The sequence below is a fragment of the Panthera onca genome, chromosome C2 (genome assembly GCF_046562875.1).
Source record: "Panthera onca isolate mPanOnc1 chromosome C2, mPanOnc1 haplotype 2, whole genome shotgun sequence".
Classification (NCBI taxonomy): domain Eukaryota; kingdom Metazoa; phylum Chordata; class Mammalia; order Carnivora; family Felidae; genus Panthera; species Panthera onca.
In genome coordinates, this window is record NC_138347.1 from 6148592 (window position 1) to 6255821 (window position 107230).

The following is a 107230-nucleotide window of genomic DNA, read 5'->3' on the forward strand; positions in this document are numbered from 1 at the left end:
CTGTGCCAGAGTGGGGTGAGAAAACAGAGCATCTTCCATGGTGTGGAATCACACTAGAACCAAAAGTGACTTTCCCCAGACGCCCCAGCTTCAAGGCACTTTTTATGCAAGCAGCCCTGTTCACACTTCTAATAACCCCCCAGGCAGACCCAGTAGGGGACTGGCCTCACAGGCTCCAAAGCCACTTACCAGCCCTGTCACCTCCCTGCCTCATGTCCACAGTGGCAAGTGTGAAGAAGGTGCTTTGAACTGCCTGGCATGTGGAGTGGCATGGCGAGCCCTCCATACATGCCAGCTCTGAGGGTGACCCAGGAGCACATCTCTAAAAAGTGGGGGGCAGGGGCGCCTGGGTGGCGCAGTCGGTTAAGCGTCCGACTTCAGCCAGGTCACGATCTCGCGGTCCGTGAGTTCGAGCCCCGCGTCAGGCTCTGGGCTGATGGCTCGGAGCCTGGAGCCTGTTTCCGATTCTGTGTCTCCCTCTCTCTCTGCCCCTCCCCCGTTCATGCTCTGTCTCTCTCTGTCCCAAAAATAAATAAAAAACGTTGAAAAAAAAAAATTTAAAAAAAAAAAAAGTGGGGGGCAGAGGACCAAGACCCAGGCCACAGAGTACCCCCCCGGCCCCCACCCATACACACACCATTATTCCGGGATCTTTTGCATGGTTGTTTGCCCACAGAAGCACGTTTGATCTCCAAAATAAAGTAAGGAGTGCTACAATGCTTGGTAGATGCATACATAACACTGGGATGTGAAGGCTCTGTTTTCCAGAACTTTTCCTTCTTGGTTTTCCTGGGTAAAGCCTGGGAGAAAGAGTTGATCATAGTCATCTTAGGCAAACTCACTTGACCATCTATCTTTTGTAGAAACAGACTTACTATTAGTTATTATTAAAGCTGTATGCCAGCCATTACTCTAAATGTGTTACATGCGTTAACTCATTTATTTCTAGAACAACTTTATGAGGTACGTGCTATTATATCCCCATTTTACAGATGGGAATACTGAACCACAGACAGACCAAATGATGGGTCCATGTAAAGCAATCTCTTACCAGCTAGAAATAACCTAAAGTTATAATGTTATGTCCACGCGTTTCATTCGCCCACCCAGTTCCTCCCCCCGCCCCTGCTTTTTATCATAAATGTTATGGATTTAAAGTTGGGGGAAAGAATTACGGATGCAGTGCCTCCCACTTTAGTCTGAATGAATGGGGAGCTGACAGAGGTCAGCACAGATTGGTTTCAGAGAAGGAAACCCGTAAATCCATAATTAGCCCTGGGCTGGGAGTTGGATGAGATACCTTTTAAAATTTTAAAAAGAGATAAGGAACCAATCACCCTACTTTTGTCTGAGGCAAAACATCCAGGAATAGGGTGGAGAGCAATAATAAATGAATGAACAAACAGAGACAAGATTTTTTAAAAAGGAGCAGGGGGTAGAGACATTGATACAAAAGAGGGCAAGAGACTCTTTCAAGGTCCAGAAAGAGCCCTGCTGTCCATCACCCGTGGTTCTACAACTTGGTTTTTCCTCTTTTATGGACTGAAGAGCGTGACTTTTAAGGTTCTCATCGTTTGTGCCGGGACAAGATTTGTAAAAGTCTGTACAAGACAGACTTTTTTTGACTTTTTTTTACTTTTTTTACTTTAATGTAAAAGACATTAAAAACCTGTATTTAAAACACAGAAAATGAGGTCCAGGGTCTCGTGTACTAACAACTAATTTGGGGAGACCCTGTCTATACAATTCTTTGCCCCAATTTTATTGAGATGTAATTGTCACATACCATTGTGTAGGTGTAAGGTGTACAACATAAATGATCTGATATAGCTACATATTATGAAATGCTTACCAACAATTCGTTAGTATTCATCACCCCACATCATTAGTGTCTTTTGCTTGTGATGAGAACTTTCAACATCTACTCTCATAGCGACTTTCAAATACGCAGAACAGTATTGGTGCTCACGATATTCACGTGAATGTTACTATACAGTTTTTTAAGCCAGGACTTCCCAGAGCCCTCATTATGGATTGTGAATTTGCTTTCTTTTTTTAAATTTTTAATGTTTATTTATATTTCAGAGAGAGAGAGAGAGCAGGGGAGGGGCAGAGAGAGGGAGACATAGAATCCGAAGCAGGCTCTGGGCTCTGAGCACAGAGCCCGACTTGGAGCTTGAACCCACGAACCGTGAGATCATGACCTGAGCCCAAGTCAGATGCTTAACTGACCGAGCCACCCAGGCGCCCTTGGATTGTGAATTTCAAGAGGGACACAAGAAATGCAGCTTTTTCCAAACTTACCAAATAATATAACCCATTTTTTCAAAGAGCCTGCTATAGGGCTAACGTTCCACCTTTGGTCCCTGCTTTGGGTAAGAGCATTCTAAAGCAAAATAAACCCATGGAAAATAATTAATCATGTGTTACGTCTGTTATTTCTGCTATTATCTGATACCCATCTGGCACAGCATGACATCAAAGTTCATGAACACAGAGGGGAGGAAGGTTGTCTATGGGGAGGGAACTTGAGCCTCTGACATTTGTGGGGCTGGACCACATTGTTCTCCAAGCCCCAGGGACAGAAAATAACCACCACGCTTGGAAACAAAACTGAGTGCTTTAAACGCCATGTGTTCATGTGATTGTTTTCTTAAGGTACTGGATCCTTCTCTCCCTGGGACGAGGAGCATGCACTTTTCGGAGCACTGCCTGCCTTTTCACGCCCCGATGCAGCCAAGGAAGGAGTTCTCATGTGTCTTGTCCAAGAAAAGTGAGCGGCAAAGCAGGAAGCTCTAAATCTACCCATTTGGATGAGACCCAGTCCCTCATCAATGGCTGGCTCCTGTTTACAGAATGCCCAAGCATGAATGTGCCAAAACAAGCCAAAATTCCTGCCGTGAACAGAGATGCCAGGAGACAGTGAAGCAGGTGGGGGGCTGGGGGTGGGAAGCAGAGAAAGCACACAGATGCGTTCGAGATCTTTCCACGTGCGAGGGAGGGGACCTATCGGAGCAGACCATCAGCACTAAGCTCATAAGCTTCCCCATCAGGAACGCAGACCTCCCAAGACCATTTCTCTGGATCTACGGTGTTACCCTCCAGCCTGACGCCCAGGTCAGAAGTCTGAGCTCCCTCGTCTCTCCCTCACACACCCCAGTCCATTCTCCCTGAGCACATCTTTTCCATCCAGCCCCTCCTGCCACCCCTGCCCAGGTGCCACCATCTCTGGCTGGTGTTTCACAGGCGCTCCATGACCGACCTGAGCTCCACTGTTAGAACAATCTGACCTAACTAACTCAAGCCCTTGCTTGAAAACCATGGGTGCTTCTGGAGAGGTGTATCCTCACCCGGCCTCCATACCTGCCAGGAGCCGCACAGCACCTCCCACCAGCCATGCCGACAGTCTGCCGTTTGTGACCTAGCACTCTGGCATTATTTATGACCTTCCTGCTCATCCTTCCCTTCCCTGGGTCCCTAGAAAACTCCTATTTAGCCTTCAACACCCACATCGAATGCCACCTTCTCTCCCCAGCTCAAAGTCAGTGACTTCATCCTCCAGCCATGTCTGTCCCTGCCTCTGCAGTAGGGACAGAGAACTCAGGCATTGGTGTTAATGTTCCTGAACCTTGAATGGGTTCCCACATAAGTGCTAAATCATGCACAAGGGGACACTGAGGAAAGCCCTGCCTGCCTTCTAGGACCCCCTAGAAGCCCACCCTCTGCATCACAGAGATAGAGATGGCTGTATTCTTGGATACAGCCAGTTGTCAGTCATTCAGGCTAAAATACGAAAGAGCTGGGGCGCCTGGGTGGATCAGTCGATTAGCCGTCCGACTTCGGCTCAGGTCATGATCTCGAGGTCCGTGAGTTCGAGCCCCATGTCGGGCTCTAGGCTGACAGCTCAGAGCCTGGAGCCTGCTTCCGGTTCTGTGTCTCCCTCTCTCTCTCTCTGCCCCTCCCCCACTCGCACTCTGTCTCTCTCTCAAAAATAAACATTAAAAAAAATTTTAGATATGAAAGAGCTGTGTTGAAAACTAGTGCGTTATCTGCAGAAGCAGGTGGCATGTAAGGCCGTGTGCTGGGACACAAGATGCCAGTAGGCGTGTTTCCATAGGAGGCCATGCTTCTCTCCATAGGAGGCCACTGCCAAGGCCATCACAGTGACATCCCTGGAGCACCAGGGGCAGCTGGGCTGGGAACCCAGAGAGGGGAGAGGACACTAGTGATAGTGGCCCAAACCTTGTGTCTCCCTTTGTCATTTTGACGCTGCTCGTGCCCCATATTTGGGGGAAGGTGTTTTTGTTCATCCTGTCACTTACTTCCAGCCCTGGTCACAGTGAAAGGACTTTGGGAAATTATTTGATCCCATCAACTATTAATTCTTATCTGCTCTAAAGGAGTAGCATCCTACAGTTAAAATTTCTGCAATGCACCCTTGTGGGAGCTGCATGCAAACAAACGAGGATCCCTTATGTAATCCCGGCTCCATTTGCAGAACTATAAACAGGATGCTTCATGGATCCGTGTTGACGGAGTTATCGTCGACCATAAAAGGATTCCCTCGTGGGAGAAAGTGCAGCGTCATCTGCCAGTGAATACAATTCTGGAATGAATTAAACTACTGGCATCGGATCAGTAAATTTAGAAACTGAAGAAAGAGCTCTATGAAGAAAGAGGGTAAAATAGCCAAAGGCTTAGGTGGCTGCCGTGGGCAGAGGTTCAAGTACTTCGCCCGGCTCTCAAAAAGCAGACACAGGTATTTTCCCCATCAAAGGGTTTAATCTCATAAAAGAGATCATAAAAAAAGACACGTCACTAATTTTATAGCATTAGAAATTTATTGCTTAATAATTTACACAGCCCAATTCTTCCGTTTAGATTCTACAGAACAGGCAAGGGCAAGACCATCATTTCCAGTCTTTACATTTGACCTGCCCCAAGAGCTCTTGAAAACACTGGAACAACAATGTTTTAAAGTTGTTGGGGTTGTTTTTTTTTTTAGTGTTTGTTTCTTTTTGAGAGAGAAAGAGAGAGAGTGAGAGCGGGGGAGAGGGAGAGAGAGGGGGAGACACAGAATCCGAAGCAGGCTCCAGGCTCCAAGCTGTCAGCACACAGGCCGACGTGGGGCTCGAACTCACAAACCGCGAGACCGTGAGCTGAGCTGAAGTCCGATGCCTAACCCACTGAGCCCCCCTAGGCGCCCCTGGAACCAACAGTGTTTTCACTGGGCATCCTCTGTGATTGCCCCGAGTGCTCACATCAGGTTACATACCCCTGTTGAATCCAAATTGAGTGTTAAAAACCCTGCCACAACTTCCTCCTGGCTTTGCCTTCTCAGCCAGTCATTCCCCCAAACCTGCTGTGCATTATGAATAAAAATCATAAAACAGAAAGTGGTGGTTGCAAACTATATTTCTTTATCGATTCCTCTGTTCAACACAGATCCATGGGGAGTTGTGGTATGTCAGGCACAGTGCTAGATGCTAGTGTAGAAACAAATGGGGCATCCTGGTGGGCCTTCAGGAAGAAGTGTGACAAGGGAGAGAAGCGTGTGGATAACGATTCCCAAGAGCATGATGGGTATCAGGAAAGGAGTAGCCCGAGGAACCGCCCCCGCCCCCCCATCCCAGTTCCCAAGCCAGGTTGTCTTACCCTCTGCCAGCAAAGCAAAACTTCACACAGAAGCAGCCATTTGGGCAATCAGTCAAGTGACCTCAGCTCCCCTCCCCCATTGGGAGGTTCCAGAATCTTCCATCCCATTTTATTTGTGGGCCACATGCCCAGGCTTCCATCCACCCTCTGAACCCTCTGGACAGCAGTCCCACCCTGCCTGGTCTCTGGCATTGGGACCCTGACTCTTCTGTTCAGCTCCTGGCTCAGGTACCCCCGTGTCTTGAGCTACCAGCCACCCTCGGCCTCAGCCTAGAGCCCAGCTGAGCCAGCCTGGTACCCACTGCCTTCCAGCCTCCAGGGTTTCAGATGAGGACCATGGTCACCTGTATGCAAACTTTCCTTTCTCCGTGGCTGTTTCAAGGTGTTTTCTTTCTCTTTGGTTTTTAGCAATTTTGTTTTTCCGTGTCTGGATATGCTTTTCTTTACTTTTTTTTTTTTTTTTTTGGTCATTGTTTATTTATTTATTTTGAGAGACAGAGACAGAGACAGAGCGCAAGTAGGGGAGGGACAGAAAGAGAAGAAACAGAACCCAAAGCAGGCTCCGGGCTCTGAGCTGTCAGCACAGAGCCCGACGCGGGGCTCGAACTCATGGACCGTGAGGTCATGACCTGAACCAGAGTCGGATGCTTAACTGACTGAGCCACCCAGGCGCCCCTGCTTTTCTTTACTTTTTATCCTGTTTGGGGTTTGCTGAGTGTCTTAACTGTATGAAGTTATGTCTCACTGAATTTGAGAAGTTTGGGGTCACACCTTGTATCTCTCTACAAGCTCCCTCACTTTTTCCTGTGTCATCATCTGTCAGCTCCATTCTGCTATTGGGTCTGTCTAGCATCGTGAGTTTTGTTTTGTTTTGTTTTGTTTTTTAATTTGAGAGTTGCATTTTTCGCTTCTAAACTTTCCATGTTACTTTTTATACTCCACATTTTTCTGCTGAGAAGTTCTAACTTTCCATTCATTTCAAGATTGTTACGGTTACAATAGCTGCTTTAATGTGTGTGTCTGATCATTCCAACATCTCGGGGATCTTGGGGCTGTGTTTTCCCTTGAGAATGGGTCACGTTTTTTGTTTCTTTGTAAGTTGAATAAATATGTATTATATCCTAGACAGTTTAAATACTGTGTTGTGAGATTCTGGGTCATGTTACAATCTTCCGGAGACTGTTGATGTTTTTCTGTATTATTATCTTAGTTGTCACCAACCGGTTAGTTCAGACCACGAGTTTTGCTTCACCCTCTCTGGCAATGGCTTCAACATCCATTCAGTTTTCAGAGTCAGAATTGTCTCTCCATCCTCTAGCTCCTGGAAGCCCCCTGTCCTGAATCTCCATCCAGAAAATCAAATTTCTAGAAGAGCCTCAGCAGCTCCCACTGCTACCATGGTGTTCAATGCAGCTGGGTTCTACTCAGGGCAAAGCAATGAGGGAAAGGCGAGGGAGAAAGTAGCTCTTTGGAGCACACAAGCCCATGTCTCCAGGCACCCTGGCCAGACACATGCGGCCTCTTCAAGGTTTTGCTGCCCACGCTGAGCACACACTCCCCCAACCAGGACAACCCACAGGTCAGAGCTGAAAGGGTAAGAAATGAAAGAAAAAAAGCAAAAACAAAAACAGAAAACTCACCCCATGTGAGTTTCACACAAGGGAAAATTCACCCTCTCCTTGATCCGTCGGCCATTTTTGCTTTTCAGAGTCATCAGGTAATTTCTACGCATGTTTTGTCCAGAGTTTTTAGCTGTAAACTGTGATAGAGAAAAGCTGTGGTGGTAGATTACAGTGGAATCTGTACAATCTGCGGAAGAGAAAAGCTTGCTCCATATTAGGCAGCTCCAGAAGCGGATGGTCTTGGGTCACTTTAGATGCAGCAATACAGACTCTTCCTCGGTGAGGATTGATATTCTGAATTATTGTTATGTTAGCTTTCAGCATGTTCATTTTATTTTTGTAATGTTTATAAATTATTTTGAGAGAGAGAAAGCAAGAGAAGGAGAGTGAATCTCCACGCTATCAGCACAGAGCCCTACCCAGGGCTCGATCTCACAAACCGTGACGTCATGACCTGGGCCGAGATCATGAGTCAGAAACTCAACGGACTGAGCCACCCAGGCACCGCACCCCAATGAGTGAAGTTTTTTTTTTTTTTAATGTTATTTATTTATTTTGAGAGAGAGAGAAAGAGAGCAGAGGAGGGGTAGAGAGAGGGAGAGACAGAATCCCAAGCAGGTTCTGTGAGGTCAGCGCAGAGGCCCGACTCAGGGCTCGAACCCAAGAACCGTGAGATCATGACCCGAGCCAAAGTCAGACACTTAACCAACTGAGCCACCCAGGCGCCCCAGCATGTTCATGTTAAAAGCTGCATTTTCAGTCTTAGTAATGAGGATGCCAAGACGACATATTTCTTGCTCTGCGGCCAATCTCTTTTGACAAGTCACTTTAATACTGTTTTTCTAAATTCAGGTCCCAAATTTAGAATCACGAAGCTGTTAAGATGTCTTTTACACCTAAAATAGTTTTGCGGTTTCCTGGACAGCCACCAGGTAAACATGAATATTGGCTCCTTTGCCTTATAAAAGGAGAACAAAAATAATCGGGGTTGTTGGGCATTCTCTAGATTGTAATGAAGTCAAAACCATCATGAGAGCTCTTTTGTTTCTCAAACCCAGAATATTAAAAAATAAATAAATCACTAAAAGAGAAACTTAGTCTTCCTAGTTTAATTTTATAGAGGTAATGTGTTGCTAATGTAGCTATGTCTTAGCCATTATGATGAGGTTTTGGAGTGATGGGGGTTCGGAGCTGAAGGCCAAGAAAGAATTCTTCAGAGGTCTTTGGGGAAAAATAGGTGAATTTATTAAAGTTCGGGGGACAGGACCTGTGGGCAGAAAGAGACCTGTGGGCAAGGGTGGTAAAGTCGAAAGGGAGGACTCCAGAAGGATTTTCATGTGCTAAAGAGGACTCCTAGGTTACCTGAGGCCTTGTTATGGTCAAACTAAGGTTGTTTTCCCTCTAGTAAGTCATCAACATTAGGACAGTAGGGGTTCCCGGGAGAAGCTTTCTACTCTGGATTTGCCTCAAGTATCTGTCAATGGGCTGTTAAAAGGAAATTTAATCTTACCTGCCATTTCCTTCTGCCTTTGTTCCCCACATCACTGTGGAGGGGAGGGTGATGTTGGGGCTCCAGGGAACTGAGTCTGTGGGTTTCTGGAGATTAGGCTATGGATAAGACTGCCTTTTTCTTTTAATTTACTAAGATATTTGTAAACTGATGGAGACTGGTGTCCTGCATGACTCTGATCTGTATCAGTTAATCACTTGTTTTCCCCTTTATTCTTGGCTGGGGGGGCGGGGGTGCTCTTTGCAGAGCATCAGCCTACCTTATGCTCCCTTATTAATTATATACTTTTCAGGTTGAGAAGGATACTCATGGTCAAGTACAAAGACTGATGTGTTAACTGCCAGTTAATTTGTTTTAAGAAAGTTTGTTTCTACCCATAAGTACCCTTCTCAATTGAGGATAATCCGAACACACTACATTTTAAGATAAAGCCCATCTCAGTGGCTCCGTGGGTAGAGTGTGTGACTCCTGATCTAGAAGGTCCTGCGTTGGAGCCCCACGATGGGTGTGGAGATTACTTAAAATTTTTGTTTCATTAAAAAAAATAAAAAAGATAAAGCCCATCTCTGCTGGCTGTAATATGTTCCTACCTTAAGGTAATTATTGACAATATCCTTATAAATGTATATATATCATGCCTTAAAGGAAACTATTTTCTCTCATTCTGATATTATTATTGTGAGAATTGTAAATGGGCATTTCTATTTAATTTGTTCAGTATCGTTGAGTCATGAAATTTCTACTTGCAACTTTCGTGACAAACTGAATCCAAGACGGTAGTGTAGACCTGGGGTGTGATGGCTCGCCTTCCTTTCTGTGGTCAGCCCGTCATCTCAGGCGGCGGGAGGGCTCCAGGAGGGTAGGAAGGATTCGACTCCACATACAACATTCCTTTGTCCAAGAATTACCCACACTGACCAGTGCACAGCAGGTGTTCTTTCGACCACCCAGGTACACACTCATGGCCCTGTTTTGTGATGATTTCACAGCGTTTTTTATTTGAATCTATCCTGTGACATGTACACCTTCCCACTGAACTCTCCTAACTCTCATAGAAGAGAGAAAATATGGCACTCACATAGACCCAACTTAAAGTATCCCACTTTCCCAGGGACCCCTGTGGCTGTGGCCTCAGGGCTCCATTCACCTGCACGCAGGCCTTGGCCAACTGGCTGACACACTAAGTGTCCAGCTGGGGCGGCAGGGACAAACAACTCGGCCAGCGCCTCCCAAGAGGTAGGTCATGGCCCCTAGGCCCACCTGCCAGGTTGCATTTATATAGTCACTGAGAAGAAGGTTCAGGTAAGAAAGGGACAGCTTATCGCTGTCAACTCTCGAGCTCAACCCCATGTGAAAGAAAGCACAATGCTTGGTCGGGCAGGACACTGAGACAACAGGCATAACCCAAGACCGAGCTGGCATACGTCAGACATCCAGAGCCATTTCCCCTCAGATCTCACGGCCCCCGCACGGCCTCCAGGCTTCACCCCTTCCTCTCCAGTCTGCTTCCCTCAGAAACACAATTTCAGGCTTCCCAGCAGTCCAGTCTACGTTCCGTCCAGATCTGGCACCGGTCTCTGCCCTGATGCCCTCTCCACCCGGCTGTGGTCCTCCCGGGACCAGACACCAGCCCCAAACCCCCCGTATTGTCTGGGAACCCCACCTGCCTCATCCCTGGGCTCGCTGCATCCCCAGCAGGGCTCAGCCAGAAACAGAGTGGGTCAGAGGGTCTCCAGGAAAGAGGAGTTCCCGAAAGGCAGACGACGCCAGCCCTTTGATGAAAAGTATGGGAGGTATTGAACGGGCATCCGTTTAGTAATTATTTGTCAAGTTGAGAAAGTAGACTGAGTAGAAATACGTACTCCTAAAACAGGGGAACCCTATAAAATGGATCCAAAGGCCAGGCCCTCCCTCATACAAGCTCACAACCTTGGCCACCTTCTTTTCTTCTCATTACATAAAAAAAAAGATGCCCTGCATCCCCACCCCACCCCCCACGTGATGATGTGTGTTGTCTAGGAAGAGAAACACGGATCAAAAAGCCTTGTAAATTTTACACAAAGTTGTACCTGCCGTTTCACAACAGCCTCTACACGTGTACGAACAACAGAAGGCATGGAGGAACAAGACTCTGCCCGGATGTGCACAACGCTGGGGACACAGAGCCATGGGACAGCCTCTTTACCAAGCTCTCTGCTCCTCGGGAGTTTGGAAACCCTGTGAAGTAAAAATATCCTGGCCTGGGGGTGCCCGGGTGGCTCAGTGGGTTAAACGGTTGAGCGTCCGACTTCGGCTCGGGTCACGATCTCACGGTCGGTGGGTTGGAGCCCGGCGTCAGGCTCTGTGCTGATGGCTCAGAGCGGGGAGCCTGCTTCCGATTCTGTGTCTCCCTCTCCCTCTGCCCCTCCCCCACTCACACTCCGTCTTTTTCTCAAAAATAAATACAGATTGAAATAAATAAATAAATAAATTTCCTCTGATTGACCCTCAAAAGAAGTGCAAAAACATTACTGCCGAAGGGCCCTTTTCCCAAAAACCTACCTACCAGCTGACACCCCTTTCCAAGACCAATGACCAAAACAAGGTGCACCCATGACTCCCTTCTGGGATCACCAACCTGCCTGTCTGCTCTTCCCGTCCATCTGAAGGCTAAGCATCAGGATGTCATTCTATTGAACACAGCAACACTAAATTTCTCTCTCTATAAGTCAGAAGACTTAATGGCACATTATATACTTGCCAACTTTCTTAGCCTAAATTTTACATTCAAAACCAATTTTCCCTGTTTCTTTTCTTTCAACTTAATGGCTTGCTAAATAAATGGGAATACATTTATTTCTAAGTGAAATGGCTCCCCGTGTAATTGCTTGCCCATGGTTTTTCCATCTCCTACTCTGGCCTTCTTTAAGGCTGCACTTTGTTGAAACCATTGAATCATAAAATGTGAGCTCCAGGAGGACAGGGCCTTGTTCTTGCTCAACCCTTTATCCTTAGCCCTGTAGTACCTCTCAATGAGTCTTTGTTGAATTAATTGAAGAACCTTTAAGCTTTTCCAAATTAATTCCCCTCCCAAAGCTGGAGTCCTTTTTAATAGCATCTTAGTAATCCACTCCCTCTCTAAACCTCTCCAGCGGCAGGGAGCTCTCAACCACACGTGAAGACAATTCACCCATCACTAGATCTGTCAACCGCCAGATCTTTGTTTCGTTTTGGTTTTTGATTTGAGTCACTCTTACTTCCTACACCCAATCTACCTGGGTCCTGGTGGATTCTTCCAAGGTAATGCTCCCCTAGGGCCATAGATACATGACAACCTACAAAAATACCTCTTCCTTGTCTTGTGACAGATTCTTGGAGTTGGACGGGATCTTGGGTTGGGTCTTAGAAATCCTCAGTTTTGAGAATGTCCCCAGTGGATTTGGATGCAATCGGTTCCAGGGCCAGCACTAATCTGGTACACCATTCTAGCATCCAGTTCTCCTTCAAGTTTCCTCCTCCTCAGTTGAATCTCTCTCATCCTTTTCACCAGTTCTGTAAACCTGTCGTTTCCAGTTGCCCGTTTCTAGACTTGGTCCAGTCTGTACATTCCTTCTGAAAACATGTCACATATAAATAGATACAATACTCTAGCTGTGACCCGGCCACTACAGACAAAAAATGGGACCGGACAGACACCACTTTTCTGTCCGTGTGGCCTGAGTTTTTCCGTAGCCCCAACCATAGGCATAGCACAGCCACAGCACATGCAGTGGGGGGAAAAAAGAGAATACACTAAATGCAAAAAATATTTATTTATTCTTTTTAAATCTTTTTTTTTTTTTTTTTGGCATCTCACAGGTATAATTTATTCACACCACAAGGGAAATAACACGTCTACAAGTACAGCGATGCTTCGTGTTCCCATCCAACAGGGCTTGCTGAGATTTGCAGCCAGAAGCATGTTCCATCAGATGTACACGCCAAGGGAAGCTGGCTAATGATGACCCTGAGCAGGTACAGGACTCGTAGCTTTCAAAGCTTTACTTCTTTTATCAGCGGTCCTGATTTTATAAACAAGGAAGCCCATTAACCCCCTTCGTACCCAAATCTCGCGGTAAACCTGGGTATCCTAAGGCTTCATGGTGACCAAACTTTTTTTTTTAATGTTATTTTTGAGAGAGACAGAGACAGAGCATGAGCGGGGGTGGGGCAGAGAGAGAGGGAGACACAGAATCTGAAGCAGGCTCCAGGCTCCAAGCTATCAGCACAAAGCCTGACGCGGGGCTTGAACCCACAAACTGTGAGATCGTGACCTGAGCTGAAGTCGGACATTCGACTGACTGAGCCTTCCAGGTGCCCCGTGACCACACATTTTTGATAAGGTTTTAAGCATCCTGATGCAGGATCCCCAGCTCAGGCAACCCCAACCTGCATGGCCAGTGACTCAGAAAGGTCCTCTTTTAAAATCTTATATTGGTTTTTGGCAGGTATTCCAATATTTAGAGAAAGTTTTCATCTTCAGTATCCAATGGCAGTTTCCACTGAGATTTTTTTGTGAATTTTAATTCACAAGCATTCCGTTTCTTCATTGATTCTCTCGACAAATACTCACTGATCACCCAATACGTGCAAGTCATAAGCCAAAGCTTTATGTGGGACACGAATGTCTACAAGACGGCTTGCAGGGACCCTGTGGTCTCACAAGCAAACCCACTAGGTCTTAATCTGCATGATTAACAGCAAAAACCATCCCAGGCAGAAACTTGTGGCCCAAGGTTACAGCTCTTTACCTCAACACCATGTCCTTAATTGACTCTATTTGAACACAGTCATTCATCGGTTAAGAATCCACCTTCTGGAAAAATGAGATTAAATCAGAGAAGGAGGCCAACCATAAGAGACTCTTAACACAGAGAACAAACCGAGGGCTGCTGGGGCAGGGCGGGGGTGGGGGGGGGGATTGGTAAATGGGGGATGGGCATTAAGGAGGGCATTTGTCGGGATGAGCACTGGGTGTCATACGTAAGTGATGAATCACTAAATTCCATTCGTGAAACCAATACTGCACTATGTGTTAACTAACTTGGATTGACATTTTTAAAAAATTAAAAAACAAAGCCTTTGCCACCAAAAAAAAAAAAAAAAAAAAAGATCCACCTTCTGGCTGTTAGCCTATTTCTCCATGTCCCCAACTCGTTGAAGATTATGAGAAACTTCATCCAGTGTTTTCATGAGATGAAAACATGCATGCAATATTCCTAAATGCGCTCATTAAAAACAAGAAGGAAAAGGAGGCTAATTGGTGATGGTTCATCAGGAACCTCAGCTGGCACTCAGACTTCACGATTTCCTTTTGTGAATGTTCAGAAACCGTCTGCTTCACGCACCATTCCAGAAGCTACCAGGGGCCGACTTGACGCTCACCAGTCCAGAGAGTCTGTTTTTCCCTTTTTTCTGAAAAGAACTCGCACGAGTCTATTCCCAGTCTTTGGAGCCCTTATTCCTGACTGTGCAGCCTTAAAGGCACCTTGCAGGAGCACCAAGGAATTCTCTGGGCTCTGTCTCATCTGGAGCTGATGCTTCCATCCACCATATAAATGCCTGTTAGGCTTCATGGCTACCCTTCCATGTCTCCTATGTCCACCTCCCTTTAAATATCGTTCTACTCTTTCCAGCCTCTTTGGCAGACCACAGAGTGAGTGATTCTTCTGGCCTTCCTCCTTCTCCTGCATAATAGTATCTTTCTCAAGGAAAGATCTTACGTTTTTCAGTCCCCTGACCCTCTTCGTACAGATCCCTGCCGAAGAGTTTTACTCCATTTATATAGAGCATCTCCCCCTTCAACCTTTATACATGATTTCTCAAAGCTGAGCTCCAAGACGTTCCAGTGCGGCCTTCCGTCTTCTTCGGATGCCTTTCCCTGTAATACCACTGGTGAGTTTTGAAACATCATTTTGTTTTTTTAGATCTTCTTTTCCCTAGGCTAAATATCCCTTCTAAGAGTCTGTAGTTGGATCATTGAATTTTAAGATCTTTTTAAAAATAAAGAGAACAGAAAAATCCAGATAGTGGGGAAATTTGTGTTTCAACAGGAGACTACGTCAAGGGGATGCCAACAAGATAGTTTGAGAAGTTTGTGACCACTGAAAAGAGATCATGGGCAGAATTTATAGCACAAGAACATCAAAAGTAGGAAGCCACTTCCACTATCATCAGAATAGAAGAGGGATATTTGGGGACATCAGCAGAGACGCACATGATTTTTCCCATAGTTGCACTGAAAACATCAAAAGTACACTTGCTTGCTGTGAAATAATCCAAACGTTCCAGAGCTGCACCAAGTTCTGCAAATGCCATGGGCACAACCCAGAGACAAACCACAGTGAACAGTTGTGTATGTATGTTCCCTAAGACATGAGGATTTCTTTTTCTACAGTAGGCATTGAATCGGAACATTCAAATGAGGTTTTATGACAGAAAGATCAAAAGCATCAGACTTAGTCATGTTTGGCAAACAGGATGTTCTAAACCCAAACGGACAAACATGTTTCTAAATAAGCCATTCAGTCCTCAGGGCACCCACCCAAGGTGAAATTCTAAAGCATAATGTTGCTGTAGAAGACACCCTCCCCAAGGACTGAAGCAAAGCTTAGCCCCCATTTAAATATGTCAGCTGAGAGGGGCGCCTGGGTGGCTCAGCTGGTTAAGCATCCGACTTCGGCTCAGGTCACGATCTCACTGTTCCCGAGTTCGAGCCCCACATCAGGCTCTGTGCTGACAGCTCAGAGCCTGGAGCCTGTTTCGGATTCTGGGTCTCCCTCTCTCTCTCTCTGGCCCTCCCCCACTCATGCTCTCTCTCTCTCTCTCTCAAAAATAAATAAACTCTAAAATAAACAAATAAATAAGTCAGTCAGTCAGTCAGTGGAGAGGTGTGCACATTCCTCTATTTAAAAGGATTCCTCAGGGGTCCCTGGGTGGCTCAGTTGGTTAAGTCTCTGACTCTTAATTTGGGCTCGGGTCATGATCTCACGGTTCATGAGATTGAGCCCTGCATCAATCGGGCTCTGTGCTGACAGTGCAGAACCTGCTTGGGATGCTCTCTCTCCTTCTCTCTCTCTCTGCCTCTCCCCCACCTCTCTTTCTGCCCCTCCCCCTCTTTCAAAATAAATAATCTTAAATAAAGTAAAAAATAAAATTTTAAAAATTAAAACAACACACACACACACACACACACACACACACACAAAATCAAATAAAGGAAGCTAGATCCTAGGTATGTTTTGGTCTGGTTGTTGAAAGAAGCTTGATAGAATAGAGAAAAAAGGGAAAGAAAAGAAAAGGGGGAAAAAAAGTAAGAAAAGGTTTAAAAAAATTTTAAAGTGTATACAATAAAATAGAATAAAATGAAATGAAGAAAGCAAAATAGAATTTAAAAATTTACAAAAAGATTTTAAAAAGTAAAAATTATAGTGGAAAAAGGTTAAAGAAAAATATTTTTATGAAAAGAAAATACAAATAAAACCTTTCTCTTTCTGTATACAAGAATAAGAGAAGAAAAAAATGAATACATGGACCAGCGAGCAGAACGAAATCCGAACGAAACTACATCCAGTTTCCCCAAGAAGTCAAACTATGAAGCACTTTATAGTCCATAAACTAAGCAGGTGGAGAGATTTGTGGTGGTCCTCTAGGGCTTGGTTGGCGTAGTTGGGCTGGGCTTGGTGTAACAGCTCTGTTCTCCTCTAGGTGGCGCTTCTTGCCTTACTGGGGTGGATCGGCATGTATGCACATAGGAGGGAGAAGTAAAAATGGCGTCACCCAGCTTCCCAGTCTCTAGCATCAGAACTCTGTGCTCTCCATGACTGGCAGTCAAGCACCCCTCCTTTGTCTCCCGCTTCCTTCCACTCCGCTTCTACACCGTTTGTGACCAAGCCGTCAGCCTGCCAAGTGGCACCTCCCTCCCAAATTTTATCTCAGAGGGGGCTGTATCTCCAAACCCCTCACTTCTGAGGGCCCCGCGACTTCCACCTGCTTCGACCCTCTGGGGGAGGGTCTCCCTGCGCAATGGCCGGGTGCCAGCTCGCCCCCGGGAACGTTCCTGTGACTGTGCCACTGTAGAGACCCATAGACTGTGGCTGGGTGCTAGCCCGTCCCAGAAAAATTTCCTGTGATCACGTAGCAGGAGCAGTTCAGGGACTATGGTAAACCACAACACACATCTGGAGCCAGATGTGTGGCTTCACCCCACCCTCGTGTCCTTGTTCCAACACCAGCAAACGTGGCTGAAATCTGGGGTACGCTGGGACCTCCGCCTGTGGGGAGGCTGCGTGGCCTCTACCAAATGTCCTCCCGGCAGGGGAACGGCCTCTCCCCGTTTGGTCCAAGGACCCCTCGGGCCTCACTATCTGCTTCTGGGGATTCACCCTTCCCACCAGAGCACCGCCAGGTATTGAGCTGCGGAGTTTTCAACTCCCTTTATAGAGTCCTAACGGTATTTGAAACCCTCTCCTTTCTCCTTTCTCCCTTTCTTATTCAGTCCCTTGCGGGTGCTTTCTCTCTTTCTCTTTCTCTCCAGCTGCTTTCGGGGGTGGGGGGGGGTGCTTTTCCTGTACTCTCCCCCCATCTCCGTCCTCTCTCTGAGAACAAAAAGAGCTCCCTATGCTCTGTGGCTTTTCTCTCCCCGAGTTCACCTCTCCGCACCACATAGCTGCCGAGTTCTGTGGCTCAAGTGATGCAGATTGTTTTGTTAGTCCTCAGATCAATTTTGTAGGTGTGCAAAATGGTTTGGTTGCTGATCTAGCTGCATTTCAGGGACGATAGAAACAGAGAACTTCCGTGCTGCTCCACCATCTTGGCCCCTCCCCTCAATAATCTCAAATAAAGATAAAAGGAGTCCCCATTCCTCATACATAGATAAAATGAAACTATACCATGAAAGAGGCCCTATGTACACACACACATATGTACTTGTATACGTACATCCCTTTCTTTCCATGATACTTATCTTGAACCATCAGGTTCCCAAAATAGCTCTGGATATGTCAGTCACCCTGTTTTAATGTTCCAGGGCCACCATAACAAGGTATGCCACAATGCAGGGCTTAAATAACAGAAACGTACTCACAGTTCTGGAGCCCAGAGGTCCCATATCAAGGTGCCGCAGGCTTGGTTGCTTCCGATGGTATGAGGTAAAGATCTGTCCCTTGGCCAGTAGATAGCTCTCTTCATGTTCACATGGCTTTCTCTCTATGTGCAACTCTGTCTCTGAATTTCCTTTTTTAATAAGGATTCCAGTCATGTTGGATTAGGGGCCACCCTAATTATGTGATTAAAAAAATTTTTTTGAATGTTTATTTTTGAGAGAGCGAGAGAGACAGAATGCAAGCGGGGTGGGGGTGGGGGGCTTCAGAGAGAGAGGGAGACACAGAATCCGAAGCAGGCTCCAGGCTCTGAGCTGTCAGCACAGAGCCCAAAACAGGGCTCCAACTCACAAACTGCCAGATCGTGACCTGAGCCAAAGTGGGATGCTTAACTGACTGAGCCCTCAGGTGCCCCCTAATTACATGATTTTTAACTTGGCAAACTCCCTGTATCCCAAAATGGCCACTTTCTGAGGGACAAGGGGTCAGAACTTCAACATACGAATTTGGGCAAAACAACTCAACCCGCAACACGCCCCCACCTCTGGCCCCCACCCAGAAAGCCACTTTAGTCTGGAAGAAGCAGCTCTTCGGCATCAAGAAACAAAATCAGCTGAGAAGAACCAAACTTCTCAGGACTGTGCCCAGTTCGTGTGGAGAGCCACGTTCCAGCGGGCTGGCTATCTGTGAGAGGCCAGCCTCTCCCGGAAAGGAAGAAACACAGGACGCATGACAAGAAGGAAGAAGAGAAAAGGGAAGAGAGCACAGCAGAGAAAGGTACCCCCAGGAGGAGGAGAGAGGCAGACGGAGCAGCTGACCGTCTGTCTGTTCGGCCCAACCGTGCGGTTCTACTCTGGGAAAGGAAGTCAGGAGCGCCCGTGGGTCAGAAGCCCAGGCAACACGACAGAGGACTAGAGGCCCTCCGCGCACGGGCCCTCCAGGCCTATAAAGGCACCGAGGGTCCTGGCTGCCACAGTTCATGCCTTGAATGTCATAGATGCAACATACCGCCTGGATTGCTACATAGACCATTAGCTGTCACGGAGGGCCATTGACACAGGTGAGGATGTGGCAGGACATGGGAGTCTGCACGGAGCCCAAGCATTGGTCCTAATCCTACGTGCCTCCTTTATTCACTGAGCTCCTGATCTGTGCCAGGTGCCGTGTTGAATATTATGCTTAAGCGTAGCTGGGGTCATTTAATGGAGTTCACACGCGGATGGGACATGGGGGCTGGGAACTCCCTGCGCCCCCCGGCCCGGGTATCCGCCTTCATCGGGTGATGGAGGGGAGGGCACGTTGAGGTTATAGGAGGCGGGAGGAGATGGTGTGCGGGGCCTGGGGAAGAGCTTGGGGGAAACCGGGGAAACAGTGTGGGAAAATGTGGGGGACCCAGCTCATCCTCACGCCTCCTTCAGAAAGCAGTGTTGTAAATAAACCACAAACGGGATGTTTTGATTAAGACTTTGTGACTTTTGGGCGGGGGGGGCGCCTGGCTGGCTCAGTTGGTTAAGCATCTTGATAACGACTCAGGTTATACTCTCACAGTCATGGGATCGAGGCCCTAACCTCTGCACTGAGCATGGAGCCTGCTTGGGATTCTCTCTCTGCCCCTCCCCTGTGCAGTCTCCTCTGTCTCTCTCAAAATAAATAAACTTAAAAAAAAACAAAAACCTCTGTGACTTTGGGGCTCATGGACAAGTGTCTCCCCATTCCTGTATGGACCCCATAGCCACATCCAGTAGGGGCCTGTGACGACCAGAAGGGCAGCTGCCCAGCCCAGCCCGACTCTGTCCTTAGAATATTCTAAAATTGCAAACTTACCCCAACTTGGGTTAATAATTTCTTTTGCAGGAGTCTTCTGAGCCAGTTTTTCCTTCATACCCCCGAAGTATTTTGTCTCTGATGACAAAGTGCTAAGACTTGAAAATGACTCCAAATCTTTATTTAATAAGCCAAGTATTATTATTAAATTATATCAATTCCTAGATACTCAGGTAGCCATTACAAGAGGAGAAGTGTCTCTCTGTGGCATCTGGCCACTGGGGAGCTTTTCAATGGTGCCCTTTGCGTGCTTATAACTGCACCTCTTTAGGAAGGACCTGCTACACTATAACAGAAAGCATTTTTTTGTGTAATTTTTGTTAACGTTTATTTATATTTGAGAGAGAGAGACAGAGCATGAGCAGGAGGAGCAGAGAGAGAGGGAGACACAGAATCCAAAGCAGGCTCCAGGCTCCAAGCTGTCAGCACAGAGCCCAATGTGGAGCTTGAACCCACCAACCGTGAGATCATGACCTGAGCCAAAGTCAGACGCTTAACCGACTGAGCCATCCAGGCGCCCTTAACAGAAAGCATTTTCAATGCTTGACTTTGTATTGATGTTTACAATAATGTTTTAGAATTGGCCTCTCCACATTTTCAAGTCCATTTCTGTCCCTCTTAAATACTCAGGATCTACTCTGGGCTTGCAACTTGCAAGTGTATTTCAGGCTTTCATGCCTTCGTGTCGTCCGTGAATTATTCCTATCAGGTGACATGAGTCATTACTTGTGGGGTTTTTTTCCTCCAAGAAAAAGGCCACTTTCTGAAACGAAATTTCTCAGCCAGTAGTTTATGGTTCTCTTTCTTCCACCAGTGTATAAAAGGTTCTGTTATAATTTGTATAAATCAGCCAAGTGAATTAAATCGATGTGCAAAATGAACCTGTCACCATGCATGTGTAGACACCTGCCTGAATGTGAGGGAATCCGACTCATCTTTAAGCAACAGAGCAGTGGAACCCCCTTCCCCTCCCCCCACCGACCCCAGACATAGGGAGGCTGGCTCAGGGCACTGAACAGTCATTTTAGGACCCATTCATTGGGTTTCAGAACAGTCCAGAATTCAATTTCCTGTAGTCTCAACTTAAGGCTTTCTTGATTGGACAGATGGTCCCCACCACCTGCAAATGTCATCCACGGGAGAGTTCTTCTGACCTTTCACCCTAAATCAACATAAACGTGACCATCAACTTGTTTTAAGGTCTGTACATGTTTTGTCCTCTTGTGATATGTTTATACGCAGTGAATGTAAACCATACTCAAAAGTTCTAAATTTAGCCAAATAATTTCATTTCTCACCAGTGTTTAGATCTCACCTGCCCATCTCCTCCTCTCCCACCCAGCCCAGCAGCGTTCCCAGGATGGGGGCAGAGAGCAGAGAAACCGTGCTGGGAGGCAGGCGCTCCTCTTAACTCCTCTCCCTGGGAATTGCGTGCCCACCATAGCTAGCTTTCCAGGGACTTTGAAAGGACCAAATCGCCTGCCAGGAAAGGCAGAGCCAGGCCCTGAGGAAGCAGGTCTTCCGGGGTCATCATCGTTCTGTCAGGTTCCGAGGGCGCTTTTCTTCTCAGAATCCCTGCTTAGACCTCTGGGATGTGCTCTGTACCGGGGACGCATTTACCTGTGGCTTCTGGAAACCGACCACCTCCAGCTGGTGGAGAGGAAGACAGCCATGCCCACCTTAGAGCACTGTTCATACACCGCAGTGGGGGGGACGGCTGGGCGTCAGAATCCTGTATCCCAGGGAGGCTCTAACACTCCCAACAGCAACACCCACATTGCTCAGAAGAGCCTTCCAGACCCTCTGGCCAAGTCAGGCCACGTCCTCTTTGGGAAGGTGGCTTTGCTCTTCGGACACGCCCCCGTCTGATGAACGACACACACATGACGCACCTGCATCGTGTCATTTTGGGCTCCAAATGATGTGTGATGAAAGTTTTGATACCCGTTTTCTGGCATGATCGGTGAGCTCCCATCGAAAGCAGTTTTGAGTCCCGGCAACAATATCTCAGCCAGCGAGGCATTTCCCGGTGACCTGCGGGAGGAAGAGCAGGCGACCAGGTGACTGGGGCGCCTTCCACCGCAGGAGCCTGGGGGAGGCCGCGAAGGAGACGCGGAGAAACCTCCACTAGGTGCCCCCCCACCATCATTCTGATAAAATCCAACTATTTATAATTCTACACCGGGTCCTTTCTCTGGGCTTCTTTTATGACTTGTTTTTAAGAAACACCTATATCCCCAAACATTTTCATTGTATACGCTGTGTGGATTTTTTAGATTCCATTTATGAGTGGAATCATATGGTGTTTGTCTTTCTCAGTCTGACTTATTTGACTTAGTATAAAACCCTCCAGGTCCCTCCACGTTGCCTCAAATGGCACAAAATCTCCTCCTTTTTATGGCTGTGTAATATTCCATTGTGTGTATATATCACATTTTCCTTATCCATTCGTCTACTGATGGACACAGAGGTCGCTTTCCTGTCTTGACTATTGTAAATAACGCCGCAATAAATGTAGGGGTGCCTATATCTTGTCATGTTAGTGTTTTCATTGTCACTGGGTAAATAGTAGTAGTAATATTGGATCATATGGTATTTATATTTTTAATTTCTTGAGGAACCTCCATACTGTATCCACAGTGGCTGCCAGTGTATATTCTTACCAACAGCGTACAAGTGTTCCTTTTTCTCCACATCCTCAACAACACTTGTTTCCTGCCTTCTTGATTTTAGCCATTCTGATAGGTATAAAGTAATATCTCATTGTGGTTTTGATTTTCGTTTCCCTGATGATGAGTGATGGGCATCCTTTCATGTGCCTGTTGGCCATCTGTATATCTTCTTTGGAAAAATATCTATTCAGGTCCTCTGCCCATTTTTTGATAGGATTGTTTGTTTCTTAATTTTTTTTTTTTAAGTTTATTTATTTTTGACAGAGACAGAGTGCAAGCATGAGCAGGGGAGGGGCAGAGAGAGAGGGAGACACAGAATCCTAAGCAGGCTCCAGGCTCCGAGCTGTCAGCACAGAGCTCGACACGGGGCTCAAACCCACAAACCGTGAGATCATGACCTGGACCAAAGTCAGACGCTTAACTGACTGAGCCACCCAGGCACCCCTAGGATTGTTTGTTTCTTTAGTGTTGAGTTGTAGTTCTTTGTATATTTTGGATATTAACCCCTTAAAAGGAGTCTACATTTTCCTAAAAGTTTTGAGATTATTTTCTCCAATTGATGTAGTGAATTAAATAGCGTCTCCCCAAAATTCATGTCTGCCCAGAAACTCAGAACATTAGTTTATTAGAAACAGTATCACTGGGGGCGCCTGGGTGGCTCAGCTGGTTAAGCGTCCGACTTCGGCTCAGGTCATGATCTCACCGTCCGTGAGTTCGAGCCCCGCGTCGGGCTCTGTGCTGACTGCTCAGAGCCTGGAGCCTGTTTCAGATTCTGTGTCTCCCTCTCTCTCTGCCCCTCCCCTGTTCATGCTCTGTCTCTCTCTGTCTCAAAAATAAACGTTAAAAAAATTAAAAGAAAAAAAAAGAAACAGTATCATTGCAGGGAAGTTAACTTGAAGTTCTCAAGATTAGATCATCCTAGGTTTAGGGTGGACCCTAAATTCAACAGCGGTGTCCTTATAAGAGGAGGAAAGGACACACAGAGGCATCGAAGGGAAGGCCACATGAAAATGGAGACAAAGATGGGTGAGAGGCAGACACAAGCCAACAGATGCCTGGAGCCACCAGAAGCTGAAGAAACAAGGAAGGATCCTCTCTAGAGCCTTTCGAGAGAGCACAGCCCTGCTGACACCACGGTTTTGGACTTCTGGCCTCCAGAACTGTGAGAGAATAAATTTTTGCCGTTTGAAGTCACCAAATTTATGGTAATTTGTTACCCAGGAGACTAATACCGTTAAATTAAATATGGAAACACAAATCTTATTTGAACCATCATGGAAACACCTCATAACCTGAGGCAAACAATTAATCTGAAAGAATTATACAAAATAATAAAAAAAAAATAAGGAAACTTTTGGAGGTTATGGTTTATTAACCCATCACTCCAGGTCTGTCCAGAAAGAGTCTGGCCAAATCACTAATAGATCTGATGTCTCCTAACTTGTCTTAATCGCCACCCCTTGGGTTTACCCCAGAGCTTCAGGGGAAAAGGAAGGCATGTGGGGTTCTACTGCCTCTGTACATCTCCTTTGAGATTTTGACCCGAGCAGCTGTCTCTACAGAAAGCTCAGGAGCTGGATCAAGCAGAGTCTGCCCTATTAATCGGGACCAAAGGCCCACTTCCCACAACATCCGGTAAGTCAGGCAGAGCAACGTGTCACTTCTGCAGGAGACACCTACAGAGGCCTGCTCTGATAACCACAGAACTAGAAGCATCCCTGGAAGCAGGAGGGTGGCGGTATTTTAGTGAGTCTTTCTGAAATTTCCCCAGGGCCCTAAAGTAAGGGAAGCAGGCATTGTTCTACAAAAACCCAGCTGCTTCTCCAGTCACAAGATATTCTACCCCCACCACAAAAATGTCACGTCAACCTCAGATACCCCCTTGCTAGTTAAAGACTGCTGACCCCAGACGCCATAAAAGAGGCTAATAATTTAAGTCCATAACCCTTCCCAATTTCTACATGAGAGAAAAACACAACACCATAACCGAAGTCAGAAGACAAATGATGATTAATCTATTCCCAGTAAGTCCGGCACATAGGTAGACAGAACTTACTTCTTCACCATACAAAGAGCTTTTACAAATCTGTAAGGAGCCACCCACAGGGAGAGAAAAACGGGATTGGCATAGGTAGTTCACATGAAAGCACAGGAAAACTGTCTCAAACCGGCTCATACAGAAACTAAGAGAAAAATAATAAAAATGCGTTACTTCCAATGTTGGCAACAATTTTCAGTTGAAGTATGGGAGACAGACATTCTTACACACCGTGGGCTGGATTGTAAGTACAATATCTGGGAAGGAATTTGGCAACATTTATTTAAAATGTACAAGCTAACACCGTTTAAATTCTTAAAATCCTGTTTAAGAATGTAGCCTGTGGATATTTACATAAATACACAATAACGGCTCTACAGAAATGTCCGTGGTAGCATTATGTGTTATAGCAAAGAACTAGAAACTATCCCCAAAGAGTACAGTAGAAGCCTGGGTAAGTCAGTATAGTAACACTGACCTTGGCTTTTCGAAACAGTAAGAAAATCTAAACGTGCTGATATGGAAACACTGCCTGGATATTTTACACAGAAAGGAAACAAAGAACAAAATGTATTATCCCATACTACACTATTACCCATAGTAATACATATTATACCCATTACACTATACTATAGCCTTCATACCATTCTACAACTTGCTTTCTCTCTTTTAGGAAATATATATTTGAATTCTAGAAGAATATGCCAAACTATATTAATCGTTTTTATTAATTATTAATAAGTTACTAACAATTAGCCTTTATTAAATGGTAAAGACTGAGAGAAGGATCAGCAAGTGAAAGGGAAGTTTTACTCTCCTTTCTCTGAATCTTTTCTTTTTACCACAAGCATGATTTTATTGATATCCTGACATAGTTTATACCCATACGTCAAGGACTTTACCCTTTCGAGAAAGTTCTTGACCTTCTTTGGGTTGCCATTACACGCGTGCACAGTTAATTGGGTCTTCTCGGAGTGCGTTAGGATTTGTCTCTGCCCTGTAACTTCTATTGCTGTCTACAGAGACAGAGACAGAGAGAAACAGCCAGAAGGCAGGAGAGATGGAGACTGTCACAGAGCGGGCTGCAAGCTTGTCTCCAGCCCTAACCAGCTTTGTGGAGGCGTCCAGGGTCCTCACAGGGACCTCTGAAGGCATTAGGAGCCTAAAACCCTTAACACAGGTGGTTACTTCTCTGGGTTGGCTTCCCAGGGAGACTCCACCAATGTTTGTGGCTCATGAGGGTGGGGGAGGGGGAGGGAGTCTCCTTGCACCTACAGCCCAGAACCCCACGACTCTCTGACTCTCCGACCCAGCCTGCATCACCCCATAGGGAGCTCACCTAATTCAGAGCACAGCAGGGAGGTGTGGGGGAGCACTTGCCCTTGGGCGGTCAGAAGCCCCCAAACCCCTTAGGAAGCCCTTATGCCTGAGCTGGGGGCTTTGGGGGCACCATGAGCTGTGCTAGGGACTTAGGGTATATTTTCACGTAATACATGATAGGGTTTTGGAGCGGTGGGGCTCCGGAGCTGACGGCCAAGAAAGAATTCATGAAGACTTCTTTGGTGCAAAAAGGTGAATTTATTAAAGCACGGGGACAGGACCTGTGGGCAGAAAGAGCTGCACTGGGGTTGTGTGGAGTGACTGCTTATATACTAGGGAGTTGGGGTGGGGGTAAAGGCAAGAGGGAGGCCTCCAAAAGGACTTCCATGTGCTAAAGAGGACTCCTAAGTTACCTGCAGCCTTGCTATGGTCAAACTAAGGTTGTTTTCCCTCTACTAAGTCATCAACATTAGGACGGCAGGGGGTTCCTGGAGAAAATCCTGGAGAAAATCCTACTCTGGATTTGCCTCAAGTGCTGTCAGTGGGCTGCAGGTTATAAGGAAACTAAACCTTACCTGCCATTTCCTTCTGCCTTTGTTCCCCACATCGCTGTGGAGGGGAGGGTGATGGTGGGGCTCCAGGAAGCTGAGTCTATGGGTTTCTGGAGATTAGGCTGTTGATAAGATTGTCTTTTCCATGTAATTTACTAAAACATTTGCAAATTGATGGAGACTGGGTCCTGTGATCTCTATCAGTTAACCATTTGTTTTCTTTCCTTTCCTTTGTTCTTAGGCAGCCAGGGGTGACTGAGGAATGTCACACACATCCCACCTGGGATGGGGGTGGGGGCGTTTGCCGGGTGTCAGCCTGCCTTATGCTCCCTCATCAATATGCACATTGTTCCTGCATGTCACGTACTGGCACACTTCAAGGCTCTCCTGATGGCACCAAGGCCACTCAAGTTCACGCAGCCATAAAGCAGATGAGCTGGGAGGCCTGCCCCTTTCCCCTACTCCCGGCAAAGTCGTAGACTCAGGTCTTCACACACAGCCTCTGGCAGATCCCGCCCTTACGGTTTCAAGAACGGAAACCCGGGCCATCTGGAAGAGGCCGTCCGGCTAGACCTTCAACTTCTCTGATTCTTGAGTTGTAAGATCCACAGGACACCGTGCTGTCATAGATTCGTAACCATAGGTCAAGGCTCTTGGGCTGGAAATGAACCTGGATGCTGATTTCTAACTTCCTGCCTTTGGAATTCCTTTTGGCATTCCCTTTACCCTGCTTTAGACCCCAAGCTTGCAGGTGCCGAAGGAACACCACTCACCTCCAGACATTTCATTCTAATCCTCCTCTGTTGGAAAAAGAACACGCTCCCCATCAGCAGGGCAGGACGTCGTGTGGAGAACAGAATGGTTGGCCAATCCCATGGCGAATCCTACTGGTAAGCTGTAAGTCCAGAAGTTGAAACCAGCATCTTGAATAACCTTTTAAACTCAAGCCAAGAATTAGGCTAATTCTTACCGGACCTTCCCATCACCACATTCCGTACTGAAGTAAGAGCTTCCAAAGAAATGTGCACATGGTCTGACTAACAGCCATCATGGGGCCATGAAGCTTGTACTGACATCATAACACACAGGTGAAGAAGCACCTCCTGTCCTCACGTACATTACATAGTACACTACCCAGACCAAATCAGTTAACGTTCACAACGTTCTCGGGGTTGGTATTATTTGTATTCCCACTTTAGAACTCAAGAATCACCCAAAACGATATTTAATAATTCATCAAAAATTTTGTACCTGGAAAATAAGAAGCCCAAAATCAAGCCACGACACCTAAGATTTTCGCCATTGTAAATTCCAACGTAGCTGTCATCATGGATTGAAAGCACTGGAATTCAGGGACATGTTTACTGCCCTAAAATTTGCAAACTGAGCACTCTTCCTCTAGAATTCAAAAGTAAGCCTCCTTTCGGGCTCAATACTTCCCACCCCAAACATGTTCTTACCTTTGGATCGATTTTCTCTTGACTTCATTACATTGAGCTGCTAGTTGATGGTAAACTCCCTAAATAATGTGGCTAAAGCAGACAGCCTTAGAAATAAGTGATATGACCATGGCAAAGATGCTACTTTTCATCCCACTTCATTTCGGTCGGAAAACTGAGGGTAAAACCAAGTAAGCCAGCGGCGTCAGAAGGAAGGATGACATTCTAACAGTAGGAACCATCTTAAAACAAACCCATTTTAGAAAGGATGGTGTTTCCAATCCCGTTCAGCCATTTGAGACAGCTTTGGTCACTGGGCATTTGGGACACAAAATGAGAAAGATTCAAAGAACACGTCCAGACTATGTGGACAAGCCCTAAATGCATTTCTGTGGGAACATGTCTAGTGAGGCAATGATACCTTTTAGGAGAGGAACCCAAATCATAGGAGGACATTCATCAGGTTTGGTAGTATTAAAAAAAAATTTTTTTTTTAATGTTTATTCCTTTTTTGAGACAGAGAGAGCGACAGAAGAAGTGGGGGAGGGGGAGAGAGAGAGGGAGGCACAGAATCCGAAGCAGACTCCAGGCTCCAAGCTGTCAGCACAGGGCCCGACGTGGGGCTCGAACCTGTAAACCACGAGGTCATGACCTGAACCAAAGTCGGATGCTTAACCAGCAGATCCACCCAGGTGCCCCGAGGTTTGCTAGCATTTTTTAATTCATTTTTTCATAAAATGATTAATGATGCGAAGATTGAGACTCACATCTTTCCCTCACAGGTCCTGGGGCTGAAGGTTTGTCAGCCATTGTCACAACCCTGAGCTCTCCTGGGCCCACTTGAACACAAAAAAGGCTTTGTTAGAGGAATTAGCCTCCTGGTCTGAGCGCCTTTGCTCTGAAAGCCTTGTGGCAATACCGTTGCCATAGTTACCAGGCCCTCCTCCACTCTCCTTTCCACACCTCACCACAAAAGACTGGGGGGGGGGGGGGGTGGAAATAAATAAATAAAACTTAAAGCTGGGCCACATGCTAGTAAATTGGCCTAGATGATTAGTTGTTGGCGTCAAATATAAAAAACTATTTTGAAAGAGGAAAGAAAGGTGCAGAGGATTTTAGAAAGCCATCTGTAATTGCTAACCTATTTGGATTTTCAAACGGACAAATAGTTTATCAGGAAATAGAGGGTGCTTTCCAAATTACAGACGTCTTTTTTTTTTTAATCTGTTTTCAAAGTGTATTTATTTATTTATTTATTTATTTATTTTGGAGAGAGAGACAGAGACAGAGACAGAGAGTGAAAGAGCACGAGCTGAGGAGGGGCAGAGAAAGACAGGGAGACCCACAATCCGAAGCAGGTTCCAGGCTCCAGGCTCCAGGCTCCGGGCTCCAAGCTGTCAGCACAAAGCCCAACACGGGGCTCAAACTCATGAACTGTGAGATCATGACCTGAGCCGAAGTCGGATGCTCAATGGACTGAACCACCCAGGCGCCCCTACAGAAATTTCTTGAAAACAGACTGGCTCCTTGGTGTCTATTTATGTAGTTTGTAGTGGCTTTATTCTTGAATGGAAAGCCATTGTGACCCTCTGACTTAGGAGGATAATCCATCTTGGGGCCAGTATTCCACACTCGGGCACAGTGTGGCCTTACCAACGGAATTTATGCCTTTACACAAATGTCCTTACATTCTGTCTATTTCACCTCTTGGTGGGAATCCCACGACGAGTCACTTCAACAAGGAAAAAAAAAAACTGCTCTTCTTCAAACATGTATTACTAATAGAATAAAGTAAAAATAATAGTGACCAACTAAAAACCATCATTTATGTTTTGTAGGCGTGAATTCCTTTCCAGAGATCAGGATTACTTACGGTGAATCACAGATGTACCATATTGGATCTTAGAGGAAAGCAAAGGTCCTGGGGGAATTGTTAGCATCACTTAAGGAGCTGCAAGACAGGTCTCTGGAGAGACGGCCAGAGGCTGGCCCCCCACGCACCAGTCATGGGAAGCACAGTACGTGCAAAAAGAAACGACCAGCTCCATGAGGGCCAGAATCTCAACTGTCACTATGAAGGTAAGGTCAACCCAACCTACATCAATATATAATGATACAAGGGGCAGGGGGCGCCTGGGTGGCTCAGTCGGGTAAGCGTCCGACTTTGGCTCAGATCATCATCTCGCTGCTCAGGGTTCGAGCCCCATGTCGGCTCTGTGCTGACAGCTCAGAGCCTGGAGCCTGCTCCGGATTCTGTGTCTCCCTCTCTCTCTCTGCCCCTCCCCGCTTGTGCTCTGTCTCTCTCCAAAATAAATAAACATTAAAAAAGATGTTTTTTAAATGATGCAAGGGGCAGTTACTATTTACTTTGAAGTTTCATAAAACTTACGGTTAGGTCTGGGGACGACTGATGCCCAGAGGGAAAACTATGTGCTGTTCTTTCTGCACCAGTGAGAGTGAAGGATAAATGGATATAAGGAGCCAGATGAGCAGGCCACGGCCAGAGTAGCTAAGAGCACCGGCTTTGAAGTCAGGCAAATCTGGAGTCAAATCCCGGCCCCTGGGGAGCCACGAGAACTTAGGGGAGCCACCCGCTGTTTCTAAGTCAGTCTCCTTGTGGCAAAAAGGGGATGGTGATGCCAACTGTATGACTTAATGAGAAACTCTAGGCGAAGTGTTGGACACAAGGCTCGGAAGGCAGTAAATGTTCAGTGGGTGGAGCTATAATAATAAGCAAGAAGGTGGGCGAGGGGTGGGGTTGGAGAAAGGAGGAGGAGGGTGACAGGAAGGAGGGGGGAAGGAGCGGGAGGAGAAAGGAGAGAGAGAGAGAGGAGAGCGGGAGCCTCGGGGAAGAGAAGGAGAGAAAAGGAAGAGAGGGAGGCCTGCAGGTGGGAGTATTTACAGCGCTTATCACCTCCTGTTGTATATCAACAGGGTAAGAGAAGAGGAGTTGTGGCTTTTAGATAATGATTCAAACCCTGACTCCGACATGTATGTATTCAGGACCCCTGAGCAATCTCTGTCAGTTCCAGAATTTACCATTTGACCTTCCCCTCAGACCACGCAGGTTGGCTCAGGTCGTGCCGGTTTCGTAACCCAGGGAGAAGAACGAGGCACAAACAAGTCCGCTGCAAGAGACAGGGAGCCGGGGACGACAGCTGGAAGGACCGTCGCCCCGAACAATTCCTCATTCTCCTATTTATTGGGAAAATGATATCAATCATCAGCGGACGTCACAACTCATCACATTGTTCCAGGAGTGTTCTCAGGAGGAAAACAGAACTTGTTGAACGCGTAGCGGGAGTCATCTCGGGTTGAGGGAGCACAGCCAAAGCATCTGATCAGATCCATAGTAGGTGGTCATGGTCCCTGAGGAAGCGGAGAAGTGCGAGCAAAGGAGGCAGGCAGCGGTCCACCCCGAGCGGGCCAGGCGTTCCCAGCAGCTCGGCCTCAGCAACGTCAATCAACCGCCTCCCCAGAGAGACATTTCGGTAGAGGTTTTTCTTAGAGCTATATTGTTTATTTTACAGTTCTAGTTAATGTGTTCCTCCGATAGGATGTTTCAAGCATCACGTTGATCTGAGGGGCCGCTACGAGGTCGTGATCTCATGGGTCACGGCTTCGAGACCCATGTCAGGCTCTGTGCTGACGGTGCTGAGCCTGCTTGGGGTTCTCGCCCTCTCTCCCCCTCTCTCTGCCCCTCCTCTACTCGTGCACACGTGCGCTCTCCCTCTCTCAAAAATAAATAAGAAACCATCAAAAGAAAGAAAGAAAGAAAAGAACCCACACCACTACCTCCCCCTGAAACAGGAATATCACAAAGGAGACAAAACGAGGCTCCAGCTTGAGGTGCTTCTGAAACTCTCAGTCTTTCCCTGTTGGCTTCCTTCTCTTGTCTCAGTGGAACAGTCATTCTGTTCCCAAGCCCATTCTCCAGAGCAGAGCCAAAAGGGGGCCTCAGAGGCTGGGTTGTTACTCAGAATTACTCGGGGCCACTAAACCACCCTCCTACCCATGAGGGGCAGTAAAATCAAGTACCGGCTGGACTTCTAGCCACAGGAAATGTAAGAGGTCACCTGCTGCCATTTGCAACATTCATCGGCTTCAGGACTGGCCCTGGGAGGCAGGGAGCAAAGATTACGGAAGAAATGAGGCTTAAGGATTTTTCCACCTTTTGCTGAGACATTTCCACTAAGAACCAGATTTATTTCCCTGATTCCAAGAGCTGGGTAACTGTGCCATTCTGATGGCAGATCCAAGTGTGTGTGTGTGTGTGTGTGTGTGTGTGTGTGCGCGCGTGAGTTAAACATTTGAGATACCATCTGTGGATTGTTAGAAATCAACTCTGCCTTTGCACACACATCAAACATTTTATTCGATCCCAGTATACATTGGCCCGAATAATAAAGAACTACACGCATTCCGGGCTCCGACATAACCATGTGAACAGGTCGGAAGGTGTGCAGGGGAACAATGCCTGGATGTGGGCCAACATTTTAGCGAGGAGCTCCCAACTTAGTTCAGTCCCCGTGTAGGGCGCCTCAAACAAGTAACACTCGAGTCCCTGTGAATGCTGCGAGCGCTCTATGACACAAGCCAGTCTGGTCTGTTTCAGGATTCGTTCAGCACCTGCATAGACTTAAGATTCCTATAGACTTGGCTTGTCCACTTGGTGGTTGTCACTGCTTTTTCAGACCCGTCTCCTCAGTGTATGGCCACCTTAGACGGCCTCCTCGCCCATGACCTCTACGCCCGTCTTAGCAGTATTCCCCAGTACTTTTGGGTTCCCAAAACAGGGCATTTCGGATTATCTCCAGTCCTGAGATCTAAGACCTAGTGCTGTTTACCCTCCTGATGTATTAGCCATGCCTTCTTCTCTGTATTTTGATGCTCTGACACCTGGGGCCCTGTTGACCCTGGAGAGACTGCCCACCCAGGACTAGCCAATTCCTAGAGACGGTAAACAACTTGCATGCTTTTCAAGTGCAAACCCACCAAGGCAGAGCCCACACCCCTGACCACTTTCCCTCACACTCATACTTTCTCTCCACTAGCCACCTGGGCCTCATCACCTGGGGCCACATACCAAACAATGAGGGACAGTCCCTATGCCCCAGAGTCTGCTGAAATCATTCCAGCCGGCCTGTACCATGCCTGCTTACTCTGAGAAGGTTGTGCCTTCCTGTGGGAACCATAGTAAAGGCTCCTGCCCGCATTTCCCTTCTCCCTCTGTCTCCTGACTCACCTGGGGTTATTCCACGTGTTCCCTGCCCTGTGAAATAGTATGGTGTGCTCCCTCCTCTGGGAGCTGTGAATAACCAACTATCATTCCGATGGCAATTGTCTCCTGATCTGCTGGCCTTACTGAACCTCGTACTTCCTATGAAGGAAAACACAGTATTGGAAAACATCAAGGAAGCAAAGTCTTCCCGGAGGGAAGAGAGGCAAGGATTGAAGGTTAGTTGCTGGGACCACACATTGTAGGCAAAGTGACCCCAGAAAGGAGTTTCTGGTTCTCACTGAGAGAACGGTCTTCTATCTTACAAAGTCCTAAGTCTGTGCTAATGTCTTCAACCCAAACCTCGCGTCACTCTTTCTTTCTTTCTTTCTTTCTTTCTTTCTTTCTTTCTTTCTTTCTTTCTTTCTTTTTTTTTTTTTTAAGATTTTAATGTTTATTTATTTTTGAGCGAGAGAGAGACAGAGAACGAGCAGGGACAGGGCAGAGAGAGACAAAGAATCCAAAGCGGGCTCCAGGCTCCAAGCTGACAGCCCAGAACCCGACGCAGGGCTTGAACCTACAAACCGCGAGATCATGACCTGAGCCAAAGTCAAATGCTTAACCGACTGAGCCACCCAGGTGCCCCATGTGTCACTATTTCTTATAGTGATCTACCACAAAATCATCTCCATTTGTGTTTTCTTTTCCTTTCTGAGCAATGATTTTTTTAATGATCTTTTTGAAATGACTCTCTTGTGCCAGCGTTAATGTATATCATGTATATATAATACATAATGTGTATATAATCTTAGATCTCAGGATTCTAGATAATTCCAAACTGCCTTGTTTTGGGAACCCAAAAGTACTCGGAATACTGCTAGAACAGGCATGGAGACCATTGGCGACGAGGCCGCATAGGGTGGCCCCACATGGAGGAGATAGGTCTGAAAAGCAATGCATATATAGTTACATTTACACAATCAATTATTCAACATAGTTATTGAGCACCTATTGTATGTACTGTTCTAGACCCAAGGGATACAGTAGTAAGCAATACAAACAAAAATCTCCAGGGGCGCCTGGGTGGCTCAGTCGGTTGAGTGTCTGACATCAGCTCCGGTCATGATCTCAGGGTCCGTGAGTTCGAGCCCCGTGTCGGGCTCTGTGCTGATGGCTCAGAGCCTGGAACCTAGTTCGGATTCTGTGTCTCCGTCTCTCTCTGCCCCTCCCCTGCTCGCACTCTGCCCGTCTGTCTCTCCAAAAATAAACATTAAAAAAAAAATCTCTAATCACATGGAGTTTATAATCCAGTGGGAGATGACAAGCAGTAAACAAAATTTAAAAATGGCATGTTAAATTGGGCTTAGCAGGACAATAAAGCAATTGTATTTGAGGGAGACAATACATGATAGGAGGTCAGGGAGTTCACATTTTTTATAACGGCTTCATTGAGATATAATTCAGACACCATAAAACTCACCATCTTAAACTGTCCAATTCTGTGGTTTCTAGTGCATTCACAGAGTGGTGCAACCGTCCTCACTATCTACTTCCAGGACATTGTCATTATCTATCCCTGCCCCCCCAGAAGAACATACCCCTTAGCAGTCCCTCCCCATGGCCCCCTCTCCCTAGCCCCTGGCAACCACTGATCTACCTTCTGTCTCTGGATTCGCCTATTGCGGGGAATTTCATATAAATGGAATCATACAATATGTGGCTTTTTGTGTGGTTTCTTTCACTCAGCACAATGTTTTCAAGGTTCCTTGATGCGATGGCACGTGTCTGTACTCCATTCCTTGTTATGGATGAATACGATTCCACCGTATACATTTACTGCGTTGTGTTTATTTACTCATCGCAGTTGTTGGGTGTTTGGGTTGTTTCCACTTTTTGGCTGCTGTGAATACTGCTACTGTGAACATTCGTGCCCAGGTTTTTGTGTGGACACGTTCTCATGTCTCTGCGGGGCACACCTAGGAGCAGAATTGCCGGGTCATATGGTGACCCTATGTTTAGCCTTTGGGGAGACAGTTCCCTTTGAGTCAAGTGATCAAGGGAGGCTTTGCTGGTAAAATGGCATGGAGCAGACATCTGAAGGAGGTGATCGAAATAAGCCACACCTAGAGCTAAAGGAGGGTGTGCCAGGCAGAGAACAAGATCAAAGGCAAGAACACAGGTGGCAGGACTGAGGAATAGCAACCTACAGTAGTGTGGCCGGATCAGAGAGAAAACAGGGAGGCAGCTACGTGTTGACCTACAATACATCACATTTTTTTTTTAATTTTTTTTTCAACGTTTTTTATTTATTTTTGGCACAGAGAGAGACAGAGCATGAACGGGGGAGGGGCAGAGAGAGAGGGAGACACAGAATCGGAAACAGGCTCCAGGCTCTGAGCCATCAGCCCAGAGCCTGACGCGGGGCTCGAACTCACGGACCGCGAGATCGTGACCTGGCTGAAGTCAGACGCTTAGCCGACTGCGCCACCCAGGCGCCCCATACAATACATCACATTTAAGTGGCAACCTGTTTAAATACTTTAAAAAAAATTTTTAATGTTTTATGTATTTTTGAGAGAGAGAGACAGAGCATGATCAGAGGAGGGGCAAAGAAAGAGGGAGACACAGAATCCCAAGCAGGCTCCAGGGTCTGAGCTGTCAGCACAGAGCCCGACGCGGGGCTCGAACCCATGGACCACGAGATCATGACCTGAGCTGAAGTCAGATGCTTAACCGACTGAGCCACCTGGGTGCCCCAATAATTTTTTTTTATTGAATGGTGCTATATCCCAGCTTCCTGAACTTAACTCAATTTATCCATAACAATGTCCTTAGCTGATTGATTCCAATTTCATCCATGATTCTGTCTTCTCTGGACATGTTTCATGAAGGAATACCAGAATATACATGCACAATGATTATATAACAAAGATTAAGTTATAGACACATTGGGGGCGCCTGGGTGGCTCAGTCGGTTGAGCGGCTGACTTCAGCTCAGGTCATGATCTCATGGTCCGTGAGTTCAAGCCCCGCGTCGGGCTCTGTGCTGAGAGCTCGAAGCCTGAGCCTGTTTCAGATTCTGTGTCTCCCTCTCTCTGACCCTCCCCCGTTCATGCTCTGTCTCTCTCTGTCTCAAAATAAATAAACATTAAAAAAAAAAAAGTTATAGACACATCTGTGTTTGGGGATGGCATGAACGAATACACTGCTGCCCTGCCAGATAAAGGAAAGCCCATCGCCACGTCCCGCTAGTGCCCACTATTCCCCAGCCCTGGCGAAGCAGACTAGGTAACGACTCAGCAGTAGGTCTGTGACCGGGCCCCCAGTGGGCTGGAATGGTGGTCCCCTACAGGCCGGCTCTGGATCACCTCTTCTCTCTGTACTGGTCAAACGAGAGAACTAAAGAGTGAGCATATGGCTTGGCCACTTGCTTCTCTTGGAAGTTTGGGTTGCTGTGGCTGTCTCTCGATTTTCCCGGGGTGGCCTTGTATTTATGGCTCAAGGGGGCAATGGGAGTTCTAAACAAATGGTGTGTGCGCTGCTAAGAGGGACTAACCAGGCACAGGGGAGAGTGAGGAGGCTGAGGGAGGCCATGCAGAGAATCTGATATCATGGCTAAAACTTGAAGGGTGAGGTTTTTCTGGAAGTGAGACGAATGAAGGCATGACAGGAGAGAGAGAATAGCAGGGCACATTCTCGGGCTCGGGCACAGGAGAGAACACAGGACGCTTAATAAAAAAAAAAAAAAAAAAAAAAAAAGCAATTAACTGTGGCCTGGTTGTGGCGGAGAAATGCAGAGAAATGAGCCGCCTTGGAAAGCACAGCCAGGTCACATAGAGCCTCACTGGATGTTTGGAGCCATCTGGACTTCACGCTAAAAGCCAGAGGCAGGACGGGAAGGATTTCCAGCAGCGAGGAGACGCCATAAGGTTTGATGAGGCTGACGATCATGGACTGAGCATGGGCGAGACTGGGGGCGAGGCGCTCAGATATATTCCCGGTCCTCTCCACGACATCGGATGCGGCCCCCAGGACCACCTGAGCGTGCCGCTTTGGGAGATCACATTACCCAGATCTGTGTCGTAGCTCGGCCACCAACTCTATTTACTAACTAGGAAAAGCATAAACACTCCTTGAGATAACAAATATCCCGCAGGGAGCGAAACATGGCGTTCCAGATCAGACCCATCCAAATTCAGCCACGTGAATGTTGTAGTTCTTGCCAAAAGGACCCACAGTAGAAGGGTTCTTTTGCCTTCCCTTCCCTGCTTTTCCTTTTTAACCTAAAAACTATTCCATTCAGGGGCCCCTGGATCACTCAGTCGGTTAAGTATACAACTCTTGATTTCGGCTCAGGTCATGATCTCACGGTTTGTGGAATTCTCTCTTGGGATTCTCTCTCTCTCTCAAAGTAAAATAAAGAAACTAAAAAAAAGAAGTATTTCAATCAAACAAATGGAATTATACCACTTGTCTTATGAGGCAAAGCAACTGTGACAAATAGATGTGTATGCACATGTAATACGTATACATACAATACAATCACTGAAATTTTTCTCTCCACTAAACTAACATTTCACCAACATAATCTCTGCCCTCAGAAAATTCTCAGTGGGGGACGGGTTTCCTTCTATGAATAAAACAGGAATTTGAGTCAAATTTAAGTAAATCTTTTTTTTTAATGTTTATTTATTTGGCGGGGTGGGGGGGGGGGAAGTGGGGGGTGGCAGAGAGAAAGGAGAGAGAGAATCCCAAGCAGGCTCCACGCTGTTAGTGCAGAGCCCAAGGTGGGCCTCGAACTCACAAACTGCAAGACCATGACCTGAATCGAAACCAAGAGTTGGATGCTTAACTGACTGAGCCACCCAAGCGCCCCCCAAATTTAAGTAAATCTTAAAAAAAATTTTTTTAACTGTCTATTTATTTTTGAGAAAGAGATAGAGAGAGAGACAGAGCATGAGCAGGGGAGGAGCAGAGAGAGAGGGAGACACAGAATCTGAAGCAGGCTCCAGGCTCTGAGCTGTCAGCACAGAGCCCGACGCAGGGCTCGAACCCGTGGGTACTGTGGTATAGTAAGCTGTATATCTGGTCTTTTTCTCGGGTTCCTGACAGAGCTCCTAAAACCCTTGTAATTTCCTGAGTGATAAGAGTGTCTTTTGTTATTCATAATGAGCCCCAGTGTGTCTTGAGAAGACTCTTGAGGGGGGAATGGGAGCTGGTTGCCAGAAAAACCAACCTGTGATTAGAAGGTTAGACCTTCCGGCCCACCTGACCCCCACATCCTGGAGAGTGAGTTCAATCATCAATGGCCAGTGATTTGTGCCTACATAATTCATGCCTACATAGGAAACCTGGATAAAAAGTTCAGAAACTAACCCCAGGAGTTAGCGTCAGAACTGAATTGTAAGATATCTGGCTGGCATCAGAAAATTGGAGAACGTGCCAGTGTTAGAAAAACAACACAGGTGCAAATTACCATATAAAGTAAACCTCAGTGAAGCTGATTTAAAAAGAAAAGCTTCCAGGGATGCCTGGGTGGCTTAATCGGTTAAGCATCCGACTTCGGCTCAGGTCATGATCTCGAGCTCCATGAGTTCGAGCCCCACATCAGGTTCTCTGCTGACAGCTCAGAGCCTGGAGCCTGCTTAGGATTCTGTGTCCTGCCCCCCCTCTCTTTCTGCCCCTCTCCCACTCATGCTCGTCTCACTCTGTCTCTCAAAAATAAATAAATGTTAACATTTTTTTTTTTTAAAGAAAAGCCTACAACCAAGCAGAACTTCCAAACTGTTCTCTGCATTGGGATTGTCTTCGGGGCCAAGGTCCACAAAATTCTACTCAGAGCTGCTCTCCTTCCATCTGATTTTTACACTTGGAGATCCATTTGAACTGAGAGCTCCATGGCTTAAAAATATGTATTTGAAAACCACTGGTTCCTTTGTAAGGGTCCGTTGGGAGTGATCAGTCTGCTTGGCCCTCGTAGGTGAGAGAATGAGGGCCTGGCTCTTTCTCTGAGTCTAGATTCCTTCTGGCCAACATTTCTTAAACCCAGCTGCACATCTCATCGTTTGAGGAGCTTCCAAAAATACTCTGATGCCTTCATGGTGAGTTGAAGACACCATTGTTGTACAAAAAGTCCCCAGGGATGCTAGCCAGATGGAGAGCCATCTCCAGGTGGAGAGCCATCTCCAATGCATGTTCAGGAACCATCCGGAACTCTCATTCCCCTGCCTAAATATTTCACAGAGAACCTCCTCATATCACTGAAATCCCTTGTAACCACTCTGAGATACCATCAAGCTGCCTTTTGGTGGATTTGACTGAATAGTATCTCAAGATTTAAATCTCTATGAACCTAGTTAAAGGCTGGAGAAGAGCTCCACTCCTCAGAGCAAAATAAAACCAGGTTGTACTTCTCTGCTTCATTTTTGAAGAAACTGAAGAGAAATTAGCCTGTGAGTATGAGGTTTTTAATATGAGCTTCATTTTCCTCCCAAGATAATTTCTGTTTCCTTGCAGTGGTAGACAGGCATTTTTTTTTTTTTTTTATAAAGGGAACACAGAGAAATCTGATCTGCTACAAAACCGGCAAACTAAAAATTCATGTCCTGGGACTCAAGTGTATGTCGCCTCATTAAATCTTCCTCAACGAAGAGCCAGAAGGAACCATCCTCTCTGCTAAAAATACCGTAAGGAGCTAGCTGAGACACTGGGGCATCATTGGGTGGCCAGTGACAGCTAAGCCCCGGAGGAATTCTGGGTATACCCTTGAGCATCAGCAAGCGAGGTATACCCGAGGACAAGTAGACTGGAAAAGGCAGATGACAGTTTTTCATTTCTTCACTCTGCAACCTAAGACTCTGGGTCTGAAGCCACCGACCCATTTCTAGAGTACTGTGGGCTGACAGAGGTTCACATCCATCTATAACTGGGCCTGGCGTTGGCGGCCACAGCAAGCGGCCCAAGAATCTGAGAATGAAGGGGATGGAATTGCTCCCTGATGGTTCAACTGAGAAGTCAGCACATGTGGATTACAGCTGAGAAGTTCCGGTTCCCTTCCTCCATGGGTGAGCGTCTTGACTATGGCATTGAGCCTAAAGGCAGAACACGAGGACTGTCAGAGTCCTGGGAAGGACGCGCTCTGAGGACAAGGCACCCGCTGCCCACTGCCCAACCAGAAACTGTCCAGGGGGTGGGGCTGTGGTCAAGGGCAAAAGAAAAGGGTTTATTGGGAAGGCTGGTCCTGGCCGTGGGGTGGAACACAGGTACATCTCAGTCCCAGCTTGGCCATTTCTGGGCTGTGTGACCTTACGCGAGTACTGAACGCTCTCCCCCACCCCACCTCCCCGCCACCTCACTTTCCTAATCTGCAAAATGAGGATGATGTCTACCTCATCAGGTTACTTGTAAGGATTACGCGAAGCCCTTAATACAGAGACTGACTCATAGCAGACACCCAATAAACGTTAGCAAATAAAAACATGATGAAACACAATAACCCGGGCCCACTTTGAATCCTGAACTGGGTGTTTGAATCTTGTGACCCGCGGAGAAGGCATCATACTCCAGGGCAAATGCGTTCCGCCCCGGCTACTCCCTGTCCCCTACACCTTACACACACTATGCACCCCCTGGCTGAGTCACCTCTCACGGTGCACCTTCCGGCCCTGAGAGCATCACCACGTCTTTCAACAATCTCTGGATTTCTAGTTCTGGAAAACAACCCGACCCGCTAATAGGTTTAAAGATTTCACAGCTCATTTTTTTCTACTTACAACAAAGTCCTTCCAAAAGAAATAGAAAAAAAAGCCAAGGATCTTAGACGATCATGAAAGAAATGCTTTTGTGAGGATCATGAATATATCTCCCAACATTTGGAAATATGCTGTGTTAGGGCCGAAGGGCTTGGAATGGGGAGGGACAATCGGCCCCTTGGCTCCTCAGGGCTGTTTATACTCCTGGGAGGGGGTAGAACCATTTATAGGCCACAGGAGGATCCTGCACTTATACCAGAAGTGTCCGTAGGCCATCAGTTGTTGACTGACTTTAGACTCCTTCCGTGTAAGGCAAGGATGTGAAATTCAAACAATCCATCCAAACGAAACAATGGTTTTCATGACATTTAAGAATGCACAACATTTTGGGGGCGACTGGGTGGCTCAGTCGGTTAAGCGACCAACTTTGGCTCAGGTCATGATCTCTCAGTTCAGGTTTCAAGCCCCGTGTCGGGCTCTGTGCTGACAGAGCCTGCTTTGGATTCTGTGTCTCCCTCTTTCTCTCTCTGCCCTTCCCCCAGCCGTGCTCTGTCTCTCTCTCAAAAATAAATAAACATTAACAAGATTAAAAAATGTATTAAAAGAAAAAGAATGCACAACGTTTTACCCAAGATAAATGATCTCAGATAAAAGCTTTATAAACGATGTGCTAATTAATTGACCAGTGGGTGTGCCGGGTTTCTGTTTGTCCTTCCTCTGTCCAGTTGACAAATCCCCTAGACCCGCCTTCTGATTTCAACAGTACCCTACCTTGTACAAGTTGCCAGGGGGCTCTGGGGGCAGCACACTGTGTCAAGAAGCTTGTGTTTTATCACCACCTAATGGTCCTTCTTCATTATTACAATTCACTAGGGTCAGTACACCTCACCACGCTTGCACAGGTGTTATGCCAAAACTGGGTTTGCAAGGAAACACTGAAAAATATTCCCCAAAGGGGGCGCCTGGGTGGCTCAGTCAGTTCAGTGTCTGACTTCATTCAGCTCAGGTCATGATCTCATGGTCTGTGGGTTCGTGCCCCACATCGGGCTCTGCGCGGACAGTTCAGAGCCTGGAGCCTGCTTTGGATTCTGTGTCTCCCTCCCTCTCTGCCCCTCCCCTGCTCATGCTCTCTCTTTCTCTCTCTCTCAAAAATAAGTAAACATTAAAAAAAAATGTTTTTTGAAATTCCTCAAGGAACTCAGCAGGCAATAGATCTCACTCTGTTCATGCGCCTCTCACACTGAGTCTTAAAACCACACACTGTCTTTATCACACATCTTGGATCTGGGTTCCAAATGAAGATTCCAACCCCAGGAAATGCGAGGAGACCCCAGATGGGGAGAAGTAGAGTGAAGAAGGGAGCATTTATTGCTTAGGGGCTAGAAAAGTGCGTTTAGGGGCGCCTGGGTGGCTCAGTCGGTTAAGCGTCCGACTTCGGCTCAGGTCATGATCTCGGTTCGTGGGTTCGAGACCCGCGTCGGGCTCTGTGCTGACGGCTCAGAGCCCGGAACCCGTTTCGGATTCTGTGTCTCCCTCTCTCTCTGACCCTCCCCTGTTCATGCTCTGTCTCTCTGTGTCTCAAAAATAAACATTAAAAAAAAAAATTAAAAAAAAAAAAAGAAAAGAAAAGTGCGTTTAGACTTTTTTTGTGTAGTTTTTCTACTTAAAACATTAAAGAAAAGAGAAACCATTACTTTGAATTTCAGCCCCCTGTAAACTAATAAATCAAATTCTGTACCTCTATTACCTTCGGATCATCAGACAAGTATTCCATTTTACCATGTTTTCTTTTTTTGGAACGATTCTGCTTGTTCACTTGGGTTTTCCTTTTCAGTTTCTTTTTTTTACATACTCATAATGCTGTTTGGTTTCTAGAAATTTCCTATGCTGATAAAGTGTGTTTAAAACTGTATTTTGATGAGGTACCTGGGTGGCTCAGTCGGTTAAGCGTCTGACTTCAACTCAGGTGATGGTCTCACGGGTTTGTGGGTCCGAGCCCCGCGTCGGGCTCTGCGCTGACAGCTCGGAGCCTGGAGCCTGCTTCAGATTCTGTGTCTCCCTGTCTTTCTGCCCCTCCCCCACTCACGCTCTGTCTCTTTCTCTCTCTCTCTCTCTCTCTGAAAAATAAATAAACATTAAAAAATTATTTAAGAAACTGCATTTTGATATTGCACAGTCCACGTTGGGGGATTTTCCTCGCTGTGCCACTGGACCCACCAGCCACTGAAGGTTAAACCGAGCCTGCAAGAAAGCTGATGCTGTTTGTATGGCACTATGGACCTAAGGGAAGTCCGCATTGCAATAATACGTTAAGACAAGGAAAGGAGAGTAAATACAACCACACTCACACAATGTTAATTTTCTGATTACAGAAAGACCGATGTAAGAAAAACAATTCAATTTAAATAAGTGGTCCTTCTTGTTATCTTGCTTACTGTTAGCATAAAGTCATTTTCACTTAAAAATATGAGAAATAGAGAAGGAAAATTGGCATCCAGCTAAATAAATCTGTCTCCATCAGACTCCACCACAAAAGAGCTAAAAGTCAACCCCAGGAACAGCAAAAAGCTTGAGGCTTCTTATAAGCAGAGTTATTACAAAATTATGTGTGCTCTTTAGATAGGAGAACATTTACTGCAATAAAGTACAAAATTGACATTAATTTTTAATTATATGAATTTTCATTTCACTGTAGTCTCACCTCACTTTTAGCAAAAAAGAATTTTTTGTTGGTGTTTTCTATTTTTTTAAAGTTTTTATTTGTTTATTTTGAAAGAGAGACAGAGAGAGTGGGGGGGAGGGGCAGAGACAGAATCCCAAGCAGGCTCCACACCGCCCTGACACGGGGCTCAAACCCACAAACTATGAGATCATGACCTGAGCCGAAACCAAGAGTCGGATGCTTAACCGACTGAGCCACCCAGGCGCCCCAGAAAGAAATGTTTTTCAGGTAGCCTACTTCAATGATTAGGAACAAAATAATCTTAATTCTCTTCAAAATGCCTCGTTTTGTTACCAGGGTAACAAGAAAAGAGCGGTTTCCAGAGTCTCTGTGATGCCCACAATGTCAGCCACCACCCAAGACGTTCCCAAATGATGCAAACACGCTTCACTGCAAAATCAATAGGCAAACGGAGGAGGTGCTGTTGACGGCCACTCCAGGGTGAAGGGCCAGAATTATCGTTCAATAGAAATGCATCGAGGGGGCGAGATCTTCTGACAGGATGGAAGCAATGCTTTTGCAGCAACAGAAATATTAAGGAATAGCACAGATGCCGAGAGTGGAGGGATGTCCACAAAATTGGACAAGAAAGAAAAAAATACCTCTGATGATCGGAGATGGGGTGGGTGTGCAGAGAAACGCTTCAAGCCTACCTGGTGGACAAGTCAGAGGGGCTGGACTGGCTCTCGGTCAACTGTGGCATCACGAGGCACAATGAGAGTAGCGGGCTCTGCCTACGGCAGCCCTGGCTGCAAATCAGTAAAAGGCCGCGGGAACAGAAGCAGACACTCCCTTGGTGCAGAAACGTGCAAAGGCACTGGGGCGCAAGTGTATCTGCCCTCACCATCATCCCCACGCATGCGGATGGCAGACTTACACTTAAAGAAGGCCTCCAAGATAATGTGCCTGGTTGGGTGTGTAACACAAAATATGACCTAACAAGACAACCAGTGTCGTTGGAAAACACGGGCCGAGTAACCGGTGCTTCAGGAAACACGGAGCCCCGTGCAGACAGAAAGGGTGTGCTAAGAATTCAGACCTGGCAACAGGCAGACGGAGTTCAGGCAAATCCAAGTAGACATTATAAATAAAAAATTAATGTTCCTTGGGACAAGATGTCTGCTATTAATCTTTATTTGGAAGATTGTTTTCTGGAAAGCTCTTTATTTTCCAAGCTCTTTATTTTCAGTGAATTATCAGACAAGTCGCATAAGGCACATACAAAGAAATACTTTGATTATGTCACAAGGAGAAGCTGTATGTTTTGAAATCATTTTTCAACATCCTTTTTTTTTTTTTTCAGGGTATTAGTAAGAAGATCTATTCATGCAGAGCAAAAAATAAGATAAAATAAATAAGCAAAGGCCAAAGATGTCAGGCACATGAAGGTATATATGTGTCGTCCTCACGGAGAATTTCACGTTGATACGATTAGGGAGACATATCCGCGTACATCTCACCATGTCAGATAACGCAATTCCTCAGTGAACCCCGGGCGTACTGAGAGAGGGGTGCTAGCTTTGTGCCAAAGCATTTTGTTGAGGTTGGTTTGGGGGGAGACGGTTGAAATACTGCTTCGTGGCTTGAGTTTTCTAAAAGAAAGGGAAAATATTAGGGAGAAGAGTGTTAAGGAGAGACAATGTTCACCACAATCTTCATTATTTATCATGCATTAGGGAGAAGTTTTACCTTTTACTCTGTAAACCACTACTCACCATTTGCCTCCAAGTGCAAGGACAGGAAAGTGAATGTTTTTCATGGAAAATTAGACCGGGTTTATATCCTTTCCCTGCGCTAACACCTATCAAACACCACAAGGATGCCAACATCTCCAATTAACAGTTTCCCCACTGAAATTCAATGGAGAACGGAGAGGCTGAATTTACAGCTTAGCCCCGGACTAGGATGTTTAAATGGTCCACACCGAGACTGGAGGGCAGTATTGAGAAGCAACCGTCTTGGGGAGGAAGAATTCAGTCTCAGACTATAGATTATTTCTCCTGGCGCATTAATTTAGCATCAGTTTCAAACCCAGGAAATGAGAATTCCTTTCTAGTTCGGTTCATTGTTCTCCCCGTGTTGTACCTAAAACCACCTTTTCAGATAAAATGCGTGGATTCCCCATGAGCTGTGAGACGGGGTTGGCTTTGGACACTGAGTGGTCTGCCCGGCACTGCAACGTTGCACTTGTAAGGCTACGTACGAACTTTCTCCAGGAGTTGGGCGGGGCGGGGGGACTTCAGGGGATGTCACTCACTCCTTCACTCTCAGGCATTTTAACCTCACAAAAGACTACTGTGGACTAGATTCTAAACTCAAGAATCAGTGAAACAGGCAAAATGTATGGGCTACACCTGGATTTGCTTTTTTTCCCCTTTGAATCAACTCAGTGTTTGAGCATTTCCTCCAGGTCCTCAATATCCACTGTCATTAGATACTATCATTATCATATTCATATGTTTACAAACTGTTAGGAATTACATAACGATTCTACATGGTCCGAAGTTTAAAATTACAAGACAGCAAGCATACTTGTCAAAGATACGCCAGGCGATCTGCACTGAACTCCACGATGTTTCTACAGGAGTATTCTGGTGAATACTTGATAAATGAAAATGTCTGTCGAGTACTTCTCGCGAAATCTCTAGCAGCGATATTTTTCTCTCGTGACCAGCAGTCAGCGTTGTGATTTTTTAAGGTTGTAATTTACTGCCCTCATTGTGAACCCCGGCTGTCATTCCCCTGTAGATGAGTAAATTTACTGGGCAGTAGGCGTCGGTGTAATGGAACGTAGATTAACAGAACACGCCCGTGCTTTCACTTAAATGAAGGGCACACAGAGGAAGAGGAGGAAATAAATACAAAATAAGCTCCTCCTAGCCTCCAAGGTATGCTTTTTTCCTAGGAATCATATAAACCATAGCCTCCCATACCCTGGCACGCGAGACACGGGTTAGACGGAGCTCACCCGCCCTGAGGCTCCAGAAGGGGGCAGCCTGGGGCCTCAGTGGGGGGAGACAGACAGGCCTGAATTGGATCTTCGTCTCCCACTGCCAAGTGAGGGGTACTAGAGATCCAACAGTGTGGTGGCGCCTGGGTGGTTAAGCGTCTGACTTCAGCTCAGGTCATGACCTCACCATTTGTGGGTTCGAGCCCCACATCGGGCTCTGTGTTGACAGCTCAGAGCCTGGAGCATGCTTCACATTCTGTCTCTCTCTCTCTCTCTGCCCCTCCCCTGCTCATGTTCTCTCTCTCTCTCTCTCAAAAATAAATAAACATTAAAAAAAATTTAATCTTAAAAAAAAAAGAAATCCAACAGTATAATGAACACGTTCTCAACCCCAGGACTTGGCGATTACCTGGAAAAGTTGAAGAAATAAAGCATGAAAAGGCCTAAGAATCTTCTTCTTCTCCTTGTTCTTCTTCTCCTTTTTCGGCTTCCTCTTCCTCTGCTTCCCCTTCTGCTCCCTCTTCGGTTATTTCTTCCGTCTTAATTTTAACAAAATTTTCATTATTGTTGAGGAAGATCACAGATATAGCAAGGAAAGAGACGTAAAATCTCAGACTAGAGATGAGGGCCTCCCACATCCCCCACCCAACACATACACACGCATCACATACACAGTACACACAACACACACATACTCAAAGCACGCACACACGATATGTATCACACACACAATACACATACACACACACCACATACACACCACACACAATACATATCACACACACAATATACACAACACCCAACAGACACAATACTCACAACACACAGCATACAACACACATCACCCACACAATACACACAACACACAGAGCCCACAATTTAGGACGGTACTGCAGAGCAGTAGGTTAATTCTAATGGGTTTCATGATTCCTCTTAAGCACATAGTCTTTACTCATATTAATGGACTATTCTCATCAGATTACCTTTAAAAATTCAGAAGCAGTTGGAAGAATAAAATACAAAGAGAATTTCAGCAAATAGAATGTTATCAGAAAAGATGAAGCTTTTAAATGTAGAAGCTGGTTATATTTTGTTACAGCAATCTAATTTTTTCAATCCCAAGTCATCAGCGACGCACACATATAACCTGAAATTACTTCCAAATTAATAGTACCTTTGTCTTATTTTTATATATAAAAATGCATTTTTAAAAATGGAAACTTGCCTCTCAAGAGAAAAACTGATTATTGGAAAGGTATAACTTATAATTTTAAAAATCATAGAGTAAAACAGGCTAGGAATAACCTTTAGGTCTAAAAACAGGGATTAATTTGACAAAATGACATTAAAAATAATGAAGCAGATCTATATTTTCTATGTCCTCCCCCAAAATACACACACATTCCATGAGTGAAAGTAGATTACAGGAGTTTTCATCGAGGTTTGATAAATATGTGCATGTCTGTGTGTATGCACCTGTGTGTTTGTGCATGTGTGTACATGTGTGTGCACATCTGAGTGTGTACATGTATGCATGTTCTGTGCATATGTGTTGTTCACACGTTTTGTGTGCATGTACATGTGTGTGCATATACATGAGTACGTGCATGCTCGTGTGTGTTGTATGTACGTGTACATGTGTGCATGTGTGTGCGTGTGCATGTGTACATGTACGTGTGCATTTGTGTCCATGTGCTGTGTGTAGCTAGTGGTTATCTCTGGGTAATGGGCTATAAACTATTTTTGTGTTCTTCTCTTATCTGTATTTTCTAAATTTTCTATAAAGACCATGAACCATTTATAATTTTAAAAAGCAACATGGGGCACCCGGGTGACTCAGTCGGATAAGCATCCAACTTCAGCTCAGGTCACAATCTCACAGTTTGTGGGTTTGAGCCCCGCATCAGGCTCTGTGCTGACAGCTCAGAGCCTGCTTCGGATTCTGTGTCTCCCTCTCTCTCTGCCCCTCCCCTGCTCTCTCTCTCTCTCTTTCTCTCTCTCTCAAAAATAAATAAACATTAAAAAAAATTTAAAAAGCAACAAAGGTTTTTTTAGGGGAATTTCTTTCGACATGTGGGATCCTCTTTAATGCTGATGACCCTCACCAATAAAGGATTTGAAGAAACACCGAGACAACACATTTGGTGATTTTTGGTAAATTAGTCACCCTTTTCTGGAGTTCTCCATTTTAATTTAGCTCTCCCTGATTAGCATTTTAAAACAATCCAAAATGTTCATTCACAGCATTCTTAAAACTCTTGATTATAATGAAAGTCACTGAGACTCAGCTAACACGAGGGCTGGGACGCCTGGGTGGCTCGGTCGGTTAAGAGTCCAACTCTTGGTGTTGGCTCAAGTCATGATCTCGCGGTTCGTGAGTTCGAGCCCCCCCCTTGGGCTCTGTGCTGACAGTGCGGAGCCTGCTTGGAATTCTGTCTCCCTCTCTCTCCCTCTCTCTCCGCCCCTCCCCTGCTCATGCTTGTGCACTCTCTCTCTCTCTCAAAGTAAGTAAATAAACTTAAAATATATTAAAAAAAAAAAAAAAAAAAGAGGGAGAATCTGAGAATGTCCCTTTGGACTTGCCCTCACAATCCACTAACATTCTCTCAACTGATGCCTCTACACACTGACATGACTTCATCCCTATGAGGGCTTAAATTTAAAACTCCCCAACGCTCAGCTACTAAGCCACAAATTCCACCAGCAAGCAGCCGGGCAAGAATCTCGATTCTGCTTCATTTTGACACGGAGTGCCTCTTGCACATCGTCAGCGGTACAAACACAGGATGCTGCCGCTGCAGTGCTAAACTAATGACAATTATCATGAAGTTCCTTATAATGAAGTCCGCCCCCAGTGCCTATCCGGAAGCAAAACAAAATTTCTCAAACGAGAAAAAGATCATTCTTGAAAGCTTTCACAATTACACTGGTAAAATTAGAACATTTCAATCAGCGGGAAAAGAACGGGAAAGAAGAGAATTCATTCGTAAAAAGACCTAAGCCGAGTTTCAGACACGCCTGGGTCTGGGGTCTCTATCCCCCTTCTCATCTCCTGTTACTCATTTCAATCCCCAAAAGAAAAATAAGGGTTTGGGGTTTCATTTTACCAAACACAAGTTCCTAACATAAAGTAAACCCTATTGTCTTTGAAATTCAATGGACTTTTTATTTTTATTTAAAAAAATTTTTTTTAACGTTTATTTATTTTTGAGACAGAGAGAGACAGCATGAATGGGGGAGGGTCAGGGAGAGAGGGAGACACAGAATCTGAAACAGGCTCCAGGCTCTGAACCATCAGCACAGAGCCTGACACGGGGCTTGAACTCACACACCGTGAGATCATGACCTGAGCCGAAGTCAGACGCTTAACCGACTGAGCCACCCAGGCGCCCCTCAATGGAGTTTTTATGATGAGGATCAAAACAGTGGGAGTTCTTGGGGCGCCTGGGTGGCTCAGTCGGTTAAGCGTCTGACTGGGTCTCGGCTGAGGTCACGATCTCACAGTTTGTGGGTTCAAGCCCCACATCAGGCTCCATGCTGATGACACGGAGCCTGCTTGGGATTCTCTGTTTCCATCTCTCTCTGTGCCCCTCCCCTGCTCGCATTCGGGCGTGCGTGCTCTCTCTCTCCTTCAAAATAAACAAATAAACTTTAAAAAAAAACAAAAAACAGTTGGAGCTCTTGCAATTGGCCTCCCCTTGCAAACACATCAGGTTACCTAGAACTTAGGTTCTAATCTAGTGGTTCTCAGATGTGATGGGGCACCAGAAACACCTGAAGAGCTTGCCGAACCACAGTTTCCTGGGCTGCACCTCAGGGTTTCTGATTCGGTGGATCTGGGACAAGGCCTGAAAGTGTGTGTCCGTACAGGCTCCCAGGTGAGGCTGCGGCTGCTGCCCTGGAACCCCACTTTGAGAACCTCTGCCGCAGTCTACCTCGTCTCCCTTAAATCACGCTGGTTGATAACCAGAGCACGGGGGGCACCCACAAGCAGTACGTTTGCCATCGGCACCCACTGCAGTCTTCACTCTCCAGGATGGGTTATGTTGACATACTTGTGTATGCAGGTTAGAGCCGGTCTGTAATTCCACAATTTCAATAAACACCATGGAAATCAATGAAATAGGAGTACGGAAGGATGTTTTTCCTTATGTGAACTTAATGGAATGCTTTGGAAAGACCCTGTACATGTAAGTCACCTTAAAAACCTGCCATCGGGGTGCCTGGGTGGCTCCATCGGTTAAGCATCCGACTTCGGCTCAGGTCATGATCTCACGGTTTGTGAGTTCGAGCCCCCCATCCGGCTCTGTGCTGACAGCTCAGAGCCTGGAGCCTGCTCCGGATGCTGTGTCTCCCTCTCTCTCTGCCCCTCCCCTGCTGGCTCTCTCTTACGTGTGCTCTCTTTCTCTCTCAAAAATAAACATTAAAAAATTAAAAAAAAAAAAAAAAAAGGAATTCTTCCCCAAATCAATAAGGCTCTCCCTGGGCAGGTTCCCACTAGAAATCCCCGGACCATGTTATGGTTTCCTAAGGTCACATATCTTCCAGACACCCAACGATGCGCTGCATGCTTAAGCTTCCCGGTTACTACGTACGTGGCCGTAGCACAATGTCTAACGTGGACTCAATATTATGTGCTGCCCTGACATCCGGTAAAATCTGGACAGCCGGAAATGGCCTACACACTGGCCTAAGCTCCCACAAAGGAGGTCTCCTAGCCAAGCAGCCGGCTTCGTCAAGGACCCGGGCACAGTGCCTGCCCGTCCCCTGCGATGAGTCAAACAAGCGAATCCAAACAAGTGAACCAGGACACGCTTCGCTGTCTTGAATCCACAAAGCCTGCCTCCCACGCCCCGATTGTTCACACTGTCCCAGGGCAGCTCCCTGTGTCCCTGCACCGTACTGACGTCTTATTGATGTCTTCATCCCTTGGGCTTTGAGAAGAGGTGACTAGTCATCTGCTGGCAGTCTCATCTGCCCGCTGTCACGCGTCAGGTATCAGCCATCCCCGTGGCCACCGGAAGGGAATCCTTCCCTCACCAACCGGGTCAAAACAGCACTGCCAAGCACCGTGCAAGCTGCATGAAGTGTGCACACTATGCAATAAGGGGTAAAGGCAGAGTGGAAGAAGGACCCTGTCTAGCCTGGCCTGACTGCAGACACAAGGCTCGGAAAAGGTCCGCAGCCATGCCTGTTTCTCTAGCCACGCCCCATTTCTCTAGCCACGCCCTATTCCTCTAGCCACGCCCTATTCCTCTAGCCGCCCTTCTTGGATACATTCACCTCCCACTTATATTTCCCTTTTCAGCTGCCTAAGGGAGGCTCTTCTGGGATGCAGGCTGCATTGGCTTCTTCACGTCATGAAGAACAAGGAGAACGTGGCTAAGGCTGCGATTCTCTGACCTAAGAGATGTTTTCATTAGGCACCACCGTTAATTACGCTACTGTACCTCTTCCGTTGCTGCCTCTCCCTTTTCTTCCTTAGGTCCATAAATACAAAATAAAGGAAAAAATACGAATTCACATAAATTTTAAGTTGAATCTAAAAATGAAGCCAACTATGATAAAAGTACATTCCATTGAAATGAAAGACAGTAATTTGTTGATAAAATATATAAATAGCCAAGACATGATAACTAAGCAATGCCTTCTTATTTCATGCATTATATTTCAAGCCCTTAGAATATTATGAGATTAGAGACATTTTTCCACCACTCTTACTCCTGAAAAGATATAATTAATTAGTAATACTGCCTAGGGGCACCTGGGTAGCTTAGTCGGTTGGGTGTCTGACTTCAGCTTAGGTCATGATCTCACAATTCGTGGGTTCCGGCCGGACATGGGGCTCTGTGCTGACAGTTCAGAGCCTGGACCCTACTTCGGATTCTGTGTCTCCCTCTCTCTGTGCCTTTCCCCCATTCACGCTCTCTCTGTCTCAAAAAAAATAAATAAACATTAAAAAAATTTTTAATAGTGCCTAATTATATAATTAATTTTTGTCTGTATTCAAAGAATATTGCAGATCTCTATCACTACCCAGGAAAATTCAGACCATATACGTAAGCAATTAGAAAACCTGAACAAAATTATGTCTTTTCTGACTTTATGTGCCTATAAGTATGCCCTTACTTCAGCTTTGAAACGGCAAATAAAGGTAGGTCATCAAAAGCTTTTCTTCCATCAAAACAAAATACTAACATTGCTGAACCATTTAGTAGTTAAACACTGATTTCTGGTTAAAGAAAGAAATTTACAAGGTAAGAGAGGGTGAGGCCATGCCAAGTTCACACAGGTGTCTACTCTGCCCACTGGAATTTCTATGTCCCTAAAGCTGTAGGACCAGGCTGTATCTCCTAAAAAGGCAAAGAAGGAAGAGTTTTTCCATCCCTTTCCCAAAATGGCCCTATGAGAAGCCTTTGTGAGGCCAGTGTACTACAATTACTTTAATTAACCGAAGGGAACAGTGCCTAAAAGCTCCTAATGCCTTACAACTCAGGCAGTGAGCTCACAGAATCTTGGACTGGGGACATGAAAGCAATCTGTATTCCCAAAGCCTCACACTCAATCCCTCCTTTGGACAGGTGAGGACACTGAGGCCACAGAGTTAAGTAATTTGCCAAAGATCAGAGGACAAGTAAGCACCACAGTCGGGATGGACTTCGAGGCTCCTGGTCCCTGATTCAGTGCCCTTCCCACTCCACATGCTATGTCTCAAGACCAGTAACAGAAAACGCAGAATCATACAAGGCGGGTGATGAGGGCTCATCACACGGCCACATCCCTCGGTCCAGCTCCATGTTCTCGGCCGGTTCTGGAATAATACTCTCAGATTCCTGAGGTTGGCAGAGAAAACACAGAACCTGAAAGGCTGCTCGAGCTGGCCAGGCTGAGTCAGCCTCAGAGATTTTCCCAACACTGGGAGTCTCCAAACTCACCCTTACATTAAACACCACTGGCGACACGCCAAGTCTTAGCGCTAAAATAATGTCCAAGAAAAGAGAGACCCACACTCGGTGCAGAATTCGGGTGTTGGTTCCTCAGCAATGTGCTGACTGTACCTCTCTAGTATCGCCCAGTTATGCCCAGGCCTGTCCCTCGTCTGCCACGACCCCCATCTTCTCTCACCCGGGTCACGGCGCCTCTGGTCTTCCTTATCGCCGACCTGCTCTCCACACTGTGGCCAGGGATGTTGTTCTAAAAGACAACACCTTGATGCGCCTGGGGGGGCTCAGTCAGTTAATCATCGGACTTCGGCTCAGGTCGTGATCTCACGGTTCGTGGGTTCGAGCCCCGCATCGGGCTCTGTGCTGACAGCTCAGAGCCTGGAGCCTGCTTGGGATTCTGTGTCTCCCTCTCTCTCTGCCCCTCCCTTGTTCATGCTCTGTCTCTCTCTGTCTCAAAAATAAATAAACATTAAAAATAATAATAATGAAAAATAAAATACAACACCCTGCCATGTTTTCCTCATGTTGATCACGTCCATCTTTTCATGGAACTTCCAACCATTATTCTTAGAATGGCTGAAAGGCCATCACAATCCAGACCCTGCTTCCCCCACTCCCACCTCGTCCCTCCCCACCCTTTATTTCAACCTTATGGACCATATGCAACTTTCTCACATTGGCCACACCCTCCAGGACACTACTTAAAATGACCTTCCTGGCCCATAAGGCTGAGTTACGGGACCCCCTTATCTGCTCCCGCGACTATCACTTTTCTCTCTGACTGGTCTGCATTCTTCTTGAGGCACGACCTGCATCTTTACTCATTTTTGGGTCTCCAGGATCCAGCCGCTGTCTGGAACCGAGGTGTAAAGCTCAATAAAATGTGCTAAGTGACCAGATCCATGAACGTATACTCTGCTAGTAACTGGATTCTCTTCATATCCACATGAGATCAAATAAAAATATGCAACACTGAATTATCAGCTACACAGTTTCCCCTTTTTCTAAATTCAATTCTTTACATGAACTGTATTCAGCCAAAACAAACACATTAACAAGATGTGCACTGTGAAAAAGGAGGGTACCCTTAGAGTGAGGCTGGGGGACTGGAGGGGTCCCACAGGAATTAAGTACCTGTCTCAACTTTTACAGGTCAGCTAGGAGCAGTTACCGAGGGACCTAGGACTCTCTATCGATATCTGAATTGACCTTAATTTCTTGAAAGAGACATTAAATGGGTTAAGCAATTGCCCAGAGAATTTACAGAAATACTTAGATGCAAAAAACTCAAGTATGCTTTGAAGAACCCCAGCTGTTACCATCACTGGCTCTAGTGGAACATAAGCTCTGTGGGAACAGGGACTTTGTCATTTTCATTGCTCTGTCCCCAGTCCCCAGAATTCTGCCTGGCATGTGGCAGTATTCAATCTGTCGATAAAATGTTGAGTGGGTGAATTTATATTTGCTAGTTCTGCCTCAAATCCCCTGGAGGGGCGGGGGATCTATGATTTCCTTTTGAAGTTTATTTATTTTGAGAGAGAGAGAGAGAGAGCACAAGCAGGGGAAGGGCAGAGAGAGAGGGAGAGAGAATCCCAAGGAGGCTCCATGCTGCCAGCATAGAGCCCAACGCAGGGCTCAATCCCACGAACCATGAGATCATGACCTGAGCTGAGGTCAAGAGTCAGACGTTCATCAACTAATGAGGATGTAACATTTAAATAGAACTTACACTTCCATCCTTAGTTCACAGAATTATAAAAGATGAGAATTAGGCAGATATTGAAAGTCATCTATATACAATGCTTGAACAGACGTTTACTACTGGCAAATAATTACACTGGCAAAAAGGGTTTTTTTAAGATCATTGTAATCGCACGGTCAACTGAGCTAAGCTCTTGCAAATCATAGGACAGGCTATGCACCATTCACCTGACGAAGCGACAACTTGAAATCACTGTCCCTTGCTGTTCCTGTAAGAAAGCTAGTGAGGGGAAGCCTCAGAAGTGGGGAGCCTTAGAACCTTCACCAGCAGCTATTTTTGCCAGGACTTGGCCAGCGAGGCAGGCTGCAGAGGCAGCAAGTGGCCAGGACCCAGGACAGGTGTCAGCCGTGGTGAGTGTCAGGCAGTGGCCAGTCAGGGCAGGTGGCTGGTGTGGAAGGAAGCCCGAGGGCCAGCCCAGGGTGACCTGAGGTGGGCAGGGGGCCTCAGAGCGGCTGGAAATCTCACGGACAAGGGCAGAGTTCTCTCGATCTTCAGGCACGACAAGGACCCAGCCTGAGATTCACCAGTTCCTCACGGACCTAAACCAATGTCTGCCCTTCACGAAAGCAACTTTCCTCAGGGCCGGTTCTGGAGGAAGCTGGGAGGGCTTAGTCATGTAGCCAGTCAAGCTAAGGTCTTACAAGGTTTGGGAGAGGACCGCTGAGTTGGCAAAGAACACAACTTAAAATAATTTTACCTCAAGGGAAACCAAAGGCCAAGGTGAACATTCCCAGGCTCCCATAAAGTTCTCACGATGCCCCGGGGCCCCAGCCCCCTCTTCATAGTGTGCCCTCAGGCTTTCCTCCCTTCCTCCTCAGGTACCATTCACAAGCCTCCCCTCCCCTCCCTAGCCCCTCGTCCCTCCCGGGTCGGCAGGGAAGGGGACCACAAAGTCCCCTCCCTACCGGGGGTCTGAAGCAGCAGGTGAGATCTTCTTAGGCATAAATGAATGGTGTTTCCAGTGTTCACCGCCTCCCAAATGCCCCCCAACCTGTCGGCACGTAGGTAACACCCATCTTGGCATCTGGAGCTTAAGAGCCCGGATGCCTGGGTTGGCGGTCAGGGGAGGTCCATTTCATTAAAGGAGGTAATGGTTTCTGTCTCCATTTCTGATTTTTTTTTTTAATTTTTTTATGTTTATTTATTTTTGAGAGAGACAGAGACAGAGACAGAGTGTGAGCACAGGAGGGGCAGAGAGAGGGGGAGACAGAACCCGAAGCAGGCTCCAGGCTCTGAGCTGTCGGCACGAACCATGAGATCATGACCTGAGCCTAGTTTGAACGCTCAACCGACTGAGCCACACAGGCGCCCCATTTCTGATTTTTTTTAAATCAAGAGTGATATTCTTAGATAAATGTTCCTCCCCATTAAAATGGCATCATTTGAGGGGCGCCTGGGTGGCTGAGTTGGCTGAGCGTCTGACTTCAGCTCCAGTCATGATCTTGCAGTCTGTGGGTTCGAGCCCCACATCGGGCTCACTGCTGTCAGCACAGAGCCCACTTTGGATCCTCTGTTCCCCTCTCCCTTTCCCTCTGTCCCTCCCCTGTGCTTTCTCAAAAAAAAAAAAAACATTTAAAAATAAAATAAAATAAAATAAAATAAAATAAAACAAAACAAAACAAAACGGCGTCATGTGGGTGTTTACGAGTATGTGCCCAGTGAGCATGTGCAACAGTTGAGATCAGGTGAGCAAGCCCACGCCTCAGACACTTCCTCAGCTGGCCTGTCACTCGGTTTACCACTGCCAGCTGCTGGCGGCAGTTGCTGACGTCACACGCTTGAAAGCTGCTCGTGGCACACAGATGAGTGGCATTTAACGCACAAATGAAAGGTTTGAAATAGTGGTGCACAGCAAGTAAGGTCTGTAGTCTGCTTCACAGAGAGGCGCCAACACCGTGTTCCTGGTGCCGCTATTGTACCATGGCTATCTGTGACGTCACCAGGGGGCAAAGCCAGGTAGGACACTGAACGAGGTCCCGGTTAAGTCTGTAATTATTTCAGAATAAAAGGTGAAAATACGTGTGCATTCTTTGGTCTAAATAGTGTGGCTGAATGCCAGGGTATGAATTACCGTTGGGTTCTCCCCACCACACAAAACTGGGGACAGGGAGTCGAGTCTGCCCCTCCCACATTCCAAGGAGACAGCCCCAGGCTGGCTGTGGCTCTGGGATCCCAGGGGAGAAATTCTAGGCCTTGCTTTTCAAAACCCTGGGCTAACAGAGGTGATCCCTAAAAAAGGGGGGCTTGGAGCTTGGGTTCAGAGTGGGGTTGACAGAAGCAGGCAGGCTGAAGACAGAGGGACAAGAGGAGGGACACCCTGCGCCCAGGACAGCAGCCATCCTGCGTCAGAGGCATGTCCGCCCGCGTCCAGCCGGGGTAGAGGGCCCGACCCAGCCGAGGGGCTAGTACTCAGTAGCTGCGACGGACAGCAGGGAAGCCATGTGTCACCGCAACCACCACAAAGGACCAGAGCCCTCTCCCCGTCCCACTGTGACTCAGGGGTGACCTAAATCCCTGCAAAGCCCCTCACCCCAGCTGAAGTTCCTGCCAGCGTTCCAGATGGTTTTCAACAGAGCCAGAGTTTTATCTGAACAAGCACTGGGGGCGCCTGGGTGGCTCAGTGGGTTAAGCGTCTGACTCTTCATTCCGGCTCAGGTCATGATCCTTAGAGAGGATGAGATCGAGCCCCCTCTGTTGGGCTCTGCACTGAGCGTGCAGCCTGCTTGGGATTCCCTCTCCCTCTCTCTCTGCCCCTCTCCTGCTCCTGAAGGTACGCTCTCTCTCTCTCTCTCTCTCTCAAAATAAATAAACATTAAAAAAAAAAGTTAAAAAAGCATTGGCTTTTTCTGAGCTGTAATATCTAAAAGAAGCTACTAGATTCGTATGTTGAAAAAAAAAAAGAAAAAAAATTGACAATCAATTTCATATATTGAAAAAAAAAAGAACTTACTAGAATATGTCTAGTACTTTGAAAATCAATGTTTAAAGGGTAAAACACAACAATCTAATTGGCTTTTCTGTTTGTAACAAATTAGTTTATCCAAGCCTGAGTGCACTTCAGGCAAAAAGATGTTATGTCAAACAGCCTGGACGGCCTTCCCAGCTTAACCTTTAAAAATAAACCCCAAAACCACTAAAACGGATGGGAGGTTCTTTAAGTACAAAATACAGGCATTCTAAGTATCAGATAGTTTTGTCTCCTTTTTAAATTTCAATCCAGGGGCACCTGGGTGGCTCAGTCAGTTAAGCATCAGACTTCGGCTCAGGTCACGATCTTTCGGTCTGTGAGTTCGAGCCCCGCATCGGGCTCTGTGCTGATGGCTTAGAGCCTGGAGCCTGCTTTGGATTCTGTGTCTCCCTCTCTCTCTGCCCCTCCCCCGCTCATGCTCTGTTTCTCTCAAAAATATATAAAACATTAGAAAAAATTTTAATTTCAATCCATTTTCTTATATATTCAATGCCAGAGCTAATCACGTTATTGTGCCATTTGTAATGCTTACTGACAAATCATGGGTTCTTTTTTTTTTTTTTATTTAACTGAATTAAAATGAGTCACACAGCATGGATCACTTGTCAAATGGGAAAATGTCAGAATCTGTCCTTATGTAGACTAAATGTTATTAAAGAGTTGAAAAGTGAGTTTGATAATTAACGTGACTAATACAATCATCTAAAATTAAAATGTTTTTTACTTAGTGTTTTCTTCATCATAGCACAGGTAAAAATGACAGAAATGATTTTTTCAAATTCCTGTCAGGATTCACAAGATTGCAATTTACTTTGTAAAGGGCTCACAATTAAAAAAAAAGTAATAAAGAGAACTCCCAGGCCAGATGGCTTAGTACCTCACTAAATAGTAGCTGGGAAGCTAACGTAGACCCATCCTTGGGGCGCCTGGGTGGCTCAATTGGTTAAACATCCGACTTCACTCAGGTCATGATCTCACAGTTCGTGAGTTCAAGCCCCACGTCAGGCTCTGTGCTGACAGCTTGGAGCCTGGAGCCTTGGAGCTTCAGATTCTGTGTCTCCCTCACCTGCTCACACTCTGTCTCTCTCTGTCTCTCAAACATAAATAAACATTAAAAAAAATTTTTTTTGTAATTAAAAAAAAAAAATAAAGCAGACCCATCCTTGCTGTAGAAACCAGGGTCTGGTTATGAAAATGCTACCTTCCTCTAGGTCCCCAGGAGAAAGGGATTACAGTATAAAGTTTCTTATCTTTGTCTGTCTTACAAGAAGCAAACTGAATTTCCAAGTGTAAATCAATAATACTGTAGGAGTGCATTAGGCAATTCCTGTAAAGCCCGAATTATAAAAACATGGATTTTCAAACTTCAAGGTAATGAAATGGTCACTATATATAACTTAACATTTATTATTTCTGAATTATATAGGCTGCTGTCAAACCCCATCTAACTTCTAGGTCAGGATTAAAGGTTTTATCTTTCTTCCAAACAAAAGACTTCAAAGAGTCTTAAGTAATCAACACTTTGAAATAGCAATCTTTAATATGAGGAATTTACTGACCCGGCCCCTCCCAAATTTAAATCCCTTAAGATAACAACAAATTGATGCCACCCCCCCCCCCCCCGCCCCAATCCAGTCTTCCATAGCCTGCTTCCCTAGTGTCCTTCCTAACCACATTCCATCTGCTGGGAATGGGAGTCCAACACCTTTCCCAGAATCAGTAAGTAGGTAAAAATGCAAACCATCAGTACTCAGTCAACAGTTTTTGTTACAAGTGGCCCAATGCGTTTACACCACTGAGACTCTAGAAGGAGGCCAGCAACTCCCCCAGTCAGCTCCCCGTGCACCGGGGTCTCCCCTTACCTGGGTTCCCAGGTACAGTTTCAGAATTCCTTGACTAAGTAGCCCATCTGATCCCCCTTTATCTCTGCTTGGCCATTCTAGAACCACAGTCTCCCCTTCCCTCCCATACACCCCCCTGCCCCGCCCCTTATTCTGTGACCCCCTGACTGAGACCCCCTTTAGAATTAGATCACAGGCCTTGAAGCAGGTCACATTCCCATGACTGCATCAGAACTGGGTGGCCTTCCCTCCCCAAGGCCCCTTCTCTATCCTCAGCTCCTGTTGGCTTCCCACAAAATGCCCCCACCCCCTTACCTCTGTGTCCCTAGTAGGCAGTGCTATTGGTGGGTGTTTGCTGGGAATCCGTCATTACTCATGACCAAGGAATGAGGTCCCTTGTTCTACAGAGAACTTGAACCTAACCCAACCCTAACATCACAACTAAGATAACTGAAGCCTTGTCTAGCCTGTCCCTCCAGGCCTGGGTTCAGGGTCCCTCCCCCACTTCCTTTTAGCCCTCTGCCTTGACCACAGTCATTAACACTTCCTCCTGCTTCCTCCCTGGCTAAACCCTCAGCCCCGGGCTTCCGTGCTCACTTTTGTGTGCCCAGAAAGATTCCTGGCACCCGGGAGGAGCTCAGAAAAAGCTTGATGAACCGAATCCAGTGAAATGATGGTGAAAAAAAAAAAAAAAAAGACAAACACTCACATTCTTCTCTGGAGACTCAGCGAGGTTGCCCGAATCCTGATTGTCCTCTTTTTGTGCCTCATTTTCTCCACTTTCTTCAGCCTTCTCTGTTGCCTGGTCATAAAGCAAACCCATGGTATCACTAACCTTAGATAAGCTTTCAAGGGAAAACCAAGCCGCACATGCTTTGGTTTTCTTATTTGGATAATAAGTAAACACAGTATATAAACAAAGCAAACACAGACTTCCTATTTATCAGGTCACCTGGCTACTACAATTTAGGATCCGCAACCCCCAATATTGCTCACTGCACCTGCTGTTCTAAGTCAATAGACCTGATTCATATGCCTGGTAGAGTAACAGATTCACTAACGAGGAGCTATAATCCACCCATTTAAGGCTTATGAAGAGAACTCCAAAGGATTCAATGTTTAGGTAGAGTTGTTTTCTGTTGCTTGAGTAGAGGCAGGCTTTACAATTTTAGAGAGTAAAAAAGATGATAGAGGGTAAATAGATGATAGATAGATAGATAGATAGATAGAGACAGAAAATGAGTAAATGGATGGATGGATGGATGGACGGATGATGGATGATGATAACTGATAGATACATAGATAAATAGATATTCTATCTATGTAGAGGAGAATGACAGAAAAATGAGAACTATGTAGACATTCTGAGCAAGCTGGTCTGAGGGAAGATGGTTCAAGACCCCAACTCTTACCTCTGTGGCGCTCTGCACCTCTCCCACGACATCACCGTTGGGAAGGGAAGATGCTTCCTCGGATGATTTCGTCACCTGTGTCATATAAATCGAGACTGAGAATTTTCTTGAGGATAATAGCTTGCATTTTAACACCTTTTAACTATTCAAATTATGTTTGTCTTCAGCCCTCATTTTATCGTTACAACAACACTGTAGCCTGATAAGGAGCATGGTCATTACCATTCACACTCCAGAGAAAGAAAGTCAAGGCAGAAAGCGTTACATTGCAAGTTCGGGGTGGAGCTAGGTCTACACGTACTAATTTATGTTCTTTGAACTTATCCACAGTTCCCTGTCTTCTAAAAGTTATTTTTCTCATCACAATAAAAAAATTGTATAACTGTGTGAGGTAGGGGATGCCAACTAAACTTATTGAAGTAATCATTTCACAACATACACACACAGCAGATCCTTACGTTGTACACCTGAAACCAATACGATGTTACATGTAAATTATATCTCAATAAAATTGGGGGAGAAATCAGTTACTCTCATTACAAAGGCACTTAAACCATAGACACACCCTCCAGTAACAAGTTCCTATGATAATCAATACTAAACAGTGATACATACCTAAATCTATCCTAATACATATCTAGAGGCTATTTTTTTTTGGTTGGTTGCTATTTTTGTTTTATTTTTGTGTTTTTTAAAACAGACATGGGAACACAGGGTATAACTTGATTGTTTATTTTAATATATCATGGACATTTGTCCAGGTTAATTCAGATGGTTCTAACTTCGTATTTTTAGCATCTGCTGCATATTACATATATAATTTATCCAAATATTTCCCAGATGATGGTTGTTCAAAATGTTTACATATATTTGTGCTTCTACAAACAACACCATACTAAGCTGAACAGTGGGGTTTTTTTTTTAGATTTCCAAAATAAGAAATTGTAGCAATTCATATTCCATAGTAAATATATGAATGTCCTCTTTTCCTTTATCATGAAGATAGAGGCCATGAAGGCCAATGAAGATGACCTCTGTTTTTGACCTCTGCCAAAGTGTTAGGGAGAAAATGGAATTTCATTTTTGTTTTCATTTACAGTTTCCTAATTACTAGAAGAGAAAAGCATATTTTTCACAAGTTTTAGCCACTTACTTTTCCTGTTCAGATACTTGCCTTCATATGTTTTGCTCCTTTTTACTTGAGTTGTTTGTCTTGTCAATTTCTAGAGGTTCTTTAGATGATAGAAATATTAGCTCTTTGTCAGGTTACAACTTTTATTTTTAGTCTATAAAGTTTTACAAGTTTGGGGTTTTTTAATTCTTAGCCTTTTATAAAAAAATAAATTTATCTAATTTTTATTCTCTGAAATGCAGCACTATTATTTTACATGAGTTATTAACATTTGGAGGCCTAATCCATCTAGAATTTAATTTTGTATATAATGTAAATTAGGGCTCTGTTTTCATCCAGAAAAACAGCAAAATATGTCTGCATTATTTATATACCATCATTTTCCCATTTAACTAAGATGTTTTTGTCATTTGTTAAGTTTTATGTATATATTTGGATCTGTTAATACACAATTCTATGTATGAATATATAGGCATATCCATGAATGTATTTATCAGTTCCCATGCCAATATACTGCTTTTATCAGTGTAGCTTTTAAGATTCAGAAAGGCAAGGTGCTATACAAAGTCTTTGTAAAAATTTTCTTGGCTCTTCTCAGACATTTATTATTCCAATAAATTTTAAGGTCATTTTTCCTAGTGTCAAATTTTTTAAAAATAAGCTTTTGTTTAAAAGGGCACTACATATTTATTAGTTTAGAAATTTTTCAGTTCTTTTTGTAACGTCATCCTACCCAGAGACACTGTAGGGCTATTACTTTAGTAGCTGTGGGCGTCCTTCAGAGTAAAATTATGTTCTTTATAACATGAAGCCCTGTATGCTTCTTCATAAATTTATTCCTAAATCATTCACAGAGTTTTATCACCACTGTGAAGATTTGATTTTTACACTGTAACTTCCTATCCATTATTGTTGATATAAATGAAAACTCCTACTAATTTTTTTTAATGTTTAATGTTTTTAATGTTTTGAGAGAGAGAGAGAGAGACAGAACGTGAGCAGGGGAGGGACAGAGAGGGAGACACAGAATCTGAAGCAGGCTCCAGGCTCTGAGCTGTCAGCACAGAGCCCAACACAGGGCTCGAACCCACTATGAGATCATCACCAACTGAGCCATCCAGGTGCCCCTGGTTTTTCTTTTTATTGGTTCATACTGCCTACTTTTTAATTTTATTTTCCTGTTGTTACTTTTTTTTAGAGAGAGAGAGAAGGTGCACACACACACACACGAGAAAGGGAGGGGCAGAGAGAGGGAGAGAGAATCCCAAGCAGGTTCTGTGCAGTCGGTGCAGAGCCCGACTCAGGGCTCCATCTCACAAACTGAGATCATGAGCTGAGCCGAAATCAAAAGTCAGATGCATAGCTGACCAAGCCACCCAGGCACCCCTCCTGTTGTTAATTTTTAAATTGAATATTTATTTTACTAAGCTTTTACCTTGGTTTTGTAGAGTGTTTAAAGTTAACAATTTCACTCTGTACAGAGATCTGGCTCTATATTGGGGTTTGGGTATGAAATAATCTCTCTTGCTTATTACTTGATGATCTGTAATATCAGCACTAAATTTTTTTTGGATACGGAGTTATTTGAAATGGTATACTGTACGTTTATTTCTTAATTTTTTACAATATTTTTCTTTCAGATTGTGATTCTGTAGTTGGGATAAGAATGCAGTCTGTAAAGGGGCACCTGGGTGGCTCAGTCGGTTAAGTGTCCAACTTCAGCTCAGGTCATGACCTCACAGTTCATGAGTTTGAGCCCGGCGTCGGGCTCTGTATGGACAGCTCAGAGCCTGGAGCCTGCTTTGGATTCTGTGTCTCCCTCTCTCTCTGCCCCATCCCTCTCATGCTTTGTCTCTCTCTCTCTCTCAAAAGTAAATATTTAAAAAATTAAAAAATAAATAAATAAAATAAAAAGGGCTTTCCAAAAGCCATAAAAAAAAAAAGAACGTAGTCTGTAAAATCATCCCCTTTTGAAATTTACAAAGGTTTTCTTTGTGACCCGGTGTATGATAGCTATGGAAATGGTTTTAGTAAGCACAAGGGAAGAATATATTTTATTAATATCTATCTAACATACTGTTATTCGTGTGGATGTATTTCCTATACATATGTATTAAATGAAGTTTCTAATTATAGTTGTGTGCATGCTTAAAATAGTGTCTGATAAGTAACAAGTACAACATATTTATTGAAAGATATTTTTAACAAGTTTTCATTGTATTTCTAGGAGTTTTTGATTTATGTGCTTGACTGCTGTTTAGCATGATCCATAAAGATACATGACTACTATATTTTCTTCATAGATTTTTATCATTTTTCATATTATTTCAATTTTTTCTTTGAATGATTGTTTTATTATGCTCTTATATATAACATATGGCTCAATCTTTCTTAAAATCCAATTTCACTGTCAATCCCAATTCCATTATAGCCAAGTGATCTCCTTTTAAACCAACCCTCCAACAGATAAGGACTATAAATTCTGAGTTTAAAAAATAAAACAAAACAAAACAAAACAGGGGTGTCTGGCTGGCTCAGTCAGTAGAGCATGCAACTGTTGATCTCAAGGTCATGAGTTGAAGCCCCACGTTGGGTGCAGAGCCTACTTAAAACAAACAAACAAACAAACAAACAAACAGAACAAAAGGAAAAATAGGAAAATGAACCAAAGTAAGAAGATTCAAGAGGGAGTTGATACTTAACATGATAAAAATTATTTGCATGTTCATGTTCATAGCAGTATTATTCATAACAGCCAAGAGGTAGAAACAATCCAAATGTCCATCCGTGAATGAATGAATAAACAAACAGTGGTATATACGTCCAAGGGAGTATCATGAGGCCTTAAAAAGAAAAGTTATCCTGTCACGGGCCACAGCACCGAGCAACCCTGATCGCATGATGCTAAATGAAATAAGCCGCTCACAAAAAGACAAATGTTTTTGATTCGACTTATATGACATACCTAAAATAATCAAATTTGTAGAAACAGAAAGTGAAATGCTGGTGACCAGGGACTGGGGAGAGGAGGAAATTGGGAGTTGCAGGAGTATAAAGTTCTGCAAAGTGAAAAAGTTCTGGAGATCTTTTGCACAGCATTGTGAATCTACTTAACATTACGGAACTGTGCACTTAAAAATGGTTAAAGGGGTGCCTGGGTGGCTCAGTCTGTTAGGCGTCCGACTTCGGCTCAGGTCATGATCTCGCAGTTTGTGAGTTCGAGCCCTGCGTCGGGCTCTGTGCTGACAGCTCAGAGCCTGGAGCTTGCTTTGGATTCTGTGCCTCCTTCTCTCTCTCTGCCCCTTCCCCGCTTGTGCTCTGTCTCTCTCTATCAAAAATAAATAAATCTAAAAAAAAAATTTTTTTTAATTAAAAAAAAATGGTTAAAATGGTTTACAAAAATAGATGAGGGCCGACTGGGTGGCTCAGTCTGTTAAACAGTCAACTCTGGCTCAGGTCATGATCTCACGGTTTGTGAGTTCGAGCCTGCGTTGGGCTCTGTGCTGACAGGGAGGAGACTCCTTCTCTTCTCTGTGCCTCCCCCTGCTTGATCTCAATCTCTCTTTCAAAATAAATAAATAAAATTTTTAAAAAATAAAAAAGATGAGAATGACACTGACTGAGTTACTGTTTTCAGGGCTTTTAAGTCTGACAATAAGCAAATGTTACGGGGGAAATAAAACCACAACAAAAAAAACTCAGGATTTTTGGCCTGAAGAATCAGAAAGCAGAACTTGGGGCAACCACAGCTACCAGGAAATGAGGATAGAAGACGGGAGAGAGGGAGCCCCAAATTCTGTATCTAAACTCTGCAAAATCTCCAGGTGAGCCCCTAACCATGCATCCATGGGACTGATTTGGCTAAAATAAAAATAACTCAGCTGAGATCTGAACTGCTACTAGAAACATAGAGTTTGCAATCTGAGTCCCACAGATTAAGTGTATGCTGGAATAAAATCATCAACATTTTTCAGAGGAAAATGCACAACACAACATTCACAATGTCCCAGACACAATCCAAAATACTTGACATAAAAAGAACAAGGAAACTGTGACCCCTCCTCAAGAGAAAAAAAAACAGTAAGTGGAAACCCTCTGTGGAAGGACTCAGAGGTTGGAATTAGCAGACGAGGATGTCAAAGCAATCACTCTACCCGTGGGCAAAGAAGTAAAGGAAAACATGCTTGCAATGATAAGACGATTGAAAAGTGTTCATCGGCAGAGAAATGAAAATAATAAAAATCAAACGGGTGGAACATTTTGGAACTGAAAAAGGATAATGTCTGAAGTAAAAAGCTCACTAGAGTAGATGCAGAATGTAGAAGGAAGATGACAGAGGAAAAAATAAGTGAATATAAAAGATAAGATCAACAGAAATCATCTAATCTGGAGACACCTGGGTGGCTCAGTTGGTTGAGCATCTGAATCTTGACTTCAGCTCAGGTCATGATCCCAGGGTCGTGGGACTGAGCCCCAAGTTGGGCTTTGCACTGAGTGTGGAGCCTGCTTAAGATTCTCTCTCCCCCCACTTCTCCCCCTCCCCCGACTCACTCTAAAATGTAAATGAGGGGCGCCTGGGTGGCGCAGTCAGTTAAGCGTCCGACTTCAGCCAGGTCACGATCTCGCGGTCCGTGAGTTCGAGCCCCGTGTCAGGCTCTGGGCTGATGGCTCGGAGCCTGGAGCCTGTTTCCGATTCTGTGTCTCCCTCTCTCTCTGCCCCTCCCCAGTTCATGCTCTGTCTCTCTCTGTCCCAAAAATAAAATAAAAAACGTTGAAAAAAAAATAAAAAAAATAAAATAAAATGTAAATGAATGAATGAATGAATAAGGAAAGAAAGAAAGAAAGAAAGAAAGAGAAATCATCTAATTTGAAGATCAGAGAGAAACAGATATTTTAAAAATGAAAAAAGGGGGCGCCTGGGTGGCTCAGTCGGTTAAGTGTCCGACTTCGGCTCAGGTCATGATCTCACAGTTCGTGAGTTCGAGCCCCGCATCGGGCTCTGTGCTGACAGCTCAGAGCCTGGAGCCTGCTTCACATTCTGTGTCTCCCTCTCTCTCTGCCCCTTCCCTGCTCATGCTGTGTCTCTCTCTGTCTCAAAAATAAATAAACATTAAAAAAAAATGAAAAAAGCCTCAGGGAAGTATGGAATAATAACAAAAGTTTTCACATGTATGTAATTAGAGTTTCAGGAGGAAAAATGACAGCAAATGGGGCAGAAATAATATTTGAAAATATAATAGCTAAAATGTTCCTGAATTTGGTGAAAGACATATTTTTACAGAGTCCAGAATCTCAGCAAACCCCAATAAAGATAAGTACAAAGAAAATCATTTTTAGGCACATCATAATCAAATGGCTGAAAACCAATGAGAAACAGAAATCTTGAAAGCGACCAGAGAAAAATAACATATCACATACAGGGAACAAGGATTCAAAGAATCTGCAATCAGAAGTATAGAGACCAGAGGCAGCTGGGTGGCTCGGTCAGTTAAGCGTATGACTCTGGCTCAGGTAATAATCTCACCATTCATGGGTTCGAGCCCCACATCAAGCTCTGCACAAATGGTGTGTGCACTTGGGATGCTCCCTCCCTCTCTCTGTCCCTCCTTTGTTTGCACTCTCTCTCTCTCAAAATAAATAAACTTAAAAAAAAAAAAAGTAGAGACCACAAGACAAAAGCAAAAAACACATATAAACTGCTGAAAGAGGGGTGCTTGGGTGGCTCAGTCAGTTGAGCATCCGACTCCTGGTTTCAACTTGTCATGATCCTGCGGTTTGTGAGATTAGGTCCCACATCAGGCTCTGCACTGATAATGCAGAGCCTGCTTGGGATCCTCTCCCTCTCTCTGCTCCTCCCCTCAGTGCGCGCTCTCGCTCTCTCTCTCTCTCTCTCTCTCTCTCTCAAAGTGCTGAAAGAAAAAAACTGTCAACTAAGAATTCTACACTCATTAAAAACATTCTGCAAGAATGAAAGCCAAGGGGCACCTGGGCAGCTCAGTCAGTTAAGCGTCCGACTTCGGCTCAGGTCATGATCTCACAGTTTGTGAGTTCAAGCCCTGCGTCCAGCTCTGTGTTGACAGCTCGGAGTCTGGAGCCTGCTTTGGATTCCGTGTCTCCCTCCCTCTTTGCCCCTCCCCTGCTCGCACTCTGTCTCTCTCTCTCTCTCAAAAATAAATAAATATTTTTTTAATTAAAAAAAAAAAGAATGAAAGCCAAGACATCTTCAGTTAAAAAATAGAAAAGAAAAAAAGAAAGAAACACTAAGAGAGGGTGCCTGGGTGGCTCAGTCAGTTAAGCATCTGACTCTTGGTTTCAGTTTAGGTCATGATCTCACAGTTCATGGGATTGAGCCCCAAGTGGGGCTCTGTGCCAACAGCATGGAGCTTGCCTGTTTGGGATTCTCTTTCTCCCAATCTCTCTCTCTCTCTCTGCCCCTCCCTCGCTCACATGCACGCTCTTTCTCTCAAAGTAAATAAAGACACTTAAACACACACACACACACACACACACACACACACACACAGAAAACTCATTGCCAGCAAACATGCACTCTAGAACAATACACCAGGCTAAAGTACATTCTTGGGGCCGAAATGGCACCAGATGGAAACTTGACTCTTCAGGAAGAATAAAAAGCATCAGAAATTTTTTTTGAAAGTCTGGGTAAATAGAAAAGATTCTTCTTCCTCTTGCTTTCTTTAAAATACATAGGACTGTTTGATGCAAAAATTACAATATTACAGAGTTGATATACACACAAGTGTAATACACATGCTAAGACAGCATAAAGGATGAGGCTAGTAACTGCACATATAGGACTGCAATGCTTCCACATATTATAAAGTGTTACAATACTAACTCTAACTAAACTGTGAAATGCTAAGAATATACACTACAATCACTAGAGCAGTCAGCACGCAGTAGTTCAAAGACGTACGGCCAAAAATCCAACAGGTAAATTGGAAGGGAATTCTAAAATACACTCAAATAACCTGAAAGGAAGCAAAATGACATCAAACTAAGGAATGAAAGGGAACAAATAATAAAACTAATAATAATAATAATCTAAACAAAACCAATCCAATGATTCCTTAAAAATCAATGGACTAAGTGGTGCCACCACAGAGACTGTCAGAATGAATGAAAATGCACAAGCATCAATTCTACCTTGTCGACAAAGACACACCATAAAAATAAAAGCACAGGTAGGTTGAAAGTAAATGGATGGTAAGAGATACACCACGTGAACCGCAAGCAGAAGTCTGGAGTGGATTTAATACCATGATGAAAAAACAGAAAGACAAAGAGAGTTACCAGAGACTGAAGAAGGGACCTCTGAAGTTGATCAAAATGTCAATCCATTAGGAAGTCATAACACTCATCAGTATGAATGTGCCTAACCACCGAGTTATGAACGACACAAAGCATAAATTGGCAGGATTAAAGGGAGGAGCAGACAACTCACAATCGTAGTTGGAGATCTTTTTTTTTCTTTAATTAAATTCGAGTTAGTTAACATACAGTGTAGTCTTGGTTTCAGGAATAGAACCCAGTGGTTCATCACTTACATATGACACCCAGTGCTCATCCCAAGTGCCCTCCTTAATTCCCATCCCCCATCTAGCCCATCCCCCACCCACCTCCCCTCCAACAACCCTCAGGTTGTTCTCTGTATTTAAGAGTCTTTTATGGTTTGCCTCCCTCTCTGTTTTTATCTTATTTTTTTTTTCCTTCCCCCTATGTTCCTCTGTTGAGTTTCTCAAATTCCATCTATGAGTGAAATCATATGATACCTGTCTTTCTCTTGACTTACTTAGTATCTTAACACCCCTCTCTCATCAGCTGTGGAACAACTATGCAAGAATCCAAACTGACTTGTCTTTTTTCTTTTATTTTTCTTCTTTCGGGGGTGGAGGGAAAGGGGGTGGCAGGAAGTTTCAGCCTCTTCAAACTCATTGGAACAACTGATAGAGTGAATTCAATTCCTTCTGCCATATTAATTCACTCTTCATCTGTCTTTTCTACTCTATTCCTTTCATTACTTTCCTGGCTTAAGTTTCTTCATTCTGTCTTCCTCAGCTCTGCCCTCGACCTTGTTCATCTAACGGTTCTGAAGTGGTTTTTTTCACTGCTGCTTAGTTTCCTATCCATAAAACTTAAAGCTCCCTGTTAATTTATCACAATTATGTGATATAATGGACCCCCATCAAAATGGCTTACCTGCCTTCCTCCAATTAAAGCGACATTTGCAGAACACCTGCATTTCCTTTCTTTTCTCCATATTTCCACCCATTATAGATACTCCCCCGTAAGTCCATCTTTACATAGTCCCTTCCACAACTCCTGGATTCTTCTGAGATAGTTTAAATTTCCTGATGTCACTATCATCACAGTGTCTTCCCTTACAGAAGTGCCTCACAAACTAGTAGTTTGGCTTAACTGATCTTGGAGGTAGCCTGGATTCAAACAGCATTGACAGCTCTCCGGTGCTCCTGAAGGGCAGCCCTAACCCCGCCCCCTGGGGAGGAGCCGCTCCCGGCCCCGCCCCCAGCTCGCGCCCCGCCCCGCCCGGGGATCACTGCAGGGCTAAAGGCCGGGTGCAGCTGGGGCACAGGGTCCCCGCTTCCGGCCTGCTCCCCATCACTCCCCGATCTCCCCAACCCCAGGCTGAAATACACCTCCTGGGGGCCCCTCCCACCTGGGCAGGGCTCTGGGCCTTCGTTTCCCCCTTCACATCAGCCCTTTGCTCGCCACCGCCACCTTCGGGCGCGCCTCCCCGCTTCCCGGTCCGCAGACGGCTGCGCTCCGGGCTCCCGCGCTCAGGGGACCAGGGGCTCCAGCATCTTCACCTGGCGGGCCCTCCCGCGTGCCCTTCACAATTCCTTCTCTTCCATCGGGGCTTCTGTTCTTCCTGGAACCCCCGTGTGTTCGCAGGTCGGGCCTCCTGCGTCCGAATTCCAGACTCCTGGCTCCCACGCATGGTGTCTCCTTCACAGTTCTATTTCCTGCTCCGTGTATTTCCCCCTGCGGAGCCCCTGGACCACCATCGGGCCTCCCCTGCGTCCACGCTGTCGTTCACCTTGCAGTGTCAGGTCAGGAAGTCCCAGAACACGTGCTTGTGCCGCAGACTCGGGCCTCTCACGGCTCCCCGCCCCCGGAGGTTTCTCCGCGTCTCCTTCGGTGGAAGGCGCCCCAGTCACCTGGTCGCCTGCTCTTCCTCCCGCAGGTCACCGGGAAATGTCTCGCTGGCTGAGATATTGTTGCCGGGACTCAAAACTGCTTTCGATGGGAGCTCACCGATCATGCCAGAAAACGGGTATCAAAACTTTCATCACACATCATTTGGAGCCCAAAATGACACGATGCAGGTGCGTCATGTGTGTGTCGTTCATCAGTCGGGGGCGTGTCCCAAGAGCAAAGCCACCTTCCCAAAGAGGACGTGGCCTGACTTGGCCAGAGGGTCTGGAAGGCTCTTCTGAGCAATGTGGGTGTTGCTGTTGGGAGTGTTAGAGCCTCCCTGGGATACAGGATTCTGACGCCCAGCCGTCCCCCCCACTGCGGTGTATGAACAGTGCTCTAAGGTGGGCATGGCTGTCTTCCTCTCCACCAGCTAGAGGCAATCTAATTATATATATAAGTGGATGTTTGCTGTTGATAGCTTAGTAATATTCCCGTGCCTGAAATAATGAATCAGAGACACTGATTCCTAGTGCTTCTTTTCCTGACATTTGACAACGGTGGTATAGGTTATCAATCATAACTTCAGTAATTTGCTTTAAATCCTAACTTGATCAAATCTTTACTTCTTTCATTTCAATCTAGCATATCCTGGAACAGTAGTTTTCAATTGGGTATTCCCATCACCTACTCATATAGTTTTATTAATATATAGGTGTTTAGGATCCACTCCAGACCTACTGAATGTCCTTACTGAATATTATTGATATATTCCTACCATATATGGTAAGAATGTGCTTGGCATTCGTGGTATATTTCATGGCACATATGCTGGGTATATTCATGGTCTAGTATGTTTCGGGGTAATTGTGTTATATCAAGAGTTTTCCTCAGGGCGCCAGGGTGGCTCAGTGGTTAAGCATCTGACTTTGGCTCAGGTCATGATCTCACGGTTCATGAGTTCGAGTCTCACATCGGGTGAGCATGAGCCCCACTTGGGGTGAGCTTAAGCCCCACTCTGGGTAAAAAGCATGAGCCCCGCTTCAGGTGAGCCCTGCTTCTCACTCCCTCTCTCTATATCTGTATTTGTCCCTCTTGAGATTCTGTCTCTCCCTCCCTCCCTCTCTCTCTCTCTCTCTCTGCCCCTTGCTCACTTGCAACCTCTCTCTAAAAAAAAAACAAAAACAAAAAAACTGGCACAAAAACAGACACTCAGATCAATGGAACAGAATAAAGAACCCAGAAATGGACACACAAATGTATGGCCAACTAATCTTTGACAGAGCAGGAAAAAATATTCAATGGAATAAAGATAGTCTCTTCAGCAAATGGTGGGAAAACTGGACTGAAACATGCAGAAAAATGAACCAGGACCACTTTCTTACACCATACACAAAAATTAACTCAAAATGGATGAAAGACCTAAACGTAAGACAGGAAGCCATCAAAATCCTAGAGGAGAAAGCAGGCAAAAACCTCTTTGATCTTGGCCGCAGCAACTTCTTACTCAACACATCTCTGGAGGCAAGAGAAGCAAAAGCAAAAATGAACTACTGGGACCTCACCAAATAAAAAGCTTTTGCACAGAGAAGGAAACAATCAGCAAAACTAAAAGGCAACCGATGGAATGGGAGAAGATATTCACAAATGACATATCAGATAAAGGGTTATTATCCAAAATCTATAAAGAACTTATCAAATTCAACACCCAAAAAACAAATAATCCAGTGAAGAAATGGGCAAAAGACATAAATAGACACTTCTCCAAAGAAGACGTCCAGATGGCCAACCGACACATGAAAAAATGCTCAACATCACTCATCATCAGGGAAATACCAATCAAAACCACAATGAGATACCACCTCACACCTGTCAGAATGGCTGACATTAACAACTCAGGCAACAACAGATGTTGGTTGGCGAGGATGTGGAGAAAGAGGATCTCTTTTGCACTGCTGGTGGGAATGCAAGCTGGTGCAGCCACTCTGGAAAACAGTATGGAGGTTTCTCAAAAAACTAAAAATAGAACCACCCTACGACCCAGCAATTGCACTACTAGGCATTTATCCAAGCGATACAGGTGTGCTGTTTCGAAGGGACACATGCACCCCCATGTTTACAGCAGCACTATCGACAATAGCCAAAGTATGGAAAGAGCCCAAATGTCCATCGATGGATGAATGGATAAAGAAGATGTGGTATATATATACAATGGTGTATTACTCGGCAATCAAAAAGAATGAAACCTTGCCATTTGCGACTATGTGGATGGAACTGGAAGGTATTATTAAGCTGAGCGAAATCAGAGAAAGACAAATATGACTTCACTCATATGAGGAACTTAAGATACAAAACAGATGAATATAAGGGAAGGGAAGCAAAAATAATATAAAAACAGGGAGGAGGACAAATCATAAGAGACTCTTAAATATGGAAAACAAACAGGGTTGCTGGAGGGGTTGTGGAAGGGGGGATGGGCTAAATGGGTAAGGGGCATTAAGGAATCTACTCCTGAAATCATTGTTGCACCATATGCTAACTAACTTGGATGCATATTAAATAAATAAATAAATGAATGAATGAATGAATGAAAAATTAATTAATTAAATAAAATTTTTTTTAAAGTTTTCCGCTATTCATCCATTTTTACAAATAAAATATAATGTTTGCTATCTTCTTTGAAAATAGGTTTAGTGATTGTGTTTATAGATACTTTGTCTAAAACTTTTTGGATTGACTTTATTATTTTGTTTTGCACGCCACAGAAACAACCAAATGTTCATACCGGGCCATTATTCTTGTTATAATTCCCATAAAATCTTTCACCTTTGAAAATTATCAGTTATAAAATTAACCACAGTTATTTTAAGTCTTTTGTCGTCATCCGCAGAGATTTTTCTTAGCTTGTTTTATTTGGATGCTTCCCTGAAAGCTTTTCCAGTCCGCGGGGAGCCAGAATGCCTCACCTGCCACACAGAATGACCCAGAGCCCCATGGAAAAGGATTATATGGCAGGTGCTTTCTCGGATAGGCTTCTGATGGCAACACTCAAAGATCACTGATACCATACCAGTGGACTGAGTCAGGATTTCCAGAATTTCACTTGAGAAGCAGATGGGTTCATGAAACTACCAACCGCAGGTCCAGTGGAACAAGAATTAATTACATAGACCTGAATGAATCAGTGATGGATGAGGACAGGTTTTGTTTAGAATACTGTTGATGTTATTTTAATGTCCTATTTTCTAGACATATGAGGAAACCCTCTGTCTTTCCTCTTAAGCTTTTTATAAATCTCAACAATGTAGGAGGCTCTATTTTTGTAAGTTGAAATGAGACATTTGTAAGTGATACTCTCTCTGCCTGACTCCTTCAGAATTCGAAGATTCTTGTTAAGTCTTTCCATGTTTCAGGGCAATATAGTTATTTGCCTGGGCTCAGTAAGAATGTGTATTCCTTGGGGCGCCTGGGGGGCTCAGTCAGTTGAGCATCCGACTTCGGCTCAGGTCATGATCTCCCAGTTGACAAGTTCGAGTCCCGCATCGGGCTCTGTGCTGACAGCTCGGAGCCTGGAGCCTGCTTGGGATTCTGGGTCTCTCTCTCTCTCTCTCTCTGCCCCTCCCCCGCTCATGCTCTCTCTGTCTCAAAAATAAAATAAACATTAAAAAAAAAAGAAGGATGTGTATTCCTTATTGCCAGGGCATTAACTGGAAACTGGTTATGCAATCAAAGCCTTGCCTGGAGTGTGGTATTAAGAATGATGCTCATTTAATCAGATATGACCAGATGGCTTTAAAGAACTAAAGTTGCCTTAATGGAGCCAGTGCTCACTTGCAAGGCCCTCTTGGGGAAAATGACCTGCTGCTCCCGCCTTAGACAAGAACAATATTCTAAAAGCAAAAATGTGGTGTATAATACTTAATATTTTATAAGCATATATTTTCTATGTAATTGTCAAGGTGTCTATTTTTAGAGCTAGATTAATTTCCTTGCTGCTACTTCTCCACAGTGTTGTTTACTACAAAATGACACTGTGACAAATAATATCATTTCCATAAATCATGAAGTGTCTGTCTTCCCAAAGGACACCTGAAGGACTTTCTCCATGTGTGCATGCATAAACACCTATAAAGCCAAGCAATGCTGACACCACCATTCTAGCACAGTCTATGCCGCTAGTGAGTGGAGTATCTGTAAACCCTGTGGGCTTCAAGTCCCTCCTCTGGAAGAGAAGAATCTGGACTGGATGGTCTCTTAGCTCTCGCTACGCTGGGTTTTACAATGCCATGGCCATCCCTTTATTCTCCTTAAAGAGAATTTCATGTAACATGACAGTGTTTAAGCACAAATCAAGGCAGGATTTAAAAATTAAGATTAGATATTTTTTAAATGGGACAAGATAAAACACAGCAGAGGCTGAAACAGATTTACATACGTTAGTGTAGATACATCTCAAAGCATAATGTTGTTTTTTTAAAGAGCCAGCTATAGAACATTCTAAAAAAGGTGTGAAAATACAAAACATATGTACTGCTTAAGCAGATAAATATACAGTTTTTACATATAGTAATATGTAAAATATGTATAATTTTATATGTAAAATATATATAATTTTTTAAAAATTCATGATGTTTGTGGTCTCCAGGGAAGGAAGGAAGCAAAATGACCTCATAGTTTCTCTACGAGTTTTTTAACCAAAGCAAATATGTTATCGCATTCATTTTGGAAAGGCACGTACATGAATATTTAAATGAGTCCCTAGGTTAGTGGCTGCTAAACAGAAGTGTGCATCAGAATCAACCACTTTTTTTTTAACTTTTTTTAAATGTTTATTTTTGAGAGAAAGAGATAGACAGACAGAGGGCAAGCAGGGGAGGGGCAGAGAAAGAGGGAGACACAGAATCCAAAGGAGGGTCCAGACTCCAAGCTGTCAGCACAGAGCTTGACACAGGGCTCAAACTCATGAATCGTGAGATCATGACCTGAGCCGAAATCAGATGCTTAACCGACTGAGCCACCCAGGCACCCCTAAATCAAAGAACATTTTAAAAATGGAGATCCTTCGGCCTCTCCCCAGCAATTCAGGATCCGTGGGTCTGAAGCAGAACTCAGGTACCTGGATTTTTAAACCTATACAAGTGATTCTCTACTAACAAATAGCACTATTTAAAATAAAATTAAACAAAAGATACACAAATGGTCGTAAGACCATTACTCATAATAGCCCCAAAATGAAAACAATTCAAGTGTCCATCAACTGGTGAATGGATAAAGAGAATTGGTCTATCCACAAAATAAAATGTTATCTGCATAAAAAAGAAGTCCTGATATATACCAGAAAATGGATGTACCTTGATAGCATTATGCTAAGTTAAAGAAGACAGGCACAAAGAACAAAATGCTGTGTGATTCCATTTATACAAAAGGCCCAGAAGAGGAAAATCTACATAGAAAAAAGTATATTTGTGGTTCTTTAGTGCTGAGAGAATAGGTAGTTTTTGGAGGGGGGGTGGGTAACAGCTAGTGGAGGTTGGGGTTTTTGGGGAGTGACTGATGAAAATGTTCTGGAAGTAGATCATGGTGATATGATGGTTGCACAACCCTGTGAATATACTAAAAAGCCATCAATTGTATACTTTCACTGGGTGAATTGTGTAGTGTATAAATTACATCTCAGTATAGTGTTTTTAAAAAGACGATCAAAAATTAGACATTTAATTTCATTATATAACTGAAATAAATTAAATAGAATTAACTGACATATGGAAAGAACTTAATAGAAGAATAGAGGATGATACTTTATGAGAAGACTGGGGTCATTGAAAATGAGAGGCAGTTTCTAGTTATTTGTGGAAAATTAAATGCAGCTACTTGCCTTGGCTCCTTCCCGGAACCCCACTGACATGATAGCAAAGACATTTTCAGGGCACCTGGATGGCTCAGCATGTTAACAACCAACTCTGTATTTTGGCTCAGATTCATGATCTCATAGTCATGAGATTGAGCCCCTCATCAAGCTCTGCGATGAGTGTGGAATCTGCTCAGGATTCTCTCTCTCTCCCCCTCTGTCCCTCCCCAGCTTGCACTCTCTCTCTCTCTCTCTCAAAATAAATAAAATAAACATGTTTTTTAAAAAAGACATTTTGTTGTATTTAAAAAAAATTTTTTTAATGTTTATTTATTTTTGAGACAGAGAGAGACAGAGCATGAACGGGGGAGGGTCAGAGAGACAGGGAGACACAGAATCCCAAGCAGGCTCCAGGCTCCGAGCTGTCAGCACAGAGCCCGACGCAGGGCTCAAACTCACAGACCGCGAGATTATGACCTGAGCTGAAGTCGGACGCTCAACCGACTGAATCACCCAGGCGCCCCAAAGACATTTTCTTTTAAAGGGTAAACTTACAAGGACAAAAAGAACAAGTGAGAGGCTACTGCATTAAAAAAAAAAAAAAAAAAAAAAAAAGTGCACAAATTTTGAAGGCAGAAAAGGAAATGGTTGAGTAATAATTGGCTTAACCTCAAAAAATCTAAGACATCATTTCTTACAAAAAGGGATGAGGGGGAATGAGAAGCAGATTTAGATTCCCTCCACATTCCTGGATGGCAGGCAACTGCCTACTCAAAGAGGATTAGTCTCTGCACAAGTTGAACCAGAAAGACTCTGACCTCTTGATCATGAGGCCAGCTGAGGTGGGGACCCAGGATCTACCTGAGAAGTCCACGTCATAAAAAAGAAGACATTCCTATCCCCCTTCGCAACCTGCATCCAGAACACTGGCAACCAGAATTACTCTCCGCTTACCACCACAGTCGTCATCTCCATTATCACCTCCACGACCACCGCCACCATCACCACCGCCATCACTCCCACCACTATCCCCTCCACACCCACTAACACCATCACCTCCACCATCATCACCTCCATCACCGCCACCACCCCCACTACCACTTCAGGAAATGGAAGATTCCTCCCTGGAGAAGTTCACCTGAACCAACCGAAAAAGCCCACGGTACAGGATCCCTAACAGAAAGCCAGTAAGTCCTCTCTAAATCATCCCATGGGGAAGTCTACCACCCGGACAGTCGTGACCATGGATAGAGAGCATCCATTCAGCCTTTTAGCACCTTGATCTTAAATACAGTCAAGGGTCCCCACACATCTGAGAAAAACATCTTACATAAAAATAAAAAGGAAACAGACAGGGGACACTTAGACAAAGAGGGAATGCAGAGAGTTGAAGAAAGTGTGTAAAAAGAAAAACCATATTTAATAAACTCAGAGGTAAGAAAAATAATGAACCTGTACAACAAGAACAGGAAGCTATTTGGTAAGGGAGTAGCCAGAGAAAACCAAAGAGAAAAAAAAAGTTTGTGAGAAATAAAACAAGATCGATAGGGGAAAAAATAGAAGGTGGTATAAAAAGTGGAAGAAATGTCCCAGAAGGGAGAGAAAGACAAAAACACAGAAAATGAAAGTGAAGAGATTAGAAAATTGAAGAGTTAGTGGGGCACCTGGATGGCTCAGTCAGCTGAGCGTCCGACTTTGGCTCAGGTCATGATCTCATAGCCCCGCGTCGTCTCGTAAGTTCGAGCCCCGCATCGGGCTCTGTGCTGACGGCTCGGAGCCTGGAGCCTGCTTCGGATTCTGTGTCTCCCTCTCTCTCTGCCCCTCCCCCATTTCACGCTGTCTCTCTCAAAAATGAATAAACGTTAAAATAAACAAACAAACTTTTAAAAAGTAAGAAATGATCATTAAGAAAAACAGCACATTACACGAAAAGAGATGGAAAGAACATGACGCCCAGGATGGTCTGTGAACAGAGAGGGTGTTCTGCTCTGCTGCCCCTCTGCCCCCCATTCACTGTGACTCCTGGGGAAGAGGGGGGCTCTGTCTAAGAATTTGACCTATAAAGGGTTAAAGGAAAATCCTCCTTCCTAGGCTTGGCCAGACTACCACTGACCCGGAATAGAAAAGTCTTTGTTGTTTACAAAACCCCCCCACTGGGTCTTCAGCTGTAAAATCTAGACTCCCCTCCCACCGCCCACTGGTCTGGGGCCTGGAAAGGGGAGGATGAGAAGTAGCAGGAGTCTGTCCAGCAGGTGGCAGGAGAGAGAAGGCAAGGACACCTGGCGCCAGCAGCTCAAAGCGCCTGGACCCAAGGTTCCCGCAGCAGTAATGTGCAGACGCTTTAAAAACAATGCTGCTGCCATATTCTCCCGTCCCTGGGAAACTCCCCAGAGATACCTGACCATATGTAATTCTTCCTTCTTACCACCAGCTCTCCTTCAACCCCCCCAATCTTGCTTCTATCTTCACCCCTCCTCAGAGACTACTTCTGACATGGCTACCAAGGACCTCTGTGTTATCTAGGCCAATGGTCACTTTTTTGTCCTCACTGACTCAATCTCTCGGAAGCATCAGACCCTCTTGTGTGAAAAATGTTCCCCCTTGGCTGCCTTAACACCACACGCTCTGGGTCTCCTCATGCCTCAAGACTGTCCACCTTTGCCTCCTCAACCGGCCTCTGCTTATCCTCTACGCTTTAAGCTTGGAGCACCTCCAAGCCCGGCCTCCTTGCTACTGACCCCCTCTCTACTTTAGCCCCATCCACATGCTAGTGGATTCCCCATGTGCCTCCTCCACCAGACCTCAATGAGACACAGATCAATTCACTACTGTCTACCTCACTTCTTCACTTAGATGTCTTGTTCAAACTTAACACCCCCCTGTAAAGATGGCACCTCCAACCAAAGTGAATGTCTATACCCAACGGCTAGAAGCACTCATTGGTTCCATCCCCACCCCCACATTCAATCCATCAGCAAGTCTTACCAAGTCTTCCTCCAAAACAGGCCCTAAAATCTCCACTCTGTATCGTTCTATCCCACCATCCTGGTCCAAGTCGCCATGATATCTCACCCATTGCCAAGACAGTTTGTACCCTTCTAGTCCATTTATCCCATAGTAGCCAAAATGAGTTTTCAAGGAGATAAGAATACTTCTCCACTAGACAAACCATAAGAGACTCTTAAATACAAAGAACAATCTGAGGGTTGATGGGAGCGTGGGGGAGAGGGGAAAGTGGGTGATGTGCATTGAGGAAGGCACTTATTGGGATGAGCACTGGGTGTTGTATGTAAGCAATGAACCACAGGAATCTACCCCAAAAACCAAGAGCACACTTTACACACTGTATGTTAGCCAATTTGAAAATAAATTATATTTAAAAATAATAATAATTAATAAAATAAAACAAAAACAAACAAAAGAGAGACTACTTCTCCACTTAAACCTCTTACATCATCTCCACTGCACCTGAGATAGAATCTGGAACATTGCTGTGGCCCATGGGCTGCCCACCCGCAGATCCCACCTCCTGTGGTACCCCCACCCCTCACTCTGGCAATGCCGGCCTCGTGGCAGCTCTTACAATTTCCAGGCTCTCTCCTGCCTCAGGGCCTTTGCACTTGCTCTTCCCTTTGCCTGAAACAGTCTACCCTTCCTTCCTATCTTCAAGACACAAGTCACCTGAGCGTCCCCACCAAGAAATATACCTTAACACCAAGGCACCGTGTCTTAAACATAATAACTAAACTAATAGGACCCAGTTAACAAACTCCTATACCAAATAAAACCCTCATACCAAACTCCTACACCCATTAAAAAAGATTAGATTGCATGTAATACCCTTTTTTTAATTGTCAATACGGCATTTGAAATGTGTTGCATTCAAGTTGACTCAGGCCAGAAAGGTATTTCACTAAAAGGGAAGATTTCCTTCCTCCTATAAACCCATTAACCAACTGTGAAACCTACATGTTACCTTTGGACAAGGAATTGGTGCTAGACTCGCACATGTTAACCTGAGCACTAAGAGGTCCCAAATGGCGTTACCTGAAGAATGCTGACATATGAAAGACAGCACCGCCACATGCCTCTGAGACCAACCCATCTCTATAAGGTAGCATTTTGAGGTGTTTCTCCTACAATGAGAATTGGACTCGATCATCACAAATCATTTTTGAAATGAAGCGGAGTACAAACAAATTAAGAAATACATGAATCAAACAAATGTGTACTTGTCTTGTATCTGTGGACAGTCATGTGTGAGATCTTGGGAGAAGGAAGGATGCAGTGATTTGGTGCAGAGACTGAAGCTAGGTGATCTCCAGTAGGCAAATTCCTAATATTAGCTTCATTAGCATAATTCTGTATGAAACTGAAATAATTTTACGTAATCAAAGATGAGACAACACCAGAAGAAAAAAAAACCCCGCCGAGACTGTGTCTAGATTTTACTTTCCCCCCTCTTTACCAGATAAAAAAGCAAAGTTCAACTCATTTTAAATAGAATTAAAATAGGGTGATATAGTATTGTAAAATTAACTAAAATAAGTCACATAACAAGTCAGTTCATTAAAAAATAACTTCATAAACACAATCTGGGAACTCAAATTTGTACATCTTTATTTAGTGTATTTAAAATTACTGAATGCAGTATTTCTTAATTTCAGTATTGTAAAACTTACTACAACAAGGTATAAAATATAGAAAAATATAGCAAAAATATGAAAAGCATAGTTTTGGAACATACTTTAGTAAAAACCTTGCATTATCTCTATGCATAAGACTTCATCAGAATAAGGAATACATTAAAAATCGTGTTAACTTAAAGATCATCATTTATGGGGCATCTGGGTGGTTCAGTTGGTTAAGCGTCCGACTTCAACTCAGGGCATGATCTCACCATTAATGAGTTCGAGCCCCATATTAGGCTCTGTGCTGACAGCTCAGAGCCTGGAGCCTGCTTCAGATTCTGGGTCTCCCCCTCTCTCTGCCCCTCCCCCACTCACGCTCTGTCTCTGTCTCTCTCTCAAAAATTAGACATTAACATTTTTTTTTAAAAAAGATCATCATTTATTAAACAGCTTGGATGCTGATTTCTATCTTCATTTATTATGACTCGTACTGAGCCTCAATGGGGTGTGTAAGCTTACCTTTGAGCCTGGAGGGGGAGCCAAACCAAGAAATGAATAAATAATATTCTCTTCTTTGGCAGAGAAGAAAGAGTCAAAATCCTTGAAGCAAACAAAAAAAAAAAGAAAGAAAAAAAGTGTTTAAACCCACTGCACACTGGAGAGCCAGAATATTTACGTAAGTTGACCTTTTTTATTAGTCATTAAGCTAGAAGCTAACACAAAAGGTTATCCCAGTTTGTTTTGTCAAAGATGACTAACCCCCAAAGTTAAGAATCTCTAACCATGAACTTTACATTTGTTTTTATCATTTCACTGTGTGGAATACAGAACAGTGAGAACTCACACACACCCCCACACACACCAGTTTGTGTTCAGGAATCGCTGACAAGACTCAGATATATAGAGTGAAGGATTCTCTACAAGTTTCACATCTTTAGCTCCTTTCCTTGTAATCTGGCCCTGTGGATTTGGACCCTGATCAGCGGGGACTAAGACGACACAGGATTTCTCCAGTGTTACTATCGTAGCTTCTAGGGGACCAGCCCCATCTCAGACCTTCTGGTCCCAGCAGCCATAAGATTACGGAGGGCTTACAGCAACACTTGTTTCGGCAAAGGGGAAAAACTACAGGAGGTGAGACCCGGTAACTGACTGAAGTCTGGGGCTCAGTGAAGTCCCTCTGCCACCCCGCTGCCCCACCACAGCCCACCCAGCAGGCAGGTCCAGCCCTAAACCAGTAGTGCGATGGTCCACAGCCCAGAAGAATTTCATTTCATATCCTTGAAAGAGACAGAGAGAGACAGAGAGCGTACAAGTTGGGGAGGGGCAGAGAGAGAAAAAGACCCAGAATCGGGGGCAGGCTCCAGGCTCTGAGCTGTCTGCACAGAGACTGACGTGGGGCTCGAACCCACGAACCGTGAGATCATGACCTGAGCCGAAGTTGGACGCTTAACCGACTGAGCCACCCGGGCGCCCCTCATTTCATACAATTAAAACATACGAGGTATTCCCCAGACTGCCAACGTGTGTCATCAGGACAGTGATATAGTCTCTTCACACACTGAGGGCAGTGTGTCTGGCCCAGCTTGAACAGACGGCACTCACACCAACTCAGTGGTGTTACTGTCTACCCTACTCTTATGTATTAAGAACCTTAAAACCAAATACAGGCCATTGACATTGGGAAGAAAGTGTTGTGTATTCTTGTGTGTCGACCTTGCCCAAAGCTTTATTATTTTCCTACCTGTTGCCTGGATTCCCTCAGTGATTAAATTTATTCTTGTATGCTGAATACATGTTTGTAAGCCGCCTCAAATCTGAGTTGAAGGAGATAGAGCATCGTGAGCAAGTGATCCTTTGGTGTCAGAAATTCTGGCTGATTCCTGGGGCACCCACTTGCTAGGCATTGGTAAAGGATCACATGATAGAATGCGTTAGTACCCGTAGAGAGCAGGTGAAATATAATAAAATAAATTTATGCTGTTTTTCAAAAATTCTGAAAAGATCTATGACTTCTCTAGTTGGCCAACTCTAGAAGCTTTCCAGTCGAGAACGATTTCCTCATAGTTGAGTGAATTGTCCTCTGCTTCAACTTGGGTCCAAATAGCTCCTTCAGCTTCAGAGGACCAAAGAATAATTTGTCATGATTTTTGACTTGATGCTAACAAACAGATACAGGAAATCATGAGTATGAAACGGTTTTTTCAACTTCCAGTCACGTTAGAGTAGCATTAGATGCCCTGAAGAAGCCAGATTGAGAAAAGAAGTGTAGGCGCACTGCTGAGCTGGTGATACGAAAGGAAAGATCACGACCAGGTGAGGCCAGGAGTCCTAGGAACAAGCACACACCAAGGCTGAGTTTGCAACAAAGCTGGCAGATCTTTATGCCAACTTTGATGCCACGGTGAGTAAAAGCGAGAGTGGCTAAAGCCTAGAGCCTCCTCAAGGTGGGGAGTTTTATAAAAGGGGGGCAGAGTGGGAGGGGAGAGTGAAGGAGGCAGGGGGAAGGGGGACAAGGAAAAAGACCCTTCCCCATGAAAGAAAATTAGATTGACAAGTGGCTTCTGGACAGCAACACAGAAGTTGGAAGAAAGCAACATAATAGTTTCATGTGTTTAGAAAAAATAACCATCAACCCAGAATTTTAGACCCAGTGAAACTTTTTTAGACATGAGGTAAAACCAACATTAGTCTTTTTTTTTTTTTTTTAGAGAGAGCATGAGCAGGGCAGAGGGGAGAGAAAGAGAATCTTAAGCAGGCTCCACACTCAGCATGGAGCCCGACTCGGGGCTCAATCCCACAACCCCGGGATCATGACCTGCGCTGAAATCAAGAGTCAGATGCTCAACTGACTGAGCCACCCAGGCACCCCTGAAAAATGTCCTTTTTCCTCCAAAATTTAGAGAACTTACCACCAATAGATACTCAAAGAAACTTTTACAGGCTATACTAGGCAAACAGAAAGTGACTGCAGATATATTATCTAAGATGCAAGAAGGAATCATGAGCAAAGATATTAATAAATATGTGGGTAAATCTAAACTAAACAAACATTGACTATAAAAACAATCATTAGGGGTGCCTGGGGGGGCTCAGTCGGTTAAGCATCCGACTTCGGCTCAGGTCACGATCTCGCAGTTCGTGAGTTCAAGCCCCGCATCAGGCTCTGTGCTGACGGCTCGGAGACTGGAGCCTGCTTCGGGTTCTGTGTCTCCCTCTCTCTCTCTGCCCTTCTCCCACTCCTTCTCTCTCAAAAATAAATAAATGTTAAAAAAAATAATAATTAGAAATGTCTAAGTTGTGGGGTAGGATGAAGACCAACAAACTAAAGTACTAAAAAACAAGACAGGGGCTCTTGGGTGGTTCAGTCAGTTAAGCATCCAGCTCTTGATTTCGGTCATGATCTCACGGTGTGTGAGAATGAGCCCCGAATCGGGCTCTACGCTGACAGAGCAAAGTCTTTTTGGGATTCTCTCTCTCTCCGCCTCTCTCTCTGCCCCTCCCATGCGTGCACTCTCTCAAAATAAATAAATTTTAAAAACACACACACGTAAATAAGGAAATGGTGAGTGAGGTGTTGAAGTCTCTTTTGATATCTGGTACACACATAGGTTTTTTGCTTTGTTTTGTTATTTTGTTTTATTTATTTATTTTGAGAGAGAGAGAGAGTGAGATAGCAGGGGAGGGGTAGAGAAGGAAGGGGAGAGAGAATCCCAAGTAGGCTCCACACTGTCAGCAAGAGCCAGACGTGGAGCTCAAACTCAGGAGCCGTGCAATCTTGAGTCAAGAGTCGGGTGCTTAACCGACGGAGCCACCCGGGCGCCCCTCATAGTAAGTTTTCAACGATGTGAAACAACTTGTTCAGTAACATCCATGCGTTGAGAGAGCCCTGCCCCACCCCCGCCTCACTGGCCTCGCATCCCATTTCCCTTGCAGCCCTGAGGATGCCCGCCTGTGCTGAGTGGCCCAGGTCCCCTTTGGTTGTGTTCAGGCCCAGGCAGGCACCCAGTCCTTACCTGGGCTAAGATGCACAGCCTCCAACCTGGCATCGACAGACATGTCTGCTGCGTCCAGTTAGCAGTCCTCTGCCAGGCGGGTGAGCTGGCCTCCACTGTGCCTGGCTTCCCGTCGGGCGTCCCCTTTCTCTAGCTAATGGTGGTCGGCCACGCCCTCGGGATAATGTCTTCATCTGCTCTGCACGGGGCAGTTCACACAGGCAGGGACACAGCGGTGCTCAGAACTACCTCGACATCCACTCCTCTCCCTGCCCTGGTGCGAGAGACCACTGCTTGTCCCTGAGGTTCCCTCTACCATTTTAAATCTGACAGAGGGATGCCTGGGTGGCTCAGTCGGTTAAGTGTCTGACTTTGGCTCAGGTCATGATCTCGAGGTTCGGGAGTTCGAGTCCCATGTCAGGCTCTGTGCCGACAGCTCAGAGCCTGGAGCCTGCTTCCGATTCTGTATCTCCCTCTCTCTCTGCCCCTCCTTCTCCCTCCCCCCACCTCTCGAAAATAAACAAACATTAAAAAAAATAAAAAACAAAATCCTGACATAGTCTTCAGAACCTTTCTTTGAGTTTCCTTTTAAAATCTGAACCTACAATACAAATAATCATTTTTAGCTACTTCCTGGAAACAAAGCCCTCTGCCTTACCAGTGCACTTTTGTTAAAAGTGTCCACAGATTAGGGCACCTGGATGGCTCAGTCGGTTAAGTGTCTGACTTTGGCTCAGGTCATGATCTCATGGCTTGTGGGTTCAAGCCCCACGTCGGGCTCTGTGCTGACAGCTCGGAGCCTGGAGCCTGCTTCGGATTCTGTGTCTCCCTCTCTCTCTCAGCCCCTCCCCTGCTCTGTCTCTCTCTCTCTCTCTCTCTCTCAAAAATAAATAAACATTTAAAAAAATAACAGTTAAAATAAGGAAAAATAGAAGATTTAAAATATTACTTTCATTGGAAAAGTACTAATAGAAAAAAATGAAATTATTCTTTTGATAATTTCAGAGTGCAGAAAGCTTTTCTAAGCAAGACTCAGGGTCAGGAACCATAAAGAAAAAAAGATCAGTGAATTTGTCTACATAAAAAAATTTTAAGTTCTGCTTAAAAACTCAAAAGACAAGAAATGTGGGAAAAGAATTTGCAACATCTATGGGAGTAAAGGGCTACTTTCCTTCATAAATAAAGACTCTTACAAACCAATAAATATCACCTGTGACCCAACAGAGAAAGAGCAAGTCACAGAAAGACACAAATACCTCATAAACATAGGAAAAGGAATTCAGCCTTACTCATCCAGACAGAAATCCAAGTCAAAGCAGTGAGAATATATTTTTCATCTATTAGACTGGCAAAGATTCAGAAGTTTGCATATGGAGTGTGGTCAAGGTCACAGGGAATTAGCCACCCTCAGACTAGGTTGGTGGACACGTAAGTTGGCACAGGGCAGTATAGGGCCATTTGCCAACATCTACTGAAATACAAAGTGCATACGTGTTTTAACTTAGCACATTTTCTAGGAGCTGATTCCTACACGCATATATTCATACTGCGTATAAGAATCTGTATGTATCAAAAGATTTCCTGGGGGCACCTGGGTGGTTCAGTCAGTTAAGCGTCCGACTCCTGATTTTGGCTCAGGTCATGATCTCATGGTTCCTGGGTTCAAGTGCCATATCGGGCTCTGCGCTGACAGCGTGGAGCCTGCTTGGGATTCTCTCTCTCCCTCTCTCTCTCTGCCCCTCCCCTACTCACACTCTCTCTCTCTCAAAAGACATAACAAAATTTTTACAAAAAAGATTTCCTGCAGCATTGTCTGTGTGCTGAATGTTTCCTGAATATTCCCCACTAGAGGGCTGTGCCGATAAATGATGTCATATACAATGGAACATTTGGCAGCCATTAAAGTAAGGAGCTTGTGCAGCTCAGGGGTCTCTGAGATACAGTTATGGACTGAAAAAACCCAAGTGTTATAGCACACTCCTATTTTTAAGGGATATACAATATATCAATATATAGCTGTATAATGTATCCTGTATCATAGATATTACAGGTATCTATAAAATATATATGTCATGTATATTATAAATATACACAGAAAATTTCTGGAAGGTCAAACTAGAAATTGCCAACATTGGTTTGCCAGAACAGGACCCTCTATGTAATTTGCAGGGACCCCATGCAAAAATGAAACCCGGGTCCCTTGTTCAAAACCCATTGTGTCGGGGTGCCTGGGTGGCTCAGTCGGTTAAGTGTCCGACTTCAGCTCAGATCATGATCTCACAGTCTGTGAGTTCGAGCCCCGTGTCAGGCTCTGTGCTGACAGCTCAGAGCCCGGAGCCTGCTTCAGATTCTGTGTCTCCCTCTCTCTGCCCCTCCCCTGCTCATGCTCTGTCTCTCTCTGTCTCAAAAATAAATAAAAACATTAAAAAAAAAACAAAACGTTGTGGATTTCAAGACAGCGACAGCAGAGGGTGCCTGGGTGGCTCACTTGGTTAAGTGTCCAAGTCATGATCTCAGGGTTCAAGTTCCAGGCCAGCATCAGGCTCTGCACTCACTTCGTGGAGCCTGCTTGGGATTCTCTGTCTCTCTCTTTCTGCCCCTCTTCCGCTTGTGCATGTGCTCTCTCTCTCTCTCTCTCAAAAATAAATAAACATTTAAAAAAAATTCAAGACAGCAATAGCAGAGTGTTGAACCAAGCAGAGAGCTCTCTTAAGTGTGGGGCCTGGGTGACTTCCCAGATCACAGGTCCGTGAAACCAGCCACCTCGGGGAAGGAACTAGAATCACAGGGGTCTGACATGGGAGGCAGAATAATTTTTACCAGAGGCAACTTTTGAACCATTTAAATTTTTTGTTAACATTTATTTATTTTTGAGACAGAGAGAGAGCATGAACAGGGAAGGGTCAGAGAAAGAGGGAGACACAGAATCCGAAACAGGCTCCAGGCTCTGAGCTGTCAGCACAGAGCCCGATGTGGGGCTCGAACCCACAGACCGCGAGATCATGACCTGAGCCGAAGTCAGACGCTTAACCCACTGAGCCACCCAGGCGCCCCTGAACTATTTAAAGTTTTCAGTGTGCACATGTATTGATTTTTCAATTATTAAAAAAAGTTATAAAAAATAAAATTAAAATTGCCCACCACCACTATTCCTTTCCTCATCCAATAAGAGCCCCAAGTCTTATGGGACACCTGGGTGGCTCAGTTGGCTAAGCGTCCGACTCTTGGTTTCAGCTCAGGTCATGATCTCATGGTTTGTGAGTTCGAACCCCAAGCCGGGCTCTGTGCTGGCGGCATGGAGTCTGCTTGGGATTCTCTCTTTCCCTCTCTCTCTCTGCTCCTCCCCTCTGCTTGCTCACACACACACTCTCTCTCTCTTTCTCAAAATAAATAAGTAAACATTTTTTAAAAAACAAAGAGCCCCAAGCCTTAGAAATATGGGTCAGGATGCAGGGATGTCAGGAGGTGGGGAGCGGCAGGGGAAGGCAAGAATGAGAGGTGGAGGGGAGGACCCTTCCTCACATAGGAACTCCATTCTACATCCTGGGAAGCCCCAGCTTAAACCCACAGGAGGCCTGGGCTGGACTATACATTCTCTTAAAGAAGAGTTTGCCACATTCAGACTGTTTGAAAACACCCCCCCCCCCACCCACAGGACTGAGCTAAGCCTCTGAAGATGCTAACACAGCCATATAAATCCATACAGCCCTGTGCTGTTCCCCACAAATCCCTGTCCACCCAGAACCTGAGAAAGTGACCTTATTCAGAAATAGGATATTTACAGATGTGATTAGTTACAAGAGGCTATACTGGAGTGGGGTGAGCCCTATTCCAATGACTGTTGTCCTTAAAGAAGCCAAGTGAAGACAGAGAGACCAGGAGAACACAAGGAGAGATGGAGACAGAAATCGGAGAGAGATATCTTCGAGCCGGGGAACACCAAGGGTTGCTGGCAAGCACCAGAAGCCAGGAGAAAGGCATGGAACAGATCCTCCCTCGTAGCCTCCAGAAGAAACCAATGCTACTGACGCCTTGCCTTCAGACCTCTGACCTCCAGAACTGTGCGAGAGTACATTTCTGTTATTTTAAAGCACCGAAGTAGTCAGCTTGGATTGCATAACAAAATGCCACAGACTGAGGGGCTTAAATGACAGAAATGTCTCATCTCACAGCTCTGGGGGCTGGACTCCCGAGACCAGAGTGCCAGGATGGCTGGGTTCTGGCTTGCAGACAGCTGCCTCTGGCCGTGTGCTCACATGGTGGAGAGAGAGGGATCTCTCTCTCTCTCTCTCTCTCTTCCTCTTCGGACATTAATCACGTCACAAAGCGCCCCCTCCCTGCATGACCTCATCTCAGCTGATACTTCCCAAAGGCCTCATCTCCAAATACCCTCACCATGGAGGTTAGAGCTTCAACCTATGAATTTGCGGAGGGCACAGACAGCTCACAACAGCCACCATGTTTGTGGTGTTTTGTTACATCAACCTTATGAAACGAATACAAACCTCCAATAACCAAACAAGTCGGTGCTTCACGTCGGAGGCAGGCCCCCAAAGCTTTTCTTTTTTTTTTTTTTAATTTTTTTTTTAACGTGTATTTTTTTTTTTTTTTGAGACAGAGACAGAGCATGAACGGGGGAGGGTCAGAGAGAGAGGGAGACACAGAATCTGAAGCAGGCTCTAGGCTCTGAGCTGTCAGCACAGAGCCCAACGCGGGGCTCGAACTCACGGACCGTGAGATCATGACCTGAGCCGAAGTCAGACACTTAACCGATTGAGCCACCCAGGCACCCCCAAAGCTTTTCTGTAAATGGGCAGATACTAAATACTTCTGGCTTTGTGAGTCATATGATCTCTGTGGCAACTACTCAGCTCTCCCATTATGCAAAATCAGCCACAGGTGATGGGTCATTGAACTAGTGTGGACGTGTTCCAATAACACTGTATTTACTAAAACAGGCAGCCACAGGCCTTGGCCTTCAGGCTTTGATTGGACCATGCCAGCTTCAGATGAGACACAGAATCAAGAGGAGCTAATCGAAAGAACCAGCCATTTTGCACACAAGAAAAGAGGGGAGTCAAGATTCCTACAGGTGGCTCCAGTCTTCAGGAACAACACAACACTGACCAGCTCCCTCCACCCTCCGGAGCCCTGATGGAGGCAACTGAAAAATGACCTAGAAGGCTCAGATGACCCCCAGCCAGCTTCCAGTGCTCATGTTCTAAAGCCCTTTGAGTTTTTAAATGTTTCTTTTCAACAATTTGATTTACAAAGCAGAACTGTGGAAAAAACTCTGAGGAAAAAGTGATTTTCTGGGGAAGTGAACTATTAAATGTATAAAATAAAATTGCTGTTATAATTAAAGTGTTCAGGACAGTTTTTAAACAATCTAGATACATTTAAACAAATTTAAGGTATCTGTATGAAGACCAGACTTCTGAAAATCATTTTTTTTTTTTTAGAGAACGCAAGCAGGGGAAGGGCAGAGGGAGAGGGAGAGAGAGAATCCTAAAAAGGCTCCACACTCAGTGCTGAGCCTGACACGGGGCTCAATCTAACCACCGTGAGATCAGGATGAGCCCAAATCAAGAGTCGGATGCTTAACCGAATGAGCCACCCAGGTGACCCTGCAAATCATTTTTATAAAAGTGAAAGAAAGCCGGGGCGCCTGGGTGGCTCAATTAAGCATCCCACTTCGGCTCAGGTCATGATCTCGCGGTTCATGGGTTCCAGCCCCACATGGGTTCTGTGCTGACAGCTTGGAGCCTGGAGTCTGCTTTGGATTCTGTGTCTCTCTTTCTCTCTGCCCTTCTTCTGCTCACACTCTGTCTTTCTCTCTCTCTCTAAAATAAACATTAAAAAAAATGTTTTTTGTAAAGTGAAAGCCTACCTGTGTCTGCCTGGGTTCATGGATGGGTACCTTGCAAGACTGGTCAGAATTCCTTTCCAACAGGGGCACCTAGGTGGCTCAGTCGGTTTAGTGTCTGACTCTTGATTTCAGCTCAGGTTATGATCCCAGTGTTGTGAGGTCGAGCCCCCAGTCACACCCTACACTGAGCATGGAGCCTGCTTGGGATTCTCTCTCTCCCTCTCTGCCCCTCCTTCCCTCCCCTGCTCATGCACACACATGCTCTCTCTCTCTAAAATACAGAAAATGTTTTAATAAAAAATATGTTAAAAAAAAGAATCCCTTTCCAACAAAATGCACACTTTATTTGAACAAGTGAGCTAATTCTTCACAGCAAAATAAGGAACCCAAAATAATCCCAGGAACTTCCAAATCATCATTTTATTGTTTCTCTCCTTTTGTAAATCTCATGCACTGACTACTCAAAATGGATCCACCGTCCGGGTACTGGGAGAAATAGATCGTGTCCTGAAACTGTCAACAAGTTCAAATTCTGCCTCCAGATTAATCTGCTTTAAACCATTTCTGGTAAACACTCACGCAAGAGAACTTCCCAAGAAATCAAACACTCACCCCACAATACTGCTCTTCATTGAAGATCTGGGGAGGCAAAGGGATCCCGTTTTGAGGTTTCTTCTCTCCAGGAACATTCTCCCTCATCCACTTCCTGTTGTCTTCGTCTCCAGCAATGTCCAATTCCTTAAAGTCGATCTTATTAGCTTCCAAAAAGCCCACTACTTCTTGCTGCTTTTTCCTAATCTGAGTCAAGAGTAGAGAAAGATTACGATTCGACTGGCTTTATTTTGTAATGTCTTGCTTAGATTTACAGAAATCCTTTCTCCAACTATACCATGCAACACAAGTAATCTCGCTATTATTGAAACAAGGTAGACAATGAAATCACACCTCTTCATTATAAAGGATCAACAGAGTGATTATTTAAATTCTAAAATTGTAATCTCACCAATGTTTCAATCATGGTATAATCAACCTAATAAGAATAGAGATGCCCTCATCCTAGGTTTTATTTGAGGTCTTTGACGTACTTTTAATTCTCTGCTAAGCTTTCACGCCAAAAAAAATAAATAAATAATAAGAATTGGTTATGAAGAAAAGGGGGGGGGGGTGGGAGAAGAGAAGGAAGAAAAGAGACAAAAGAGAATTCGCTATGAAACGTAAATACCAAGCACACCCAACTAAAAAGCACTTCCCTCACAGTTATGAAAACGGGCACGTGAGTCACATTGAACAAAAGTGGCTTTCGAAACAGGACAGGAGATTGGAAAGCCCACGTGGAGAGGACTGAAAGGGGAAAGAACAGAGGAAAAGACAGAAAAAGCCAGTGGCTGTGTCTCCCAGCTCGCAAAGCGCAACACAGGCAGAGAACCCTGGTCTCTCTCGGCTTTCTCCTTTCCGCTCACATGGGGAGCGGGCGCCAGCCTCGCCTGAGACACAGCTCTTGGCGCCCTTCTCCCTACCCAGAGCTCTCGTCTCCTAGCCCCCATTTCTCAGGACGCTGGGCCTTTCCACAACTCAGACCTCCATCCCCAGAGACAACTACAGCCACTCTCTCTCTTCAAAGCATTCACTCCCCAAATGCACGACGCCCCTTTCCTGCACAGACCCCATGGCCTCCCCTTAAGAGCCTCTGAGAAAGAGGCCCAGAGTGGTCAACCGAACCATCAATCAACACTGATTTATCCACTGTCCTCGGCACAAGACATCGCACCGAGTTCTTCGCGTAACAGATCCGTACGCTGCTTAGCTGGGTGAAAAAAAAAATGCAAATAACAACCCATTTGTACATCCTAGACAGCGAACACGCTGTAGATGATCAGCAAAATAAAGCAAAATAAGTCATTTCTTAAAAATATGAGTAAAATTTTAAATGTTTTCTTTGACACGAAAATACCTAGTATCTTATTATTTTGTTAGTAGGCTCTACCCTGGGCATGGAGCCCCAGGTGGGGCTTGAACTCACAACCCTGAGCTCAAATCAAGAGTCAGACACTTAACCAAATGAGCCACCCAGGTGCCCCTAATATCTCAATTTTTTAAGTTCTCTGCATAGAATGTTGTCTCATATCAAAACAAGTCATGAAAAATATTTTATTTAAAAAAAAGGGATGCCTCGGTGACTCAGCTGGTTGAGCATCAGACTCTTGAATTTGGCTCAGGTCATGATCCCAGGGTCATGGGAGCGAGTCCTTCGTCGGGCTCAGCACTGAGCATGGAGTCTGCTTAAGATTCTGTCTCCTTCCCGGGGCACCTGGGTGGCTCAGTCGGTTAAGTGTGTGACTTCAGTTTAGGTCACGATCTTGTGGTTCATGAGTTCGAGCCCCGTGTCGGGCTCTGCGCTGACAGCTCAGAGCCTAGAGCCTGTTTCAGATTCTGTCTCTGTCTCTCTCTGGCCCTCCCCTGCTTGCACTCTGTGTGTCTCACTCTCAAAAATAAATAAACATAAAAAAAAGATTCTCTCTCTCTCTCTCCTTCTGCCCCTCTCCCTTGCTCATGCTCTCTCTCTCTGAAATATATACACATATTTTATATGTATACATGTACATATTTTACAGGCTCCCCCTTGTTATTCTTGTGTAACTCGTTTATCAGTAGAGATACTAGAATTTGAGAATCCCTAAAAAATGATATAAAAGGCCCATGCCCATCCCTCTTTGGGTCAAACCTAACTCCTTCCAGAGATATGTATACAAAAAATTGTTATTATTGTTATTATTATTATTATTGTTATTTTAAGTAGGCTCCATGCCCAGTATGAAGCCCAACATGGGACTTGAACTCATGACCTTGAGATCAAGACCTGAGCTGAGATCAAGAGTCAGAGGCTTAACCAACTGACCCACCCAGGCGCCCTCCCAAAAATTATTTTGTTCATTTTTCCCAAAATAAATGAATCTTTCAATGACTTGTGTGTAGAGTGTTTCTCTCTTAATATAAGGAAAAAGAAGGCACGTATAGATGCTTAAGCCCGGGAAGCAAATCACCACCCAAATGAAATTCTGTATCATATCATTTTGGTGGTGATCTGATTGCATATTAATTAAAAATATAACATAAATGAATATAATTTGTAAATTCCTTACAAGTAAATATAAATTATACATAAGATTGTATATATGTTATGTGTATACCCATATATATAAGTGGTCATCACACATTTACTTTTTCATTAACATTTGTTCTACCAACATAACAAAGATAATGGGTCTAAAAGCATGAGATCACTAAATTGAAGGCTGCTGTTAGCTACAATACAACACTTAATCAGAAAGACTCAGTTTGGGGCAAGCATGGACCAAAATAAAAAAATAAAAGTCATACAGAAAGGTGTGGGGTGCTGGAATTTCCCTCAGGCTCCCGGCACACACATGCTGGGACATTCCTGAGTGTCACATCTATCGGAAGCAAAGGAAAGGCTCGGATTTCTACACCCACGTGTCCTCCCCCAACTGGGCCCTTGGACCTTCCGTTCCTCCGCACAGGAACCGTGCTCCCAACGCCACAGCCTCACAGCTGAATCTCTGAATATGACAAAAATCCCACCAGACCTGATGACAGGTTGTTGGACTAAATTACTACGTTAATTAATCATGTCTCCTATACATACTTTCCAACCTGTCCATAATTATCCGTGCCACTCTATAAATTGCTTATTCCTTAAGCTATTTCCAGAGATAACTCTGCGGCTTGAAGAGAGGAGACGTCTTCATTTTAGGCAGGTTTGCTTGTAATTAAATAGTCAGAAGGCAACATCCTTCATTCTGTCCAAAGCCCCGTCTTCCTTCCTTCTCAGATACCCTCCCGGGAGCCCGGACCAGCCTGGCCGAGGTCCACGGCCACCTCGCCAACATTATTTCCATCTCTATTAATCATGCGTCAGGACTTGAGGTGAAATGCAAGGAGGATTTCATCTTACTCCCTGATTTCTGAATAGATGAAAAACCCTTCCCCAAGGGTGCCTTGGGGACCCTTGCCCAAGCCCTGACTTGTGTTTCTTCTGTTAGAAGGTCAAAGAGGGCGAGAGAACCAGGGAGGGGAAGACCCGTTATTTCTTGCCAGACAAACAACTGCATGTACAGGAACTTAACGGACTGATGGGTGCATGATACTGTCTTAGGTGCTATCTCCCAGCCCCTTGCCCCCCAAAACAGAGAGGAAAAAAAATCTGCACCCTGAGTGGGGGCCCTCTCCCCCACAGTCCTCCCTCCTGGTGGATATCTATTCAAGGAGCCCCACCGGACCCTCACAGGCAAAAAGTGCTCACTCTTCTTTACACGGCCTCCCGAGCTGCCCCCCGAGCGCCATCAGCTCCCAGGGGGCACCTCCCTTTATGGTCCCCGGGGGAAGGTGCGGGCACGGCACCCAGTGGTTCCCACCACAGACACCCTCCCCTCCCCACCTCCTGCCCCTTCTCTTCCCTCCATGGCACCCTGGCCAGCGCCAGCCCCGCAGGCTGCAGCCTCTTTCTAGGTAGCCCCTCTGAAGGACCTGGGGGTCCCTGGGGTCTGGGTCATTTGGAGCCTTTGGGACGTCAGCCGAGGCTCAGAGATCTCTGCTTTCCCATCCTGTTACATTCACTCATAAGAAAGTGTTGTTTTCGGGGCACCTGGGGGGCTCAGTGGGTTAAGCATCCGACTTCGGCTCAGGTCATGATCTCACAGTTTGTGAGTTCAAGCCCCGCATCAGGCTCTGTGCTGACAGCTCAGAGTCTGGAACCTGCCTTGGATTCTGTGTCTCCCTCTCTCTCTGCTCCTCCCCTGCTCACACTCTGTCTCTCTCTCTGTCTCAAAAATAAACTTTTTTTAAAACTCTTAAAAAAAAGAGAGAGAGAGAGAGGGAGAGAGAGAGAGAGAGAGAGAGAAAGAAAGTGTTGTTTTCCTGAAGTCACCGGCCACTGTTGGTTACTGTAACGTGTCAGAGGGATCACTGAGCCACTTGCCTGGCACCTCCCTTTTATTGTCTTGTACAGTTAGGAGCTTTTCCAACTGAGGCCATTGCACTTAGTGAAAAGCACACTGCATTTGGGGGAGGCGACCTGCATTTCCCTCCTGGCTCAGAAGGCTGCTGTCAGCCTCCTGAGGGGATCCACTCTAAGGCTGCAAAATGTTTAAGCACCACCCCAGCCCCACCCCAGGCTCTGGTGAGAACCAGGGAACACGGTGTGTGGACGAGCATTTTGCACAAGGTGAGAGCCTGCATGGTCAGGCACCCGGCACGTTGTTACCTCACTGACTCATCCCGATGACCAGGCCAGGCTAAGTACTCTGATCACCTTTTTTTTAAATTTTTTTTAAAGTTTATTTATTTATTGAGAGACAGAGAGAGCAAGCAGGGGAGGGGCAGAGAGAGAGAGAGAGAAAGAGAGAGAGAATCCCAAGCAGGCTCTACACTGTCAGCACAGAGCCAGATGTGGGGCTCAAACTCACAAACTGTGAGATCATAACCTGAGCCGAAACCAAGAGTAAGATGCTTAACTGACTAAGCCACCCAGGCACCGCCCCCCCCCCAATCACCATTTTAAAATTACAAAGCTGAATTACCGGTGAATTAAGGAGTTTTCCAAGATTTACACCCAGATCCATCTCATCCAAGAGCCAAGATTTTTCCCCATCATATTTACACTCAATCAAGACTGGAGAAAGGCTCGAGAAAGCCAGGAGCCACCATTACGGTCTGTCCTTAAAGATCAAGGTTCCAGGGCCACCTGGGTGGCTCAGTCAGTTAAGCATCCGACTTTGGCTCAGATCATGATCTCACAATTCACGAGTTCGAGCCCCACTTCAGGCTCTGTGCTGACAGCTCACCCTGGAGCCTGCTTCAGATTCTGTGTCTCCGTCTCTCTCTCTGCCCCTCCCCTGCATGTGCTCTCTCTCTCTCTCTCTCAAAAATAAATAAGAACATTTTTAAAAATTAAAAACGGGCCACCTGGGTGGCTCAGTCGGTTGAGCGTCCAACTTTGACTCAGGTCATGATATCATGGTCCATGAGTTCGAGCCCTATGTCAGGCTCTGTGCTGTCAGCTCCCAGCTTGGAGCCTGCTTCAGATTCTGTGTCCATCTCTCTGCCCCTCACCTGCTCATGCCCTGTCTCTCTCTCTCTCAAATATAAATATACATTAAAAAAAATTAACGAAAAATAATTTGTTTAAAGATCAAGTTTCCAGGGGCTGTGCAGCTTGCAAACAGTGAGAACCGTCTTCTCTCCCCTTGTCCCCTCAGCCCACTGTGGCACTGGCCTTCAGGAAGACACAGATCTGCTCCTGCTACCAGGGTCTCTTCACCCACATTCCTCTGTAAAGCAGAAAAATGTGACAGTGCTTTGTGATCAACTGTTCAGAGATGTGACACACAGCTGCATATGCATAAGCCCTCATAAAGAGATTGCAATTTGTTTTTTACTTTTTCTTTTTTTTTAATTTTTTTAACATTATTTTTTTTTTTAATTTTTTTAACGTTTATTCATTTTAGAGACAGAGCATGAATGGGGGAAGGTCAGAGAGAGAGGGAGACACAGAATGTGAAGCAGGCTCCAGGCTCTGAGCTGTCAGCACAGAGCCCGATGCGGGGCTCGAACTCACGGACCACGAGATCGTGACCTGAGCCGAAGTCGGTCGCCCAACCAACTGAGCCACCCAGGCGCCCCTAACATTTTTAAAATTTATTTTTGAGAGACACATAGACAGAGACTGAACAGGGAAGGGGCAGACAGAGAGGGAGACACAGAATCCCAAGCAGGCTCCAGGCTCTGAGCTGTCAGCACAGAGCCCGACGTGGGGCCTGAACTCACAAACCGTGAGATCATGACCTGAGTCGAAGTCTGACGCTTAACTGACTGAGCCATCCAGGCACCCCGTTACTTTTTCTAAAAAAAAAAATTTTTAATGTTTATTTATTTTTGAGAGACAGAAAGGGAAGACAAAGAATCCGAAGCAGGCTCCAGGCTCTGGGCTGTCAGCACAGAGCCGGACGTGGGGCTCAAACTCACGAACCTCAAGATCATGCCCTGAGCTGAAGTCAGACGCTTAACTGACTGAGCCACCCAAGTGCCTCTGTTTTTTCCTTTTTCATTAATTGTGTTCATCCAACAGAAATCACATGCCCTCATCAACAAAGTTGCAGGCAAGAACCCATTTTTAAAAGTAAAGAGAGTGAAGAAATAAGTAGTAAAGGTTTCGCAGAACGACCACCACCACGTACACAGCATCGGTGCTGGCAGTCGCTCTGGGGTTCCCCTGCTGAGAAGCTTCTGGATAAAATCCCCCCCCCACCCAGGAAAAATCAGTAGCACTGATACCATGGGAATAATCCGTTCTCATCCTTCAGGATCAGACAAAAGTCTTTCCACTTAAGTGTCTTGGGACAATTCTTCTGAAACATCATCATCACAGACTCACATGTACTAATATTAACTAATAATTACAGCAACTACAATATTGATTAATATTGACTAACATTAGCCAACGATTATAGTATATAATATATATGATATAATAGTTATAATTATATTAAGTAGCCATATGTAATAATTATAAAGTTAACTAATAATTGTAATATGTATTAAGCACTGACTGAGCATTTGACACCATACAGGGCACTCCATGCCTTCTTTCCTAAATCCTCAAGAGGACGCCAATGAGATGAGTACTATTCTTATCCTCATTTTACAGATAAGGAAATTGAGGCTTAGCAAGGTGAGATAACTTCCCCAAGGTCAAACACTTCCAAGCGGCAACGAAACATTTGCTTAGGGAACCAGCATTAACGTGGCTTTTCCGAGACCCTGGAATGAACGGTGCCCCTCCAGATCCTCGGAGGCTAACTCAGTCATGTGCCCAAACTTCAAGACTGTAAGACATCAAATAATCCTAAGACGTCCACGAGTTTGTTCGCTGTCTCTGGAAGGATGCACAGGGCACGGAACAAGAGAAGATTGGCAGGGCAGGGGTAAAAGTTGCCCGCAATGAGCGTCAACAGCATATTGAGAGCCCACTAAAGCTGTTTCCTTCATTAAAAATCACGTTTTGTCTAGTAATCCAAAACTGTGCTCTTTGTGGACCAACTCAAAGTTTCTGAGGTCGTCAACGGCCACAAAAGACTTTGCAGTTTCACAACTGGAATGTTCCCTCCTCTGTTTCTGTTAAAAGATGTTTTGCAGAGATACTAAGCAGTCGCTGATGCGCTGTGCCCAGAGGGACACACAGGCTCATCGCTCTTGTTTTCTTCTTGCCCTCTAGAAACTGCGCGAACTTTCAGGGCTGTGGGTGGGGGCGTTCAAGAGCCAGCACTGGGGCTGTTCCCGGCCAGTGGCTGGCCTAGGGTATCATCCTGGCTGAGTGAAATCCAAGCAGCAAGATGGCCCAGGAACTAGATATAAAAGGAAACTGCCCCCTTGCTGGTGTCCAACCCTCAGCTTCCTCCCCGTAGCCCCCTAAATGCTCAAATGCTCATGGAACTTTCACTCTCAGACTGATAGACACCTCAGGTTCAAGCCTAAAAGCAAAGCGTGGATCACTGCCAAGGACAAATGGCTCCCCGTGTTACCCCTGCAACTTCAGGCAGGTCTCTCCTGCACAGAATGAAGGCTGGAACTGGAGGGGTGACTCTAAGCCTGGTCCCAGGGAAATCAGACAGTGTTAGGGGGGTCAGCTCTTCGTACCTATTTTTGGTCTGTTTGAATTCCTAGAGCATTTAAAACTGTCGCCTTAGAGATATTTGCTCTTGTCACTGTGACATCATTTTCCTCAAATAATACTATTACACATGCTAACTTTACACTTTCGGTTTGGTCACATCGCACGCTCAGGTACAGATGACCCTTGAACAACACAAGTTTAAACCGCACCAGTCCACCTATAGGTGGATTCTTTTTCTTATAAATACAGAAAGCCCTATAAATATATTTTCTCTTCCTTATGATTTTCTTAATAACTTTTTCCTTTCTTTAGCTTACTTATTGTAAGGATACAGTATATATTACACATAACATACAAAACCATGTGTTAACCGACTGTTTATGTTGTCAGTAAGCCTTGTGGTCCACAGGAGGCCATTAGTCAAGTTTTGGGGAGTCAAAAGTTATACAGGGATTTTCCACTGCGCGGGTGTCGGTGCCCCTAACCCCTGCATTGTTCAAGGGTCAACTGTAATGACACCCAGGAGTCATTTTAGGAATGGAGTTCAGCACACCCTCCAAATGGGGTTCAGCACACCCACCAAATATCATTTGTCTGCAACTTTAGTCTTAGGTCTTACAGAATGATTGGCAGAAATACTCCACCAATAAATAAATAAATAAATAGCCTCTGATTCTATAATCTATGCGACACAACACGACACAAATCACATGTTAAAAATTCTAGCATCAAACACGCCCCCTTCCTGGAATCCCCTTTCACACCCAGCTCGCCTGGATCACTCATTTTACACATTCCTCCAACACGGTTAAAACGAACGCAGAAAGCAAAGGCACGCAGGCTTACTGCAGGGCCACGGCTTACTCACACACTCCTCCAAAAAGAATCTTAAGGCCAACGCTGGGCCGGACCCGCTGCTTCTACTCCCCAGTCTGAGCTCCTCTGAAAATACGATAAGGAAGAAAGCCCCACGAGTTCCATCAGACACCTACCGCTATGGACCCAGAAGATGTGGCAACAAACACTTTGATAACCATTTTGACAGTCGGAAAGAGGGCTCCCCCCAACACACACCCCCGGGAGGGGACGCGGCGCTAGCCGGGCCGAGCAGGCAGCAGGTGCCAGGTGCGAGCTGGCGGCCGCCCAGCGCGGTCTGAGCCCCTGCGCCTCCCGCCGCAACTTAAGCTCCGCGCCTGCCCCGCGCGGCGCCGGCGGCGTGGGCTTCCCCGCCATTGGCCCGGGAGCGGTGGGCCTCTGCCAGGCAAATACGTGATTGGTCGATAAAAGCAGCCACTGACTTTGAACGCCCGACAACAGCCCCTAAAAGGCAAGGCTGCGCCGCGCACCAATCAGACGGCGGCTCGCAGACAGAGGCCGGCCGGCGGGAGGGCGGAGGGAGGTGGGCGCGGGTGGCGGCGCGGGGCGCTGGAAAAGCCCAGAAGACGCCAGCTCAGTCCCCGCGGACGCCGTGTTCGCGAGGCTTTTGGCAAACGAACAGCGAGGGGCCTTGAAATAAACACAGGCTTCCCGACTTTCGAGTTTCCCGGCCGATTAAAACACTTCGGCCAACTCTCCTACAATAGATTCCTTTATGCGTGGCCCGTTGACAGTTTTCTCCCTTTACCACCTGTTCCTCCTAAAGAACCGAGGCTGACAGGCCGCAGACGGGTAAGGTTTCACTGATATCCCAGACGAGGCAGGGCGACGGAGGCGGGCTGTCAGCACGGATGAGTTCAACAAGCATATTGTCTTAACTATTGCAGAGGCGTTGGGAGAAAATAAATGTCGCAGTCTCTGTCCATCTGATTTATGCAGACCATTTGAATGGTGTTAAAAGTTAGAGGACTTAAAAATCGAGTAAAAAGCCCAAATGCTACTGCCCAATGTTTATCATGCGTTTCAAAATCAAGATCAAGGACATAGACAAAAAGCATCAGTTTTATGTACTCCTTTTAGATAACGGAGTCTCTCTTTCCTTTCTCATTCTTTTTTTTTTCTCTTAAATCCCTGCTACCCCTGGAGGAAGTGTTACTGGCATACTGGAGCAGGGAGGGATCTGTGGGCCTTCTCTACCCGCCCCCTTTTCCAGAGTCCCAGGGGCCTGGAGGTCTAGTCCCACCCCCTTGGATAGGTGCCTTTGATGAAAAAGGTCGCCCCATCCCTGTAATGGAGATCAAACTCATTTACATCAGAATGAATGATTTAAACCACTACCTTTTAACTCAGAGCTTCACTTCTCAAAGTTTACTTCCCAAATTAGGCCCTTGGTAAAGATGCTTACTGGTTCCCCAAATTTCAGTCATTAGCATTGTAAATTTTATTTTTCAATTTTTAAGTTTATTTATTTTGAGAGAGAGTTGTGAGGGGGGGGGGGACAGAGAGAGAGAGGGAGAGAGAGAATTCCAAGCAGATTCTGCACTATCAGCACAGAGCCTGATGCTGGGCTCAAACTCACAAACCATGAGATCATGACTTGAGACAAACAGTTGGAAGCTCAACGGCCTGAGCCACCAGGCGCCCCTGTAAATTTTATTTTAAAGGCCACCTAAGATTATAAATCATTTTTGCTCCTCTTCTTTTCTGTATTTTCAAAATTACAAAGGATTTACAATTTTTGTCATCAAAGTATTCTTTCAACACTTTAGTCTCAACATCTACCGCATGAGCATGCTACTTTTTTTCTAAATACAAGAGATTAATAAGCTATACATATTTCTCAATGTTTCTGTAAATTACTAACATAAACTACAGCTGGACTCTCAGGTGCCGTACAGAATATACATCTGCTGATCATATAGGGCAACACTGCCTCTGACAATGACATTCCCCCTCCATCCATGCGCCCTAGGGAGAAATAAATACTCTACCTGAAATAAGAGCTAACAGTTTTTAGGTGTTTGCCTCATGCCACATCTGTGCTAAGCATTATCGCAAAGACCACTTCCTTAATCTGCACAACACTAGCACTGGATTCCACTACTTTCCCTCCTCAAGGATGAAGACCGAGGGGCGCCTGGGTGGTTCAGTCAGCATCCGACTTCAGCTCAGGTCATGATCTTGTGGTTCATGGGTTCGAGCCCCACGTCGGGCTCTGTGCTGACAGCTCAGAGCCTGGAGCCTGCTTCCAATTCTGTGTCTCCCTCTCTCTCTGCCCCTCCCCAGCTCGCTGGCTTGCTCTCTCTCTGTCTCAAAAATAAATAAACAGTAAAAAATTTTCTTAAAGGATCAAGACTGAGAACTGGGGATGATAGAACAGGAAATGGTACGTCCAAGACGCAAACCCAGCCCATCTGTCTCTGCACCACATCAGAGAAACTCCTGATACACTACCCTCAAACTCCTAGTGCCCTCTCCTTGCACTATGAATTATCCTTTTAATAATGAATTGATAGGGGTGCCTGGGTGGCTCCGTCAGTTAAGCGTCCAACTTCAGCTAAGGTCACAATCTCACGGTTCGTAGGTTTGAGCCCCACTGTCAGAGCAGAGCCAGATGCAAGCCTCCAACTCATGAACTGTGAGATATGCCCTGTGCTGAAATCACCCAACTGAGCCACCCAGGCACACAACCCCCCCAAGTGATAAAGCTCACCAAGGGGTGCCTGGGTGGCTCAGTTGGTTAAGTGTCCAGCTGTTGATTTCAGGTCAGGTCATGATCTCACAGGTCATGGGATCAAGCCCCGAGTCTGGCTCTGTGCTGACAGCACATATCCTGCTTGGGATTCTCTCTCCCTCTCTCTCTGCTCCTCCCTACTCAAGTGCCACTTGTACTCTCTGTCTCTCTCTCTCTAAAAAATAAATAAAAACATTAAAAAAAATTTTAATAAAAAAAAAATAAAGCTCAACAAATCTGACTTAGAAAATCCACTTCAGCAATAAGCTGTATGCTCCAGTGAAGAGGTAGAAGGCTAATCATTTCACATCCCAAGTCCTTGATACTAAGTGAAATGACAGCAATTATAGATGTGACCTCATTTTTTAAAAGAATGTTCTTCAGCTTCATTGAGGTATAATTGACAGATAAAATTGTAAGATACGTAAAGTGTACAATGTACACATACGTAATGAAAGACTGATTTCATCTAATTTTTTTTAATGTTTATATATTTTTGACAGAGAGAGAAAGAGTGTGAGCTGGAAAAGGGCAGAAAGAGAGGGAGACACAGAATCTGAAGCAGGCTCCAGGCTCTGAGCTGTCAGTACAGAGCTCAACGCGGAGCTTGAACTCATGAACTGTGAGATCATGACCTGAGCTGAAGTCGAATGCTTAGCCGACTGAGCCACCCAGGTGCCCCTGTAAAGGCATATTTGATGTAGAATGACAGCGGTGACTACCAGAGTAACTGCTCAGAAGTGAGTTGAATAGTGTCCCCCCCAAAATTCACATTCACCCTAAACTTCAGAACGTGACCTTATTTAGAAACAGGATCTTAGCAGATGAAGTTGGTTGAGGAGCTTGAGATGAAATCATCCCGGATTTAGGGTGAGCCCTAAACCCAGTAACTGATGTCCCTACAAAAAGAGGAGGGACACGCCGAGAGAAAAAAAAAAAAAAAAACACCTTGTAAAAGCAAGGGTAGAGATCGGAGTAGTACTGTCACAAGCCAAGGAACACCAGGAGCCAAAAGAGGCAAGGAAAGGATTCTCCCCAAGAGCTTTCAGAGAGAGCATGGCTCTGCCGGCACTTTGATTTCAGACTTCCCGCCTGTACAACTGTGGTTGTTTTAAGCCACCGGGTCTTTGGTGATTTGTTACAGCAGACTCAGTAAACTAATACAGAGAAGTAAGGGCATATGTCGATATGTATCGGAATTACTAAAAGGCATTTCTTCAGCTTTGCACTGCCCGGGGGTCTCTCCCCTTCCATAACACAGGTGGACACAGATGTAAAGGCAGAAACAAAGGCTATAGACTGAGACCAGCTAGCAAAGAAAAGGAGAGACCCTTCAGATGGGAAAGGAAGTTCTGAGGAACCTCCATCTTTCAGGTTCCTCCAGTCCTGAGTACCGGCATTGGGAGGGTCATGTAATAATAAACTGCCGCTTTTTTTACTGTCAAGGCAGCACCAGCAGCCATAAAGCAGGCATCTTTCCATGAATGTCAAGTCTAGGGTGACACTTGTCTGATGCGGGTCCTCCTGGAGGTGCTTGCTGCCCGACTTAGTGCCAACAAAAACTGCCACCACCCACCTTATAGGAATAACTCGCCACCTAAGGTTGTAGAAACACAGTCCACCAACATTAAGAGTGGGCACTCTAACAGCACAAGAAGGAAGGGATGGTGACCTGAAGGGGAAGCCTTGCCCCCCACCCACCCCTAAAACACTAGATGTAAACAGTGTCAGTGTAGAAATGCCCTCTGCCCCTATTACTTAAAATCCAAATGCCAAAACCATAAAGGGAAGATGTGATAAAGCTGACTCTACACAAATATCAAAATACATTGCAAACAAAATTTAAAAGCAAGTGACAAACTGGAGGAAATGTTTATAACATATACCACAGACCAAGTTTTTGCATGCCAGACCTGAGTTTCACAGAACATCAAAAGTTCTACAAAGATGAACACAAGTGAAAAATGGGCAAAGGGCAGAAAAAGGCAAATCACAAAGTAGGTACAAGTGGTTACTAAAAATATGAAAAAAAAAAAGTGTCCTTCCTAGCAATCAAAGATGTGAATAAAATCAAAATAAAGTGTCAACTTAAAATGCGCAAACGTTTTTTAAAGAAATTAAATTTAAAAGATTCTCCCCATGGGCGCCTGGGTGACTCAGTTAAGCGACTGACTCTGGATTTCAGCTCAGGTCACAATTTCATGGTTTATGAGTTCGAGCCCCACGTCGGGCTCTGTTCAGACCCTCTCTCTCTGTCCCTCCCTTGCTCACACTCTTTCTCTATCTCAAAATAAATAAACTTAAAAATAGATAAATAAACTTAGAAAAAGATTATCCCCAACGTGGGTTAAGGATTGGAGACATTTGCCTGGAAGGCAAACTTTCATACACCTTTGAAAAGCCTCAAAGTGGGCATACCCTTTGATCCTTCAATTTCACATGTAGGAATTTGTTCTAAGGAGTCAGGAGTGACCTCTGTTAACCTTAAAAACAAAACTGTCAGGGGCTGCCTGGGTAGCTCAGTAGGTTAAGCATCCGACTTCGGCTCAGGTCATGTTCTCAGGGTCCCTAGGTTCAAGCCCAGCATTGGGCTCTGGGAGGACAGCTCAGAGCCTGGAGCCTGTTTCAGGTCCTATGTCTCCCTCGCTCTCTGCCCCTCCCCCACAAGCGCTCTGTCTCTCTCAAAAAGTAAATAAACATTAAAATACAGTAAAATAAAATAAAACTGTCAGTTATCTTACCAGCAAATGGGTTTATTCGGGAATAACAGAGAATTGCAACTTGGGACGTCTGAACGATGGCAAAACCTTAGGCAAGTCCGACAAACAGGAGAGGAACGGTATTTTATGGAGAAGGAAAAAGTTGAGAACGGCTCAAAAGTACATCCAGGAAAGCAAGAGTTCAGGGTGAGGACCGATTCTCGTTGACTGAGTTGCAGGAGTGGCCAATTTCTTGCTGGAG

General features: G+C 45.1%; 1 protein-coding gene across 1 annotated transcript; it reads right to left on the reverse strand.

The window, feature by feature from the left end:
* Positions 1-44559: 44559 nt before the first annotated feature.
* On the reverse strand, positions 44560-101843 carry SH3BGR (SH3 domain binding glutamate rich protein). The gene is made up of 7 exons (XM_060640485.3): positions 101652-101843; positions 92583-92768; positions 82626-82706; positions 61319-61393; positions 60616-60708; positions 46801-46930; positions 44560-45033 (listed from the first exon to the last, which is right to left on the reverse strand). Exons 1-6 carry the CDS (start codon positions 101694-101696, stop codon positions 46835-46837), a joined length of 576 nt encoding a protein of 191 aa, XP_060496468.3. The 5' UTR covers positions 101697-101843; the 3' UTR covers positions 44560-45033; positions 46801-46834.
* Between the last annotated feature and the right edge of the window lie 5387 nt (positions 101844-107230).

Coding starts and splice junctions, on each gene's coding strand:
- SH3BGR (XM_060640485.3), bottom strand. CDS start 101,696: ATGGTTATCAAAGTGTTTGTTGCCACATCTTCTGGGTCCATAGCG. Junction 61,394..82,625: donor CTCCCCCTCCAGGCTCAAAG/GTAAGCTTACAC, acceptor TATATGACACAG/GTGACGAAATCATCCGAGGA. Junction 46,931..60,615: donor CTGAGTCTCCAGAGAAGAAT/GTGAGTGTTTGT, acceptor GTTAAAATTAAG/ACGGAAGAAATAACCGAAGA.